This window comes from Chenopodium album, chromosome 17 (assembly GCF_948465745.1).
Source record: "Chenopodium album chromosome 17, dcCheAlbu1.1, whole genome shotgun sequence".
Lineage (NCBI taxonomy): Eukaryota > Viridiplantae > Streptophyta > Magnoliopsida > Caryophyllales > Amaranthaceae > Chenopodium > Chenopodium album.
The window spans coordinates 24,218,416-24,362,594 of record NC_137850.1 but is presented as its reverse complement, the minus strand read 5'-3'; the positions used below and the strand labels follow the sequence as shown (position 1 = coordinate 24,362,594).

At 39.2% G+C, this 144,179-nt stretch overlaps 3 protein-coding genes and 1 non-coding gene across 8 annotated transcripts; 2 read left to right on the top strand and 2 right to left on the bottom strand.

The window, feature by feature from the left end:
* Positions 1–42,261: 42,261 nt before the first annotated feature.
* Positions 42,262–45,649, bottom strand: LOC145587699 (SEC14 cytosolic factor-like). 4 transcript variants are annotated; one of them, XM_081644399.1, is made up of 8 exons: positions 45,495–45,649; positions 45,317–45,409; positions 44,706–44,783; positions 44,544–44,597; positions 43,807–43,866; positions 43,610–43,705; positions 42,766–42,867; positions 42,262–42,661 (listed from the first exon to the last, which is right to left on the bottom strand). In XM_081644399.1, the coding sequence occupies exons 4-8, from the start codon at positions 44,592–44,594 to the stop codon at positions 42,626–42,628; spliced, it is 345 nt and encodes a 114-aa protein (XP_081500525.1). In that variant the 5' UTR covers positions 44,595–44,597; positions 44,706–44,783; positions 45,317–45,409; positions 45,495–45,649; the 3' UTR covers positions 42,262–42,625. The 4 variants fall into 4 exon arrangements, with proteins under 4 accessions (XP_081500525.1, XP_081500526.1, XP_081500527.1 ...); XM_081644400.1 differs by having other exon boundaries at positions 42,262–42,867; positions 45,312–45,409; XM_081644401.1 differs by having other exon boundaries at positions 42,262–42,867; positions 45,312–45,409; positions 45,498–45,649.
* Positions 45,650–49,970: 4,321 nt separating this feature from the next.
* LOC145589533 (uncharacterized) lies at positions 49,971–55,135 on the top strand. 2 transcript variants are annotated; one of them, XM_081646139.1, is made up of 3 exons: positions 49,971–50,231; positions 52,703–52,993; positions 53,690–55,135. In XM_081646139.1, exons 1-3 carry the CDS (start codon positions 50,094–50,096, stop codon positions 54,893–54,895), a joined length of 1,635 nt encoding a protein of 544 aa, XP_081502265.1. In that variant the 5' UTR covers positions 49,971–50,093; the 3' UTR covers positions 54,896–55,135. The 2 variants fall into 2 exon arrangements, with proteins under 2 accessions (XP_081502265.1, XP_081502264.1); XM_081646138.1 differs by having other exon boundaries at positions 52,700–52,993.
* Positions 55,136–64,481: 9,346 nt separating this feature from the next.
* Positions 64,482–97,005, top strand: LOC145587698 (two pore calcium channel protein 1B-like). The gene is made up of 24 exons (XM_081644396.1): positions 64,482–64,732; positions 68,394–68,537; positions 68,690–68,797; positions 68,890–68,985; positions 69,806–69,936; positions 76,078–76,138; positions 76,340–76,506; positions 77,667–77,772; positions 77,881–77,958; positions 79,589–79,650; positions 85,616–85,688; positions 85,819–85,884; positions 85,983–86,126; positions 86,242–86,299; positions 87,442–87,549; positions 88,026–88,089; positions 89,943–90,111; positions 90,646–90,710; positions 90,866–90,956; positions 92,770–92,856; positions 94,702–94,779; positions 96,342–96,376; positions 96,474–96,579; positions 96,746–97,005. The coding sequence occupies exons 1-23, from the start codon at positions 64,619–64,621 to the stop codon at positions 96,577–96,579; spliced, it is 2,211 nt and encodes a 736-aa protein (XP_081500522.1). The 5' UTR covers positions 64,482–64,618; the 3' UTR covers positions 96,746–97,005.
* Positions 97,006–118,716: 21,711 nt separating this feature from the next.
* On the bottom strand, positions 118,717–118,821 carry LOC145590279 (small nucleolar RNA R71). Its single transcript, XR_014101915.1, has one exon. It is a non-coding gene; the product is annotated as a small nucleolar RNA R71 (small nucleolar RNA).
* Between the last annotated feature and the right edge of the window lie 25,358 nt (positions 118,822–144,179).

The window sequence follows — 144,179 nt, the reverse complement described above, 5'->3', positions numbered from 1 at the left end:
ACCCCTGTGCGATGCACTAGGCTTTGGCTCCTTCGCTTGCTTGATCAAACTCCGCGCTCCCGAGCATCCCCGTCATCAGTGCACTCGAGATGATGCCCGCAAACATGGCAGTCCCAAAATGAGCAAATTGACTTGATTATTCACCTACTAAACATAAATAAACAAAGAGAAAAGCGTAGCAAGGTAAAACTAAAACTAAAATTATGAATTATCAACTAAAAATATGAAAAACTCGTAAAAACCAATTGAGAACTAAAGTGAATTATAAAAATGGATAATCAAATAAAACTAAGAGAATTATATGAAAATGATGAAAGAAAATAAAGAAAATGAACCTAAATCTTATTCTTTTGAGCGCCATAAACGACGCTCATCAAGTTTGTCTCTCGATCATTCCAAGCTAGCATGAAGCACAAATAATTGGGATTTCTCACCTAATTACCACATTAAAGCATCCTATTAATGAAACCAAACATCTAAAATTATGAAAATGGCATAATCTAATTGCATAAGAAAGGACTCACTCCAAAACCCCATCTTTCGATGTAAGCAGAGGGGTGAACACATAAGCATAAAGTGCCATCAAAATACACATGAAACAATCAATTAAAGCACAAAAAAATATCAATCCAAAGTAGAACATGAAAAAATCCAAGTCAATCAACAATGGCTTTGTTGGGTTTTCACCCAACCCCTAATTAAGAAATAACTCACTAAACATGGTGGGAATTACTCTTACAATTAAATCTAGGGCTTTCATGAATTCAAGTAACCTAGGAGAGAGATAAAGCAAGGATGGATTGAACATGCAACAATTCAAAGTGAATAAAAACAAAAATTTAATAACAAGAGATAGAGGAAAGAGATTACTTAAAATGCTTCAAAGTTTAGGAAATGTTGAATTCAAGAAAATAATCTTCAATTAACTATTACAATGATTGAGTTTGAGAAGATCTAAGCTAATTAATGAGAGTTCTAAGAAACTAAGGGCCTAAGAAGAATAAAGGGAAGAAGGTCCGTACAAATGAGCTCCAGGGAGGTATTTATAAGAACCCCAAATAAGAAGACGGGGAAACAAGAATCGGGTTCTATTATAGGCCTGCACGGACGTCCCAGGCTTGGCACGGACGTGCAGCCTATCTTGCACGAACGTGCCAAGCTGTGCACCGCCGTGTAGAACAGGGAAAACAGAAGCAGTAAGTACTGCTTTGGTGTTGCAGACTTGCACGGACGTGCCAGAAGTTGCACGGACATGCCTGAATCAGGAACTTCCTGATTCCTTCTGGTCACTCCTGCACGGACGTGGTAGATGTAGCACGGCTGTGCAGGTCTTCTTGGTCATGTTTTTCCCTCCTTTCTTCGATCTTGGTTCTTTCTTCTTCACTTTTTCTTCACTTCTTTTCCTCTTTGTTTAAAGTTCCTTGCATACTTTCCCAGGGTGCTTCGTAGTCCGCTTTTTAGGCCTAAAACGTCATCAAAAACAATAACAACTCGTGAAGCACGTAACATAAAAAAATATGCATAAAAATAGAGTAAATAATGAAGTAAGGCATCGATTCCTCCCATATTCAACATTAAAAACCACTCTAAAATCATACAAAATAGCAAGCTATCATCACTTGATCACGCCCTCTCTTGCAGATTTAAAACGAATTTGTATTGAAATCACGCTTAATAAGATAACTAATAATTTGATTTTAGGCTAATATGATTTTAATTCAAGTGATCACTATTAATAGATTTGTTTGTGCATTAATAATCAACCGACATAGATTAAACAGGTTTAGGATTAAAATAATGATTGTATGTTAACTGGAAAGCACACATGAATATGAGGTGAACAAAGTAGAGGACTATTTAGGGCTGTTTCAATCTCTTTTAGGTTGGATTTGTACCTTCATTCCCAGATATCCAGTCATGGTTCAGGATTACTATGGAGTTAGTGATCTCTGTGGACGATTTACAAGTTCCTAAAACTTGTTGGCGACTCTTTTGCTCTAGCTTCCTTCCCTTTGGATGCCACCATGCTTAAGTGCATGATCACAGTGGGGCTCAAAGTTGAGATGCTTGAAATATTCCCCACAGTTTTTGGCGACTCCGTTAGGGAGGATTTTTATTTTAGTTCCTAAAATTTTTTTTGGTAATTAATTTAGAATGAGTGGATAAGACTGGAAACGTTCTAAATATTCATGTGTGTAATTTTGATTAACATTGGGGCATAAGCGTAAAAAGGTCTACATTGGAAAGACCATACGTAATTCGTCAAAAACATAGGATTTTTACATGTAGGAAATTTGAGAAATATCTTTCACAACTAGAATCGAAAAAACACTACGAAAATCGAAAAATCCCGAGGACACAGAGAGCTGCCAAGGCATGTAGGAACAGTCGCGAGACAACATCGTCCATCGCTGTGAGATGGCTTTATCGTGATGCGATGGTCTCATCGCGGCACGATAAAGTCATCGTTGTACGATGGACTCTGTTTTCTCGCGCCGAGTTCTTCCAATACCGAGCTAGAAATCTGCCTTCTTGTTTTGACCAATTCGAGTACTGTTTGGCCGATTTTACTTCCTGATTGTGTTGTTTTACTTCTTTTCCGAAACCCATATATATGCTTGGGAATTCACGCTCCATCTACCCAATCGAATGTTCCGTGGAACGAAGGGTACATCCGAGTTTGTGAATTCACCAAACGATGGAAGCAAGTTTAACTTGCGGAGTTCCATCCATACGCGCCAAACCCTTCAAAGGTAAGGCTTCCGCGCGATGCATCTGGACTCATAACCATGGACCCTCTTTCGACTACCATAATCCTTGAACTTTAGAGACCTAGAGCCATGGTTAGGTTGCAAACTCATTGCATCATATTGTGACTACTTGTTCATTTTTGCTTGTGCATAAACTATGTGCGATTAAGCTAACTATTTTTTTGACATGTGATTAATAATAAGTCTAAATAAATTATTAACGACTAAAGGACTTTGCTTAATTAATTAATTAATTTGAATAATCAAAGTCTAATGATATTCGACTTAACATGACTTAGCACGACTATAGGCTCACCCTTTTTGAGTAGAAAACTGGAAACAAGTTCTAACTGAAGTTTCAATATTGACGCGGAAGTTTGGCTTGTGACGCAAAGCGTCAGTGTCCATCGCGATGCGATAGTGACATTGGTCACGCGATGGTCCAGTTTTCTGATCAGGTCTGCGCGTCAAGTCTAATTTATTAATTAATTAATAACCGAAGTTATAATTTGGTCATTAATAGAGTCTAGTCACATAATCCCATGGTCTTACACAAGTGTCAAGCATATCACTTTCACTCACTTGTCAAAAGCACACACTTTGTATATGTGTCACCATGACCATGTCTTAGGTTCATGTATGAGTCGTCCTTTCTGTCATTCGAGTTGGGGTCCATCTTATTCCATAAATTTCTATAGCTTTCCACATTCTTTCACATCACTTTCCGTACATTACATACTACACACCTTTCTTATATAACACTTTCCACTTTCTTCTTGCATGCTTTCTTCACACATATCATTCCCCTCATACTCTATGATCTTTCCCCATCTATGCATGTTGAATCAAATTTGGGTCAAATGATTAACATTAAGTATCCATGACTTCCCTTTCCACAGCACTTCGTCAAGAAGAGAAGGGAGTTTAATCAAGGACAACACCTTTGTTCAAGTACTACTCTTTGATAAACCGATCCGTCAAAGAAGGGAAGCCAAGATAATGGCCAGTTAAGAAGAAGTTGATGAAATCAAGCAAAACCTCAATGGACTTACTGAAATGATCAAGAATCACACTCTCCAAGTCAATGACCCTAGCAGGAAACTACAGATTGATACCATCAAGTGCATGGAGGAGAGACTAAACCAAGTGTCCATTGACTACAAGTTTCATGGGATTAGCTCACAAGGGGTCTCAGTGGACAAGGAACTTCTTCCGCAAAAGTTCAATGCCAATGACATCCCTAAGTTCAAACCAACTGATAACCCTTATTTCCATTTAAGAGCTTTTGAGACCATAATGAACATTAAGGGAAATGATAGGAGAGTCTTCCCTACACTCTTCTTACTTTCGCTTGAAACAGTATGTCAACAATGGTTTTTCTCTTTAGATAAAGAAAAGATCGCTACTTGGAACGCTATTACACATGCTTTCATTAATAGATACAAATGTAATATTAAAGTAGAAACTGATCATAGGGAACTTGAAATGCTCAAAAAAAAAAAGAAAACAAAGGATTTACTGCCTTCTTCAATAAGTGGAAGGAAACTTCTGCAAGGATGGTTTAAGTTCCAAATGAGAAAGAGTCTGTAAGGATGTTCATCAAAAACCTCCAAGAAAAGTATTCAAAGCACTTAAAATACCAAAACAACTTGAATACTTTCAAGGCCGTCTATAACATAGGTATTGACATTGAAGATGAACTTGCAAAACAGAAAGCTACTAACCAACAGTGGGTGGAAAGGAAAGAAGAACGACAATCCTTCTTCTTCTGAAAACACCTACTCTAGTAACAATGTTAGTACATTTGACCTTAATGATGTCTTAGCCATGGATAATCAATGACCTAAAACGCAACTAAGGAAAGAGTTCACCCCTATTGGGATGAACTACGATACTGCTTTCAATCGACTCCATGCCAAGGGACTCATCACTCCCATTGGACCTCTTCAAGATTTAGCACCGGAAAATAGATCACCTAAATGGGATTCTAACGCCCATTGCAAGTGCCATCAAGGTAGGGTCATACTACCGAGAGTTGTTGGAAGCTAAAAGAGGCCATTAAATATTTGATCGATAATAACAAGTTTCCATTCCTCTAACTAGCAAGAAGACCGATTGATGATAAGCACAAAGCACGAGGTGGGCTTCAACGACAAGATTTCATGATTTCTTTTCTTATTATTTTTATTTCCCCTTCCCCAATTAGTCTAGCATAGGCACCCTCTATCTTTTACTTAGATTTAATTCTTAGAGTTTGGAATTTTACCCCTTTCCTTTTTTAATAAAAGGGAAATTCTCATTGGTAGCCTCGTACTTTTGCTTATTTCCATTGGTAGCCACTTTTTATATGAATTATCTTTGGTAGCCTCATACTTTTAAAATTTTACTTCTGTAGCCATATTTAGCTAAAAATGTTAACTGAGTGTTAAGTTTAAATGAAATTAGTTTTATAATAATTAAAAAATAATTAACTACGGCTAGGTATATCATAATTGAATTAATCTTTAGAAAATAAAAATAAAAAACAACTTTCCCCAACCAGCCAGCCACCCCCTCCCGTCTCCACCTCCACTACCGATGACGGCGCCGGTGCCCAAGCTTCCCCTCCCACCGGCGCCCAATTCCCGACAACCCAGCCCCAATTCCCAACACCCCAACCCCAATTCCCGATACCCCAGCCCTTATTCTCGAAAACCCCAGTCTCAATTCCCGAACACCTCCTCCCTCGCACATGAAACCGGCAAACCCCTCAACACTAGCCAGCCAGCAAACGACCAAGGTTTTTGATTTTTTTTTTATGATAATGTTGACTGAGTGAATGATGGAGATGGTTGGTGAGGACGGCGAATGGTGATGGTTGAATGGGGGAAGATCGTTGTAACACCCTAGAAATTCCTTTCTTTTAAAATACATGTTTTGCCCTGTTTAAAACTTTGAATATGAATATCTAAGACATTACCGCCACCGTGAGAACGGCTAAGGCAACTATCAAAGACACACAGCGGAAGACTTATTTCAAAACCTTTCAAAACAAGTCAACTTGAAAAGACAATCAACGAAAGTAAAGTCAAACGAAGTAAAATAAAATCAACCTACAACTTGGAACCATTATAGGCCCTTATTAAAACCAAACCAAATTGGAAACCTTTTCGTTAGTCACGCACAATAATATTATCATAAATAATTAAAGCGATAAACACATCATATACTTATGGAAACTAGCATGATTCACTCTTCACTCATGCCCATTCATGAAAATGCTTCATCACCTAAAAGGCTTATCTCTACCTATTTCCACTACTCTCCATTAAAAATGGGTCATCATAGGGCCAAGATAAAGACAAGTCCAACAAACACACAAAACACACAATCAGCAAAGCTAAGTACTTAAGCGCAATTAACACACTAGCATACAATTCTCTATCAACACACTACTTACCTTGTTACACCTGTTTTTTTTCAAGCATACCACATTCAATAAAATTTCTCACTAGACACTAAATAATTTATTTAGCGTTGATTACGCATCGAACGGGTTTCCCACTAACCTTCCCCAATAAATTGAGGTTACTGACACGGGAGCCAACCGTGCCAGCATCAAAAACCACACATAAGTGGCGGAATTCCAGCGCATAATAATAATAAAAGGAATATACAGCGTCCTGTACTCCATTAGAAGTTATGATCAAATATAAAGTCACATAACTCCCTCCATATGTTCATACTCAAGGTATATACGTTCCAAGAGTTTTGGTGTGCAATCTCTTTCACTTTACATTATTTATCGATTATTAAACTTGGTGATGACTCTCAAACCATAATAATTCAATCAACAATAATTATTCAGACAATCAAATATATCAATTTAATTCTTGAATAATTAGTGACCACATAATGTTGAACCCTTTTTAATTCTACCTCGGTGTCAATGACACCTTAAACGCATAAAGCGCCACAAATTCTATCCCTCGGTGTTAAAAACACCTTAAGTGTACTAAGGCACTAACATACAATTTATTCCTCGTGTACATAGACACTTATATAGCTCCTTTCCTCATGCTTATAGAATCAATAAAAATTATATGAACCATAATAAAATTCCTTTTCAATATTCCAAACCAAATTAAACATTTAGTTTAATTAAACATGCTCTCTATCATGCCATAAATAAATATGTGGTTCATAAATAATATTCCAAGCTATTATTTTCCATTCAATAATCCATCACAAATAAATCATGCTTCATAATCCAATCACCAACAACATCCAAATCATAATTTCCAATCCAAACCTAGCATGATACTACTTGTCATCAATCAAACACATTTAGCATGCTATTACATCAACATAATTATGCTAAGTACACGAACGTACCTTGAATACGATCTTAATATCGCCACAATTAATAGAAATCACTCACTTCAAAGTCTCCTACAATTTAAAATCATAGAAGAATATTAAAATCCACTCTACACAAATTTCCAGCAATATATACTCTTATAAAACCCCTCATAATTTATTTAAAATAAGCTGAAATTATATTTAAAACATCATAATTCAATCCCAATTAATGGGTAATTAAAATTCCTTAAAGAAACTTGATTTTTAATGCTTTACCAAATATTCCAGCACTATATTTTAATTAAATCTTGCTGTAATTTAGTCTTAAAACACTTTAATCAAAGGTTTACACCATTATATATCATAGTCCTTCAATAATTTATAAATCAAGAACCTAAGGTTTCAAAAATTGGGGCTTTTTAATTAAAAACATAATCTGAAAATTAATTAATATAATACTTATAATCAAACATCAAAAATCAAATCACAAAACCCATAATTAATATTTAGATCTAGGATTAAATTGGTTTTTAAAACAAAGATTAAATTTTTTTTATTCGAAAAAGAGGGAGGAAGGAGGCAGCGGCAGCCACCACGCCGGCTGCCAGCGCCAGTGGCCGCCTGCTGCCGGCGGCGGCAGCCACCTGCTGCCGGTGGTCGGCAGTGGTGGTGGTGGTGGGCAGCCGAAAAAAAAAAGGGTAAGGGGAAAAAAAGGAGAAAGAAAAAAAAGAAAGAAAATAAGAAAAAAGGAGAGAGAAGTTTACCTTGGGTTTTCTCCACTCCATGCAAAGTTTGATTTGCCTCATATGTGGGATATTTATACCCCTTCTCTAAGACCTTTCTCCCTAAACTTTCCCTTTTTAATTTTCCTAATCCCATCCCTAATAAAACTTTACTAAAATAAACTTTCCTAAATTAAACCCCAACTTAATTAAAATAATTAATTAAATAAACTTTCCTTTTATAAAATATTTCGAAACTTATTAAAATAAATAACAAAAATACTTTAAATAAGACATTTCAATTCAATTAAATACTTCTCAAAATACTTATTTTAAATAAAATACGTATAAAATACGAGGTATTACAATAGTGAGCATCCAAAGAAAGGAAAGAGTAACATGGTTGGTTGGTTTTGAGGGTTTTTATAGTAAGTGGGAAAGAGAAAAGATGTGATTTTGTGGTGTATTGGTAGTTGTGGTGGATTAAGGGGGACGGGAGGGACGATTGAGGGTGGGGAGGGTAGCGGCGACGCCGCTAGAGGAGGAGATGGGACCAGGTGAGGGAGGTGGATGGGGGCCTAGTGCGTGACTGCGTGGGGGGGGGGGGAGGGGGAAGGGGTGCTTAAAATAAAAATTTTAAAAAAAAAATTAAATTAAAATTACTTTAGTTAAATTTTAACACCCACTTAACGGTTTATAGTAAATATGGCTACGGAAGTAAAATTTTAAAAGTTTGAGGCTACCAAAGATAATTCATATAAAAAGTGGTTACCAATGAAAATAAGCAAAAGTACGAGGCTTCCAATGAGAATTTCCCTTAATAAAATGTGCATTTATTTCTTTACATATGATCATTGCATTACATCTCATTAAAAAAAATGTCGGACTAAGCACAAGGTATACCAATGATTTGAGACACTCCTTGTAGCCACATCATATCACCTTCACCTTTTCAAATATAAAATTCATTTCTTGATAAACTACTTTAAGCCTCGTCTAACGGTTGACCTTTCTTTTTTCAACCCACATCCACTCAACCTTGGGATATGATGGTGTGCAACTTATGCAATTTGCAAATACAAAAGCTTGAGTGTTTTTACCAAGAATGTTAAAAGCTCAAAAAGCAAATAGCAATAAAAGTGTGTAAAAGGGAAAAGTGTTCCAATGTCTTTGATATGAATATGTCTTTGATATGAACACGTCTCAGATTGCGTCTCTTCTCGAGTGCTCGATACCGTACCTGGGAAACATGAATGTCAAGTGAGTGATAGACCGCATGATCGGGATTGCCCACACTTATAAAAAGATTTTAAAAAGCAAAAGAAAAAAAGAGAGCAAAAATAAAGTAAAAGAGAATTAAAAAGTGAAACAACCTCAAGCATACAAATACAAAGATTCAAATGAAAGGTTGCACACCTTGGGGGCTTATATTGGTTCTTGATCTTTTATCTTTTCTTCTTCAACCTTTAGCCTTATCCCGTTACAACCCTTAAAAACTTCTTTGAGGTGTACACACACTTATGCGAGGCTCGGCTGGAGCTATGTTTGGCCTAATTCCTAACGTATATGTAGGCAACCTCACATTGGGGTGCGACTGTAATAAAAACACATTCATATTCACATTCATGCATGATCATATTAAGGGATCTCCAATGCTCATCCCTATCCTTTTAGAGCTAAACTTGGGGGCTTGATCCCTACATCATTAGCCTACCCATCCTAAGAGTCACCATCATTTGACTCTTCTCAAAATATTTTCCACAACTTTAGCCATTACAGCCTAACCTTAGAGTCACTCTCACGCACATCACAAATACATAGCTAAAATAATCCTTCCTTTAGGACCCCTTTGTCATGAAATCTTGATACACCTTTGAAGCATGCCTTGTCATCTTAGAATCATTCATTCTTCATAATTGTCATTGTATCACAAAGTATGAAGTACTTAGCCTCCGTGCCTAAGTTACCCAAATACTTTCATCATCGAGTCATCAACTAAGATAGTCTAGGATGCTACAATCCTTGCACCATGAGATACAACATTAATCCATACACTTGATTAAGCTCATTCAATGTGCACCATAAAACACTTCACTTCATCTTTTTTTTTCACATCTTCTTTTTCGGGAGATAGTCAGTACCCCCCACAAAAATGACGGAAAACTTTTTCTTTTTCTACATTTTCGAGTTGCACAATCACAATACAATGCACACACAAATCATGTACATTGAGTCATGTCATATCATCAAATTGAGTTGAGTTAGCACTCTGCACACACGAGTCATACACATCGAGTCATCATCGAGTTAAGTCTGCACATACGTGTCACGTCACATCACATTGAGTAGATTTGAGTGCATTGAGTCATTAAGTCGAGTTGAATACATTGAGTAACACCAAAACTTGAGTCAACCTCAAGTCAAACCAATCACAATGAGTTAAGTAAACCAAGCCTTGGGTTAAACCCAAGATAATTACAAACATGAGCAAAGTCCTATAGTCCAAAATATAGATGCAGGTACACTAAGTCCTTGGCGCACGAGTAACCTTTACAAAAGATTTGAGGCAATTTGATGAGCGGAACGACGCAAGTTTTCCAAGACGTGAGAAGTTATTACTTCTAAGGCGTGAAGACGAGAAGATTTGAGAAGACAGCTCAAAGCGTAGTGGTCTGCGATAACATTCCCTAAGATGTTGAAGATTTTGCCTTGATTCGAGAAGATGGCACATGGCGTAGTGGTCTTTGATAGCATTCCCAAGGATGTGAAGGTTGTCACCCGATTTGAGAAGATAGCTCAAGGCGTACCGATCTTGGACGGTGTTTCCTAAGATGTGGAGGTTGCCAAACAAAACAACTTTGATTCAACAAAATTGATTGTGTCCCTAGGCGTGAACGATTCACACAGCAAGTTTCTCGAGGCGTAGAGACCTAAAATTATAAGACAAGGTTTCCCAAGACGTAGAAAATTGTCGATCAATGCACACTTCCTAAGGCATAGAAGTTGGCGACTATGTCCCAAGGCGTGGGTACTTAGTGGAATTTTCATTTCCGAGCTACTCGAGGCGTAAAAGCTCACGATAGGAATCTCAAGGCGTGGAAACTATTAAACTATTAGACTTCCCAAGGCATGGAAAATCATCATTCAAAAGACTGTTCAAGGCGTAGGAGTCTACGACATGTTACCCGAGGCGTGGAAATTTGTCATCTTTCACCAGTGGGTTGCTCAACGCGTAGAAGCTCACAATAGAATTCCCAAGGCGTGGAAGATCGTCATCCAGTGGATCGCTCGAGGCGTAGTTGTTCGCGATAGAATTCCTGAGACGTGGAAAATTATCAACCGATGGATTTCTCGAGGCGTAGAAAACTACCAAATGGGTTTGTTGCCATGCACTGGTGCAAGATACACATTTCTTTCCCCTTAACTCCCTTATTAGTTTAACTAACGCTAGTTTGCAGGTATTAACGTTACAAGAATGGTTTAGGATCGCAGAACGTCCTGAATCATTCTCCATCCCTATCGATTACTTTGAAAGGATTAAATCAGATTTAATAAAAGATAATTACAGAATCCGCTAACCTAATTTGATTGGAAGACGGAATCCGTACAAATTTTATCGTACAACTTCTATCGCGCCGCGATGACCCTATCACGTTACGATGGAGCCAGTTTTACTTCGAGTCAAATTCTGACTCTTTTCTTATCGTTTCGGACGATTTTTCTCTATAAATAGGGACAATTTTCTTCCATTTTGAATCATCAACAACCTTAATCTTCCATAATCATCAATCTTCTCTTTCTCTCTCTATGCTAAAGCTTATTATTTCTCTCTCTCTCTCTATTCGCCCAACAATAAGACAGACTCTAAGAAATCTGAAAAACAAAAAGAGAGTTAATCTGATCAGCCGGCTCACAAAGCTGAAGAGAGCAAAAAGAGAAAAGAAATCTAGGCGGTTGAGGATTCTGATCAACCGTCCTAGAAGATAAAGAAAGAGTTTAAATCGTACAACCCCAAGTACGAGTTTAACAAAGACTGCTACTCCATCCTTATGGAAATAAAAGACCAGGTGACCATAGAGAAGCCTGCTGTAATGAAAGGTTTCGCCAAAAATCGGAACAAAAATAAGTAGTGCCATTTCCATGAGGATATTGGCCGTGACACAAACGACTGCTACAGCCTCAAGCAGCTGTTGGACCGTCTGGCTGATCAGGGGGTATTAAAGTCTTACATCCTCAAGTCTAAGGTTACCCTGAAGACAAACCTAGGGAAGTCATCCAAAAAGACTGCCCAACCTACTAGTAGTTCGGACACTAATAAAGAGCTGATTCACACAATTCTAGGAGATTTTTCTAGAGGGAGCCCTACCATCCGGGGCACCAAGGACCATCTGAGGAAAATGTACGTCAACTCTATTAACGAGGGTCAGGCGTCTACCAACACATTTCCAGAGGTCATCATCACTGAAAAGGAACGGGGCATAATTCACCGGCCGCATGATGACCTAGTTGTCATCCAATGCAAGGTTGCCAACCAGTTGGTTGGCCGAATCTTGATTGATACTGTAGCTCGTCTGACATCATCAGCTACAAGTGCTTGTTCAAGCTAAAATACAAGACCGACAACATGCACAAGGTCACTCACCCTCTAGTTGGCGCTTTTGGGGGGGAGAAGTTGTGCACCCAGTCGGTCAGATTGATCTACCCATCCGGCTGGGAGAGAAGGGAAAGGGACTCCACATGGTCGTCCAGTTCTTGGTCGTTGAAGACCTAACTGCCTAAAACCTCATTTGGGTCGTCAACACTGAATGAGTCTAAGGCCGTCATTATTCTATCCTTCATGCAGCTGAAGTTCGAAAGGGATAATGGTTCTATTGGCTCCCTGAACGGGGATCAAAAGACGGCCATAGAATGTTATCTCTCTAACGTCAAACCCACAGTGGCCGCAGCCGGCCAGGATGAGGAGCTAATAGACCTTGATGATGTCAAGGATCCCGAACCAGCCCCACCAGCAGCCGAAAAGAAAAAAAAAGTTGATCAGCTGGTGGCGATGAAAAAAAAGAAGCAATAGTAATCACTGACCCGGTAATGATCATATGTACTTCGTCCCCAGTCGGCTGGTGATAATATTGATATTACCAAGGACGGCAGCTGTTCAGAGCGTATTGTTAAGGTGGGGACGACTGCTTTTGCAAAGCTGGGTGCAGACTTGCACAACCTGCTGAAAGAATCCAAAGACATTTTTGCCTTTCTAGTGGTAGAGATGCTAGGCATAAGCTCGGATCTTGCTTTCCACAAACACGTCGTGGATCTAAAAAAGAAGCCTATTAGGCAGAAGAAGAGAAATTACGGCAAGGAGAGAAGTCAGGCAGCAACTGCCGAAGTAAAAAGGTTATTAGATGCTATAGGCACCTGATTGTGTCTCCCCAAAAACCAAATCCAGTGATGGGTACTTTTCATGTCATTAATATCAAGCAAGGTGAAACTTTGAAGAGTCTCGTGATGTTTCTCTTTTTCAAAAAATGTTTTAAATAAAATAATTCATTTCTTATTCCGAAAATCATTCATTTTGTATCCTATTTATGAAAAACGTCCAAACAAGATTAGTTTAGTCCAAAATATGGTTCCAAAAATTATGTAGTTGGATAGGCGTTGAAAAGAGCTTTCCAACGATATATTATAAGCCCAATTCCGAGTTATAACGTGGAAGTTATGACTAAAATACTAAAGTGGTCTAAAACGGGTTTTATGTACGGGCCAATGATCATGTGGAGGGTCTATTAATTATAATTGTATTCCTAAAGTCATTGGGATTTATCTGAATCTTCTAGAATTATCTAGAAGGTTATTTTAAATTCTAAAGGGATTGGGATTAATAATTATAATTATTATTGATTTTGAAAAGACAAAGAATTCTACGTCGGATAAAACAAGTGTTTTTAGAAGGATTAAATCTGTTTCAATAAAAGATATGTACGGACTCCGGCTAACCCAATTTGATTGGAAGACGGACTCCGTACAAATTTTTATCGTACAGCTTGTATCGCTGTGTGATAGAGCCATCGCGTCACAATGACCCTGTCTTGTCGCGATGGAGTCAGTTTTACTTCGAGTCAAATTCTAACTCTTTTTTGATCGTTTTGGACGATTTTTCTCTATAAATAGGGATGATTTTCATCTGTTTTGAATCATCAACAAGCTTGATCACCCACAATCATCAATCTTCTCTTTCTCTCTCTAAGCTAAAGCTTCTTTGTTCTCTCTCTCTCTTGATTTTCATAAAATACACCATACGTCCTTCACTAGACTTAGACACACCTAACCAAGCTTGAAGTTGCCTTAGATCTCGACGTGAAAAGTTGATAGTTCTGAGGATTTTGTCCTAAATCTCAATTTCAATTCTTTGATCAGATTTATTGTTTATTATTTTCCTTGAAGTTACTAACGTGTGTTATGTTTTGATAGAAAAAGGTACAAGGCATAAAAGTAAGAAATTTGATTACTTGATTACTCTTTTGATATAGAAATCATGCTTAGATTATTATTTTAATTCCTAGTATCATGGTCTGATGTCTTTATTGTTTCTAGTATCATGTTAGGATTAAAGCTTTGATTTTTAATGTTTAGTGACATGCTAGGATTTGTCATTAATCATGTTAGTATCATGCCTAGGTTTTTTTTTTGTCAAATAAAGATTTTATTGCCAAAAGAGAACAATTACAACTTACAAAGCTAAGTTGCAACCCTAAAACTACACAAGCTTGGAAACCAATCAACCAAACACCTCACACAGTTCCTGTTACTGTGATGCCACCTTCTAGGAAGGGTTCATCACCCATAACCACCTTCTAGGAAGGGTGTCAAAGGTAAGGAACAGGACAGACAACCAAGCAAACACACACCTCCCCTAGACTTAGCTATAGAACAAGCTAAACGGTAGCACTAGACAAAAGAGGTAAAAAAAACAGAAGACAACAACACAAGCTTACAAAATAAGCAAATTCCTATCACTGGCATCACACCTACAGGCAATAGCAAGTAGAATGTCCCTAAAAACATTATCTGCAGGTTTGCAACTCCTAGTGAACATCAAAGCATTCCTCTGCAACCAAATATGGTAGACAGCTTCGACAAAACACATACTCATCAATCTGTATTTGGGTCTAGTCTTCCTGCAGAATCTTGAAATCCAAAGAACTTTAGCATCAAAAGCCCAAGCAATTCTGTTAAACCCAAAAAGACCAAGCAGCTTCATCCAAATGCCCTTAGCATAATTGTTTTTTGGGTGTTTTTTGGTTCCTCGGGAGAGTTACGTCACCAAGACTGATTCCACGCTGCCTGTACCTTCAAAGCACGAAGACTTTGGTTTGTAGGAGCTCCGCCTCTGACGATCAAGTTACTATTGGTCGCAGAAGATAAAAAGGTACGGAAAAGGTAAAAGTGAGATCTTCTCAGATTCCGAGATCAGGTGTTTTCTCTGATGTGAGAGAATATAGGTATGTTGTAATAAATGAAGGTTTCCCCAAAATGGGTGAAATCTCCCTATTTATAGGGTCATTGGAATGCGTGCTCATTAGGTCATTCTGTCCTAATGGGTTGCACAGCTTTTCTCGAGAATTGGGCCTTGAAGGTTTCCATTCCATTTGTCATATGAGGCTGACACATGTCAGCTAGAGAGTGGTCCATGTTGGACCTATCCAAGAATGACACGTTTCCCTCTCTGATTGGGCCACGTGTCTAGGGTTTTTTATCCAAAACATTTGCCCCTCACAAGAGTTACGTGGCATGCCACGGAGCGCCTTTGACACGCGTCGCCCTGTAAGTGGTGAACAGTAACAAAAGGTTCACCTTCGGTTAAAGTGACGGGGATGCCCCCGTTTTCACCCTTCTATAAATAGGGTTTTACCCCCCCCCCCCCCTCCTCCCTCATCTTTGACCATTTCACAAGTTTAGAGAGAGAATTTTCTAGAGAGAGACACTCTGTTACCGCCTGTAGCTATTTTCTAGAAATTTTTCCGTCTTCAGCGTTTGTGGACACAGCCGGTCACCATTTGAGGCAATTTTTCAGAATTTAATTAGAGGTAACCGTCTCTTCTCGTCTCTTCTCTTTCATATTTTTCCGTTTGTATATATAATTTTTCAAATAAAATGGATTCTTCATCGACACACACGGCACAGCCTAGGTCATTCAGTCGGTCTTCTGGTACGGTTGAGTCTAGAACTGGGGGTGCCGTCCCTGAACATTTGGACCTGCTTTGCTCATCCCCAAATCCCTCCGTCTTTGTCTTTATGTAGGACACGATGGCTAAAGTAAAACAGACGACCACCAAGCGAAAAAAAAAGGCGCACTTAGGAAGTACTCGTCGATGAGGTTACTCTGGATGAGGAGTATGAGGGATCGGAAGAGCAAGCAGGCTCTTCGCCGGGTGGCACCCCTTCTAACCCAAGCGATAGAATTTTAGAAGAGGCAGATGGTGAAGGACCCGTCTCTGCCTCTGATCAGAATGACTCGGATTCGAAAGACAGCCCAGAAGCCTCTAACCGGTCTAGATCCGAAGCTTCAAGATCTGGTCAGGCTAAGGCTGGCTATGAGTTTCAGCAGACGACAAAAGGCCCGTCCATGTCCAAACCCACTAAGGCGCACATGTCTGCCTTGGACATTCAGACTTTGAAGTCTACCTTCAGGGCTTTTAAAGACAAATACCCCATTGGGTTTGATTGGGTGATTAGCGTCCCGCCCGCGGATGCGACTGTGGCATGGGATGATGATATTGATAACGCCAATAATTATTTCGGCTTCTATGAGGCTGCTATTAGAGTCGGTCTCCGCTTCCCTCTGCACAGGGGAATCAAGAGAATTTTGAAGGGGTATGAGTTAGGCGTTATGCAACTCACCCCCAACTCATGGATAAACGTATTAAGTTATATTGTCGCCTGTGAGTTCTAAATCATAGAGCCAAGTTTTGAGGCTTTTGCTCATATGCACTACATGAGCCGGGCTCCAGGCGGATGGCGGGCGTGGTATACTTTGACTACACACCCGCAATATATGATGACACTAGACAAGCCGTCTAAGTGGACCGGCTGGGAAGAGAAGTTTTACTCGATCTCCTCAACCTCTTTAGGCCACAACCGGTTCTTACGCCGGTATAATAAGGATCCGGCTTTGCTCGGAAAGAAGAGCGCCCTTCCTCGCATTACGTCTAATGCTTGGGAAAAAATAATTGAGCCGGGATTTTTTGAGACAACCACCACCCGTTTTTGATGATGGGAGTTAGATAATCGTACCCAAGAATTGGGTACCTCACCCGAATTTTCTAAAAGATGAGGCGTTTCTCTCCGCCTGTGGTCTGAGTACCATGTTTGTGGTCTGAGACAACCACCACCCGTTTGGATGATGGGAGGCGTTTTGCAACTCACCCCCGGCTGTCATTGTCTTGATTGTTTTACACTAACTTTTTATAACAAATCTAACCAACCGGTTTCCTTTTGCAGAAGAAGCGCTAAGTATGGTGGACACCAACAAGACGCCTGCCAAATCGGCTGCTCTACTAAGGAAGGAGCAGCTTGAAAAGAGGAAGGCGGCCTTAGACGCTAAAAATGACGGGGTAAGACCCAACTGCAATGCTTTCGTGCCTTGACAAGCATTATTTTTATTTGCCGGTTGTAACCCCTTTGATTGATTTGCAGAGTGGCAATAGCACCTGTTTAGGGTAAAAATACCCTAGACATGTGGCCCAATCAGAGAGGGACACATGTCAAGCCTGGATAGGTCCCACATGGGCCACTCACCAGCTGACACGTGTCAGCCTCGGATATCAGCTAGAATTGCGGCCTTCAAGGCCCAATTCCCGAGAAAGCTGCAAAGCGGCGTAGCCTATTAGGTCAGGATGACCTAATGAGCACGTATCCCCATAACCCTATAAATAGGGAGATTTCCCCCATTTTGGGGAAAACTACATTCATTTCATTACACTACCCTACATTCTCTCTCATCAGAGAAAACACCTGATCTCGGAATTTGAGAAGATCCCACTTTACCTTTCCGCACTTTTTACTTGATTCCAACGCGTTCTAACTTGATTGTCGAAGGTGGAGCTCCAACCACCCAGAGTCTCTGTTGTTTTGCAGGTACAGGCGCCACTAGACCAGTCTTTGAGCCGTAACTCTCTCGAGGGACAAAAACACCCAAAACATTTGGCGTCGTCTGTAGGGAGAGTACCTCTAAGATGGTTCAAGAGTCTGTATCGCCGCCTGAACCCAACCGGCCTAGATGGTTCAAGACCTTGATACAGACAACGACTGTGAAGTCAAAACCCGAGTGGGCCTTGATGGGTCACTCCTCTCTAAACCCATCCGTTCCAAAGACAAGCTGGAAAGAGTCAACAATGAAGCTGGTACCAGCAAGACTGCTGGACCACCGCCTGGTAACACCCAGGCTGCAGAAGGTCAGGCTCTAGTAACCCGAGATGAACTTATGAAATTCATGACAAGTTTCAAGGGAGAAATCAAGGACCTGATCAACAAGAGAACGGCTGGCTCTAACAAGGGTCAGTCGGCCAAGAAGACTCCCTAAGCTGAGAGGAGGAAGTCAGTCAGAGACAGGCAACCTACTCTATATCCAAAGGAGAAGATTACTCCTGCCATTGACTAGACTAAGATCCTTCTGCCCCAGACGGGCAAAAGGAAGGTCATCCGAGTCGTTCAGCCGGATGGCAGTAAGAAAACCTTCACCGATGCTCGACACATCATCGAGCACAACCGGAGTCAGCAGCCGTCTAAGCCAGCCTCTACATCGAGTTTTCCAGACAGCTTCAAAAATACATCCCCAAGCAATTCCCAGTCCTTGCATGAGAGCCACACAGGCGGCCAGTCCTCTGGCCCTCAGATGATTGGGAATGCCCCGTATGTGCCTCAGATGCCATACGGGCAGTACACCCCTCATTTCATGCAGCCGACCCTCTTTGGAGGACAAGCGGCATATAATGTCCAATCCTTTGACTGGCAACTCCGTCTGCTTAAACTTGGTGAACAGACCTCTGCGTTCACCAAGGAGATAACCGAGGCGGCACGCCGGCCAAGGTTAAGAATGTTTTTGTTGGTGCCTACGATGGTATCTCCAACCCTGAGGACCACCTCATGGCCTACTCCAACCTTATGCACATGCAGGGGTTGGAGGATGCTATTTGGTGCCGATGTTTCTCGGCTACCTTGAAGGGCATAGCCCAGCAATGGTTCGAACCTGCCAGCCGGGTGCATTGATAGCTTCAGGAGGCTTGCCTTCCTTTTTGCCTCCAACTTCTTGATGAACATCCCTGCCAAGAAAACAAGTCTTGACTTGAGCACCATAAGGCAGGGAGAGATAAAAGAACTTCGCTCCTATGTCAGATGGTTCAATCTGGTGAGAATCCAGGTTCAAGGGTTGTCTGACGAGGTAGTTTATACAAACTTTTTCAAGGGTCTGAAGGATAGGTCAACCTTTAAGTTTGACCTCGTCCGAAAGAGGGTCTTCACCCTTCAAGAGGCGTTGATAAAGGCGGAGCGCTTTATTCAAGCTACCGACCTCTACTCGTCCAGCCATCAAACAGACTCTAAGAAGTCTGACAAACAAAAAGAGAGTCGGTCTGCTCAACCGACTCAAAAAGCTAATGAGAGAAAAAAAGGAAAGAAGTTTAAGTGGGTGACAAGCCTGATCAACCGTCGAAAAATAAAAAGAAAGAATTCAAACCGTACGTCGTGAGGTACGATTTTAATAAAGACTACCACTCCATCCTCATGGAGATAAAGGACCGGCTGACCATTGAGAAGCCGAATCCAATGAAGAGTTCCGTCCAGTCACGGAACAAAAATAAATATTGTAACTTCCATGAGGAAGTCGTCCACGACACCAACGACTGCTATAGTCTCAAGAGGACGGTTGACCGTCTGGCTGACAAGGGGGTGTTGAAGTCCTATGTCTTGAAGTCCAAAGCGACTGTCAAGACGAATCTGGGGCAGTCGTCTAAGATTGTCCAGCCTACTAGTAGTTCGGACACCGACAAGGATCCGGTCTACACCATAGCAGGCGGATTTGCCAGTGGTGGCCCGACCATCCGCGGCACCAAGGATTATCTGAAGAAGATGATCCACTCAGTTGGTGATGGACAGGTGTCCACCAGTGGCACTTTCCTAGACTTCCTCATCACTGAGAAGGATCGGGGCAAAGTTTGCCGACCGCATGACGACCCGGTCGTCATTGAATGTAAGGTCGCCAACCAGCTGGTTGGTCGGATCCTTATTGACCCTAGTAGCTCATCTTATCTCATCAGCTACAAGTGTCTATCCAAGCTGAATTATAAGCTGGACAATCTGCGCGACGTCTCCCATCCCTTTGTTGGCTTTGGGGGAGGGGTTGTGCACCCAGTCGGGCAAATTGACTTACCCATCCGGCTGGGACAGAAGGGAAAAGGGCGACATATGATCGTCCAGTTCTTGGTGGTTGAAGAGCTGACCGCCTATAACATCATTCTAGGCCGACCCACTTTGAACGAGTGCAAAGCCGTCATCATCCCAGCTCTCATGTTGTTAAAATATGAAAATGATGATGGCTTTGTTGGCTCCCTGAACGGGGATCAGAAGACGGCAAGGGAGTGTTACCTCTCAGATGTCAAACCAACGGCTGCTACAGTCGGCCAGCCGAAGGAGCCAATAGACCTTGACGATGTCAAGGACTCTGACCTAGCCCCACCAGCAGCCGGAAAGAAAAGAAAAGCTGATCAGCTGGTGGAGGTGAAGATAGAGAAGAAATAGCAATCACTGACCGGGGAACGGTCAGATGAACTCCGTCCCCAGCCGGCTGGTGATCATGTTGATATTCCTCTAGATGACAGCCGTCCAGAGCGAACTGTTAAGGTGGGGACGGTCGCTTTTTAAAGCTTGGGTGCAGACTTGCACCTTCTGCTGAAAGAATTCAAAGACATTTTTGCCTTTGAAGTAGAAGAGATGCCAGGCATCAGCCCGGATCTCGCTGTCCACAAACTCGCCGTGGATCCATAAAAGAAGCCCATCCGGCAAAAGAAAAGAAATCATAGCGAAGAGAGAAGTCAGGCAGCAGCTGCCGAGGTCAAAAAGTTGTTAGACGTTGGGTTCATTCAGCCATGTAACTTCCCTAACTAGGTTGCAAATGTGGTGCTTGTAAAAAAGTCGAATGGTACCTGGCGCATGTGTGTAGATTACACTGACTAAAATAAGGCAAGTCCAAAGGACAGTTACCCGCTTCCAAAGATCGACAGCCTAGTCGACTCCATAGCCGGGCATGCCTTGATGAATTTTATGGATGCCTACTAAGGTTTCCACCAGATACCCCTGTGGATAAAAGATCAAGAGAAGACAACCTTCGTCATTTATCAGGGGTTATTTTGTTATACGGTGATGCCATTTGGATTGAAGAATGCGCCGGCTACTTTCCAACGGATGATTAATACAGTCTTCATTAATCAGATTGGGAGGAATGTAGAGGCGTACATTAATGACATGATAGTCAAATCCAAGCTACAGACGGATCACCTTGCTGATCTCCGAGAAACCTTCAACACACTTAGGCGGCATAAGGTCATGTTAAATCCTAAAATATGTGTTTTTGGTGTTGAGTTTGGGAAGTTTCTTGGATTCCTGATTGATCAAAGGGGGATAGAGGCTAACCCCAAAAAGATACAGATGGTAATTGACATGAAGTCACCCCGCACTGTCAAGGAAGTTCAGAAGCTCACCGGTTGCCTGGCTGTGTTGGGGAGATTCCTCAGCCGGTCAGGTGACAAATGCCTTTACTTCTTCCAAGAAATCAGGAAGAAGACTAGATTTGAATGGGGAGATGATGCTGATACGACCTTTTAAAAATTGAAAGAACATTTACACTCTTTGCCAAGGCTTGTTAGCCCTCTGCCAAAGGAGACGCTTTACATGTACTTAACCATCTCAAATCATGCCCTCAGTACTGTTCTCCTTGCTGAGAGAGACGGCATTCAGCTCCCGGTACCCTATGGTTGAAAAATTTGGCCTCGCCCTTTACATGGCTGTTAAGAAGTTGAAACCCTACTTCTTAGCACATCTGATAACGGTCTACACAGACTAACCTCTCAAGCGGCCAATGATAACCTTGGAATCATCCGGTAGAATGCTCAAGTGGGCTATTGAAATGCAAAGTCTTGAAATCACTTACGAACCAAGAAAGGCAGTGAAGGGTCAGGTGTTTGCCAACTTTATTGTCGATATGACAAGGCCGGTTGCTCCGGACAATCCTGATCACGTTTGGAAAGTTTATGTAGACGAGAGTTCTACTATGAACGGCTGTGGTGTAAGTATAATCTGTCAGTCTCCGAAAGGGGGTAAATATGAATATGCACTACGGTTCAAGTTCCAAGCCTAAAACAATGAGGCAGAATATGTAGCCCTGCTAGCCGGCATCCGCATGTGCAAGGCGGCAGGGGCAATAAAAATTGACGCCTGATCTAACTCTCAGTTGGTCGTTAGCCAATACCATGGTGATTATGAAGCCACCCATTCGACAATTATCAAATACCTTCAGGTGGTTAAAGCTGAAGCTGGGACACTTGAAAAATTTAATCTAAGTCAAGTGCCAAGATCTAAAAACAACCAGGTAGATGCATTGTCAAAATTGGCATCCTCCACCTTCTGTGATACGCCTCGGTCGGTCTTCTGGGAAGTTATGGAAAAACGAAGTATTACTGAAGAAGAGCCCATTGGAGTACTTGACCGAAGCTCTACCTAGATGGATGGCATCCGGGCATATTTGACAGACGGCACGCTTCCCGATTCACCCCAGGAGGCAGCCGTATTGAAGAAACGTGCTACAAACTTTGAGATGAGAAACGGAGAACTCTTCAAAGTAGCTTTCCTAAGACCCCTGCTGAAGGTATTACCCTAGAAAAGGGGTAAGAAGTTCTTGAAAAATTGCATGCCAGGTACTGCGCCTCCCATATAGGCGGTAGATTTTTGGACGTCAGAGCCAGGCGGCAGGGTTACTTTTGGGCCACCCTTGGGGCAGATGCCATGAGGATGGTAAAAAAATGTGATAAGTGTTAAAAATTTGGCAAGCTAATCCATCGTCCAGCAATTGATCTGACGGCAATCCACAGCCCCGTCACGTTTGCTAAATGGGGCATGGACATTTTAGGTCCCTATATGCCTTCACCAGGAAAAAAGCACTATATTCTAGTGGTTGTGGATTATTTCACCAAGTGGGTGGAGGCAGAGGCGGTCAAGAGCATCAAGACAAAGGATGTCATCTCTTTCATTTGGAAGAACAACATCACCCGGTATAGGGTACCTAAGTCTATGGTGTTTGATAATGGCCCTCAGTTCGAAACGCCTCAACTCAAGACTTGGTTGGGAGATAAAGGGATCTCACATTATTTTGTATCAATTGGGCTGAAGAATTAATTCATGTCTTATAGGCCATCCGGACAACAGAAAAAGGGGCAACCGGTGAAACCCCATTTCTCATGGTTTACGATGCTGAAGTCGTCTTGCCCATCGAGCATTATGAGCCGACTCTATGAGTCATGCTATACGATGAAGAATCAAACTTGGAGGCCATGCGGCTAGCATTAGACTCGCTCCCGGAATGCAGGGGCAATGCCGCCTTGCGTCATGAGATTTACCGTCTGAGAATGACGTGTGCCTACAACAAACGAGTACACAAAAGGCCCTTGAAAGTTGGGGACTTTGTGTTACGGAAAATGGAGGCAACCGGTAGGGCCAATGAGCATGGAAAGCTAACTCCTAATTGGGAAGGCCCCTACCGGATCTATGAAGAAGTAAGAGATGGCACCTACCGCCTGGAAGCTCCAGACGGCAGGCAGCTGCCTAGAACTTGAAATATAGACAACTTGAAAAAGTACTACTTCTGAGACTTGTAAATTTTTGTAAATGAAAAGCTTATCAATGAAAAAATTGCTTTTTGTTTTCAATTCTGTTATTTCATACATGCGCAATGATTAAGATGTCGACTGTGCAATGCACAGACGGTCAGCTGTCACAATTCTAAAATTAAACTAGGTTAAAAACTTGGTGGCTAAACTAATGTCCAAAAAACATGAGGCCAATGGCCGGATGATACTTATTTTATAAATTCGTCTGCTCCAACATGAGTATGGCATCCGGCGACGCCCATCCGGGTGGAATCGTCGAAGAGAGTATCTCCTATTCCGGGTAACAAAGTGCTCTACCAACGCATACAGACGGAAAAGATTGAACGACCTAATTGGTCAACTCATAGCCGTCTGACCAAAATAATCTAAAGAACGACTAAGCTCACAAAGCCGAATGTCTAACGACATCAGTCGGTTTTCGATTGAAGTTCTAACTTAGATTATTTCCTGAAATTATACAAGTTTACCCAATGGGGCAAAAAGACGTTGAGTATAATTGGATTGCAGATACTCCAGGAGGAGGAGAAGAAGTGTAGTATAACTACTTCTCCGCCTAGGCTGACGGCTACCTGCTTGAATGTTTGGACGGCTGTGTACTTGGTTTGGGGCAATCACTACTGTGATTGATTAACTTAGGAACATCTCATACTCTTTAAAGTATCAAAAGTTCCCAAGCCAATCAATCAGTGAAGTATTGAAACCAATCACGCAGTCAGCGGGGCAAGTACAGCCAGTTTATCAAATGCCGCATGCTACTAAAGAGTTGGGCAAAAATTGCAAAAATTCAAGTATATACGTATGCAAAAATTAAGTGTAAAAATTGAAACAAATTGAACAATCCGACTCAGTCGACAAACTTCATTAATTCAAAACCGGCCAAAAGGTCGGGTGATATTGTTAACCGGATACACATCCAGAGAAAAGCAAGAAAAGAGAAATTGTTAAGTTACCCGACTCCTCAGTCGGTAAAATACAAACATACACGGCTCACAGGTCGGTGAAAACATGGTTAGCATACTGCCGTAGAAAAACTTAGGGCTACTAAGTCTGCTCCTGCTGGTCTTGGCCGGTAGTGAGGTCTGCTTCATTTTGCTCAGGAAGGACTTTAGTTTGGATCTGGTCAACTTGGTCCTCTCCTTTCTCCTCTTCTCCATCAGAAACCTTAATGCCTTGCTTTAAGGCTCACTCCTTGAAAGGAGGTGGAGCCTGCTCCTCTAAGACCTCAGCATCATACACAGCTGTGGCACACTCATACCTCAGCCAGAGATACTCAAAGTCAGATCCTAGGTGAGCAAGATCCCAAGCCATCGTCAGGCGGGCCTCAGTGTCCTTCTCGTTCTCAGCGAACAGCCGATTCTGCTCCTTAGACAGCTCTTCTGAATGCTGGTTCCGCTTCTCAACCATGTCAACCTTGAGCCGGCTTTTCTCACTTTTTAGCTGGAGGTTCTCCTGGTCAGCCGCCTCCAAAGCCTTTAGTTTAGACTTGGCGTTCTTGAGTTCCAACTTTAAGTTGGTGACTTTGGCGTTGGCCTCCTCAACAGCAGCCGTCATGGACTTGACCAGCTCCTCCAGTTTTAAGCTTTAATTTCTATGTCATTCAGTGTATTTTGATATTGAGCAGAGTTTAGAGCAGCTTCGGCCCTTTGTTTAGCATCATTTACCTCTTCTTGCTTCCGCCTGAACGGGGCCTTGAGCCCATCCACCCTCAGCATCGCCTGTGTAATACAGACGGCGAGTTAGAATTCGGACAAGAAGATTAAAATACCTAAAATAAAGTTTAAGGTACCTCAGCAAGCAAGGCAAGGATCTGGTTGAAGTTGACCGCCTACAGCCCTGGCACTTTGTCTTTCTCCGACCTAGTAAGAGTACCGAGCATCCACTTGGCGTATTGCTGGACGTCAGGCCGGCGGCTAGAGACATCTACACCACAAGAAGTACTCTCATAAAGTCAAGCGGCCATAGGGGGTTCAAAGCATTTACTCTTACCTTGGTCCTTAGGCTGGGGAGACCCTCCTTCCCCAACCGCTGCATTACCGGGTGTAGAATTAAGTGGATCACCACTCTTCAACGCCATAGAGGCATCTGGCAATTTTGCAGACAGCCTTGACCTTTCGCTCAAGGCCTTGAGTTCAGTCGGGCCCTTTCCACCGGTTGTGGGCCGTGTAGGGTTCGGCTTAGCAGAAGAAGATGGTTGGGGTGGGTTTTACTTCCCCACCTTAGCCAGGGTCTTCTTTAACTCATCCCCAAGCCGCTTGAACATCTTGTTGATGGTGAGTGACGTGGGGAAAACTATGTCATTGAACTAATCCTCCCTACGGTCAAACAATTTTATAATCACTCAACTACCTAAATAAAAGTATAGAGGTAAGTCAAGGGTCGAACCACTAGGAACGGTTATGTTCAAGTATTTCTAATTAACGCCTAAGCTAGGTCGAAGTCTAAGGTGAAAGGTAGCGCTATTCTACTTCCTAAATCAAGAATCAAACAAATGAAACACTAGGGAATGGGGATCAACATGCATTCATGATAACCAAGCTAATTAGGGAGTCAAGCAATCCAAGCAATGCAAAGACAAATAGTAGGAGCAATTAGGGGCATTCAACTAATCATCCTCACACTCTCTAACATAGATTTCTCTAGTGCTAAACAATATGAAGAAACATAATCAAATACTCAACTAATTATGATCAAATCGATATCAAGTGGTCATGTCAATCAATTCAATCATGCAATCAATGCTAGCAATCATGGTTAGCTACTCCAATCAAACTTATGCAACATGCAAACCTCTATGAATCAATTTAATCACAACACAAGAACTACTCAAATTCCCAAATCAATCTCAATCCATCAATCACACATGTTTACCCAAACCCTAGCAAGTAAACTACTCAAGAAACATCATTAAATCTACTATCAACTATAGAGAACAAGAATCAACAAAACATCAAGAACAAATACTCTAATCAAACATCAAATATCAAAATCAAACCAAACAAACATCAAATTAAACAAAGCAATTGAATGAGATAGAGTTTAGAAATGCTCATTGATAATTAAGATGATCTCCAACACAATTGTCACACTTGCATCTTCAATCTCTCAATCACCATTGAAATTCTTCACTTTCTCTCTCTAAAACTACTCCTAAGCTAGCCTAAACTAGAGAGAGAAGCTCTCAACCTAAGAGAGAGAAAACTATTCTAAAACTAAAGAATTACATGAATGAAGAAAAAAGGAAACCAAAAACTATATAAACAAAAGGAGAAAAGAAGCTTAAAAATCGTAAAAGACCCGGAAACCCGCGCCCGCGGAGAACTAGGCCGCGCCCGCGGAGGAAGACGGAAACCCCGATAGCCGCGCCCGCGGCCCAAGCCCGCGCCCGCGGGGCCAAGGCCCGCGCCCTCGGGACAACCGCGGGTGCTTACTGCCCAAAAACGGCAGTTTTGGAGCTGCAGCAACCCCGCGCCCGCGGGTACTGTAGCCCGCGCCCGCGGAAGAATTTCAGGGCTAACTTCGGAAGGCTGTAACTCTAAATCTATGAATTGTATGAGGGCGTGCGACCTATCATTGGAAAGATCTTTAAGTCTAGTTTCCAACCCAACTTAAATCACATAATTCCGAGTTGTAGAACTTGAGATATGGCCGAAACAATGAACAAAGGTCCTATTTGAAACTTTGCAATCCTTCGTTTTCTTTGTTTCAAACTCGAATTCAATTCCGAAAAGTGCATATTGATGCTAGTGGGTGCTATTTTCAAATTCCATGCATATAGCCCGCGACGTACCTACAAAACAAGACAAAGAAACGGAGAAGCGAGAGAAATAGCCGAGAAATGAATAAAATGATAAGAAAACCATTAAAAGCATGCATTTCTCTACACTAACACAAAATAACACAAATAGAACATTATTCTCTATAAACACGACACAAACGACTAAAAACGAGCATAGAAATATAAAGAAAACATAGCCTAAAGGTGCCATAAATGGCACGGATCAAATTCCCCCAAGCTAAACTTTTGCTCGTCCTCGAGCAAATCAAAATCCAACCCAAGGGAAAAAAGATGACATTATTCAAGCAAAGAAAGAAACAAGAAAACTAGAGAAGATGGGAATATACACTAACTCACTTTCGTAGGAATCACGGTCAATTTTAGCAACTAAAGACAAGCCATTTAAACCCCTAGATCGCCCTAGAGGACGAGTGATGCTCTCGTAAGGGTATCCTAAGAGTTTACCCATAACTCTCATAATAACACAAACAAGGCAAAGCATGAAAAAGAAAACTAAATACAAGAAAAGCAAACAAATGTTCATGAAAGGACTTTTGCAAATGTACAAGCACAAGTGGATGCAAATCTTTCTAAACAAGTAAGGGAGTGCACGTTCCAAGATACCCAAGGTTGATTGAAACATAAATATGCTAAGCATAGGAACTAGCTTTCACAATCCACTTTCATCCCAAACGATCTTACCGCGTTCTTCCTAATAGCTTCAAATCGACCTCAAATGAGCATCCCAATGATTCCACGAAGGAACCGGAAAAAAAAAAGAATTTTTAGGCTACTCGACATCTTGACTTTTGCATCCCCTCTCCCTATTCCTAAAACTCACATTCCTCTCCACCGAAGAATGACTCAACCATTTAGGTCAAAAGGTCTTTCCCCAAGGTTGTAACGTAAGACAATAAGGGTGAAGGTAGGCTAAAAATTTGAAATTTGGTGGTTTTCCTAAAAGTGAAGCAAAGAACGGGCCCTTTCTTAGTATCACAATCAAGTAAACACCAATCCAAACAAAAACACTCACACCCCCAAGCTTATTCAAAGCTATAAATCACAAACATATACACAAAAAGTGTGAGAACGCTTCCCCCCAAGCTTAAATGGAGCATTGTCCTCAATGCTCAAAAAGGGAGAAAACTCACATCAAAATATATTTGAATTTTTTTCATTTTTCACTCTTTTTTTTTTCTTTTTTTTTTATTTAAATAGTGCTTTGTCCTTGCCTCTTTTAGCTTTGGACGGCTTTTTCAACTTTTGCACTTATTTGTCCATGCCTTTTATAATATAGGACGGCTTTTACTCATACTCATTTGCCATTATTCACAAAGAAGAAATAACACAATCTTGCTATCATAAGAACCAAACATTCCAACTTCTCCTCCACAAACTCCATCAAGAATGATCAATTGCTTCACAAAAACCAAGAAAAGAATGAAAATGAAACAAAAGGCCAAAGATCTAAAGATGTGGCTTGAAAAGAAGGTATAAGGCTCAAATGGTTGCAAGAAGGCAAATGTAAACCCAAAAATAAAGATGAAACAAACTATCCTAAAAATGAAAAATACCACCCCGAAAAAGGTGCCTTTGTCCTCCCTAAACGGTTTGGTCTCGGATTCAAGATCTATGAGTCAAGTTTCAAGATTAGGTTTGCAAGAAGTCAAGGATCCATGCCGCTCATACAAGTAAGGTAGAAGGCTTGAAAAACAAAGAACTCACACGGATGTAGCAAAAACTCACTATTGGTGTCAAATCAACTATAGGAAGCAACTACCAAACATGCCACAAACAAGTAGAATCCGGCTTCATGTTCCCACTAGTTCTAACCAACTACCTTAGAATGCTTTATCCTAGAATCAACCAAGCGTACTCTCAAACCGTGCACACCGTTACCATTTAGGAAGAAAAGCATTCAATTATACAAGTCCAAATGTTATTATGTCCAAAACAAGAACAAAACAAAACACATTGCAAATTTTCCTTGATAGAAACAAAAATATTTTTGGAATTTTTCAAAATATAAGAAACATGGAAAAGCATATAGAAAGGTGCATAACATATAAGGATCAACATTTCACCAAACATGATAGAATACCCTCCCCTAAGCTTGAATAAGACAATACACTCAAACATAAATCATATAATCCATGGGAGGGGAAAACAAGGAGATTAATCCAACAAACCAACATATATATGTCCAACATGGCATCATCCACTAGAGAAAGAGCAAGGAAAGATATTACCGGATATTAGGTGGGTGTAAATACCCGCAAATGACCCAATTTTAACCTTTCAAAGCTAATTTCTCAAGAATTGAACCTTGTCTCCATATGCTCGCAAAGATAGGAGTCAACCTTCCTTGATTCTTGAACCAAATCGAAGCACCAAAGTATATCAAGTCATGTACCTAGCAAAAGGCACACAAATATTTCCATGAGAGAAAAATCTATTCTAAAAAGAAAAGGAAAATCTAATCTAAAACACGGGTTACTTCCCGAGAAAGGCTTGCTTAAGGTCCAAGCTTGACCGCTCTAGTAAAATAATATTGCAACGATCGCAAGAGCTTGTCAAATGCACTACTACACATTTCATATGAGAGCAAGTAAGCACATGACAAAAATAAGGCATGCAACAAGCATAGTGCACACCTATGGAGTTGAGAAGAAGTATGCCAAGAAGAAGAAGGAGAGAAGGGAAAAACAAGAATATAAGAAAAAGGAAGAGAAATTAAAGAAAAAGAAGAAGGCATACTCTTCCCAACAAAATATTTTTGGTTGAAAATCCCACCATCATCCTCAAAAGTCATCAAATGAGGCACTTGAGGGACTAAAGGCTTTTCAAGAGGAGGGGATATGAGAAAAGAAGGTAATGACATGGGATAAGAGGGGACAAGATCAAGCTTTCTTGAAAATGAGGTGTAAGGTGAAGGAATAGGAATTGGTTGGTCACTTACACCACTATCCATTGAAACACAAGCTCTCTCATCCAATGAACTCACATCCAAAGGGCTCTCCTCCAACTCATCATCATTCAAATCAAGCTAATTCTCAATCACATCCTCCTCACAAACTTCACACCCTAAGAGAGCTCTCAAAAGCTTCAAATCACGATCAAGGTTCAAAGGAAGCTCATCAAAGGGTTGAGGGTCAAACTTCGGAGGTAGCTCAAAATAATCATGAGAAGTACAATCTCCCTCTAAAAAGGCCTCATCCATCTCAATGGTGGAAAATGTAGAAGAGAAAGGGTCATCAAAGGTGAAAGAGGAGGGCAATGGTTGAAAATTTGAGATAGGAGTTGGAGACTCAACCTCACCAAACACTTCACTCTCATCTTCATAATCATCAAAAGTAGGTTCTACCTCCTCAACCTTATCACATGGAACCTCTTCTTCATCAAAATCGTCTAAGCTCAAGGCCTCACCCTCAAAGAAACCATGGTCATCATACAAAGGAGATGGGGTGGAAAAAGGTTGGTCTTCAAAATTGAGGAATGGGGGAATGAAATTGCAATCAAGGGAGGTGGGTGGGGAAATTGACTCGTCAATTGGTTTTTCAACACTCAAAACCTCTTGGTTCTCATCACCCTCAAACATCCAATCTCCCATGGAAACTACTTCATCCTCCTCATCCTCACTCTCTCTCCTCACAACTTCTCCACGCTTCAAAAATTGCAATGTCCCATCCTTCTTAACTTGAATTAACGTTTCCTCAAAATTAAGAGAAACCAACCATTTTAGTTTCTCTTCAACTCCATTTAAAGGGTCAATGGAACGAAATTCAAATTGGGAAGGAGGTTTAAAGTGCAAACTCTCTTTAGGAACATCCATCTCTACACCCTTTTCCTCACTCATAGGCTCTCTAACATCCTCCTTGCATACTTTGGAGCTCTCAAAACAATCATCGTCATCATCTTCCATATCTACCAATGTGGTAGAAACTTCATTCACATTCAATATTAATGACAATTGACTCTCCATCTCATCATTCTTCCTAAAAACAACCTCATTACTCTCTTCCAACTTTTTCAACATTTCCATTTGGCTTCTTACAATCTCCAAATATCTCATCTCATTTGGTTCCAAATTAGAATTCATCTCCAATTTTCTCAAAGAACCGCCAATTTGATTATAAGAAGACTCAAAGGTAGGGTCTAAAGATTGGAAAGATGAAGAGCATTGAGGAGCATCATGGGGGAAAGAATTATGTTCAAGCATGCAAAGATCAACATTAGAAATATGAGTGGCATCATCAAATCGGGGAATGGGGGCACAAGTAGGCATGCAAGATTCATCATTCATGGAACATGGACCATGACAATCATCAATGGAAACATTTGAATAACCATGACCACGATCATAACTATCTCTAGCAAACCATACATAAAAGTCCCAAGCATCATTGATTGACAATGCCCGAAATCTAACATTAAACATGCTCTCAACAATGTCTCTAGTTTTCTCATTCAAATTATGATAACAAATCTCGCAAGCCTCCCAAATATCCCAACCATGGTAACTAATGAAGTTCTCTAATCTATTAAAGTACACCCAAAGTGGCTCATCCTCTAATTGAGGAAACGAGAAATTTTCCATTTTATACAAAACAAGCAAAAATCAAATAAAAGAAAAGTATACACAAAGACCTAGACTCAAGCAATTAAACACACTCAAACATAGACACCGTTCCCCGGCAACGGCGCCATTTTGACGTTGGGAAAACTATGTCATTGAACTAATCCTCCCTACGGTCAAACAAATTTATAATCACTCAACTACCTAAATACAAGTATAGAGGTAAGTCAAGGGTCGAACCACTAGGAACGGTTATGTTCAAGTATTTCTAATTAACGCCTAAGCTAGGTCGAAGTCTAAGGTGAAAGGTAGCGCTATTCTACTTCCTAAATCAAGAATCAAACAAATGAAACACTAGGGAATGGGGATCAACATGCATTCATGATAACCAAGCTAATTAGGGAGTCAAGCAATCCAAGCAATGCAAAGACAAATAGTAGGAGCAATTAGGGGCATTCAACTAATCATCCTCACACTCTCTAACATAGATTTCTCTAGTGCTAAACAATATGAAGAAACATAATCAAATACTCAACTAATTATGATCAAATCGATATCAAGTGGTCATGTCAATCAATTCAATCATGCAATCAATGCTAGCAATCATGGTTAGCTACTCCAATCAAACTTATGCAACATGCAAACCTCTATGAATCAATTTAATCACAACACAAGAACTACTCAAATTCCCAAATCAATCTCAATCCATCAATCACACATGTTTACCCAAACCCTAGCAAGTAAACTACTCAAGAAACATCATTAAATCTACTATCAACTATAGAGAACAAGAATCAACAAAACATCAAGAACAAATACTCTAATCAAACATCAAATATCAAAATCAAACCAAACAAACATCAAATTAAACAAAGCAATTGAATGAGATAGAGTTTAGAAATGCTCATTAATAATTAAGATGATCTCCAACACAATTGTCACACTTGCATCTTCAATCTCTCAATCACCATTGAAATTCTTCACTTTCTCTCTCTAAAACTACTCCTAAGCTAGCCTAAACTAGAGAGAGAAGCTCTCAACCTAAGAGAGAGAAAACTATTCTAAAACTAAAGAATTACATGAATGAAGAAAAAAGGAAACCAAAAACTATATAAACAAAAGGAGAAAAGAAGCTTAAAAATCGTAAAAGACCCGGAAACCCGCGCCCGCGGAGAACTAGGCCGCGCCCGCGGAGGAAGACGGAAACCCCGATAGCCGCGCCCGCGGCCCAAGCCCGCGCCCGCGGGGCCAAGGCCCGCGCCCTCGGGACAACCGCGGGTGCTTACTGCCCAAAAACGGCAGTTTTGGAGCTGCAGCAACCCCGCGCCCGCGGGTACTGTAGCCCGCGCCCGCGGCAGAATTTCAGGGCTAACTTCGGAAGGCTTTAACTCTCAATATATGAATCGTATGAGGGCGTGCAACCTATCATTAGAAAGCTCTTTAAGTCTAGTTTCCAACCCAACTTGAATCACATCAATCTGAGTTGTAGAACTTGAGATATGGCCGAAACAATGAACAAAGGTCCTATTTGAAACTTTGCAATCCTTCGTTTTCTTTGTTTCAAACTCGAATTCAATTCCGAAAAGTGCATATTGATGCTAGTGGGTGCTATTTTCAAATTCCATGCATATAGCCCGCGACGTACCTACAAAACAAGACAAAGAAACGGAGAAGCGAGAGAAATAGCCGAGAAATGAATAAAATGATAAGAAAACCATTAAAAGCATGCATTTCTCTACACTAACACAAAATAACACAAATAGAGCATTATTCTCTATAAACACGACACAAACGACTAAAAACGAGCATAGAAATATAAAGAAAACATAGCCTAAAGGTGCCATAAATGGCACGGATCAGTGAGGGGGATGGATTTGCTGTCACCCTGCAAAACCAGGCAAAGGGGTTACAAACGGAACAACGAAAAATTACAAGATAACATGGCAGGCGGCGCTTACCCCTTCATTTTTGGCATCTAAGGTCGTCTTCCTTTGCTGAGCCAGCTCCTTCCTCAACTGGGCAGCCGGCTAGGCAGGCGTTTTGCTGGCGTCCACCATCTTTAGCGCTTCTTCTGCAAATAACAGAGGAAAAAAGTTAAGTATAATAACAAAATGGTTAGTGTATCAATAGAGGCGGTACATAGCCGGATGTATAGCAGGTCTTTTAGGAAGTCCGGATGGGGTATCCAATTCTTGGGCACGATTATGTGAGTCCCATCATCCATAGGTTCGGTGGTGGTCTCAAAAAATTTCGGCTCCATTATCTCCTCCCAGGACTTAGACGGAATGCGAGGAAGAGCGCATTTCTTTCCAAGCAAAGCCGGATTTTTATTGTACCGGCGAAGAAACCAGTTGTATCCCAAGGTGGGCGAGGAGATTAAGTAAAACTTCTCCTTCCAGCCAGTCCACTTTGAAGGCTTGTCCAACGACATCATATACTGCGGATGTGTTGTCAAAGTGTACCGTGCCCCAAATCCGCCTGGGGCCCGGCTCATATAGTGCATGTGAGCAAAAGCCTCGAAGGTAGGCTCAAGGTTTTGGAACTCACAGGCGACAATATAACTTAATATATTTATCCATGAGTTGGGGGTGAGTTGCCAGACGCCTAACTCATACCCCTTTAAAATTTTCTTTATTCCCCTATGTAGGGGGAAGCGGAGCCCAGCTCTAATAACGGCCTCATAGCAGCCGAAGTAATTATCATCATTTTCAATGTTACTCTCCCAGGCAACCGTTGCCTCGACAGACGGCACCTTTATGCGCCAGCCGTCCCCTATAGGATGCTTATCCTTAGAAGCTTGAAAGCTACTCTGCAAGGTAGCAATGTCTCGAAGGGACATGCCCGCCTGTGTAGGGTCGATCACAGATGGTTCCCTAGCCGGTTGCTGATAATCAGTCGCAACATCCTCATGATCAAAGCTAGAAGCCTCTGACCCAGATCTTTCGGCGCCCTCTTCCCCACCTGCCTCCTCTTCGGACTCACTACCAGAGGTGGTTTCCTTGCCGCCTGACTCTCTTAGAATCCCATCACTGGGAGTGGAAGGGGCGCCGCCCTGAGAAGAACTTGCTCGCTCTTTCGACCCCTCATACTCCTCATCCGGAGTAATTTCATTGTCGGGCACTTCTAGAGCACGCCATCTCCTTGGCTTAGTAGCCGTCTGTTTTACTCTGGCCATCGTGTCCTATATAGACACAGAGACGGAGGGATTCGAGAATGAGCAAAGCAGGTCCAAAAGTCTAGAACAGGCTGTTAGGGTTTGGTGAGTTCGACTCACCGCGGAAACAAACCCAAAACCAAGACCGCACTCGCAATAAATAAAACCATAAACATAATTAACTTAAAGACAAGATTATGATAATAATTATACCTTTGACGCGTGCTTCGCCTGACCTCGAGGGGCTCTTACTTCGAAAGCTAGCCTTGAAAATACGACGACCTCCAACAGAAGTCCACCCACAACTCGAACACCGACTAAGTCCAATGCCTTGGAGTTAGCAAGGCCCGACCGAAACCCGAGTAATTGAGTTCAAAGGTTTTCACAATGGTGATGCCTTTTTCAACTCTTGAGTTCAAAGGATTTCACTACTAGTGATGCCTTTTCCAACTCTTACTCAAGTGATTTTCCCAATACCCCAACTTGGGTATTTATAGGGAAATGCAAGAGTGTGAAAAGCTCTCCCATCAATGTGGGAGAATTTGATTTTCCCATTTTATTTTAAAGCTAAAATAAAATTAATAATCAAACTAGTAATAAATCAACAAGTGGCAAGCATACAAGGAGGAGTAGGTGAGGACCATTTGGAGGAGGGGGGGACCAAACTTGCCCCCCACTCATGCCCCCATAATCGGTCACCTTCCTTAACTCTCCTCCATTTGAGTTGCGCCACATGGCAACTCACTTGGGCACCCTTGGTTGCCTTGTGGGCTGCCATGGGGTGGTTGTGAGGCTTCGGCCCACCTCACTTGCGCCCAAAAGCGTGGGCTGCTAGCTGCTACGGCCTAGCAAGCCACGCACCAAGTGTGCGGGCTGCTAGCTGCCGCATGCTAGCATTGCCACGCACACTTGGTGCTGGTTGCTAGCTTTTGCCGCGCCCCTAGCACTCGGTTTTACCGATGCTAGGGGTATTTCAGTCATTATTGATTTATTATTATTTTTCACGTCTCGTCTTTTTACTATTTTCGACTCGACTTCCGACACTCGGTTTCGACACTCCAAGCTCGAATTTCCAACGTCTAAATATTAATTACTCGGTCGACTTATTAATTTATTCCTAATTAATTCGTCGCTTTGGCTCGTTAGTTGCTTGGGTGTGACCCGAAGGGTTCAGCCAAGATTAAGCTGTAATATTAATTATGCATTAATATTACTGATCGGAAGCGGCCTCCACCCAGGCATTCCGATCACTTGACCTCACTGAAAAATTAGCTTTCTTATAATTCCGAACCCCCTATCAGAATAATACACTTGTTCAAAGGCTATTCTTTTCAATCTCCCACTTGTCCTTCCGAACAAGTGTGCTTTTAGTGTATAGCTCTTTTCCTATGTCGCTTAATGCCTCTTCATGAACTATAAGGTAAGATTAATTTGTCATCCTTATTACGTCCAGAAGTGTTTCTCGATTCCGAGTCTGACTGTCAATAAACAGATGATTTCTAAAATCCATTCAAGCACAGCCATGCATTTTACAGTCTCGCTCTACGAGAGGCCTTGTAAACAACAAAGACATCTTCCCTACTTTAGTAGGGGGACATTTCCAGTCTTGTAATGTAGCTTCTCTTACTGAGAGGACCTAGCCACCTGAGTGATGATGTTATAATCCCCTATAACGGCAGACGTTTGACAATCATCAAAGCGGACTAGTACTCAAACAAGAAAGCTCACAATACTCATGGTCAAGGAAAAAGGTTCCAATAGCAATAATGAGAAGTATACTTATGACGATTTTTAATCTCTTAAAGTATTCTCATAGGTCGATCCAGTATGGTTCTACACCAATACCTGTGCAAATGATTCATGACAATCATGTCCTTGTAGCACAAGAAACGGTGCTATAAATCAAACTACACACTAATCTCAAATGGTCATTAATCGTCCATCGTTTAAATGACCTCGATTAGGGATAATTTTCGATTATAACATTCAATGTTCACTTAATAGGTGTTTCCTTACCAAGACTGGTCTTGATACCCTACTTTGAATATTCCAAGAATCGAATGGACTCATTATTTAATTCTAAACCACAATTAAATAGTCAACGGAGTGATTTAAATCGCATGAAAAATTTAATTACTCCAAAATTGAATGGCTCATCATAGTGCTTTACATTAAAATTGTCCAAAATTAATTAAAACACTAAAATTAGGAAATCAAAGCCAATCTTTAATGTGCTTGATTCCCATTGCCTCAACGTGCTTGTTGTGCTTCACTTGAGGCAAAGGTTTAGTCAGTGGATCGGCTACATTGTCATCCGTTCTAACTTTACAAATTCTGATTTCACCTTCTGATTTCCATTCTCGAATCATGTGAAACCGCCGCTTGACATGTTTGACCTTCTGATGTTCTCTTGGCTCTCTGGCCTGAGTAATAGCTCCATTGTTGTCACAATAGAGGTCTATTGGACCCTTGATGAAGGGTACAACACCAAGTTCACCAATGAACTTGCGAATCCAAACTGCCTCCTTAGCTGCCTCAGATGCTGCTAAGTATTCGGCTTCAGTTGTAGAATCTGCAGTTGTGCTTTGCTTAGCACTCTTCCAACTAAACGCTCCTCCATTGAGACAGAATATGTACCCAAACTGTGTATTGAAGTCGTCTTTGTCTGTCTGGAAGCTTGCGTCGGTATAACCCTTAACAACTAATTCATCTCTGCCTCCATAGACCAGGAATTTATCCTTGTTCCTTTTCAGGTACTTAAGGATATTCTTGGCTGCAGTCCAATACGCCTCTCCTGGGTCTGATTGGTATCGGCTCGTAGCGCTCAAGGCATACGATACATCTGGCCTAGTACATATCATGGTATACATGATCGATCCAATTACCGAAGCATATGGAATATGATTCATCCTTTCTCGCTCATCAGGTGTCTTAGGACACTGCTTCTTGCTTAGGGTTATGCCATGTAACATGGTTAGGTGACCTCTCTTGGTCCCTTCCATTTGGAAACGAGCTAGTACCTTATCAATATAAGTACTTTGACTCAATCCTATCATCCTTTTCGATCTATCCCTATAGATCTTGATGCCTAGTATGTACTGAGCCTCTCCCAAGTCTTTCATTGAAAAACATTTTCCGAGCCAAGCCTTTACAGACTCTAATAAAGGAATGTTGTTTCCAATGAGTAATATGTCATCGACATATAAGACTAGGAAGGCGATGTCACTCCAACTGACCTTCTTGTAAACACAAGATTCATGTGGATTCTTGATAAAAACCAAACTTACTGATGGCTTCATCGAATCGCAGATTCCTTGCTTTAATCCATAAATGGACTTCTTAAGCTTACATACCTTTCCAGCGTTGTTTTGGTCGACAAAACCTTCAGGTTGTGTCATATACACAGTTTCTTCCAAAATACCATTTAGGAAGGCGGTTTTGACGTCCATCTGCCATATTTCATAGTTGTAATATGCAGCAATCGCTAGGAGGATCCGAACGGATTTAAGCGTTGTGACTGGAGAAAAGGTTTCATCGTAATCAATACCATGAACTTGTCTACAACATTTTGCTACCAATCTAGCTTTGTAAATGAATACATTTCCATCTTTGTCGGTTTTCAACTTGAAAATCCGCTTACATCCGATAGGTGTGTAACCTTCGGGTAAGTCAACCAAGTCCCAGACTTGATTTTCAAACATGGAATCCATTTCAGATCTCATGGCCTCTTGCCATTTAGCAGAGTCGGTGCTTGCCATCGCTTGCTTGTACGTTGCCGGTTCATCTCCATCCATGATCAAGATGTCCTGATTCTCGGTTAATACTAAACCAAGATATCTATCAGGTTGAGATCTCGGCCTTAGACCTACATAGGGTAATGGACTGAGCATTTGCATTGTCGGTTCGACTTTTCATATTTTGATCACTTTGACTTTTGTCAACAGATGCTATTTGAGCAATTTGACTGTCATTCTGACTTTGTTGCTCATCCTCACGAACTTCGTCGAGTTCGATTTTCCTCCCACTTGTCATTTTGGAAAGGTGCTCCTTCTCCAAAAAGACATCATCGCGAGCAACAAACACTTTGTTCTCCGATTGGTTGTAGAAGTAATACCCTTTGGTTTCTTTTGGGTAGCCCACAAAGTAAACCTTATCAGAATTGGGATGAATTTTGTCAGAAATCAATTTCTTGACATATACTTCGCATCCCCATATCTTTAGTAAAGACAACCTAGGAGGTTTCTTCGTCCATAACTCGTATGGAGGCTTTTCTACAGCTTTCGATGGAGCACGGTTCAGTGTTAGTGCCGCAGTTAAAAGTGCGTATCCCCAGAAAGAGATAGGAAGATCACTAAGACCCATGGTTGATCGTACCATGTCTAACAAGGTTCAATTTCTCCATTCGGATACTCCGTTCCATTGTGGAGTTCCTAGAGGTGTTAGTTCTGAAAGTATGCCATGATCTTTCAAATGGTCATCGAATTCTTGGCTCAAGTATTCACCACCTCGATCCGATCAAAGGGCTTTGATTTTCTTGCCAAACTGATTTTCAACTTCACTCTGAAATTCTTTGAACTTGTCAAACGATTCAGATTTATGCGACATGAGGTAGACATAGCCATATCTTCTGTAATCGTCTGTGAAGGTGATGAAATATCGATGTCCATTTCTTGTGGCGGAGCTCATTGGTCCACATACATCGGTATGTATTAGACCCAATAAGTCACCGGCCCTTTCTCCCAACTTGGAGAATGGTTGCTTAATCATCTTACCTAATAAACATCCTTCGCAATTCTCAAAAGATTCTAAATTGAAAGAGTCAAGAACGCCTTCTTGTAGAAGCCTCTTGATGCGTTTGATGTTAATGTGCCCAAGACGACAATGCCACAAGTAAGTTTGATTTGACTCCATGGTCTTAGCTCTTTTGGTATCATAATAAACTATCTTGTCTAAACACATAAAAGTGTCCTTTCCATAAATATGAACAAGAGATGAAACAAAGTCTTGTGATCAAGGTTAAAATGACGTCCAACATCATGAGATCAAAGTATGGTAGATAAAACTCAACAAGTTTTAGAATTTAGACAAAACACATGAGATTACAAGCTTTCTTTGGATAGATTATCTTCATCTTCCACTTGTGTACTCATGTCCACTTGAAAAAGCACCGCTCACTTTGTTCCTGAAACAGGAGCATAAAGTGAGTCAATTTTCCGGAATCTAATACCTTATAAATTGCTTGTATTCAAGTGTTAAGATGATACTTGAGATTGAGGCTGCTTTTCCTCTTGCCTCATCTTCCAGATACTCGCTACATTCTCTTTTGTAGTGACCTTGCTTACTACAATAGAAGCAGCGCATCTTAGCCTTGTTCTTGAACTTCTTCTTCTTGGGCCTTAGAGCAACCTTAGCAGCCTTGCAAGAATAGGTTTTCTGGAGCTCTTGGACAACTTCCTTGTAGGATAGTTTATCCCAATTGTTGGTAAGTTGCATCTTAATTGAAATGTACCCCGAGTGGAGTGAGCTTAAAAGCATATGAGCCGCTTGCTCATCCTCCACCGGCCTACCAATCAGTTCCAGATGGTTAAAATAACCTTGTCATCTTTTGCACATGGGCTTGAAGCGGCATCCCGGGTCTAAGTCTTGCACTATAGACCCTAGCCCATACTTCTTGCCTCTCTTTGCTGAGACAACAATCTTGCGGTGGCTTGATCCTCATGTTAGATAGTGACCTAGTCACTTCCTCCACAAATCCATCATAGTTGCCCCTGTCGCTCTTTGTGACCCTCAGATTGACCACATCTTCTAGAGCCTTGAGGAGTACATCCGGAAGGTAGTTGGAGAATTTCTTCTTCCACTGTTCCGGAATGGAGTTTGTCATGAGTCGCGAGACTCTCTTGCCATTATAACTCCACTCCTCATGAGCCTCATCGCTCATAACCCCTTTTGAGTAGAAACTCGGGATGGGTGTATCCAAGATATGCTCTAGGTAGCAATTGCAGAGGGTCATACGGAGTTCTTCTTCTCATTCCTTGAAGTTCACCAAATTTAAGCTAAGTAGTAACTTCTCGGGAAGATCTGGGAATATTAGATTGTTGTTGATAGTTGAAGACATGATTCTACAATTGAAAGAATTTTAATGAAAAATCATTCATGATGCTTAAATAAGATTGAATTTAATTCATGCATATTTCAAACTTATTTAACGTTTTATTTACACATAAAATTGTCCCTATTTTGTGAAAATAAGTCGATTCCAAGATCCAAGGAAACAAAGAGTGGCTAAGCATGCTTTGGCTTGTCTTAGCACTCAATCTCCCAAGGTAAGCAACGCTTTGCTAATGGCTCCAAACCACTCTTGGTTGAATAAATCGTCGCATCCAATGCTCTCTCAACAATTTATTCACTTTGCCACGATATGTTAGGACTCCATCACTCATATCGTTGAGTACAACCAAAACCAACTTGCATACCCGGTATGCCTTATGAGTCTAGGGAGTAATAGTGATGCCTCGCTTTGGCATAGCCCATCACTACTCTCAATAGGTCGATAACTATACTACAAAAAGCGTGCTTTTTAGACGCTTTTCAGCCTTTTTTTCGACACATAAAAGCGTCGCAAAAATCTTTCTCGACACTTCTTAAAAGCGTCGAAAAAACGTGAGTCAAAAATTTTACTAGACACAAAAAAGCGTCGCGAATTTCGACGCTTTATTGTGTCCAAATTTTTATACGAAGCGTCCCAATTTGCCACAATTGCCGCACTTTCTTAACTTCGGCGATGCTTTTTCACGTCAAGAATCTTAAAATTGGTGACGCTTTTCCATGTCCAAATCTTCATACATTTGCTATTTAACATTTTGGCAACACTTTTTCCTGTCCATATTTTCTAATTTTGGGACGCTTTATCTTGTCCATTTTTTAAAAAAAAATGTCTAGAATACGAAAATAAAATATTTCATCACTAATAATTATTTCTAATATACTAATATTACAAAAAAAAAAAAAAAAAAAAAATACATGTATAAAAAATTTATGCCAAATTTATTTTATTACATATAAATATATTATAGCATATGTGTACAATATCTCATAGTAATGGGTTTTCTATTACAACAAGTACAATTCCAACTTATGCTTTATTCATGACTACTTGTAGTGAAACAAATTCGGAATCACTAATTGAAATCTTTAAATAGCACAATTCTCTCATGTCCCAGCTGCTTTGCCATCTGCACACCCATTCTAGAAGCTGCCACCTCAGCTTGTTCAACACCCCACCAAGCCTTCAACCTTCTAACAGCCGCAACCACAATGCACCCTGCATCATCCCTTAACACCACGACCCAACCCAATCTGGTTTCCCGCAGCCATATTAGCATCAGAATTTATTCTGATCGCACCAGAAGATGGCAGCCTCCAATCACAAAAAACAAATTAAATACCAAAAACAAATTATTAGAGGTGGACCAACTTTGATAGCATCTACTTTAAGTGGAAAGAATTAAATAAGAGGCAAACCTTCCAACATGCTGAGAATATATATGGTGCATTAACGATGTAATAAGTATCACTCTTCTCTGGATAGTTCAAGTCGTTGATAGTTGTTATTACAGTCAGCAGCTGCAAATGAACAGAAGCAATAAAATGAGTGTCGGTCGCCACATTTAAGGTAAGAAACAATCAATTCAACATTTTGTATAAAGCAAAGAAGAAGGTAACAAAATGAATAGAGAACCGTAAAGAACAGATTTGAAGAAAGAGAAAACAGGAAAAGATGGAATGGAACAAAAAGGGCAGGTGTGGGGGACTTGGGAGGGTATATTATTCTTTATACTGAAGATGAGATTCCAAGGATATGTTCCCATCGCCAATTAATGGCATAGAATCTATGTAGCTGTTCCCACCAATTTGGACTAAAGTTGGTAAAGGTATAGTGAAGTGTTGAAATGATGAGATTTCGAGTGAAGTGAAACAACTTCCAACCAAAACAAAGGGCAAAGTCTAGACAATTTTTTTACGTCAAATGTGTAGTCCGATATCAAATCAAAGGAACCAATCAAGTGGAAAGACAATTGATATTTTATCCACACTCCCTAACTTGGGTCTTAGTTTAAGCCAAAGCTAATTTACATAATTAAGTAAATTAAAGCTTTGATCCATAGTAATATGAAAAAATAGTCAAATAATGATAAGGAGCAACAAATGCAGGAATGTTTGGAAAGTGTTTAAAACCCCTATAGACAAATTATTAGTCTTCTCCAGCTCCGATCATTTCACAATTTTCTCCTCTACATAACTTACAGGATATTAATGGGACAATGAAAGAATTGAATAGAGAAACATTAATGGTTTAAAAAGATACCTTTATTTGATTAAGGGCTGATAATTTTAAGCCAGTCATATCAAGCACCTTGATGCAGCTACTAATCAATTGTCCACACTTCTGTGATGCCATTGGCTGCAGAACAAAAATCAAAAAGTCCTTCAGATATAGAAAAACGCATATATGCTCCACATGAATACACCCATACAAGCATCTATTCATACTCAAATACTCACCATTACAACACGGTCTTTGTATTCATTCATTTGGATGTGTGACTGCACGTAGTAGTGGACCTACAGAAAGAAATGTGATGCAAATAAGAAATATTAATAGTATTATATACAAGAGTAACAAAGTATAGAAGTTAAAAGCAGAGAGATCCTTTTAAGCCAAGCAATATGTTTTGAACAATCACAACATTACACCTTTTTTAGCCAAACAGACAAGATTTTTCCCTACCATTCCAAGCAGCATGCCATGGCAAGAAACAGAGAACCTATCCAGGAATACCTAATCTTACAATCAATCATCAGTAATTTAGAACAGTCTAGTGAAGCTGAAAAGAAGAAAACTGCCAGACTGCCCGTGGAACATCTTGTGTTTCTGATCTCAGTGACTAATAACTCAGTTCAACTATATCAATGACTATACCAGGGCAAACAGAGTTTATCCAGAACATTAAAATAGCCAAAGTCCCAAAACATGAAGCATTAATCATCCACAAAACTAAATCAGTCTAATGAAGCTGGCTGCACAAAATACAATAGCCCATGGGACATCTTGATCGCAGTTCAATTATTTAATTAAGTGTCGAAATTCGATTCTTTTTTTTATTTTTTTTCTTTGCATTTATCGTAATGCAGTAGTTGACACTGCAAGAGAAAAGATACATATAAAGCAACTCAGTCCCCTAATTATCATTCAACACACTTTCTAAATGGTAAAAAGGGCCAAAAAGTGATTAACTTACGGATGCTTTGTCATATGTACTATGCCCCACACCGACAGCAATAACAGGCATACCCTGATAAACACAGAAACCACCTTCAGTTGAAATAATACAATTGCAATTCTGTATTGAGCAGTACCAGAAGCCAAATGCACCCAGAGGATATAGATGAAGGTAGTTTACCTCTTTTGAGTAGCCTGAAAGTCATACAAGCTGAGAGTCACACACTTTTCGGTACAGCTCCGCAGGAACTATTGGTTTCTGGGCAAATGAAATTACTGGATTAGAATGTTAGATCATACATACAGGCTCCTCATGATAATCCACCCCACATATAAAGACTCAAACTTCCTAAAAGACATTAGTGAATAGTGACTCAAAAGAGAAATTTTAAGAAATCACAAAAAAAAAAAAAGGCAAACTTGAAAGAAGAGAGAAGGAAGTCAAGAGACATGCAAATCCAATAGTAAATTCAGAGCAAGAGATCGATTTTGAACCTCATTAATTAATATTTAAATTTAGATAGCCATTTTCAAATACCAGATTTGATTAATTGGACTTTGATTCAAACAAAAAAACGAGTTTAGGGTTAATAACAAACCTAATTTCATGTAAAGAAAGCGAAAACTGAAAGAGATAAAGCAAATCAAGAATCAAAAACTACCAATGTGCACCAACTCAGACGATTAAACACTATCTAAACCCAAAATCACACAGATGTAAACAAGAATAAACAAAAACATCTCTAATTTAAAAAAAAAATATATATAAATTGAAGAATAAAATCACCTAACCTTCTCCAATACCCCAGACTTCTGCAAAATCAGCAATAGAAGGTCTCGCCATGGATCTCGACTTCGTAACTCCAAGGTTTTTCACTAATCCTTCTGCACAAAATAATCGAGCAATTTGGGGATCTAAGAGTATATTCAAATGAAAATTTTAAAAAAAAATTGGGTAGAAGAAAATCACCACCATCAGCCTTAACGCGTGAAGATATGCAACCAATCCTACCAAGGCCATGGCAGAAGATCCGAGTGAAGAAGACGATTGAAGAGGGAGAATTGTCATTGAGGGCTAGGGTTTTAGACTTTCAGTTATTGGGGAGAAGATATACGGGAAGGAGTGGGCATTTTACCCCAACTCTTTTTAATCTATATCTATATCTATATCTATATTATTAAAACTCCAAGACAAGGAGTGTCATTTTGCTATTTGTTCCTTCTTTTTTGTTATTTCGCCACATCACTTTAAATTTTTGCCACATCACTTTTGCTATTGTAGTTAAATATGCTTGATTTAATTTACACTTTAGAATAATGATCAATTGAAATATTGATTCAACTTTAAAGAAAGAGAAGATTTTACTTGCAAACCAATAGACTAGCCATTATTAGTAATTAGTTTTGTCATAATTAAATAATTAAAATGTTTTTAAATTGCTTTGACCCATTTAATTTGTAAAATATGTAACCAATATGTATTCAATATATTTATCCCTATAAATTAACTATCCAAGGAAATGATACACTAAACATTCTAAACCTCTTAGAGAAACATTTTATTACTGGGTCAGTATTGTGTTAGGTGAGTATTTGTTTACTCTACCTTACATGGCATGCAATGGATATATTTTGCATACTTAACTCATATTTTTTTACACATTTAATAAATCACCCTAAATTAATTATGGCCTGATGATGGTGCAATATGTAGGATTTGCTATAAGTAGCATTTTGGTTTGATGATTGTGCAGGATTTGCTATATATTAATACGAGATTCCATTGGTTGATTTTCTTTATATATAATTCACTCAAAAGTTAGTGCGTGTAATTTTTTTTATTATTTACTATTTATGCCCAAGGGTTGAATATTGATTTGATGATTCATTTGTGCATCCAATTTGAAAATGATATTACATCTTTTTTTTAAAAAAAAAAAACAATATAATCATATAATGCATGCAATTATTTGTCATGTAATTGAATATGAAGAAGAGAAACAAGCCCGGGGCATTGCCCGGGTCACTAACTAGTTTGTAGACTAATTATCATGTGCTTTGCACATGACTAGTATTCTAGACGCTTTTTTACGTAGCCAATAAGAGGGGACGTAAAAAAGCGTCCAAAAAACACGGGAATTTAACTTTTTACTCAACGCCCTTCCCAAGGCGTCGAGCCTTAAGCGTCTATAATTGATGGGTTTTGTAGTATTATAAAGCCCTGTTCTTTTGAGCTTTTGGGCAGAGCAGAGCAGAGCAGATTTCAGGATAGCAGAGCAGAGTCGAGCCGAGCAGAGCAGATTTCAACATTATTATTAATACTATTATTAATGTTATTATTATTATTATTATTATTATTATTAATGTTATTATTAATGTTGTTATTATTATTATTATTACTATTATTATTAATACTATTATTAATGTTATTATTATTAATGTTGTTGTTATTACTATCACTATTACTAAGTGCATATACCATTGATTTAGGTGAGTGAAAACATAAATATATGTATACCATGTTTAACATATGTTAATAGTAAAAAGATAAAAGACAACGATTTACTTATATTTATTTCACAAAAATTTTAAAATAAAATGATTTAATGAGTAATAATGATTTTACTTATAAATTTGTCTTAATCATATATTTAATACCCTAAATATAATAATGATATACAAAGTACTACTTGAAAACAACCTCTTTTTTTTAATTCTTGAATTGTATGGAAAGATTTGAAAAATAATTCAACTCAATGAACTAACAATCAATACCCACATACATATAATGTTTCTACACATTGTGATTCTAATATCAAATGTTTATAAAAGAAATTGTTAATATTATTATTTATTTTTTTTTGAAAGAATTGTTATAATTATTAGAAATTATTAATTAATAATATTATTAAATATTAATTCTTAATAGTTTGAATTATTAAATATTGATAATGATAACTATTATTATTAATTATTATTATGATTAATAAATATTAATTATCATTAATATTAATAATTATTAAAATTATTGTATTAATAATTATTATAATTATTCAAAATAATAAATTATTATCATCAATAAAATATTAATTATTATTATTATTGAATATTAATTATTATTATTGTTATTATTAATTATTATTTGAAAATAGAGTAGAGTAGAGCAGAGCAGATTTCTTTTGAGCAGCGCAGATTTGATTTGAGCAGAGCAGCTCTAAAGAACGGGGCCTAAGTGTTGTTTTGGAATGGCAATTTTACTCAATATTTTAGGGACCTAGGGTTTCTATGTTGGTTGATTTAAATGAACTTAATTAATCATCACAACATTTGAAATCCTAAACATGCATCTAACAAATAATTCATATATAAATGATCATAAATATGTAAAGCATAAGCATTTTGATGCATATTTGGCAACTAGCATGACCCCTTGAATTCTTCAAGTCTTCAAAAGGTCTTCTTTTGCAACTTCGTGGCTTTGTCTTTCAAGAACCTCTGTCTTCAAAACTTGACCAAAATTATGCAATTACTAGTATCTATGATTAAGACTAATCTAAATATTAAGGTACAAAAATACTCAACGGTACGCAGACCGTATTTAGATTTACAAAAATACATCACGGATTGCAGTCCGTATTTTCTATCCTAATCGGGCCCCACTAGTTGCCATTTTATTAAACCTGTGAGATAATATACATTCCATTCATCCATTCACTATTTGTGAATGCCCCATGCATTTTACAACGATAAAACAAGTAACAATGCATAAACACGCAATAATTAGTAACTAATCTAGGTGGTTAATCCAATTAACACGCCTAATTAAACTAGTCAAAGTTATTTTAACCGATTATGTAAATAAGCGCAATTAATATTTGAAGCTCCCACTAAATTCCGCATCTAACTTAATTAATCCAATTAATTAAGCCGGTAAAACCCAATTATTTGCCAAAATAAAATTTTTTGCAAATGCCGCTCAAAAACCGAAGCCTAGCCTCCAAAATTTATTAAAATAATTAAAACCAAATTAAATTAATAAAATAATTAAAACGACAAATCAAGCAAAAAATTACATAGCCCAAAATATCCAAGTGCCTAGCACTAAGACTTGGAGTGCTCACAACTCGCACAACCGAATGATGCTCAATGAACGTGGGAGTGGGACACGATGTCCCTAGGCGTTACATCGCCCACATCAGCGAACTTTCACACACCAATTCGTGGCCCATTATGGCCATGTTGCACGAGCTCATTGCACCACATTGCTTCGCAAGCAATGTCTACGCATATTACCCTTAATTATGTACCAAGTTACGCACTAAAAACACGCTCAAAGCAAGCTCAAATGCAAGCACCCTAAGCGGCTTACCCACGGTAAGCCACAAGGCTGCCATGGTGCGCCAAGGGCTACACGCACAGCATCCATACACGGCACACACAGCAGCACCCAAAATTGAGGCACCCGTGCAGCCTCGGCAACCCATGGCTGCGTGAGCAGTCCGGCTGGCCGAGAGCTAGCTCGGGCTTCTTCGGCCTCGATTTGAGGTGCTCATACCTTGGGAAAAATCCCGATTTTGTGTGACACATTTAATCAATTCTAAATTAATTTTAGAATCAATTAATTTTGAGGAATAATGAAAATATAACAAGTCCAACTTAAATAAATTCATCCAAGTGCATAAAACCAAAAATTATTCCAAGAACTATTCTTTAATAAAATTGGTTTAATTTGGTGCAACAAAAATAAGAGGGAAATTACTCACTATTAATTTAATTAATTAATCTTGATATTTTGACAAAATAAAAGGGAGTTGGAAAAATGAACATAAATTCAATAAAGATTCCAACTTTAATAGAGCATGAATTAATTCTAGCTAAGACGATAATACAAGTGGTTTCCATTTAATGAGGTTTGGGGACTTGGGGTTCAAAGCTCTTTGTATGCATTTTTAATTAAGATCATTGGATGAGAATGTGACATGATGTTAAAGGTTGTTGTATGATGACGTGACAGTATACCGGCGTAAGAAGGAATACACGTGACACATATAAATGCCTTTTAATATATAGTATGGATTCGTGTATCGAACGAGACAAAAAGCTAGTTAACATTAACATATTTCTACTCTATCTTAAAATTTTGTTGTTTTGTTTATATTATCATAAAATGTTGTTATTTTGTTTATGTTATCATGTGAGTAATGTCACCTAAACCACGACTATTTAGTTCGAATTAAGTGAACTTATGCGTGTGTAAATTAATTAATCATTAATCATCATTCTTAACACAATAACCGGCCAACCCCCTTATCTTTCTCTCTCCTAATCACATTAAAATAAAAACACCTCGTGTCATTTTATTAAAAAATAACGTTTTATAAAGCATCTTCTCGAGCTCTCAAACAGAAGCAATCTTCTTCCCCACCTTCCTTTTTCCGCCTTATCACCCCCCCACCCCCAAAAAAAAAAAAAATTCGAAACCCTAGCTTCTTCGTCAACGATTTTTTCGTTTGATTTCATCTATTCTTCATCCTTAATTTTCCTTAACTAGCTGTTCTTCTGTGTTTTAATGGCGTCTGGATCTTCTGGTTCAAAAGGTTTTGATTTCGCTTCGGATGATATATTATGCTCCTACGAAGATTATGTTAATCAGGAATCGTCTAATGGAAGTCACTCCGATCCATCTATTGGAGCTAACGCTAACAAGGTATTTGTTGGATTTTTGAGTTTTGGTTTTGTTTTGTGTTGATTTTTTAGGGTTGATGATGCTGATTTGTTGAGGAATTTGATCGGATCCTAATTAGGAAGTTGTTGATGCTATTAATTGTTTTGTTAGGGTTAATTGCTATGTTCTTTAGGAACAAATTTTTGTTGCTAAGTTAAATGTGTTTCCGTTTGCAAAGTTATTTTTGGCGATTTAGAGATGATTTTATGATTTTGATTATCAGAAACGTTGTTCAACGGTTTTCTTCATATATCAATTCATTTGGTTGTTGAATCAGAATTTGATAGTTGGTGTAGGTGCAAAATGTATTAATCTGGTGACAAAGCCATAAGCTTGGAGATTGACAATCTAATATTATCTGTTACGACCAGCTATAGATTGCAATGCCTTTGAAATTGCGGAAGATTAGAGCTAATCGTGGAACTAGAGCTCGTGCTCGAGGGTTTTGTGTCATTTATTCTCGGGATTTATTCTGATACCTGGTTCATTATTTGGCTTTACTAAGATAAGAGCTTAGTCTGTTTTGTAGTTGTGTGACATTTAGTCTACTGCGCCTTTGTGCTTAGTAAATGGATAGTGATTACAGGAGAGTGATTAATGGAGGTTCTCATGAGGGAATGATGGTGCTTTTGCTGTCACCTTTTTCCTTCATCTGTTTTAGAGGTAGGGTGTCATATATTTGTGGAATTTTATGTATTTATTAATTTTTTTTTAAACAAGTCAGATAACATACGAATAATTTGACGTTGTGTGGTTTGTAAATGATCTAGATGGAATCGTCCAAAACTATTAAATTCACCAAGTTAACAAATGATCACAGCTGTTGGTTGTCTTGGTTGAGGTTTTATTTTTTTGTTGATGATTTGGGGTTTTAGAGCCAGCAATGCCTTTTGGTTCTGGATTTTATCATTGTTGGAATGCAAGTATGCTGTGGATGAAATAATGCTGTGGAACATCGAACATGACATTATCTCAGTCTTCATGTATTAGGGAGGGTTAAAGCCTCTCACTTCTAGACCTTTTAGTCCAAACCATTGGTGGTAATAGCTGCTTTTTTGGGTTTCCTTTGATTGTCGAGTAACTGACCCAATTTTTCTTGGGGCTCTCTAGATTTGATGCTATGGATGTGATCTTTGTATTACATACAATGTGTAAAACGAAACACCTTTATATGTGCCCCTTCCCCCCCCCCCCCCCCCCCCCCCCCCCTCCTAAAATTTCCTCTGCCAGAACAAAGTAATAGCTGCTCTAGTTGGGTATATAGGAGATCTATATAAGAGGGAGAAAATACAAGTGGATCAGGCTGATCAACTTGTATTGTTTATCAAGGGGTGTGGTGGTCTTTTCCTTGATTTAGTTGGGGGTATCCAAGTAAATTCCAATCCTTATGTTGTTGATGTCTAACGGGATACGTTTGACAGATAGCAGAAATATTTAACAGCAGTTAGATAACTTTTTGGATCCCATAGCACCGTCAATTACCGTCACTGCGGTGTTGCTTTCGAGGCTTTGTCTTCTACATTCGCTTACTAGAATTGTTGTTTACCTTCCAATAATGGGTTTGTTATTGGTAATCAAGTAGTGTTGTTGGAGTCCAGTTTGTGGTAGATTAGTCCAGTGACATTCAACTAATTTTTCTTCCCTTTAAACTCTACTAAAAAATTTCCCAATAATGGTGATTTCCATTGAAGATAATCAGGTAAATTTGGCACAATTTTAGCTTTTTTTTTAAAAAAAAAATTTCTTACCAATAATCCGATGTAACTCCTATTTTCTCCGGTCCATTAATTTGGATTCCTTTGAACCAGCGCATGAAGTATTAAATTGATTACTTAGACTCTTAGAGTGAATTCTAATTTGAAAGTAAATAATATGGAAATATATATATATTTATCCAATTATACCTTAAATCCATTAAATTCAGTAGTGGTTAAAAGTTTCTCTCTCCTCGCAGCTACTTCGCTGCTCTGAGTTTTACTAATTTGTGAAAAGAACAAAGTTACTGTAAAGTAACTATGTCCAAACGAGCATTAACAGCCGTCTCTTAACGTGAACAAACAACCCATTCCACTTTTGTTGAGTATAATTGTATAACGGTGCAAAGGAATATTAAACTAATAAAGCACAAAAACCAAGACAAGTACACCACCTGATTAACAAAACATGTTAATCAGGCTGATCAACAAAACATGTTAATCAGGCTGATCAACAAAACATGTTAATCAGGCTGATCAACAAAACATGTTAATCAGGCTGATCAACCGGGGCCTCCTCATATAAGAGGCACTGTAATATTTTATTTGCTGCAATGAAGTTTAATGTAACTGTGGTTTAGGAATGGAACTTTAGCTGATTGTTCACTTAATGTTGACATCACTGTTCTGCCTTTAACGTTAATAAAGAAAAATATTTGGTGTTGTTTTTGTAAATAATTATTCTGATTTTCTTAGCAGGACTTTCAGAAAAGCAGGATTTCAAGGTCGTCAGTGTTTCCTACAACTAATGCTTACAATCAGCCTGAGGAATCTTTGAGTCAAGAAATGATTTCAGTAGTTGAAAGGACCATGAAAAAGTATGCTGACAATCTCATGCGTTTCCTGGAGGGAATCAGTTCCCGTCTCTCACAGTTGGAATTGTATTGCTACAACCTTGATAAGTCAATTGGAGAAATGCGCTCTGATTTAGGCCGTGATCACGGGGAAGCAGATTCTAAGCTGAAATTTCTGGAAAAACATCTTCAAGAAGTAAGTTACTTTTGCTTGACCTTCTGGGCATCTCGCTGAATATGTGAACCACATGGCTTAAGTCATCTTAACAGGCCCTGTTTTGGCATTTATTAACAGAGGTTACTGCTAGTGGAGAGTCAATGTCTTGTGTGTCATGCATATCAAGGTAGCCTGTAGTTTTTGAGCTTGGAATTTATACACTTCTAGAATTAAACAGGTATTAGTCGCAGCTAGAAGAAACCCCCAAAAAATATTAATCTTCCGAATGTTTTATAGGCATCAGAGCTTGCTGCTATCTACTGTGTTGCACTTGTGCAATCCTGTAGTTCCAAATGTTTTATAGGCAATGCACTTGTTAGCATTGGCTCTACTTCAATTTACTCTCATTGGGCAAATGGATCTTATTGAATTATGTGTTTTGGTTGCTGAGCTTATGTTGCTTCAGGAGCATCAAATCAAAAGACAAAAATCTTTATTCTGATTTAAACATTCTCTAGTCAGGAGATGGTTGTTTACAATTTTGTGCACTGCTTAATTGATATTTCATCATTCTGCTGTGAGGTTTAATTTGTATCCAGCTTGTATTGCAAGATGATGCCACTGTAGGCTGTGGGTGTGGATGTGGTGTCTATCTGCAGGATGTTCAATCATCTTTTTTTTTTTTTTTTTTTAAATGTGTGCCTGTCGAATCTCATTCTTTTAAACTAACTGTAGGTCCACAGATCAGTCCAGATACTTAGGGACAAGCAAGAATTAGCCGAAACTCAAAAAGAACTTGCTAAGCTTCAGCTTGCACAGAAGGAATCGTCGGCAGGAGCACAAGATGAGAGGGCTACTGTATCTGCCTCCGAGACAAAGAATGATGATGTATCAGATACTCCTAACACCCAACTGGCTCTGGCCCTGCCTAATCAAATTGCCCAACAACCTTCCCACCCTGCTGCTCAGCAGCAGTCTATTGCACCTTCACAACCGTCATCACAAAGTCATAGCCAGATGCAGTCTTATTATTTACCTTCTAATCAGTTACCAAATCCTCAAGCTCAGTCACATCCATCATATCTTGCAGCTGATGCCCAGTATCGAGCTCCTCAGATAGCACCACAAGCTCCCCAACAATCACAAACTCAAGCAAGCCAAACTCCACAGACCCAACAATATCCTCAGTATCAGCAGTGGCCCCAGCAAGTTTCCCAGCCTATGCAAATGCCACACCAACCACCAGTACAACCACCCCAGCAATCACCAATGCCCCCATCCCAGCAACCACCAATGCAACCACCAAATCAGATCAGAGCTCCAGCTCCCCAGTCAAATATCTATCCTCCATACATGCCTAGTCAACCTGCAAATCCGCCTCCTTCAGAGGCAATATCAAGCAGCATGCCAATGCAGATGTCGTTTCAAGGAATGCCACAGGCAGGGGTGAATCGTCCAGAAGGAATGCCCTATGGGTATGGTGGCCCTAGTAGACCTATTCAACCCCAGCCTTCCCCTCCACATATGAAGGCTGGCTTTTCATCTCAGCCAGGTGATGGATATGCAACTAGTGGATCTCACCAACCTATATCTTCCTCAGGGACATACATGTTATATGACAGTGAAGGAGGTCGGTCTCATCACACTCCTCAACCAAGTCACTACTCTCAAGGCAGCTATCCTCCCACAAATCCTTCACTTCCAAACATGCCACCCCCAAACAGTACCAATCTTATGATTCGCAGCCCTGCCCCTCAGCAATACGTTCGCAACCATCCTTATAATGATCTCGTTGATAAGCTGGTGAGCATGGGGTACAGGGGTGATCATGTTATGAGTGTGATTCAAAGGCTGGAGGAAAGTGGGCAACCTGTAGATTTTAATGCTGTGCTTGACAGGTTGAATGGTCATTCTTCAGGGGGTTCTCAACGAAGCTGGTAATGTTTAAAATAAATCCCGGTGTAGCGCAACTGCATCTATTATCATTGGAGTTGCACTGTCTATCAATGTTTATAATAAAAGACTAATATGATATGCACGGTATTTGGTTGCATTTGGATTTAGAGGTCCAAGATCATTGTATATTTGGATATGCTCCAAGTTGTCTTTCAGTACCCAGACTTCTTGAAGGATTGTGACAGTCTGACTATTTTATTATGTGAGATTGTCTCTTTATTTACCTGCTGTAGCTCAGTATATCTTCACTTTGGTGTTTGTCATTGTGTTGCTTGATTCCTATTGATATAATGATATGCATCAAGTTCTGTTGAAAATCTTTGTCTGGTTTGGAGAATTATTCAAGGCGCACCTTTGTGTTGATGTTCAGATAGTGACCGAATAAACCCATTAATCTATATACACCTATACTAAAGCAGCCTTTTTGGAGGGAATTTTTCCGCTTAAAACTTTTTTTTTTTTTATTACTGTATTTTTTTTTTTAGAATTATTAACTTCCTTAAGTAGTGGTGGTGGTGGTGGTCGCCAGTCTGTGACTGCTGCCCCTTGGTGGCGGATGATTGTTCCCATTCTCTCTCTCTCTTTTTCAAAACTTAAAAATAAGGAAATTTAAAAAAAAAAAAATGCACACCACTTTTGTAAAAATCTACTCTTTTTACAAAATTATAAAAAAAACCACCTACATAACCCAAAATAAGTAGGAATCACCACCCTATTCTATTGCGGCCTGTTTTTTTGTCTATACCGGCCTATTTTTCGATTAAAGGTCTATGTGTCACCACCCTATTGGTCAAAATAAAAAATAAAATAAAATAAAAAACAAACATCCCACGACAGGCACCCCCTCCCCCTTTCTCCTGCCACTGCACCGTACACCCCCACCCAAACCAACCAGTTGCCGGACAACCCCCACCCCAACATAGCCACCTCCAACCAATATACTTGTCGGTGAACCCCACCAAGCTCACCACAAGTTTTTATAGTACCTTCTTTTTCTTCTTCTTTTTTACTTTTTACTCCATTGAAGCGCACTCTGAGTTCTTCGTTAAAGTGGCTATTGAGCTTTTCTCTCACTCCATTGAAAAGGTACCTGAGGTAGGATGAATCGCCGGCAGTGGTTAATTATGGCTGTTGCAAATTATAGGACACCCAAAAATTTAGGGTTAGGGTTTCGAGGAGAGAAAGGGGAAACATTGGGGACGAAATTGGAGGGGACTTGGTGGCCAGGTGAACAGGTATGGGGCTTGGTGGCCAGGTGAACAGGTATGGGGCTTGGTGGGGTCTGTCGGAAGGGATAGTGGTTGGAGGTGGTTGGTTAGGGTGTGAGGTGGTCCGGCAGGTGGTTGCTATGGGTGGAGAGTGGCAAGAGAAGGGGGACGGGGTGATTGTCGGAGTCGACACGTGGATCTTCTAGTCGGAAAACAAGCCAATATATAGGAAGTGTGGTGATTCCTACTGATTTTGAAGCTTTGTGGGTGGTTTTTTTTTTTTTTTTTTTTTTTTTTTTTTAAATTTCGTAAAACATTTCTCAAAAATAATACAAACTTTGAACATTAACAATGATTGATGAGGCAAGCTACAACCTACAAGGTGTTGTAGCTAACCATTGTAGCACTTTATAGCTTGACACCGTTGTAGTTTAAAAATCCGAAGTGGCAAAACAAGCTACAATATGTTGCACCTTGTTTTTGAAGATGTTCTAAGCTTTTTTTTTCTTTTTTTTTTTTTTTTTTTTTTTCCTACTGGTGTGTCTTTTAGTATATGATACTCCGTAGTTATTGATAACGGAAAGAATATATACAATCTAATTACAAATTAATCATTATAGTATAGAATATACTACACATACTTTGCTATAATAAAATAAGAAAACCCAATACTAAATGAGTGGTGCAAGGTGCGCCATACAGGCATACACATAGATTGATGATTGATGTCATTTTTTCTATTGATCGACAATTCATTCATTGATTTAATTTAAAGTCTACATCACAAATGTCAATTACACTTATTTATTGGAATACTCCATGGGTTCCTATTTTTTGCCTTATTGGTATTGACAATATATGAGTTAAATTGTAAAAATTTTGACCATAAACTTTCCTTAATATATAGTTCATCTTATTGTATACTTTATTAATATTTTTTTATTTATAATTTCACTGATATATAATCAATCAATCAATACTATATATTAAAATAATCACCAGCCTAATCCCTAAAATACACGTGTCGCGTATATTAAAAAATCTCCCTTTAAAAACTTTATTTCTTTTTTTTTTGGTTAAAAAAATTAAGATAATGTATCTTTTAAAAAAAATCTACCGCCTAAGCAATAACCCAAACAATAGAACAATTACAACTATTTTAAATAAATATATTTTTTTTTTACATTATATATAATAAAGAAAAGTGAGATAGCTGATTAAAAAAGATTATAAACAACTAACAACATAGAGTCATAGTGATTTATAAAAAAAAATTAGTGAACATCCGAGCGTTGCTCGGGCGAAAAACTAGTAAATAGATATACATAAAATTTGAGCCCCACCTACAACCTATGAGAGGTACTAGGTCAATAGGGTGTATTTGGGAGATAATTCTTATTTTCGACTTTTGAATTTTTTTATAAATTGACAGTAAAGTCTAGAATTGACCCAATGCACAATAACTTATTGTGCACCCAATCATCTAGTATATTATATGAAACGTGATTATATCATACGAAATGTGATTATATTATTTGAAAAGTATTATATCATCGAGAAACTAATTATGTAAATGTATCATTCAAAAGGTGAATTTATCATTACAAAATAGTATCAAACAATAATTATATCATCCAAAAGATAATTATATCATCTGACTAAATTATTTAAAATACGTCTATATCATTCAAAATATGACACACAACAAGAAAATTATATCATCTAAAAAAAGTGATTATACATCCAAAATGTGACTATAAACCGGGTCCATAATCTTGCGTGGACCTGGTCCACAATAATAGTAACCATTATTAAACATAGTAACCTTATTTTTAACATAGTTATGTTGAATGATAGTGTGGACCTGAGGTTTATATACACAATTGACGTTATATTAAACATACGGACCATAATTTTAACATAGTAACCTTATTTTTAACACAGTAACCATTATTAAAACTTCTATGACCTTTAATGTTATTGTGATCCTAAAGTACAATGTTATGTTAAACATAGTGACCCTAATTTTAGCATAAAGACCTTTATTATTTATATTGAACCGTATATTAAAAAAAAATTATTAAAAAAAACCTCTTATAGCTTTTTTTTAACAAAATAAATTCATTAATAAAAAGTCATCCGCTATCCACAAATGAAATCTAAATTAACAAATACACATAATAGAGTCAAATAAAGGTTTCCTTCATCAAAGCTACGATTGTTGAACAGATCTTGGCTATGGTACATCCCTCGCTTACATCGCTGAAAAAATGCAGCCTTTTCGGAGAGACGCTCTAACGATTTGTTGTAGTCGTAAAGATGATTATTATATATTCACTAAAACGCATTTAAGAGCTCGACAACCGTTGCAATCTCAAACAAATGTTTACTAACGTACGATAATAGGGAAAATGATGATAGCTTTTGTGATAAGCCCTGACACACAAATAAATCCCAACGAAAACCAAACAACTAAACTAACAAAAATTAACGACTCACTATAAAGAGACATTCCACCATAGGGAGACAGACGAATATCTACACTACTCATATAGATTTATTGAAACCTAAAAAGCAATGCCATAGAAATACAAGATTAAAGGGTCAGAAATAGTCTAATATTCGAAGAAATTAGACTATTTCCGACCTAAACGACCAAAATAATATAAACCCTGGAAGAGAAGAGGAGAGAGGAGAGTCTTATAATGTCATAATGACTTTTATTTCAACATAATAACCTTTATTTTTATATAGTGACCTTTTTTATATTATTATTAATAAAACAATCGTAGTGTCTCTAATGTTAATAATCCACAATAAATTAGTGTGAACTATGTCCATTTAAGAATTGGTACAACATTACTCAAAGTGATAGGTCAAAGTTCATATGGTCAAATTTATATGGCAAAATGCGTTTTTTATATTAATAAAAATTAGAGTGAAAATAAATATATGAGTAATGTACAAGTCAAAATATTGCGATAATTATAAAATGGAGGAAGTAATTGAGAATATATATATTTTTTTGAACAACAAAAATATTTCATTAATTAAAAGTCATACGACATCTACAATAGAGATTCGACGGTAACAAATACATAAGATATTGAATCAAATAAAATTTTCCTTCATAAAAACTACAATCGTCGAGTATATCTTGCATTGTTGAACATCTCCCGCTTATATCGTCGGAAAATACAACCTTGTTGGAGAGACAATCTAACGATTCATTGTAGCTGTGAGGATGTTTTTCTTCTAATTCATCTGTCTGCATTCGAAAACTTGATAACTTTTTCACCAACAAAATAATTTCACGACAATCCATTAGATCTAATATTATGGATTCTAAACTAAGAAATTTCTCCACCGAAAAGAGGAGATAAACTTTGTCTTTCGAAGGAGGTTGAAAAACCCTTGTCTTTCGAACGAGATTGGAAACCCTTTCTTTCGAGGGAGAAAAGATCCTACCAAAGGGAGAAAGTATTATTATAAAACCTAAATAAACTTTAAAGAAACAAGGATTGAGGCTTTCTACCGATTAAAATCAGTGGAAGATCCTTTAAAAGTCAACAATGAAGGCTAGGGTTTTGGAGAGAGGAAGAAGGAGAGAGGAGAGGTTTTTTTTACTAAATTGAGAATACATAAAAAGTGTAAAAGTCAACATAAAACATTTATTTTGATGATAGGGGAGTAAATAGTATTCCCTTCGTGTTTTAATAAGTGTTACACTTTGACTTTTTTCACTATTCACACAATGGTTTTGACTTGATTAATTTACCAATATATAAAAAACAAATGCTATTGTATAATATATTGTTGGATTCGTTATAATGAATACTTTTATATTATAAAATTTCCAATGATTTTACTCCGTCCGTCTTTATATTAGAGTCTACTATTCTTTTTTTTGGCAAATCAAAATTAAAGCCCCATTGTTAGAATCTTTTCCTTTTTAGCAAGTTTTTTTTTTTTTTTTTTTATTATTTTTTTTAACCTCATTCTCCTAATTTAATCCCCAAATTATCCTCAATTTTTACTTATTTTTTGTGCCAAATATTTTTAGCATTTATTAATCCACCAACATATGTTCTCTATCCTCATTCTCACTTTTTCTTCTTTTTGGCATTTATTAATCTCTTTTTTCTTTTTCTCTCACTTGTTATTTAATCCACTTAATTTACTTTGATACTTCCAATCACATGGTTTAAGGAAACTATAAAAACCTTAATTCCTGTGAAAAATGAAAAATGAGATTCTAATAAAAGGAAGGAGGGAGTAGTAATATATTATTAGATAAATTAATGGTCAAAATAGTGTTTCGATATACGTGTTTGGTCAAAGTGTAACACTTGTTAAACACGGAGGGAGTAATCTATAACTAATACTAAAGTAGCAACCGCTGATGTCATCTTTTTTCAAATTTGTACACATGGCGCTATTTCATGAAAAGATTTCCCGCTCAAATGCATTTTTTTTTTAAAACGAAATGCTAATTAATTTTAAACAGATACTGGCCATTATTTAAGTAATTAATTTAAAATAAGTACCTAAGACTTTGGTGATTTATGTTGATATTAGGTTGTTGGAATCTTTATAAGAGTTGCTAGCATAGTTAAAGTCAATTAAATTGAACTTATGAACATTTTAAACTCAAATTTTTTTTTACAAAAATCCAAAGATAAATTACTGATAAACCCGTGCATTGTATGGGTGCTAAGACTGCTAACCTAGTCCATAATTAATTCCCTCGCCAAAAAACGTCTACTGCAGGTCCACGTTATCGCAAGATTTTCGCATCTCAATCTAAAATCTCCATACTCCTCACCACCAAATCATTGGAAATATTAAAGACTGATCCATTCTTATTATAAAAGCAAAAAAAACATAATTTTAATTTTTAATTCAGGTGAAGTTTGGATCTAAGTCGAATAATCTAGGTATCCCTAACAATTCATACTGGTCAACTACATTATAAAAAGGACAAAAAAAAAATGATAATATAAGAAAATATACTTTCCCTTCTTTTTTATACTTTTTCCGTATAAAAAAAATGATAATGTATTTCGATTTTTTTTTTTTTTTTTTTTTTTTGTTTTTGTTTTTGTTTTTGTTTTTGATAAAAAGGAGACGCTCAAGATTGTTCTAACTATCGAGGAATTAAGCTTATGAGCCATACTATGAAGTTGTGGGAAAGGGTGATTGAACAAAGGTTGAGGGCATGCACAAGCATTTCAGATAACCAATTTGGTTTTATGCCTGGGAGATCTACTATGGAGGCAATCCATTTGATAAGACAAATGATGGAGTTTTATAGGGTAAAGAAGAAAGATCTTCATATGGTCTTTATTGATTTAGAGAAGGCATATGACAAGGTGCCAAGAGAGATACTTTGGTGGGCAATGTTGAAGAAAGGTATCCCACGAAGGTATGTAGACCTAGTTAAGGATATGTATCGGGATGTGTCAACAAATGTGAGGACATGCGGAGGGTTGACAAAAGATTTCCCTATTACAATCGGATTGCATCAAGGGTCTGCATTAAGCCCTTTTCTTTTTGCAACGGTTCTAGATGAATTAACTAGACCAATTCAAGATGAGGTTCCATGGTGTATGCTGTTCGCAGATGATATCGTTTTGGTGGATGAGACTAAGGATGGGGTTAATGTCAAGTTGGAGCAATGGAGGCAAAGGTTGGAATCTAGAGGGTTTAAGCTAAGTCGGAGTAAGACTGAATATTTGGTATGTCGTTTTGGCACTCAGAGGGGGACACGCAATGAAGTGGTGAGTTTGGATGGAAAGGATTTGACCATGAGTGAATGTTTTAAGTACCTAGGGTCGATCATCCAGAAGAATGGTGACATTGATCAAGACGTGACCCACAGGATTAAGTCAGGGTGGCTTAAATGGAGAGCGGCCACGGGAGTGTTATGCGACCGCAGCATTCCCTTAAAGTTGAAGGGAAAATTCTACAGGACTGCCATACGACCAGTGTTGCTCTATGGTACAGAATGTTGGGCTTCTAAGAAAGAGCATATTAAAAAGATGGAGGTTACGGAAATGCGCATGTTAAGGTGGATGTGTGGAAACACTTTAAGAGATAGAATCAGAAATGAGGTTATTCGCAAGAAAGTAGGTGTGGCGGGCATTGTAGATAAACTAAGGGAAAATCGTCTGCGTTGGTTTGGACATGTAAGACGGAGACCCGAGGGTGCACCGGTGCGAAGAGTGGAAGAGTGGGACCATGGAGGGATTAAACGAGGAAGAGGGAGACCAAAGATGACTTGGTTGGAAGGAGTGAGGAAGGATATGAAGTGCATGGATTTACGTGAGGATGAAGTTTTGGATCGTAAGGGATGGAGGAGAAAGATTTATGTTGATGACTACACGGAATAATCAAACTTGGTTCATGTTAGCCGACCCCACTTTTGGGATTAAGGCTTTGATTGATTGATTGATTGATTGATTGTTTAGAGAGCCACAAGGACGGGAGTGAGAATCGATCCTAAGATTACCTGAAATCGGGAGGAAGCTGTAACTACTTGAGCTATCCCTCACTCTCTTTTATTACAAATATTTTTAATTTCATGATAGCAAAATTTACAAAAACTAGATGGATATTAATAATGTACTAATCGAAACGAATAAAACTAGACCTCATATAACTATTTTTTTTTTTTTATATATATAGAGAGAGAAATTTCCTCTAATTTTTAATAGTGCAAAGAATCTAAATGGAACTACCAAATAGAAACAGAGAAAAATATAATTTAATACACTTAAAATGAAGTGAAATATTGTTAATAGTACGAAGTATAATTTAGTGGGTCATGAGATTAAAATAAGGATACTCATATTGGTTTAGCTTTGAAAAAAAAAACCTATATATATAATATTATTAAAACTCAAAGGGATAACATGCTAATGGCATGTGTCACTGTTCCTTCCATATGACTTGGCATCAGAGCATTATGTGTCATTTTATGTGCCATCATTTATTACCCTAAAACTCTTTATATGTGTAACCTTTGTACTTAATTTTCCCATAGAATAGTGTAACTTCTAAATAATTGCACAATAAACTACAATTAAATTTGTAAGACATTAATCATACACTAATGTTTGTTGATTTGTTGGATACTAATTTTCTAAATTCAATACCAATCAAGCAATTACACAAAGTACTCCGTAATACTTACGTAAGTCATTATTTTATTCTTTTTTTTTGACAAAAAGGTATAAATTTTTGGAAATTTTGACTTTTTGTATCTCGAAATTGGCCTTATCTCGCTTTTGATACCCATCTAAAATTTTATTTTATTTTGGTACGCATCAAATTCTAAAAGAGCATTTGGTACCTCTGTCGAACTTCTGTTACGGTTTCCGTTAGTGGGGCCCATCCATCATCTTGCCACCTTCCATCCACCCCTTCCTCCTCAGTTAGCTTCACTACTAGCCCCCCTTCCCCGTCGGCGACAAGCCAACCCCTTTCGGTTCCCAATTTTTAGGAACATGTTCTGGTTTCGGTTCCTATTTTTAGGAACATGTTGCAACAGTTTTCGGTTCTGGGACCTGAGATTTTTACAGGGTACTCTGCTACGTTCACCCCTACACGTTACTATCCGAAGTTACATGTGTTAGTGTCACGTAAGCTTGCCACTTCATTTAACAAATTAAATTATGCTTTGAGTTAGATTCAAACTCATAACCTCCATCACATAAAGGTGATACATTTACCGTCTTAACAAACTTTTATTAATGTTATCAATTTCACATAACAATATATATTTCTTTTATTTATTAATAATATTTTTTTTTGACAAATATTCATTTGTGATAAAAAAAAAATAAAAATAAAAAACAATCGAGACAACGCTCGACTAAACACTAACTATACAAAATGTTGAATATAATTATCAAATTAAAGAAGTACAAACTAGCAACACTGGGCATCGTACGAACCATACTCTAGTGGAGTATTATACTTCCTCCGTTTGCAAAAATGGATTTTTTGCATTATTCATCACTATTGTTTGACCATATAATATGATTTATACGTTAACAAAATATAGTCATGTGAGATCTTGTTGAATTCGTTTCATAAAATATTTTACTAATATCAACTTTTTATAATTTTTACTCTTACACAATTAGAGATATTTAGCATATATAAAATGTGTTTTACAATGTATAATTTCATCGGGAAGAAGTATAAGGGAGGAAATATTTCCGTATCCAAGTGTTAAATTCTGAATTGTAAGCCTGTCACATCAAATGACATTTTCATACCAAGAAAATTCAACAAAATAATTAAATAGTACAGCATAAAATAATAGTATATTCATATTCAATAAAACAAATCTCGTACGGAATAAAATAACCAACCCTTTGTTTATAGTGTTCCCACTTTTCCCATATATTTTTTTTTCAAATCTCCTTTATCAACTGTAATTCTACAATTTCCATCAATCAGCTTCTTCCTGCTGATCTGAATAGGACAAACAATGAATACGCCATTTCTGAAAGGAGAAAGTAGCAGTCGCACGACCGTGTTGAATCGGAGGTCTGCAATTACTCGTGGCTCTGTTTATGAAAGGGCTGCTGCTCTTGTTGATCTGGTACTTTTTTTTCCCTTATTTATTCATTTTTGATTGTTCTTGATTTAAATTAATTACTTGGATTTTAGATTTGAGTAGTTCAACGAGCAGTATTGTTTCCAATTGTAGGGATGATTTGCACAGTAACAATGTAGGTCTGTTGTTTCATTGTTTGATGGGGTGATTAACTTCTCTCCGGGGTTTATTCGGATGATGATTTCTCTGAGATTGAATTGAATTGAATTATATTTTTGATTTATAAAGTTCGACAAAGCCTCAAAGGTAGTTATGTAGCTGAGTAGTCGCGGTAAAACTTTACCAACTAAGCTAGTTAGCAATTAGCATCACTTTTTCCAATATCGAATCGAAGTATATTTTTGATCTATGAAGTGACACAAAGGTAGTTATGTTGCTGAGTAGTCGCGGAAAAACTTTACCAACTAAGCTAGTTAGCAATTAGCATCACTTTTTCCGAGATTGCATTGAAGTATATTTATGATCTATAGTGACACAAAGGTAGTTATGTAGCTGATTAGTCACGGTAAAACTTTAACAACTAAACTAGTTAGCATCACTTTCTCCGTGTTTATAAGAAGGCCAAGTGTTAGATTATGCTTTTTGACTATCTAAGGCCCAATTTTATTTATGTGGTATGGTCTTTTAAGTTGAGATAAGATCTGGCTAACAAATCGAGATGGATTAAGATGATGTATAGTTTTAGGTGTGATAAAATAACTTGAATTCAGTTGGAAAAAAAGCCTAGTATGGGACTGAATTACATCACAATTAAAGTGGCTTCACTTAAGTTTAGATCAAAATTAATAAGTTCATACTTGTTTCGTTTTTTTATACTTGCAACAATTTGACTTTTACACTATTCAATTGCTTCTCTTTGACTAGCATTGATGATTTATAGCTAAGACAAAATATATTCATATGAGATCTTGTTAGATTCGTCTCGATTAATACTACTATTTTAATATCAAATGTTTATAATTTTTACATACTGGTAAAACGATTAAACTAATACATCGGCAAGCGTGAAAATATAAGTGTTGCAAGTAAAAAGAAGAAGCATAAGTTATGATTTTTAAGCCAAGAGAATGGGCCTAAAGGGTAGATTATGCTAAGATGTTGTGTATGTGTGGGTAAGTATTTAATATAGTGAAGTTAGTTTGTGAATTTATTTTAGTCTAATTCAACCTAACAGGAAGGGAATGGAATCACGCTCTGTAGGAGCTTTAGACTCGAAACTGAAGGCCGAGGAAAGTGGAAATCGGACAAGTTGGTTTCGATCTAAGAATTCGTAACTACTTTCAAAATTAAAATAATAAGCCATTGTGCCAATGCCTAATTCCCCCTCGATCCTAAATTCTTCCCATTTTGACCGTACACTTTTGTTAATACATTAGTTTGACTACATAATTGTAAAAAAGTAATAGTTGGATATTAATTAACTACTCATTAAGACGAATCAAATAAAATCCTACATGATTATGTTATGTTTTATATATTAACAGTAGTAGTTAGATATTATAAATATTGCTAAGATTTCAAATATGAAGAACAAAATTGATAGGAGGGATTAGTTGACTTTCATATTTTTTGTTTAATAAGGAAAAATTGTTGTGAAATGTAGTTGCATATTGTTTTTTTAAAAAATTGTTTGGGAATCAAATCAATAGCTCAAAATAATGTAATTTCTACAAAGAATTTGGGGTATTAATACAAGATGTCTATAATGCTAACTTGTTTAATATAAATGTTGGAAGGTTAGCTATTTGTGTAAATTATTCATAGAAATACATGTATAAACTTTATTATGGAGTTAATTTTATTTTGAAACGCTAAGCATAGATATTATATTGGATTGTGACTAGGTTATCACTTTTCATTTCAAAGATCACTAGGCCAACAATGTTCATATACTTGTAGAATTATAGTGTATTAAGACACAATATGTTAAGATTCAACTTTAAATTTTTTTTTTGATGGTGTCTTTTCATTAAGTTCCGTGTGTTATTGTAAAACTTATTGTCCAATTTTGCTAGAAAAGTTAATTGCATCTTATTATTTTCAAATAAAGCTGTATTTTCTATTACAACACTTAATTTTATTTATTTATTTATTTATTTTTTTTATTTTTTTTTTGTGAATGGTTTATTGAATTATTTACTTCCTTTTATTTTAGTTTTTATTTTTTTATACTTAACACAATTATTTCATGCTTGCTGAGACATACTTGTATTTCTTATCAGCAATGTGTAAAAATTTGAAATATGAAACTATATATTAAGACAAATCTCCGTTTTAAAAATATTTGTATAACTGTATCACTTTCATCGACTCATTTTCCGATACATAACTTTGACCATTAATATTTTTAATTTGTCTATTAGTAAAATTTGTAAGAAAAAAATTAAATTATGAAGATAGACATTTTAACTAATCTAATGATATATTACATAATAACATTTTTTCATTCTATGATAGTAAAAGAATTAAAAGGACAATGTGTGTATTGTAATAGTCAAAGGCATGCAAATATTTAAAAATGGAGTGAGTAAATTATCAAAGATAGTTAAAGTAGCATATGTGAATAGTACTAAAGTCAAAGTGTTATAAGTATAACAAAAAATGAAGAAGTATGAAGTTACAAATTCGAAAAGTCTGGCTTGATCAAATGAAGAGCGGTGATTGGGTTATTTTGTAATTATAGTGTCCTTGTAAGTTTGAGGGAAATTTTTATAGGATGGCAATAAGATCACTGTTGTGATATAGGCTTAGAATATTAGGCATTTGAGAAGGGGCATATTAAGAAGATGGGCTAAATAGGGATGCATCATGCATCGAGATGGACGTGTGGCAACATTATAATGGATAAAATTAGGAAAATAATATTTGGAGGAATTTTTAGAATAAGAGTTATGAAGGATGAGATAGGGGAGAAGCCATTATGTTAATTTGGGTGATTAGAGGACGCACTGTTAAGGAAGGTAAAGGGAATGGATGGTGAGAATTTTATAAGAAGTCAAGGGACATCTAAGAGGCTAAAATGACTTAGATGGAGGGAATTTTAAACAACTTAACCTTGCTAGAGTCTCAGTGTAAGTCACAAAAGAAAGGAGGAAATACATCTTTCTAGATAACCAGAATATATACATTCTTAGTTCATGCAACTTATCCCAACCTTATCCCAACCATATTGGAGTAAGACATTGTTGTAGTTGTACTTTGGCACCAAAATACTTCTTCATTAGTACCTACAAATTCAGTTCACTCTAGCATCCCAAAATGATGGAATTGTAACGATCTATTGTTTATAAAAAAAAAAAGGTCGATTTGCTTCTTGGAGAACCAAAAAAAGTCGGATAACATGAGTAATTGATACTTAATAATGGTAGTGCAGAGTGATGGGTTTTTTTAGCTTTAATACTTCTCATAGATCTATTTGTGAGATAATTTTTTTTTGTTCATTCTTGTTCTCCCATCTTAGGTAGAAGGATTTATCATCCTCAGTAGATATATGTGTACCGTTTCTGTTTTCCATGGGATTTTCCTATCTTAAAATTGGGCTTTGGATATGGTTTCCATTTCACATATCAATTAAATATTCTGTCCATTAACAAATTGTGACAAATTCTGCAGTTTCAATTCTCATCTGATAATGCTAAATTTGCAGGCAGAAGATGGTGTTGGTCTACCAGAAGAGATTCTAGATGATTCAAACTTTGAAAATTTAGCAAAGTTGTATTTTGTTTATACTCGTTTCGATTTTCTTTGGACGCTCAATTATTTCGCATTGATAGTCTTAAATTTTATTGAGGTGACTAGTTATTTACTTTAATCTCATCTATATTGTTTTCAGTGTTTTTAATATAGGATCGCTAGGGAATAATTTAATAAATAAAAATGCTGTGACTGGTGAGGATTTTCAGTTCTGAAATCTGGCTTTTCCTGTGCTCAAAACCTTTACAGAGACCTTTATGGTGCGGGAGATATAGTGAACAATCTTGTAATGATAGGGATTATTTTTTCCTTGGTCAACTGCCTTACTTAACCGGCATTGAATCTCTTGTAATTGAGGTATGAATCTCATTTTGACCCATGTTGCTTAAATTGAGGACTTTAACATCTCAATGTTTTTGCAAATTTTTGGAACTTCTATCATTTTGCAGGTTATAACTTTAGTATTACTACTAGTCCACATATTATTTCCAATTGCATATGAAGGTCCACTTATCTATTGGAAGAAGTCTCTAAATAAATTACAGGTACTTGTGCTTCACTTTCATATGCAATCTCTTCTTGTTGATTTTGCTTCTCAACTCTTTCAGTTTTTCTCAAGTAAGATTGAGTCCTACTTATGACTAGTCAATATTGTCATTTAGAGATTTTAGGTTCCCTTTTTTTTTTCCCCAATTAATACTTACGTTTATTTATTGTTTAAACAAATGGAGCTCCTATTACAGCATAAATTACATCAACACACAATGGTTAACAACGTACGATAAACAAACTTACCAAAATCCTTATTTATCAAAACGTCATCAAGAAATACCCACCTCATCCTGTCTTTTATATATTACCAACGCAGTTGTAAGGAGATAGATTCGGCAGTAGTCCCTTACTTTGACAGATCCATTTTAGGTACAAGGACAATAAAATTTGAACTCATATTTGACCAATAACTGAAAATCATGAAACTCCACCAGAAAAGCCAGCAATTTAATGGCTGAAATCCATTTGTAGCTGAACACGATTATTCAGCTGCTTAAGTAGTATCTATGTTGCAAGTCTCCTATCAGCGGAATCACCTTTCTTATTTATTAGCTTAATACTTTGGGATTGATACACTATGGGTTTTAGTATCTATGTTATGTGCACCTCAAAATCCATATTTTTTTCTATGGAGTTCAAAAACATGTTTGTGGCCTTCTCCAAGCTTATATGGTATCCTCCACAGATAAAGGATTTCATCAACAACTACCCTAATTTGGCTTTGGCGTAGTTTAAAAGAACGTTTTACGACTTTCATGAACTGAGACTGCATTCTTTTATTTGATTTTTTAAATCTTTTATAATTCTTTTCAGGTCATATTCCTTATTGTATTGACGGCTGATGTGCTGATATTTGGGCTCTATCTATCACCTTTGGCTTTCAACTCTCTTCCTTTCAGGGTTGCTCCTTATATACGAGTCTTTTTTTTCATTCTTTATATCAGGTATTACTTGTGTTGCTTATTCTAATTACCTTAAATTATCATTACAACATAATTCTGTAACACTGCTGTGCTCACAAATGTAATGCACTTGAAACTGGTTCTTGTAGCTTCTTCTTTATGGTGTGTACGAATTTCATTGGTTACTTTTGTTTGAAATTGCTATACTGTGAGATAATTGTAACATCTTGCTGGCCAAAATTTGATACTACCTCCATTAACATTTACTTGCAACTTTTACTATTTTTGGTTGCTTCCTATTAGTTGCAACCTTTCCAAATATTTCCACTTATAGTAAGTATTTTAAGTTAAAATGTCAATATTACCCTCACTTACAAAATTAAACATTCACTTAGGGAATTAGTTAAATCACATTAGAATCCTAATCTGATTCCACTAATTTAACAACTCCCACCAAAAATTAAATCATTCTCCCACCTACCAAATTAAATGCCTTTGATTAAATCAACAAATCATCAGATCTTTTTGCAAATTTATTTACTTTCAAACAGGCATAGTAAGGGATAAACGAGTACTTTCCTTTTACACTTGCCGTAGGATGTTTGGTCGTTTTCTCAATCCCAAGTCCTACATATATTTTGTGTTCACACCGAGTTTGGGTCGCGTTGACACAAGTAAGGCTAGATTAAGTGACAAGTCAGAGGCGATCTCTATCTTTGCGATAACGTTTCTTGCCGATTCACGGCTGCTGTGTCGAATTTTTCTTCCCCTGCTCATGGCGGAAGAGATCGCTACTAAATATGCTCAATTACGCATTCAAGAGGAGGAAGAGAAATCTATTGACCTTGGAGCTATAAACCTAGCGATGAGGACAACAAATTCTCTTTGATGCTTGTCGGAAGATTACTTTTAGATTTTCTCATGGTCTAGTAATTAGGGTTCTCAACCCTAATTTGTATGCGTTCCAATTCTTCCATTGGTGTGATGTGGACAAGATGCTGAAAGGCCGACCGTGGTGCTTCGACAATCAATTGGTAATTTTGAAAGAGGTGGATGAAGATGAACAACCGGATGAAGTGACCCTTACTCACCTTTTTGTATTCGAATTAAGAACCTCCCTTTTAATTGCCGTTTAGATGCCCTTGTTTGGGCTTTGACGGAAGGTTTTGGAGATGTTTTGGAGATTGAGGAGGATTCCTTAGGGATTGAAAGGTATCAAAGGGTCAAAATCATGCTTGATGTTTCTATGCCTCTCCGCAGATTTTCAGATGATACGTGATAAAAAGGGGAGGGATTTGCGAGTGGATTTTGCTTATGGACGTCTTCCTTTCTTATGTTTTTCATGAGGAATTATGGGTCATTCTGAAAAAGATTGTCGCACTTTAACACAGGAAGATAAGGAGGAGAAGTTAGGTTGGTGATTGGCTCTCAAAGCTACTCCCAAGAAAGGAAGGGCAAAGGAATTTGAGGAGGTGGAGAACTTGAAGGCCAAGAAGAGTTGTAATTGTTACGAAGCCTGCAAGGAGGAGGATCTTGTGGGTAGAAAGCAGAGTGCCCAGAAGTGGCTTGTGTGGAACAATCTGACTTAGTTTTATCTCCCCTAGCGAATAAGGAAAAAGCTACCACTAGAGTTGAACCCCCCTCTTTATGCTGAGAATAAAGAACACTCTGTTCCCAAAGTACTCCCCCTCACCACTTTTATCTTTGGGGCCTAGAATGCTCATGAGGATTTTGTTCCTTAGGCTTTGAAAAATCGAAAATACAAGAAAATTGAAAGAAGCAGTTCCCAAAAGAAAGAGGTGAGTTTGACCACTCGTCATCAGAAACGTGGCATAGGTATGGTTGATGTGTGGGTTCAGAAGACGCGGGAAAATGCACCAAACTCATTGTGTCTGACATAATGGACACCGACATTCCGGGCCAACCCCTCCAATATCTATGAGTATCTTATGTTGGAATTGCTGAGGGATGGACAACCCTTGGGAAGTTGATCAGCTCCCGTAGATGGAGCAATTCTTTTGCTTCGCGACATTGTCTTCTTGTCAAAACTATGATAAAAAAGAAGAGAGCGGAGGATTTGAAGGAGAGGCTAGGCTTTGCTCATGCAAGTACAGGGAAGGCGGGAGGTTTATGTTTATATTGGAGAGAAAATGTTAACTTTACTTTGATTTCTTTTTCCCAAAATCATATTTGTGGTGATGTTGTGAAAGGTGAGCCCTGTTATCTCTCATGATATCAATTCTGTGCTTAGGCCTTTTACAAAGGACGAGATTCTCTGCGCTCAAGCAAATGCATCCCATGTAAGAGGCCCGGGGCACATGGACTTCATGCAATTTTCTACCAACGCATTTGGCATATCATCAATGATGAGGTAACATAATTTGCTACTTCCTCCCGATGTGTTAACAATACAAATATTGTTTTGATCCCGAAAGTTCATACCCCCACTATTACCTCTGAATTTAGACCCATTGCCCTTTGTAATGTGCTTTATAAGCTAGTTTCAAAAATGGTTGTCATGAGATTGAAAATTGTGCTTCCTCATATTATCACTGAAAATCAGAGTGCGTTTGTTACTCATCACTGATAATGCTCTTGTTGCCCTTAGAGTTATTTAATACGATGAAAGAACGAAGTAAGGGGAGGCAGGGTATTATTGCTATGAAGCTTGACATGAGTAAGGTATATGAATGGGGTTTCTTGCGTAAAATGCTCCTTGATATGGGCTTTGATGGACGCTGGGTGAACTTGATCATGGACTGTGTTTTCACCGTCTTATACTCTTTTGTTACTAATGGAGGAGTTTGTGGGTTGGTGACTCCTTCCCGAGGTCTCCGACTAGGGATCCTATTTCCCCGTATCTTTTTATTTTAGAAGCTGATGTTTTCACAAGAATGTTGCACAATAAAGTCCGGTATCGACAGATTCATGGGGCCAAAGCTAGCCACAATGGGCTGAAAATTTCTCATCTCTTATTTGCAGATGACAGTCTTCTCTTTATAAGGACAAATTGATAGAAATGCTCAATTATCGTTGATATTCTCAACTAGTATGAAGCAGCATCCGATAGAAAATTAATTATGAAAAATTGGAGGTGCCTTTTAGTGGAGTGGTTAATTCTGAGCAAAAAAGAGGAGTTTTTGAATCTTCTAGGGTATGCAGCGGCCGGTTGACAAACATGAGAAATATCTTGGTATTTCGACAATTGTGGGTAGGTCGAAAAAACTGGTCTTAGAAGCCTTAGTTGACAGAATCTGGAAAATGCTTCGTGGGTGGAAGGAAAATCTTTTAACTCAGGTAGGAAAGGAGTACTCCTTAAATCGGTTATTCAAGCAATTCCGACGTATTTGATGGGTGTCTATAAATTGCAAGGGTCAGTTATTCAAAGAATACATGCGGCTATGGAAAGATTTTGGTGGGGTTTGTGAGATTTGGAACACAACATTCACTTGAAAAGGTGGGAGGTAATGTGTTCCCCGAAGTGTTATAGGGGATGGGGTTTCGCGACCTCACTGTTTTCAATGATGCGTTGCTTGTATGACAATGTTGGCGTTTGATTAAGGCCTCCAAGTCTTCGTTTGGAAGGATGATGAAGGCGAAGTATTTTCCGAATTGTAATGTACTTGACGCTTCTCTAGGCTACTCTTGTAGTGTCTCTTGGAAAAGCATATGGAGCTCAAAAGCTTTAATTACAGAAGGGATGCTTTGAGAGTTGGGATTTGGTGACAAAATCAACTTTTGGCATGATCCTTGGGTGGTTGAAGGTGGAAGCTGGTTTGTTAGCAGCGACAGAGTGGAAGGGCTTGATTGGGTTCTGGACTTAATTGATGTGGAGAGAATGGAGTGGAATTGTGATTTAATTGAAGAGAATTTTAATGATAGCAATGTTCATGCCATTCTTGCCATTCCCCTTAGCTCTAATGGACAATCAGATGAACTCACATGAGCATTTGTAAATGATGGATGCTATACTGTCAAAACAGCTTATTGTGACAATTTTCATCAAGCATGGGTCAATATTTGGAAGACTGATGTGAGCCCTAAGGTTCGTCATTTTTCCTGGCGCCTTTGTACGGGGACGTTACTGGTGCGAGAGTTGCTCAAACGAAGGCATATGCTGGACAATTCATTGTGTCCGTGGTGTGGGGTGGAGGAAGAATTTGCAGGCCATGCTATTTTTAGTTACAGAAGAGTGCAGAAGCCGTGGGAGAGCTGTGGCTGCTTGGATGTGGTGAATTGGAGGGACTCTGATGCGATGTGTGATCTCATAGTTAGCTGGAACTCTATTGAGCCTAAAGTAAAGCAAATAGGCATGGTTCTGGCTTGGTGCATCTGGAGGGAACGAAATTTAAAGGTGTTCGAAGATAATACTACCCCAAATGCTGTGATTATTGAACGTATATTCGACTAGTGGAAGTGCACGGGAAATATGCAACAAGCATCTACAAGAGTACTTTCCCCTGCCAGCCCTCAAGTCAGAAGAATTGGTGCACTCCCCCTGTAGGTACTATTAAAATTAATGTGGATGCGTCGCTGCAGGTGGAAGGATGGGTGGGTCTTGGGATCGTAGCTAGAAACCATGAGGGGAGTGTTCTGGTCACAGCCATGAGGAGGAACAGGGCCTTCTGGTCCTCTGAAATTGCCGAGGCTAAAGCTGTCTCCATGGCTTTGCGTCTTGGTAAAAGGTTTGGTTTGGGGAATGTGATTATCGAGTCGGACTGCCAACTGCTAATTAATTGTTTCTCAAAGGGCAATGTATTCCTTTCGACCTTGAGGAGATATCCTAGCTTTGAGTTATTGCTTTAATTATGTTTGTTGGTCTCATGTTAAAAGGGAGGACATTTTTGTAGCCCACCATGTCGCTAAGCTAGGTCTGTTTGGAGTCGAACAAATTTGGGAGAATCATTGTCCCAAACCAATCGCTCCTTATGTTCTTATGGATTCCCTATCTATATAATGCTAGCTCCGGCTTTTCTAATAATAAAAAAAAAGTGATAAGTCCCAGCATCACATAAGAAAATGATAAAGGACACGTAGGAGACCTCTATATCTTTTGTCCAAGCGTTATCACTTTCTTGGAGTCACTTGGTCCTTGAAAAAGGAGTAGTAAATATGAAGAGTAAACTTTACATTGGGACATATTGTACACAACTGCCTATTTATTTATTTTTGAATAAAAAACCTTTAAGGAAGATTAGGGAATAGTGGTAGAGTTAGAGATTACCAACTTCTTAAATCTTATTTTTGGTTGTGAATTTTCAAAACCATTTTTAATATAGATTCACGTTACTTTCTTACTAGAGCTTGATATGTTCTAGATTTAAATCAAAAATCTTGAAACATGGATTACCTAAGTTTTTCTTTATTATTTATTTTTAATAGTGCTTGAACACAAACCTTGTTTTTGGTTTAGATGATGAAGCAAAATTTTATAATTTGTGTAAAACACTTAAATCATTTTTACATTTTGATAACAATTATATACTACTTCTTTTTCATAATGTTCTTAACATATCTACTTTATTCTATATTTGGCAACTCCCTTTTACCATTTTACCCCTTACCCCAAAATATTTATACCTTTCTACTCACTTTCTCCAACTTTTTTTTTTCTTACACCCACCCACTTTATTACTCCTTTACTTCAATTTTCCTTTTTCTTGCACTCAACCACCTTTTTACTCTCTCCCTCCCAAGTCTTAATTCTTGTGCAAACTGTAAATGTTAAGAACATTACGAAACATAAGTGGTACTAAACTACTAATTATAAAAAAGTTTCTTGTTACATAATTACTCTGTTTCATATTATTTGACATGTTTGCCAATGCATAACTTCAAACATTAATATCTTCAATTATTTATATTCAAAATTTTTTAAAAGATTGATATTAGAATAATAGACGTCGAGACGTATCTAACAAGATCTTACATGAGTATGTTTTTCAAGGATAAATCATAGAAAGAAGTCAACGTAACTTATGTGAATAATGTTGAAAGTCAAAATGTGCCGACAAAAGTGAAGTGGAGGAAGTAATTTAATTAATAGTTTGTTTAGTAGTGGTGTCCTTGCAAGTAAACCAAAGGATAAATAATGTGCTTCGTTGTAACTGCAATGTTACAGTGACGTTTTGTTATAATGAGAGTCAAAATTCTATTCTCTAAATTCTGATTTTTTGTTTGTAGGGAATTAAGAAGAAGTGTTGTCGTTCTAGTTGGGATGCTTCCTACATATCTCAATGTCTGGGTTAGTAATCCAACATCTGGCATTTCTGCTTGTTTTATTAACCAATTGTTTTTATATGATCCTAAATCATGTATGCCTAAAAGTACTATTGCAGGTATCTTCTAGGTTACCCATCTGCTAATTCTTTTGAATGCCTTGTATTAACTCCTCATCACCTCTATATTTGAAATCTTTCATTTAATGTAATTTCAATTAATGCAGGCACTCACACTTGTGTTTCTCTTGTTCTCAAGCTGGATAGCTTATGTTATGTTTGAAGATACTCAACAGGGAGCCGAAGTTTTTACGTCATATGGTACTACATTGTATCAAATGTTCATTCTATTCACAACTTCCAACAGTCCTGATGTTTGGATTCCTGCATACAAGTAATATTGACTTCTTAGAATGGTTTACTTCTTTATAATCTGATATCTTGTAATAACTAGTAACTCTCTAGATGCTGCTCTTTTGCTGGTGTAATGTGTATAAGTTCATTAAGCACTCATCGTGTAGTATACAACCTAACTTGTTAAAACAAAGTATTAATTTGTAAACTTTAGATCTTGTTTTTTGGGTTTCCGACCAGCAAGTAGTAACGATTTGTGAAATGCTAGGGCTTTTAATCCTATTTTAATGGTGATGTTCTTTGTATGCAAATGTCTAAAGATGAGAAAAAACAATTTAAAGTATTGAAATAAATGGGTGCCTCGTATCTAGTAGGTGCGTGGTTTGAATTTTGTGCCTAAGCCGCTGTAGGGATCTTTTGTGTCTTGGTGCATCTCGCACCTTTTGAACCTAAGGCTCCAATAGCAATAAGAAAAAAGAAGAGGGAGTTTAGAAAGATCATGATGGTTTGAGGGGCTTTTAACTTCTTCATTCTGTTTTTGTTAGAACTTTATCTTTAATATAGAATACTTTCAGTATCTCTTTAAACAACATTGCATTTAAATGAGATTCTAATTTTTTAATTCTGGAGCGAGCCCTTAAAATGTGTAGTTAATCCATGAATTATAAGTAATTTGATAAGGGAAAAGAAGAACAAGGAATTGTCATGAAAAAAATAAATGTTCCTCCAAGGCTCAGATATCTTTTTCAGCTTTAGAATTAGCTTAGTGTTTTTAGAAATATATGAATTTATCTCTGCTTCACTCATCCATGGTTCCCAATGAGTCCTCCTGCTTAATGTTATTAGTTTTTCGAGAAAAACATACCTTTGTGCAAAGGATTATATTGATGATGTCAACAGGTAATTTAAAATTTTAACTATAAATTAATTGAATTGGTAAAGAAAAATGACAAAGGGAAAAGCGTATGAGCATTAGTGTAGTTTCTTATATTATTGAGTTTTAAAAGCTGGTTATGTTATATTTTCATGTTGGTTTGTGGTGATTGGTTCGTTTTCTTCCTGTTTCTAGCCTTGCAGTAAGGTCATCAAGAATTTTGATTACATTTTATTCTCTTTTTGTATTTTTATTTCAATTTTTTTTGTATTTACTGTCTATGATCACATCTCTTTTGTTGCATTTTATTGTGTTTTCTACCTCAGGGCTTCACGTTGGTATTCCCTGTTTTTTGTTCTGTACATCTTACTGGGTGTCTACTTCGTCACAAACTTGATTCTTGCCGTTGTGTACGACAGCTTTAAAAGTGAGGTGTGTTAACCTGCTTTAAAAGTGATTATCTTATTTATTTATTTATTTATTTATTTATTTGATTATCATACCATGCTTCACAATGTCGTGAAATTATTGGTTTTGCAGCTTGCCAAACAAGTTTCTGAGATGGACAGTATGAGGAAAAATATACTGCTTAAAGCCTTTCGTTTGATGGATAGATATGTAAGTGTAATGCCTGTATTTTTCTCCATTATAATGTGCTAGAAGACTTGAGAATTATAATTTTCAGTTTTGGATGGGAGTGGGGGATTCGTTTCATGGATAGATCCGTTTTTCTACCCTGGATCCAGATTTGACCCAGATATGGAAAATGGAGATCCAGTTTCAGATCTCACGGGGTCCACCTGATCCGGGTCTGAAATGGGTCTTGCACATTTTGCCTAATTTTTTAACGACTAATATAATGTTCAAGTCAACAAAATGCATTTCAAGCTTTCGTCAGGGATAATTATGTTCAATACTTAAATTAAAGTTATACAACTAATCCAAAAGTATTAAACAACCAACTTATACACTTGTTCTACGAAATAACATAACATAAAAAACAATGGAACAAGTACATATGAGCAAACAAAAAAAATGTTGATGGTTATAGTTAGACCCATTACAAACAATAATGTTCGAGTCAAACTTATTTTTTTCGGGAAATTGAAAAACGGGTTAACAAATCTGGGTCCAGATATTATTGTTAAACCTGACCCGGATCTGTTTTTTTCAACGGACCCGGATTCAACCCGGATCTGTCTGGTTCAATTTTTGAAGACCCATATATCTGTAAAAAAGGGATCTACAGATCCGGGTCGGGTCCAGATTCACTTTCATCCCTCTCCTCTCCATTACATGTATAAAGGCTGGTAAGTAGGCTAATCAGCCGACCTAATCTATTAGATCATGTCTTTGTTCAGTGTTCATGCATCCTTCTCATTTTGTAGTATGTCATAAACTCATGATATCATTTCCATGTTAGGTGCTCATGTTACTTATCAGCAGAGCAGTGAGAGATCATTAATTATTTAAAATAAAGAACAAATATTAGGATGTGCTTCATGAAACTCTGGCTAATCCCGTTTATAAAATATATGATGCTTGCCTTCTTTAATGTTATTGATCCATTTTTGGATGTTTCCATCATGGGCGAAGCTAGCCTTGGCTGTTAAGGGCCTAAGGGGGCCAAATGATTATAGCAAAGGTCAGACCAATAGAAAACTTTAAAAGAAGAAAAAAAAAATGATTACTTCTCTGCCTTTCAAGTGGGTGGAGAGGGGTGGGGGGGGGGGGGGGTGGTATGCTTTTGCTCCAACTATGTCTCGCCTCTGGCAGTCTGGCTTTCCATCTTTCTTTATGGTCCAGACATCACTTTACCTCTTTGAAAAAATCCCAACCAGTCTCATGGTCTTGCTCTTTTAATTATATAACAATATACTATATGTCAAATAAAGCAAGCATAGATAGATGTAACTTCCTGATTTACAAAGGCGTTACCTGTTAGGTGCTGCTTTTTCAGTGAGAAATTGCCTGAAAAATAAATTAGAGTACAATGGTAGATTCAGCATGAGTAATGTTACTGCATTATTCCTTTCAAATATACAAAGGGTTGGATTGCATGATAAAGTGTTGGGGCTGATCTACCACTTTTAAATTACTCTGCAATTGCTAGAAGCCTAGAAGTTATGTGTATCTCTCTCATAACCTTTCGTCAGCGATTTTACATCTTTCATGTTACTATTTTTCCCCTAAATCATTAGCTTATTATTGACGTGTAATTCCAAAGCATCTTCTCTAATCTTTGCAGAATCTTGGATTTCTTAATCAAGAGCAATGTCTTTGTCTATTTGAAGAATTGAACAAATATAGGTATATCTTTTAACCCTTTAGAATGATTTTTTTCTTCTTTCCTTTGTGATTTGTACCTTGGTTGGTGGACTGGTGGTTATGCTTTAGTCTTGCTTGGGAATATCACTAGCTGATTCCAATTTGCGTAATTCTATTTTCTAAATGTATTTTGTAGGACAATTTGACAAAAGAGACCTTTTTAAGTAGACCTTTTGTGAGAACGTTCCTTTCATATATAAAAAAAAGTGGCAAATTAGGGCTTTAAATGGTTATTTTTTTGTTTAAATTTGTGAAAGGGGACCTTTAGCCAGATTTTGAGCATTAACATGGTTTTTCTGGTGTTGACCCTCACTTGTGCAGCACATAACTTGAATTTTGCCTGAATTCTTTCCGTTTTTCCTCCCTAACTATCATGCCAAGCAATCCACCATCATCTTACCACCATTCCATCAACATCACACCACTTTCCCTCCACCATCACCATATGTATCCTCTTTCAACGTTATCTCTTCCAATTTCTTCCATCGCACCATTGAACCTCAATCAATCAATCAATCAAAGCCTTAATCCCAAAAGTGGGGTCGGCTAACATGAACCAAATTTGATTATTCCGTGTAGTCATCAACATAAATCTTTCTCCTCCATCCCTTACGATCCAAAACTTCATCCTCACGTAAATCCATGCACTTCATATCCTTCCTCACTCCTTCCAACCAAGTCATCTTTGGTCTCCCTCTTCCTCGTTTAATCCCTCCATGGTCCCACTCTTCCACTCTTCGCACCGGTGCACCCTCGGGTCTCCGTCTTACATGTCCAAACCAACGCAGACGATTTTCCCTTAATTTATCTACAATGCCCGCCACACCTACTTTCTTGCGAATAACCTCATTTCTGATTCTATCTCTTAAAGTGTTTCCACACATCCACCTTAACATGCGCATTTCCGTAACCTCCATCTTTTTAATATGCTCTTTCTTAGAAGCCCAACATTCTGTACCATAGAGCAACACTGGTCTTATGGCAGTCCTGTAGAATTTTCCCTTCAACTTTAAGGGAATGCTGCGGTCGCATAGCACTCCCGTGGCCGCTCTCCATTTAAGCCACCCTGACTTAATCCTGTGGGTCACGTCTTGATCAATGTCACCATTCTTCTGGATGATCGACCCTAGGTACTTAAAACATTCACTCATGGTCAAATCCTTTCCATCCAAACTCACCACTTCATTGCTTGTCCCCCTCTGAGTGCCAAAACGACATACCAAATATTCAGTCTTACTCCGACTTAGCTTAAACCCTCTAGATTCCAACCTTTGCCTCCATTGCTCCAACTTGACATTAACCCCATCCTTAGTCTCATCCACCAAAACGATATCATCTGCGAACAGCATACACCATGGACCCTCATCTTGAATTGGTCTAGTTAATTCGTCTAGAACCGTTGCAAAAAGAAAAGGGCTTAATGCAGACCCTTGATGCAATCCGATTGTAATAGGGAAATCTTTTGTCAACCCTCCGCATGTCCTCACATTTGTTGACACATCCCGATACATATCCTTAACTAGGTCTACATACCTTCGTGGGATACCTTTCTTCAACATTGCCCACCAAAGTATCTCTCTTGGCACCTTGTCATATGCCTTCTCTAAATCAATAAAGACCATATGAAGATCTTTCTTCTTTACCCTATAAAACTCCATCATTTGTCTTATCAAATGGATTGCCTCCATAGTAGATCTCCCAGGCATAAAACCAAATTGGTTATCTGAAATGCTTGTGCATGCCCTCAACCTTTGTTCAATCACCCTTTCCCACAACTTCATAGTATGGCTCATAAGCTTAATTCCTCGATAGTTAGAACAATCTTGAGCGTCTCCTTTGTTTTTATAAACCGGGACCAAGGTGCTCTTCCTCCAATCTTGTGGGATCCTTGTAGCCGTCCATATCTTGTTGAAAAGGTTTGTTAACCAATCAATACCAATCTTACCCAAACACCTCCACACCTCTATCGGTACCCCATCAGGGCCAACCGCCTTCTTAGGTTTCATCTTCCTCAGTGCAATCTCCACCTCTACTCTCCTAATCCTTCGCACATACTCCATGTTGATTTCTTCATCACTCATAGAGGTATCTCCTATCACAACTCCATTACTTCCATTAAATAATTCATCGAAGTACCCCTTCCACCTGTCCTTGATGCCCTCCTCTTGCACTAGGACCATTTGGTTCTTATCTTTGACACACTTCACCATGCCAATATCCTTCCTTGCCTCTTGTCTTCTCTTTGCCATCTTATAAATGATCCTTTCTCCCTCCTTGGAATCAAGCTTTTCATAAACCTCCTGATATGCCTTTTCTTTTGCTTGGCGAACAGCTGCCTTTGCCTTACTCTTAGCCTCCTTATACGCTGCAAAGGTTTCATCACTCCTACATTTTCCTAAGGCTTGATAGCATTCCCTTTTTTGCTTAATTACTGCTTTCACCTCTTCAGTCCACCACGAAGTATCTCTCTGTACCGAAGTTCTTCCCCTTACTTCCCCTAAGACCTCTTTGGCCACTCTTAGGAAACAGTTCTTCATTCGTAACCAGGTCATGTCCGGATCCACCTCTCCATCCCAATCCGCTTCTTCAATTACCTTTTCTGTAAAAACCTTAGCTTTTGCATCCCTTAGGGTCCACCATCTTATCCTTGGTTCTTCTTGTCTAACTTTTTTCTTCGCCTTCTCTTTCAGACGAATAGTCATTACCAATAGCCGGTGTTGGGTGACCACACTCTCCCCTGGGATAACCTTACAGTTTATGCAACTTTGGCTATCTATGCTCCTTGTGAGCAGGAAGTCTATTTGAGTTGCATTTGCTCCATTCCGAAAAGTTATCAAGTGTGAATCCCTCTTCTTAAACCAAGTATTAGCCAAAATTAAATCATATGATTGGGCAAAATCCATAATAGCTTCACCACCGGCGTCCCTCTGCCCATACCCAAAGCCTCCATGGACACTCTCATAGCCATCTCGGCTCGCCCCAACGTGCCCATTTAGATCCCCTCCAATATATAACTTCTCTGAGTGGTGGACACCCTGCACCACCTCGTCTAGGTCCTCCCAAAATTGTCGTTTCTCTTCTGCATCTAAACCCACTTGGGGAGCATAAGCACTGATAACATTCACAATCTCCTTGCCACATAGCAACTTCAGCCTTATCAACCTATCGTTCTTCCGATAGACCTCGATCACCTCTTTTGCCAACCTCTCATCGAGAACCACACCAACTCCGTTCCTAGCTCCACCATTCCTTGTTCTGTGGCTCGTTTCTTGCCCAACATACCATACCTTATACCCCAAAACCAAGCCTCGAGCTCCTTCTCCTGTCCATCTTGTCTCTTGGAGGCACATGATGTTCACGCGTCGTCTTTTCATTACTTCTACCAATTCTGCTGATTTTCCCGTAAGAGACCCCACATTCCAAGAACCAATCCGCAAACTAAATTCTTTTCTCCCACGCTCCCTCCTGATCCCAACTCCAAGTCCTTGATTATTTGACACCACAATTGGGCAATATGGCGCGTCGCTTCTGGGCGACGACCTAGCAACCCTTACATACTTATCACTGCACCCGGGTCTGGGAAGTGCAGCGCGTCGCTCAGTAGGGAACGCCCCAATGGCACGCCCTTGCTCATTTGACACCACACTCGGGCAATGTGGCGCGTCGCTTCTGGGCGACGACCTAGCAACCCTTGCATACTTATCACTACACCCGGGTCTAGGAAGTGCAGCGCGTCGCTGAGTAGGGAACGCCCCCACGAAAATATCTGTTTGGCTCATGTCATGGGATGTGACGAAGTTTTATACTGGCTGTCACTGGCCTACCGTAAAATCTATTGAATAAATTAAACCCTTCTTTTCTATCATGAGCTACATGAATAATTGTAATGGATTCAATAGTCGACAGAAAGTTGATAAAGAATTCCGAAGTAAGATAGCAGGAAGCTTAATTCATTTTAATTGAAAATGGCAATGGTTACAAAAGTAATAGCTTGAGGCTATTGATCTCCAAATAGCCGCTTTAGGAAGCTACTCTCTCAAGTTTTCTCCTCACAAAATTCACATACCCTCCTCCCACCATTCCCTTTCATTATATATTACAAACACTACTCAAAAAGCATCCTAGTCTTAATTGCTATATGTCTTCTACTGAAATCAGAGAATCAGTCTGCTCTTGTGTGTAGCCACTCCACCAAGTGATTTATTAAACTTCATTGTCTCCTTCCTCTAACGACCTTTCACCCTGCTGCTGACTGTTCTGCTGTTTGTCTCCTTTTCCATAGTGTTTCCTCCTTGTATACACTTGAGTAGGTGGCTGTTGACTTGGCGGATCAAGTAGGTTCATCACAAATATGTGAATAAGATTAAAACCACAATCAGTTGGGGATAAAGGGGTGAGTGAATGAGAGAGTTGTGTGGGTGGAAGCTGGGCAGGAGCGGGTCGCTAGTAGATAGCACAATGTGGCTACAATTGTGGGTTTGAAGAGAGGATAGAGGTAGAGTTGAAAGAGAGAGAAAAAAATACGTGAGAAAAGAGAGGAGTCTATGGGCAGTATCTAGCGGGGATGGTGATGGCTTGTAGTAGGTGGGATGGGGCGATTAGCAGTTGTTTCCGGTGATAAAGGAAAGAATGAGATTTGGGGTGTGAGAGTTAAGGCGAGGAAGAGGAAGTAGGGGATTTGGTGTGGCGGGGGAGGATAGCTAGCGGTGGGCTAGTTGGCGTGATGGTTGAGGAGGAGAAAGGGCAGAAAACAAAGTAAAAATATGTAAAACAAGTCAACACTAGAGATATTGTCATATCCCCCTTTACAATAATTTTTTTTTATTTAAGGTCCTAATTTTCACCCTTTTTTATGGAAGGACATTTTTCACTAGAGAGCTACTTAAAAGATTAGTTCTAACAAAATTTTCTATTTATAAACACTATCACTCCCTATGTTACTCAGACTCAGACACAACACGGGTACGTGTCCAAGTGTTCGACTCGGCTATTTTGTGAGAAAATTATGTGATTTTGATCTAAACTAAATTTCATACTCATGTCTAAATGTTGAGGATCTGACACAGGTACTTGAGATAAAATGAAGAGTTAAAGTAACATAGCTCTCTCCTATCAGTGTTGAATTTTACAAAAAATGGGTGTCAAAGGGAGTGTGGGTAAAAATTCCCAAAGTGAAAAGATTTGCCAAAAAAGAAAAAATAATAATTCTTGGGAAAACCCTAATAAGGAAGTAAGAATAAAAATATACAAGTAAAACAAAGATTAATATAGGGCCATTCAAACTTTTAGGCGCCATGTGCTAGATTAAATAAAAAGTTGTTGTTCAAATGCTAAATGATCAAAGAGGAACAGAAATTAAGGATGGATTAAGTGCTTGAGTTTATATATAAAACCCAATAATAGTTTTGGCCATCTATAGGGAAGAATAACGACCTAAGTGATTGGAAGCTTTTGTGGAGCGGATGCATTGTCCCTGGAATGAAAATAGTCAGTTAGAGATAATTGAGATTAATTATCATCAAATGACTTGGAATTTTATTCTATGACTAAATTACTCCTCAGAATATAGAAAATGTTGGTCTTTTTCCTTTTCTTTCTTTTTGTTTTGCATCTAATGCTATAGATTTTTCAAAGATATTTACATATTGATGATTGAAAAAGGATGTAATTCTGTACTTAAGCACCGTGTTGGAGATTCTGCATCGCGTCTAGTTGTAATCAATCTCAACTTTGCTTATTTCTCTTTCTTCTTGATTTCGTCAGTTTAAGAATTTGGTCCTACTTTTCAGCACTTTTTTTGATCATGCTGTGTTCTTATTGATCTGGAGTCAACATACTGTATCTTAGGAATCAATACACATTACTTTGGCATAAATCTTAAGAGTCTTAACCCGTTTTCTTGATTCTGCTGTGTGATAAATCCTGTGTAAATTTGTGCTGTTTTCAGGTCGCTGCCAAAAATATCAAAAGAAGACTTTGAACTGATATTTGACGAGTTGGATGATAGTCATGATTTTAAGGTTGTTTTTTATGGTACTAAATTATCATTTTAAGTTGCTCTACATGCTATGATAGATTTCATTAATAACAGTTGTGATGGAAATTTGTTCTTTACAGTAACTTGTTTACTTTATTCCTATTCTTGAGCAGATTAATGAAGAAGAATTTGACGATCTATGTCATGCCATTGCAACAAAGTTTGCAAAGGAAGATTGTGTAAGTTTGTTCGACCTTTGGCCAAATTATAATATTGTATTCTTATATGAGCAACTCACTATTTTTCTGGTCATATGCTATATTACCTTTTCATGCAGCCATCGTGTTTTGAGGCAATGCCGTCAATTTACTACTCTCCTTTCTCTGAAAAGTTGAAGACCTTTATTCGGAGTGATACTTTTGCAAACATTGTTGTTATCATCCTTGTGATAAATTTGATAGCAGTTATCATTGAAACCACGGTAAAAATAATTCCTGAAGCTGAAGCACTTTCATGCCTTTATGATTTCTTTTTAACTTTGATTTTTATTGGTGATGCTTTGAGTTTATAATGCATTTATGATGGTAACTGTGCAGCTTGACATAGCTGATAGTTCAGCTCAGCAACTCTGGCAAGTGGTAGAATTTGTGTTTGGTATGGACTTAGAACATCCTAAACGAATTACGTTTAATTTGGATCCTATGTGAAATTGTTGTGCCAAATGTTCAAGTAAATTTTTGCAGTGTAGCTTCTGTTGAACATGTCATTTTATATTATGAATTACAGGCTTATTGCATTGGAAATCAGTGAAGTTAGAGAAGTTAGAGATTGATAAGTAGACATAGGAGTATCATTCCTTACTAAACCTTTACTAAAACCTAAAATCTGTCTATAGGATTACAAATATGTTAAGACTTTTTGCACCAATATGCTTTCAAGCTGTCACCAGGCAGTATGGATGGAGGTACAAATGTATGCAATGTTATTTCAGTAGAGAGACTGCTTCAACACACAAGATAGTCTTCTAAATAAATTGAAAGAATAAGTCCTCCAAAAGATTCTTGATACTTCTATTATGAGTTGAAGACACTAATGTAGACTATATATATATATATATATATATATATATTTTTTTTTTTCTTACTATTTCTCTTTTACCACATTTAGGCTCTGCTCTCCTCACCTTATTTTCACTAAGTTAGCCCACCCACTTTAAGGAAAACGGTAGCTACATAGATTTGTTTTAAGCCTAATAAATCCAGGTAAGATAAGATAAGGGCTATTAAGTTCATATAAGTTTAGATTAGATAAATAAGGTCTGATAATTACAAGTAAGATAAGGGTAGATATATTCACAAAAGATAAGAGCTAAAATAAATACCAATAAGATCTAATAAGAAGGTCCAAAAAGATAAAGTAAGGGTTAATAAGTTCATTTTAAACAAGATTAGACAAGTTCAATGCCAATTTGATAAGTGAGATTCAAGTGAAAAGAACACTAACTAGTCTCATCCTCTCTTTAACCCAGTATTTTATCATACATCTTGCTCTTGTTTTCTGTGCTCATAAGTTTTGTTATTCTACTCTTAAAAGGCTGTAATTAAGGGATAAATGACAACTGTAAACTATGCACATATTATATAGCTCACTTATACATATACAGATATACTATTACTTAATTGATCATCTATCATAACCGTTTCTATTCATCCATATATGTTTATCTAAACTGCAAACTGTCTACCTTTATGATGGTTTCCTAAATAATTGGTAAAACCCCCTTTTTTTGGTAACAGGCTGGATATATGTGCTTGAAATGGGTTTGAAGATATATGCACATGGTTTTGTGAATTATTGGAGGGATGGACAAAACCGCTTTGATTTTTTCATAACTTGTGTAATAGGTAATCTTATGATGATCAAACTTGTTTTGCTTCACATTTAATTTATTTCTTTATCTATCATGATTTATCTGTCATTGCATTTGGGTACCTTCCACCCTGACCCTACCCCTAACCCTTAGTAGGAGAATCTGCCAAAGTTTTAATTGCATATCTCAAGGTCACTTCTGCACTAGTGGTATGGTTATCAAATAAGCTGTAGAACTTCAGTGACTTGATGGCTGTTGATGCCTAACATGTATTCTGACAGATAGATTCGGAAAATTGGCATGCTGAACAAACATGTTTTACATTCCTGACTCGTACAACTGAACACAGCTGAAGCATCTATATTGTATTTTGGGCAGTCTAAAGAGGAAATATTGTGCTGTGACATTTTTCTTCTGAATGAAAGTTACTTAAAGATATGATCTTTTAATTGATCAACTTATTCAAGCACTCTGCTTCCCTTCACCTGAATCTTTTTAAAACGTTTGCAGTTGTTGGCGAAACAGTGACCCTTGCTACACCAGAAGGCCAAAGCTTTCTATCCAATGGAGAATGGTAACATTAAAAGTTTCCAGATTGTGAATACATTATTCTGCATAATATTAGCCCTAGTACATTGGAGTTTGGAACATGGTAGTTTCACTATGCTTATCTTTCATTAAAATATTTTTTACAAATCTATGTGTTATACTTCTCATATTATCTAATCAGGCTGGATGCTCTATGTATCTTGTTTTAAGGTCATTGGTTCAACGTGTTGGGATTTTTATAATAAATATACGATTTTGCGGGGAAATAACATCGAAGGATCTATACGTATTGATCGTGGATTTATAAAAATTGATTATACCTTTGTAGTGTATTCTTCCTTGCTGATCCAATCAATTGCAGTGTGAGGACGTCAAATGTTGTCCTTCTATTGATATTTACATGACACATATTGAATCGTTGTTGAGTTTGCTAGCTTAGAATGACGAAGAACAATATACAATCTACTTGTGGAGTTTAGCTTTAGGGTTCTTGCCTTGATAGGAAATTGAATGCAAATGTATGTTTTCACCAGGAAGCCTCAGGTTAGATTCAAAACCCTAGATAACCACCTTAGGGAAATCATGCACACAGCCACACAAATTCCAAGATCATTAGTGGCAGTTCTAGAAATTGTTCGTTATGGGTTTGGAGTCACTAAACACATCTACAGTAGTAAAATCTACTACAAGGGCATAATCCAAACTACAACCTCTAAATAATAATTTGGGTGTGCACATGTAAAAAAAAAAATACAACTTACGAAAGAAATACAATTGAACCTGATGTGACATGGACTAGAAGTTATAATTTTTAAGAATAAATTAGAGAAAGGGGGAATTAGGAATGGAATCTGTTTGAATGTGGTTGATCTTCAAAGGATTAACATTTTTGGGGTAAATAGGTGATTGGGTATACTGGTAAGCAAAAGAAAAAAAGAAAATAGACACGTTAAAAAAAAAAAAAACCAAAAAACAGAGCTTGGCATATTCGAACCCACGACCTATGAGTTAGGTAAGTCAAGCTCCTACTGCTGCGCTGCTTCAATAGCTAACATATTTTACTTAAATAGTTTCAGTGTTTTAATAATTAAAGAAACTGATCAGTTTTTTTTCCAGATCCGATATGGGTTTAGCTGAACCAACTGAATCCATTCTAGATCCGCCACTGAAGACCATGCACATTTCCCTAGTTCTCTTTATTTTGGTGTGTGACTATTGGGCTTTTAATCCACCTGTACACTTGATTCGTTCTTTGCTATTGTGTGTGACCCAATAGATTCAGCTAGGAGTGTGTCGTAAAGTACTTGCGGAATGGTTTGTAACTAAATATTTCAATCACTTGACATAAATTAACTGTCTGTGATTGAACCTTCAAACTATTTATCACCTTGATTGAAGGACATTATTCTAACACAATAATCTATGTAATCTTCGTATGCTATGCTCTACCAGGAGACACTTGGGTTTCTTTTATTTTAGAATTTAATTTACTAGTACCACTTTCTTTTTATTTTCAAATTCATCACTGTTTATTTTACACAGTAAGTGCTTAAGATGTGGGGCTGATCTTTTGACCTTTAGATGACTAGATGAGTGGGGTTTAACTATAATTATGAGTATCTGATGGGGCAGTATATATGTTACATACCAGTATGTATGGTTTTATTCAATTTGATGATCATTTTAGATATAATAGATGTATGTGTGGTGAACTGGGTAGTCCATTTCTAGCTGAAAGAAGTGTAGGATCCCTTTTTATTGTTCCTGATCTTTTTGTTCCCTTTCCTATGTGAAGTTATTGTTATCTTCCTTGCTATAAAGTTTTTTCACAATATTGATTTTTGATGGATCATTGTTTTCTTCCTAATATATAAACAGGATTCGTTATCTTATCCTTGCTAGAGTTTTACGTTTAGTAAGACTGTCGATGCGAGTCAAACGTTATCGGGCCTTTGTAGCAACATTTTTGACTTTGATTCCAAGCTTGATGCCATATCTGGGGACTGTTTTTTGCGTCATGTGCATCTATAGCTCTCTTGGTGTTCAGGTGTGTAATTCTGTCTACTTCAATTTCATGTCTTCTGAAATTTCATGTCTTCTGATCCATCTAATGTTTGTAATTTCCATCTCTCTACAATATCAGTTTTGAAGTATTAATAATTTAATTTATATTTAAATTGGCTATTAGGTTCTGAAATGTAAAAGATACGTTAGAGAGTGTGAGTTATTATTGCATAAAGTATTATTCTATTATCCACGAATGGTATTTTAGAATCTTTGCCAATACAGGTATTCCTCGTTCTTTATAAGGAATATTGTTATAGCTTCATAAATAACCTTTTCCTTACAAGTACTATATAAAAGCTACCTTTTTTTTTTCTGTACTGGAAATCAGCAAATTCTGCATGTCCTGTAGAATATTGTTTTGTCCTTTTTTCCTGCTGTTTTCTTCCAATGGTTTTCCTCTCTTTTTTTTTTTTTTTTTTTTTTTTTTTTTGTGCTAAATTTGCCTCAGTATATCCCAGTGCAGCATCTTCTGTTGGTTCCCTTACATAATCTCATACTCTTTCTTGTTTGACAGGTTTTTGGCGGGATTGTTAACGCAGGGAATGCTTTACTAGAAGGATCTGATCTTGCTGAAAACGAGTATCCTTTTCCCATAATTTGTGCAAAACTTTGGTCACCTGTTTGAAAGTTGTGTGATTCTCAATGTTAATGGGACAGGAACTAGTCATCTTCTATTTTCCTTGCCTAAATCTTTATTCAGACTTTTTATGCATTGATTTTCTTAACTACAACAGTTATTTGCTCTTCAACTTTAATGACTATCCAAATGCTATGGTGACAACGTTCAATTTAGTAGTAATGGGGAACTGGCAAGCCTGGATGCAGGTATCACTTCTTTTGTCTTCCATGTTTTGTTAAAGAATTAAGGCTTACCTGAGTTCCTTAATTCTCAATTTTCAATAGTGTAGCGTAACTGTCCATTTGTGGTGCATTTATATGTCTTCTGGATGATCCTTGACTGTCATGGTGATAAACTTAAACTGAGATGGCACTCTAGATCTATTTCAATAAAGAATCTGATATTTATCTGCAACTTTTGGAAGTATGCCAAATGCTTTTCTTCTCCACCCCCACCCCCTTTCCCGAATTTAGAATTCTTGTCACTTGCAGAAGACTTGCCATGATATTAATTTGTTGCCAAGAGGGTAAGTTGTGAATCAAATTACCAGTGTTTGCAAGGACCCCACCAAATCTGGTGTCATATTCTAGTAGCCTAAAGTTCATATAATGTTATTGCACTAGTTGAAGCAAGAAATAGACAAGGTGATTATTCTTTGCTCTTGTTGGAAAGTGATAAATTTAATTAATATCTAGCCAGATTGCACCTAAGCTCCAATATTCACCGAATATATTGCCATTAACTTTCCAAAAAAGCTGATTTCAGAGTTCAGACAAACAACTCCAAACTTATAGCTTCAATCTTGCCTTAATGCCTCTCTCCTTACAAAAATCCTCTGATACGAATTAATTGAATGATATTATATTCTAATTTGGATCGTGAATGATATGCTGTACCTATAAACTGAAAACCCACTCAAGTGAATGGTAAAAATGTGTTAAGTCGAATCTAGTCTTAATTTATAATCTAAGAGAAACCATGGTTGCTCACTCATTATACCATTCACTTGATTGAATTTTTCTTGTTTCAAGCACATGTATGACTTTGTTTTAGGATAAATTTTATTTATTGTAGGAAACTTAATTGTTTTCTTATGTAATAATTTGTTTGAATGATAATAAAAAAAATTGTTGCAACTCGTGATCATCTTTTAGTTGCGACTAGTAAGAGACCCTTTATTCTTGCGGTAATTAGAGTTTTATTCTTTAAACTTTAGTCACAAAGCTCATTGAATTCATCAATATAATTCATAGAGTTGCTTGCTAATTCGGATTAAAATCCGCATCATAAACTCCATATTTAAGGCCATTGAGCCAATCAATGCAACAATGAAAAAGTAAATGCCTATTGATTTTCTATGAAGAAAAAGCCCTTAGGGAATCAGGGCACCTTAAACTTTCACATATTCTAGTTTGAATGAACAAACACTTATCAAGGGCATTGTAAAGATAATATTTCATATGACAACTGCCCATGGCCTCGTGGACAAACAGCAAGTGAGTTTTCTCCCACATGGATCGCCCAACTGAAATTGGGATTAAATGGGTGTGCTGCAATATTTCTTACAGTTTAGTACAATAAGAAATACTATCAAAACACTATAATCGTGCACTTATGTAAAGTTGCATTGTTGATGCAATAAATGAGGTTATGTACTCAGCATGTATTGTTGTAAGTTGTCACCCACACTAGGCTACTTAAATATGTTGTTGCTGCTGCTGTAGCTTAATTATGTTCCCCTTAGCTCTATCATAAGAATGGCGGGATTTTTTAATGAGCTATGTTTGTAATGTAATTTTTTTTTGTCTTCTACAGATAATACTGAAATACTGATTAGATGTTGATTAGCCCTATGACACTTTTTTACTTTGTCTTTCAAAGTGTTGGAAGGTTATATGGTAGATTACGATAAATCTAGGATACTCATTCATTGATGTACCATGCATATTAACATTGCATGAGCAACAAAAACTGCAACATACTTATTAGTAAAGGGAATTGTGTTTTTTTTTTCCTCAGACATACTGGGACTTGACAAGAACTTCATGGAGCCTGATGTACTTTGTTAGTTTTTACCTCATCACGGTGATGCTTATCTTGAACTTGGTAAGTCGTTTTTATTTTTGTTCTTTTGGTTAGTTTTTACCTCTCTCTGCAGTGTTGCTTATTTTACATTTAGTAAGCACTAGCCTCAGCTCTTTTTTGAAGTATACTTAGCATCTCCTTTGATTTAAGAACATTGATCAACATGTGCAATTTGGTACAAACTTATTTATTACACCTGAAAGATTTTGTGGATAACTATACGGAAAATCACTTTTGGTTCATGTAGCCAACCCCACTTATGGGATTAAGGCTTTGGTTGATTGATTGTTTATTACACCTCTGGTTTTATCTCAGCGTCTCAAGAATAACTCATATGGAGTATTTACTACACCTCTGGTTTTATCTCAGCCTTTCAAGAATAACTCATATGGAGTTTTTGTAGCCATTTTTTCGCGATTCATAACATCTTGCAGCTAATTTGTTCTGATGCCTTACGTCACTCTGCCCCATTACTTTTCACTCTCTACAGTTGTGTTATTTACGTTTTTTTTAATTGTTTACAATTAACTGAAGTCGTCAATCCCTGTCTTTCCCGTGCAACACATGCTTCTCTCCAACAAAGACTAAGTTCAGTTTCCTCTTACTCTTGATTTTAACATTGATGTTCTACATCAGCTTTCACAAACTAGTGAACAAGGAAAAATTAGTCGATTTATTAGTGAACATGGAAATTTTTTATCTAGGCGGGTGAATAGATTGACCTTGAAACAACAACGATTAATTACTAGTGCTATAAAACAAGCTCGTATTTTATCTTTGTTACCTTTTCTTAATAATGAAAAACAGTTTGAAAGAACCGAGTCGACTATTAGAACTGCAAGTTTTAGAACCAAAAATAAATAAAAAATAGACTTATTCCTTATTTAATTGATAATGGAATTGAATCAAAATTTGAATCTGAACTCAAGCACATATTGGGGTTTTATTCTAAAAATATCGAAATTTGATTGTCACGTCGTAAGATAATATAAAAATTGGGAACTTTTATTGAATGGATTTGTTGATTTTTATTTATTCATTGTACTTTATCAGACTAATTCCTACTTTAATACTCTTGGAGAATAAACTCCGGGGAACTTCATTTAAATCATTTCGAGGTATTTTTTGCAATTTTCTTTTTTTAATGATCTCATTGTATTGGAAATAGTTTTACTTGAGAGGCAGAGAATTTATGAGAAATTGACTTTAAAAGAATTGAAGGATGTTGGATTTTTATTTGGCTCTAAGAAAGAAGATAACAAGTGTAGGAAACTAGGAAGGGCATTTATTTCGAGAGAAAATTATCAATAACAATATAAAATGAAGGCCTGTGTTCTAAATTACTTGAGCATTCCAAGCTTTTTGTCCATGTTCTAAAAACACAGGTTGGTTGTTGTCAAAAGACCTCCGTTCCTTGATGTTTTTTATATTTTCCATATTTGCCTGTTCTTTTTTGTTCTCTACGCTGTTACTTTATTCCATTGGTTACGAATTTGTGACATTGTTGCCCAATTACCCCTTACCTTGAACAGAAGGTTCAAATTTTGGCCAACTTACTTTGCCCACATGTCCTCCCCCCCCGCCCCCCCCCCCCCCCACCCCCCACAAATAACAGTCTCTCTATCTTTGGATTGTGTGCAAATTATAACCTTATAGAGCCTTTAAGAGCAGAAATAGTATTGCATATGCAGTAGACCTTGATTTTAATTTTCTTAGAATATAAAGAAGTTAAGTCCAATGTTTATTTTATGAACTAAATATTGCTCAGTGTCCTAGAATTTTATTCTTTCCTATCATTGGTAACATTTCTCGGTATTTTATATTGTGACTAAACTAATGAAAAATGTTATCTGATTATGGTTTCAGATCATTGCTTTTGTGTTGGAAGCATTCTTCTCAGAATTGGAGCTTGAGGAGTCAGAAGAAGAACCTGAAGCAAGAAAGGTCAGTGTCATTCACGAACTAACTTATCCTTTGAACTTCTTTCTTATTGTGACACATTCTACTTTTTGTGTCTATATAACATGGATAAGAAGCTAATAATTGATTAGAATTTATATTTGTTGAAGTACATCACTGTATGAGCTGGTTAAATATACTCGTTTTTGTTATAATAGTTACACATCATGTTGTGAATAATTAGGCGAAATGATTAGAATGTATGAGAAAAGTATAGGCTTTGGTGAAAATTGAATGTTGTACGAAAAGAAGTGTAAAAATAGATTTAGTGGAATGTTGAAGAAAAAGAACAATTAAAAAATTTAAAATAGGTTTAGTGGAATGTTGCAAGTAATTTGAGAATTATTAGAATATAAATGCATTTGAAAAGGTCGGTCATCCACCCAAAAGTAGAATGAAATAAAGAATTAGGTAACCATTACTTTTAAACACCCATATAGAAAGTGTTACCATGATCATGAAACAGAGGCAGTACTTGTTAAAGGATACCTCAAAGTTCCTTATTGTTGTTGCCCTTGTCTGAGTCTAAATTCTGCTGTCAAAGGTAGTGCTTTAGCCACATTAGTGGTGTCTTATTTTTGATGTAGCAACAACTTTAAGAGCTAAGGCTGCACATTGTTTTTACGACTTGCGTTCAAATGAAATATTCAATTTAAGTATCGGTTTTCTATCTATTTTCATTTTGTTGGTGAAAAACTGAATTTTGAATTTGAACTTTTGAAGTGCTCTAGGGTTTTGGCATGTCATATTTTGTTTCTAGGATGGTTGTAATGTTGAAAATTACATAGAGCATAAATCTTTATTTTCGAACTGAACTATTCTTCTGGACTATAAACAAGAAATATTTTTAGTTATAATGATTAGGATTATGTACTAACTTAGAGCATGGGATCCAAGTTTAGGAAAATCAAAGCAGAAAAGATAGGGATATACTACGTATTGTAGAATCAACTTGATCAAGCAACTATAATCTTCCATATTGAAAAGGTTACTTACTCTCAACAATAGTTCTCAATTTTGGACTCTTGACGAAGGCTTAACTCAATACCTTATTACACCATACATGCAAACTTCATTATTGGGATCTTACCAAAGTCCTTTGTAACTAGCTTTTAAGTATTGTTCCAGACTTGCCTTTATATCGCCATGCCTTGCATGTGTAATCAAAAGTTGGCGATTATGTTGATCTCTTGCTGATCTTTGTCCTTGAGTTGATTGCATAGTGACCACTAGTTTGCGACTACATCGGATGAAAGTGTTACCTTGCTCTTTTAGCTGGTAACTGTTGATAACATCTGTAAAATTACTGAATTTGTGGTACATTATACATATTCTTAACTTTGGTTGGTGATTACGGGTGGAAAATTTGAAGGCAATTCCCATTTCCTAGCTGTTCTTATTGCCTAAATGATTACTTATATGCTGTCCAGAACCATGGTACTATTAACTTATTAAGCTGCTGCTTGATTTAACCTTGAGTTTGCACCTTGCTCTAGAATGTTATTTATTAGTTGACGCTAACTATCATTGTTTTATTATTGTTTCAGGACAATAGAAAAAAATATCATCGTCGATATACTGGGTATGTATCTACGAATAGCCTATTGAAAACTCTTCTATTTCAGAAGCAGACAGAATGCGTAATTATAAAATAATTTTATTTGTTTGATTTGGTACAGTCATAAATCACGAAGCCAAAGAGTTGATATACTACTCCACCGTATTCTGAGTTCAGAGCTGGACAAATCAGAGGCATGTGAGGCTTCGGGGGCTTCTGAGGCATAGGTCTTTCTTTTACTCCCTTAAGCTTCCTCTTGATTTTCTTATTTCTTATGAAAGGATCAGGGAAATGGATGTGGGATTTTTCAGTTTATCTCAGATCTCATTGCCTACAATTGTGATTTGTGATATATCCCTGTAAAATTGACATTTGTCCTAAATTTTAATGCAGAAGAGCCTGCAGACTGTCTCTGCTGTTAATTGAACAACCAACCTTTAATGCCAGGGCAACATCTTACCATTGCATAGTGAATAATCTGGAAACATGTGATGTATGTAGTTCTGACGATGATTCTAGATTCGTCTATCTATTTATCAGCGTAATTTCTGCTGGACATGATGAAATGCTATGATTCTCCCTGCTTTTCCCTCTTGTGCCCTGAACTATACAGGCAGTGTTCTATTTCTTTTATACTAATAATCTTGATGCCACTTAAATGGACTTTGTCTTGACAATGGAAATGAGCACCATCTCGCCAAAGTAATATATGAGCAATCTTTAAATGGTTCACCTTTAATTGGCTCAATAAATTCATATAGCAAAGAAGAAATCATCCCATTTAATTCAATTAAAAAAAAAAAAAAACAAACACCCCATTTTATAAACTCAATAATGTCTTTTGACTAAGATAATTCAATGATAATATGTGAAAGATTAACCACGTTTAGTTGATTTTCAAAGTCAATCATCAAGGATTCATAATTTTTGTACCAATTATTCACGACAAATGAAGCGAAACAATGTTTTTTTTTTTTTTTTTTTCTCTGTATGATTGCATGTCAATAAGGAAGTGAGAGTGAGGGATAACTTAAGTGGTAAGAGTTTCCCTCTCGGTTCCAATTGATCTTGGGATTGATTCTCATCATCCGCCTTTGTGGCTCTCTAAACACACAAAAAAAAAAAAAATGTCAATAAGGAAGCGATAATATTAGGAGTAAAACATAAAACATAAAAGTGTATTGATAAATCTAGACCTAATATAGCAGATTAATAAGTATTAAATACTTTTTTTTTTTATTTAAAAAAAAAAAAAAATCTGAATAGCAATTACTTAAACGTCAACTATCAACAAGTACATTTCACAGATTGGGTAATCGAGAAATTTTTTTTACCTCTATATATAATTCTGATTTTTTTTATGGTATCTTTCAGCAAAACAACAAATAATTCATAGTTCAAAGATTATGTACTTAAAAAATCTGAATTATTTGTTTTTCTTGTTGAGTTGATTTAATCCTCTTTATTAGTGTAATCATGTAAATTCCCAGAATTTGTATAATATTTCACAAGAAATTATATCGAAGATAGGGGTTAATATTCATATGGAGTACTAAATAACATGTATCATTAAACCAAGAAAAATAAAATTCCAAAAACAAAAAAAAGCAAGGGGGGATAAACATGCAAATCTAGGAACACAAAAATGTAGGAGGGGAAATTAAGGGAGACAGTACATTTACACTCAGTGTGTAAAAGGATTTTGCACACTCCTTTGTGATTGGGTGAAGTGACACCTTTTTTTTGTGGGACCAAATTTTTTCAATTCAAAATCAAATGAAGTTTTCTGAAAATTTTGAAAGGGATTTAATTCAAATTTCAAACTGAACTTGAACTTCCAACCAACTAATTAAATGTTATTTTTTCCTAAAACCAATCCCCACCCTATTATATGTCGAAAAGTCTTTTAATATTCGCCGGGATACTTTTAGCCGTAGTCAGTTGTTCTCCGTTATCGTGTTTGCATGTTGTTTAAATATCCGGTTGCCGGTGATGTGGATATTAAACGTGGATTCAGTATTGGATTATTGATGTTGAATTTATTAAAACCATGAATTCAGATTTGGTTTGAAAAATTTCGTGTTCTTAATTTTAGTAAATTAGCCACCGCCGTGAAAGCAGCTATTGGTTGATGCCTTTATAATTTCTAATGTTCTGATCTGAAAATTAGTTGTGCTAAGTTCGGTTGACGATTTGCATACATCACAAATGACCCTATGCTGGATCTCGTTGTGCAAGACAATGAAATTTTTTGTATGATATTAAAAATAACTTAGTGTTGTGGATTAGTATAGAACATCATTTTTGTGATTATAGTATTGGAAAAGTCGACCCACGCTTTATTGATAGGAATGGTGTCCTTCGAACAAGTGTATTATTCCGACAGAGGGTTCGAAAATATTAGAAAGCTAATTATTCAGTGATGTCAAGTGATCGGAATGCCTAGTTAGAGGCCGCTTCCGATCAATAATATTAATCTATAATTAATATTACAGCTTAATCTTGATTGAACCCTTTGGGTCACACCCAAGCAACTAACGATCCGACACGATGAATTAATTCAGAAGGAATTAATGAGTCGCTCGTGTTTTATGAACATTGACGTCAGAAATCGAGCTAGGAGCGTCGAAACCGAGCGTCGCAAGTCGAGTCGAATGAATAAAAGACGAGACGGTAAAAATCAATTAATTAATCAACAATTACCAAAATACCCCTAGCATCTGAATGCCCCCAGCGAACCGAGTGCTAGGGACAAATGGTGCTAGCACACCAATGCTAGCAATGTTAGCAAGCATGCTAGCATGCGCAGCAGCTAGCAGCACTAGCGCGCACATCAGCTAGCAGCTAGCACGGCTAGCAGTAGGCCATGGCCAGCAGCCCGCAAAGTGTGTGTGGCTTGCTGGGCTGAGGCTTCGACCAACCCGCATGCACAACGCGCATGCAGCAGGCCCAGCCACGCACCAGGCCGCCAGCTGGGCGCGCCTTGGTGCACAAGGCTGGGCGCCACGTGGCGCGGCGTGGTTGGCTTCGGGTGGGCTTGAGTGTGGCGATTTGGGGAAGCTTGGGGAGGAAGGAAATGGCCTCCTCCCCTTGTGGTCCTCACCTACCCTCTCCCTCCTTGTTGCCACTTGTTGATTAATTATTTCTTTGATATTTTCTTTTATTTTTGATTTAAAAATAAAATGGGAAATTGATTTTTACCAACTCTCCCACATTGATGGGAGAGTGGAGTCCTCATATGAAGTTCTCTATAAATACCCACCTTGTGAATTGGAGAACTTCACTTGAGTTGGAACTCAAAAGGGCATCTCCATAATAAACCTTTAAGTTCACATAAAACTCGAGTAGTTGTTTTTGGTCCGAACTCGGCTAAACTCCGAGTTAGAGACCGTTTTGGCTCGTGGTTGCGAGTGGACTATCGTTGGAGGTCTATGCGCTTGGAAGACTCGGCTTTCGAAGTAAGAGCTCGTCGAACGAGCGAAGCACGCGTCAAGGGTAAGATGGTCTTTTCACTCTATCTTGTTATTTATGTCTTTTAGTTATATTAATTGTGAGTGGGTCTTGGGGCCGAGTTTTGTTCCACGGAAAGTCGGACTTTCCAAAACCCAACAGCGGTATCGGAGCCTTGCTCATTTATTTTTGTAACTAAAATTTTCAAGGTGTTTAAAATGGATTTAATTTTTGGTTATTGTTGCTAATTAGATTAGTAGCTCGATTTTATTAATTTTAATCTCGTTTTATTTAGAATTTTGGCTCAAGAACCCAGATTTTCGCCCAAGACTAATGAATTTTGGGTGAAATCGATATTCTGAAACATTCTTAATCTTTCAGGGTTACGAAAAAGCCAAATTCTGCCCAGAAATGCCTGTTTTGAGGGATTTTTCATTTTGACAAAATATTTTAAATCTTTTAAAACCTTGAATCTTAATGGGCATATTAATTGTGATTATGCATTTGGTTCTTTCCTTTATGCTTCTGCAATATTAGACCACTTTTGAGCAAGATTACTTGGTAGTAATTGGTGCTTAATGGTTGGCTCAAATTTTCATATAATTGCAAATAAATTGCTTTAAGTATTAAAAGTTTGTGTTTTGAGGCTCTTAAGTACTAAAGATCCAATCTTTAATTATCTTAAGTGATTGGAACTTTGTGTAAATAAATTCCATATATGTTTATTGAACTTTCTTGATTTAATCATTTATTAAGTTGATTGGAATCATAAAGTTTCAAACTTGTGATTGAAATTTCATTAATCTTCATATTGGAAGATGTAATTTTTCAAGGATTCACAAATTAAACTTGGAATTTTTCTGTGAATGTTTATGTTCATTATTCCAACTCCCTTTTATTTTTTCAAATCTCATGATTAATTTATTTGGTTAAATTTATAGTGAGAATAGCCCTTCATTTTTGTTGCATCAAGTTGAACCAAATTTTTTAAAGAATAGTTCTTGGAATTAATTTGGTTAGTGCACTTGAATGAATTGATTAAGTTGGACTTGTTTTATTTTCATTTATTTTGCTCAAAATATTAATTCTAAAAGTAATTTAGAATTAATGATAAATGTGACACGAAAAATCGGGAAATAATCCCAAGGCACTTGCACACAAACTGAGGCACAAGAGTACGAGCATCTCTTGGCTAGCCGGGCTGCACAGCAGCCCGCATGTGGCTTCCAAGGATGCGTGCTATGCGCATTGGTGCGTGCAAGTGCCACGATGGTGTGTTCATGGAAGCACCAAGTGCGTGCGATCATGTGCGAGCATGCTGCTATGGTGCAGCCGTAGCTTGGTGTGAAGGGCAGGCAGCCAAGTGCGTGCTGCCTCGCACCTTGCAACCCGCAGCAAACGTTGTTAGGCTTGGTGCCTAGCAATGCTGCGTTCGTGTGGTGCGGGCGCAGGCACCAAGCCACATTGTCCGGGCTGCTAGGCAGCCATGGCTAGCAATGGCGTGCGCCTAGCTAGTCTAGGTGAGCGAGCCACTTGCGTGCGGTTGGCTACGTGTTTTGCGATTTTGCCGATTTTAATTATTTTACTTAATTTTATTTATTTTAATTAATTTTTGGAGGCTAGGCCTCGGGTTTTGAGCGGCACTTCCAAAATTTTAATTTGGCAAAATTTTGGGTTTACTGGCTTAATTAATCGGATTAATTAAGTTGGATGCGGAGTTTAGTGGGAGCTTCATTATTTTAATTGCGCTTAATCACATAATCGGTTAACAACTTTGATTAGTTTTAATTAGGCGCATTAATCGGATTAACCACCCAAGTTAGTTACTAGTTTACACGTGTTGATGCATTGTTACTTGTTTTTCGTTGTAAAATGCATGGGCCATTCACATATAGTGAATGGATGAATGGAATGTATATTCTCTCACAGGTTTTATAAAATGGCACTAGTGGGGTCCGATTAGGATAGAAAATACGGACTGCGTTCCGTCATGTATTTTTTGTAAATCTAAATACGGTCTGCAAACCGTTGAATATTTTTGTACCTTAATATTTAGATTATTCCTAATCGTAGATACTAGTAGTTGCATTATTTTGGTTATGTCTTGAAGACGGAGTTTCTTGGAAGACGAAGCCTTGAAGTTGCAAAATCAAGACTCTTGAAGACTTGAAGACTCAAGGGGTCATGCTACTTGCCAAATGCATCATTTACTTATGTTTTCAATATATATTTATGCTTATATATTTGAATGATATGTTGGATGCATGTTTAGGATTTCGAATGTTGTGATAATTAATTAAGTTCACTTAAATCAACCAACATAGAAACCCTAGGTCCTTAAAATATTGAGTAAAACTTGCCATTCCAAAACAACACTTACCGAACTAATGCGCATAGTGATGGGCTATGCCAAAGCTAGGCATCACTATCTCCCTAGGAACGTAAGGTATGTTGATGGGTCTGCCAAAGCAAGACATTACATACATGTTGGTTTTGGTTAGAATCAACGATATGAGTGATGGAGTCCTAACATGTCGTGGAAAAGGTGATAAATTGTTGAGAGAGCATTATATGCGACGATTTATCTAACCAAGAGTGGTTTGGAGCCATTAGCAAAGAGTTGCTTACCATAGAGTAATAAGTGTTAAGACAAGACAAAGCATGCTTAACTACTCATTGATTCTTTGGATCTTGGAATCGACTTATTCTCACCAAATAGGGACAAATGTAATGTGTGAATAAGACGTTTAAATAAGTTTGATATTTATATGCATGGATTCAATCTTATTTAAGTATTATGAATGGTTTTTCATTCCAAATTCTTTCAATTTTAGAACCATGTCTTCAAATAATACCGATAACAACTACATGTGCCCAAAACTCCCGGAGAAATTGGCATTTTGTCTCAATTTGACCAATTTTAAGGAGTAGGAAGAAGAACTTCGGAGAACTCTTCGGAATTGTTCCATGGAGTGCATTCTTGACACTCCCATTCCAAGCTTCTTTTCCAAGGGGATAATGAGTGATGAGACACTTGAGACTTGGTCCTTGGATTGTGACAAGGTCACACTTTTTGATGAGGGATTCCCTTCCAGAGGATTGGAAGCGGAGATTCACCTCATACCTTCTAGACATGCTTCTTAACAGTCTTAAGGAGCTTGTCACTATGTCTTCCGAGACAAGGGAGTTGAATTTTCATAACTTAACCAAGTCGTTTATAAACATGAAGATCAAGATCCCGGAGGAAGGTTACCTTGCTAAGGAAAGGCTCGAAGTGTGGAACAAGGTCTACAATGCTAGGCTTAGACCTAGAATGCCTCTTCAACCTCATGTGCTTCGAATGAAAAGGATTTTCAAGCACTTGGATGAACAAGCGGTTCACATGCTACTAAGCTCACTCCACTCAGGCTATGTTGCATTGAAAATGCATTTGACGACCAATCGAAATAAACTCACATTGATGGAGGTTGTTCAAGAGCTTCGTGGAGCCGATTCTTGTAAGGGTACCAGGTTCTTTCTAAGGCTAAAGAAAGAGTTCAAAGACAAGGAAAAGATGCAATGCTTCTATTGTAGTAGGCGAGGCCACTACAAAAGGGAATGTAATGAGTACTTAGAAGATGAGGCGAAAAGAAAAGTAGCTCCCACCTCAGGTATCTTCTTTATAAACCATCACTTGAGTATGAGCAATTCATAAAGGTATTAGATGCCGTAAATGACTCACTATATGCTCCTATTTCAGGAACTAAGTGAGAAGAAGCTTCACAAGTGGATGTGCATTTACAAGAGGAAGAAGAAGACAATCTATCCATTAAACTTGTAATTGCATAATTTGTCTTAAAATAGAACTTATTTCAGTTTTATTATTGAACATATTTTGATCTTTTGACGTCGGACGTCGGGTTGTAAGATCATGAGACTATGTGATTGTTTAAAGTCTTGTTTATATGACATGACACGTTTCTCCAAATGTGCTTTATTTAGACAAACAAGTTTATAATGTTAATGATATCACCAAAGAAGACTAAGACCATTGAGTCAAATGACACGTACTTGTGGCATTGTCGTCTTGGCCACATTAACATCAAACGCATCAAGAAACTTCTACAAGAAGGTGTTCTTGACTCATTTGATTTACAATCGTTTGAAAATTGCAAAGGATGTTTATTAGGCAAGATGATAAAGCAGCCATTCTCCAAGTTGGGAGAAAGGGCAAGTGACTTATTGGGCCTAATACACACCATGTATGTGGACCAATGAGCACAACCACAAGAAATGGCCATCGATATTTTATCACCTTTACAGACGACTTTAGTTGATATGGATATGTCTGCCTTGTGTCGTACAAATCTCAATCTTTTGAGAAATTCAAAGAATTTCAGAGTGAAGTTGAAAATCAGCTTAGCAAGAAAATCAAAGCCCTTCGATCAAATTGAGGTGGTGAATACTTGAGCCAAGAATTCGATGATCATCTGAAAGAACATGGTATACTTTTAGAATTGACGTCTCCAGGAAATCCACAATGGAACAGAGTATCCGAAAGGAGAAATCGAACCCTACTAGACATGGTACGATCAACAATGGGTCTTAGTGATCTTCCTATCTCTTTCTAGGGACACGCACTTGTAACCGCGACACTAACACTGAACCGTGCTCCATCAAAAGCTGTAGAAAAGACTCCATACGAATTATGGACTAAGAAACCTCCCAGGTTGTCTTTTCTCAAGATCTGGGGTTGTGAAGCATATATCATGAAAGTAATCTTTGACAAAATTCACCCCAAATCTGACAAGGTTTTCTTTGTGGGTTACCCAAAATAAACCAAAGGGTATTACTTCTACAACAAATTCGAGAACAAAGTGTTTGTTGCTCGCGATGGTGTCTTTTTGGAGAAGGAACACCTTTCCAAAATGATAAGTGGGAGGAAAATCGAACTCGATGAAGTTTGAGAGGACGAGCAACAGAATCAAATTGACAGTCAAAGTGCTCAAACAACATCTGTCGACGTTAGTCAAAGTGCTCAAACAACATCTGTTGACGTTAGTCAAAATGTGTGAAGTCAAACCGACAATGCAAATGCTCAATCCATTACCCTACATAGGTCGCAGAGGCCATGGTCTCAACCTGATAGGTATCTTGGTGTCATATTAACCGAGAATCAAGACATCCTAGTAGTGGATAGAGAAGAACTGACAACCTACAAGCAAGCGATGGCGAGCTCCGACTCTGCTAAATGGAAAGAGGCCATGAGATCTGAAATGGATTCCATGTTTGAAAATCAAGTATGGGACTTGGTTGACTTACCAGAAAGGTTACACACCTATCGGATGTAAGTGGATTTTCAAATTGAAAACTGACAAAGATGGAAATGTATTCATTTACAAAGCTAGACTAGTAGAAAAAGGTTACCGGCAAATTCATGGTATTGATTATGATGAAACCTTTTCTCCTGTTGCAATGCTTAAATCCGTTCGGATCATCCTAGCGATTGCTGCAGATTACAATTATGAAATATGGCAAATGGACGTCAAAACCGCCTTCCTCAATGAAATTTTGGAAGAAACTATGTATATAACACAACCTGAAGGTTTTGTTGACCAAAACAATGTTGGGAAGGAATGCAAGCTTAAAAATTCCATTTATGGGCTAAAGCAAGCTAGCAGAAGTTGGAATCTGCGATTCGATGAAGCCATCCGTAAGTTTGGTTTTATCAAGAATCCAGATGAGTCTTGTGTTTACAAGAAGGTCAGTGGGAGTGACATCGCCTTCCTAGTCTTATACGTCGATGACATGCTGCTCATTGGAAATAGCATTCCGATGCTAGAGTCTGTAAAGGCCTGGCTTGGAAAATGTTTTTTAATGAAAGAATTAGGAGAGGCTTAGTACATATTGGGTATCAAGATTTACAGGGATAGATCTAAGAGGATGATTAGATTGAGCCAAAGTACTTACATTGATAAGGTACTGGCACGATTCAACATGGAAGAGGTCAAGAGAGGTCACTTACCCATGTCACATGACATAACCTTAAGCAAGAAGTAGTGTCCAAAGACACCTGATGAGCGGGAAAGGATGAATCAGATTCCATATGTTTCACTCATTGAATGCAAAGTGGCCAACCAATTGGTTGGCCGCATTTTAATTGATACTAGTAGCTCATCTGACATCATCAGCTACAAGTGCCAGTCCAAGGTCAAGTATAAGGCGGACATTATGCACCATAATGTCTCCCACCCTCTTGTTGGTTTTGGGGGAGGAGTTGTGCACCTAGTCGAACGGATAGATCTTCCCATCGACTGAGAGAGAAGGGCAAAGGGCGACATATGACCGTTCGATTTCTGGTGGTTGAAGAGCTGACTACCTATAACCTCATTCAAGGCCGACCCACTCTGAACGAGTGCAAGGTCGTCATCATCCCATCTCTCATGCTGCTCAAGTATGAAAGGGATGATGGCTTTGTTGGCTCCCTGAACGGAGATCAGAAGACGGCTAGAGAATGTTATCTCTTAAACGTCAAACCCACGGCCCGAGCAGCCGGACAGGGGTCAGAGCCAATAGACCTTGACAATGTCAAGGACCCTGATTAAGCCCCACCAACTGCCAAGAAAAGAAAACCTACTCAGTTGGTGGAGGTGAAGAAAGAGAAGAAATAGTAATAACTGACCGGGGAATGGTCAGATGAACTCCGTCCCCAGCCGTCTGGCGAACACATTGATATTCCTCTAGATGACAGCCGTCTAGAGTGAACTGTTAAGGTGGAGACCATTGCTTTTGAAAAGTTGGGTGCAGACTTGCACCTTCTGCTTAAGGAATTCTAAGACATTTTTGCCTTTGAAGTGGAAGAGATGCCAGGCATCATCCCGGATCTCGCTGTCCACAAACTCGCCATTGATCTTAAAAAGAAGCCCATCCGGCAAAAGAAAAGAAATCACGGTGAGAAAAGAAGTCAGGCAGCAGCTGCCGAGGTCAAAAAGCTGTTAGACGCTGGGTTCATTTGACCATGTAACATTCCTTATTGGGTTGCAAACGTTGTGCTTGTGAAGAAGCCGAATGGTACCTGGCGCATATGTGTAGACTATACTGACTTGAACAAGGCATGTCCAAAGGACAGTTACCCTCTTCCAAAGATCGATAGTCTAGTCGACTCTACAGCCGGGCATGCTTTGATGAGTTTTATGGATGCCTACTCAGGCTTCCATCAGATACCCCTGTGGAAGAAAGATAAAGAGAAGACGACCTTCGTCAATGATCAAGGGTTATTCTGCTATACTGTGATGTCGTTTTTCTTGAAGAATGCGCCTGCTACTTTCCAATGAATGATTAATACTGTCTTCATTAATCAAATAGGGAAGAATTTAGAGGCGTACAGTGATGACATGATAGTCAAATCCAAGCTACAGACGGATCACCTTGCTGATGTTCGAGAAACCTTTACCAAACTCAGGCGGCATAAGGTCATGTTAAATCCCAAGAAATGTGTTTTTGGTGTTGAGTTTGGGAAGTTTCCCGGATTCTTGATTGATCAAAGGGGGATAGAGGCTAACCCCGAGAAGATACAGGCGGTAATTGACATGAAGTCACCCCGCACTGTCAAGGAAGTTCAAAAACTCACTGGTTGCCTGGCGGCATTAGAAGGATTCCTCAGCCGGTCAGGTGACAAATGCCTTTATTTCTTCCAAGCAATCAGGAAGAAGACTAGATTTGAATGGGGGGATGAGGCTGAGGCGGCCTTTCAGAAATTAAGAACACTTACACTCTTTTCCATGTTAGCCCTCTACCCAAAGAGACGCTTTACATGTACTTAGCCGTCTCAGATCATGCCCTCAGTGCCGTTCTCCTTGCTGAGAGAGACGACATTCAGCTCCCGGTCTATTTCATTAGCCATGTGCTCAGAAATCCTGAACTAAGATACCCCATGGTTGAAAAATTTGGCCTTGCTCTTTACATGGCTGTCAAGAAGTTGAAACCTTACTTCTTGCCACATTCGGTTGTGGTCTACACAGACCAACCTTTCAAACGGCCAATGACAACCTTGGAGTCATCCGGTAGGTTCCTCAAATGGGCTATTGAAATGCAAAGTCTTGAAATCACTTTCGAACCAAGAAAGACAGTTAAGGGTCAGGCGTTTGGCGACTTCATTATCGAAATGACAAGGCCGGTTGCACCGGACAATGCTGATCAGGTTTGGAAGGTGTATGTAGATGGGAGCTCTACTATTAACGGCTGTGGTGCAGGCGTAATTTGTCAGTCTCCTAAGTGGAAAAATATGAGTATGCACTACAGTTCAAGTTTCAAGCTTCAAATAATGAGGCAGAGTATGAAGCCCTGCTAGCCGGCATCCGCATGTGTAAGGCGGCAGGGGCAATAAAAATTCACGCCTGCTCTGACTCGCAGTTGGTCGTTAGCCAATACCATGGTGACTATGAAGCCACCCATCCAGCTATGATCAAATACCTTCAGGTGGTCAAAACTGAAGGTAGGACACTTGAAGAATTCCATCTGAGTCAAGTGCCTAGGTCTGAAAACAACCAGGTGGATGCCCTGTCAAAGTTAGCATCCTCCCCCTCTTGTGATACGCCTCGGTCAGTCTTCTAGGAAATTATGGAAAAACGAAGTATTGTTGAAGAAGACCCCATTGGAATACTTGACCGAAGCGCTACCTGGATGGATGGCATCCGGGCATACCTGCAGGACGACACGCTACCTGATTCACCACAGGAAGCGGCCGTCATGAAAAAGCGAGTTGCTAACTTCGAGATGAGAAACGGAGAACTCTTCAAAGCAAGTTTCTTAAAGCCTTTACTGAAGTGTGTTACCCTAGAAAAGGGGCAAGAAGTTCTCGAATAATTACATGCGGGATACTGCGCCTCTCACATAGGCGATAGATCCTTGGCTGTCAGAGCTAGGTGGCAGGGTTATTTTTGGCCTACTCTTGAGTCAAACGCTATGGAGATGGTTAAAAAACGTGACTAGTGCCAAAGATTTGGCAGGCTCATCCATCAACCGGCTACTGACCTGAAAGTAATTCATAGCCTAGTCCCGTTTGCTAAATAGGGCATGGAAATTTTAGGTCCATACACGCCTGCACCAGGCGGAAAGCGGTAAATTTTGGTGGCTGTGGATTATTTCACCAAGTGGGTTGAGGCAGAGGTGGTCAAAAATATCAAGACTAAGGATGTCATCTCTTTCATTTGGAAGAACATCATCACCCAGTTTGGGGTACCTATGTCTATGGGTTTTTGACAATGACCCTCAGTTTGAGACTCCTCAGCTCAATAATTGGTTGGGAGATCAAGGGATCTCACATTGTTTTGCATCAGTCGGCCGACCCCAAGCAAATGGCCAAGTTGAAGACTTCAACAAACGCATCTCAAACGGTATTAAAAGGAAAATAGAAAGGGCTGGTTGTTTGTGGGCTGAAGAATTAATTCATGTCCTATGGATCATCCGGACAACTGAAAAAAGGGAAACCGGTGAAAACCCATTTCTCATGGTTTACGGTGCTGAAGCCGTCTTGCCCATCGAGCATTATGGACGACTGTTCGAGTCATGCTATACGATGAAAAGGCAAACTGGGAGGCCATGCAGCTAGCATTGGACTCACTCCCGAAGTGCAGGGGCAATGCCGCCTTGCGTCATGAGATTTACCGTTTAAGAATGACCCGTTCCTATAACAAGAGAGTACACAAAAGACCTTTGAAAGAGGAGGACTTTGTGTTACGAAAAATGGAGGCAACCGGTAGGGCCAATGAACAAGGAAAATTGACGTCCAATTGGGAAGGCCCCTACTGGATCTATGAGGAAGTAAGAGGCAGCATCTACCGCCTGGAAACTCCAGACGGTAGGCGGCTGCCTAGAACTTGGAATGTAGACAACCTTAAAAAGTACTACTTTTGAGACTTGTAAATTTTTGTAAATATTAAGCTATCTATGAGAAATTTGCTTTTTGTTTTCAAAATTGTGTATTTATTTGCTGTAGACACACACGTCCCTTAATGAGTATACCACCTGTGAACACTACATGTGTCCAACTTTAAAATGAAAACAAGCTAAGAATCTTAGCGGCTAAACAATAAAGAGGCCAATGGCCGAATGACTTTATATTTATAAATTCGTCTGCTCCCATATGAGTATGGCGTCTGGCGACGCCCCTCCGGGTGAATTCATCGCAGAGAGAATCTCCCATTTGGGTGGCACATTGCTCTATAAACGCATACAGACGGTAAAGATTGAACGACCAAATTGGTCAACTCATAACTATCTGACGTAAGTAATCTAAAGAGAACACAATCAGACTTAGAATGAAGCTGTGTCTATTGATACATCCGGAACCCGCATAAAGCTCTTACTTAGATTACGGCTTGAAATTATTGGCCTATACAAAGTCTTCCCAATAGGATCGACGGATGGGTATATAATTGGATTGCAAATACCCCGCCTGGGGGTAAGCAGATCACCTGTTTATGATACATCCGGGTGGCTTCGACGCAATAAGTTTCATCTCGATTAACATGACTCATTGCTCCAAATATATATAGACGGCCAAGACTGATTGGCCAAATTGGCTCACTCATAGCCGTCTGGATTAAAATTTTAGGTGGGACAAGTTCGCTCTAAGAACTTGTTTGAAACAGGGCAGGCGGCGTCAATAAAACCGCTTGGAATATCTCAGCGCTGTAAGGCTGTTTGTTCTTGTGACAAAGCAAGGCAGGCGGGCGAAAGCTGATTGATCATTCTTGCTTGCCTGCTCCTTTTGGGCAAAGTAGCTAGAATACAAGAGCTAAGGCTTGAGCATAATAGCCATCCGACTACGTTGAAGAGGTCAAAGACCGCTTGTCTACATTACCGGATGCCAAGTGGCCGGCTACACGCTTGGTTTGGGGAAATCACCATAGTGATTGATTGATTTAGAAATTAGTCATACTCCTTTAAGTATAAAAAATTTCCAAGTCAATCAACCCACTCTTGAACCCAAGCATACAAGCGTCCAGTGGTAAAAACACCTAGTATACCCCTTATATCAAATAAGATGCAATCATTCAAAAAACATAACTTTTAAAAACCGACCTAATGACTGGATGATTCATCATTAAAAAAGCTGACCCCTTGGCCAGCCAAAATAAAAATTGTTAGCCGATATACAACCGGTGGAAACAGTGACATTGTTGGATGAACCCAACTCCTCAGTCAGTAAAAAACAAGGATACTTAGCACATAGGCCGGAAATGTATTTGAAATGGCCATTCGACCACAGAAAAACTTAAAATTAATCAGCTTTGGGGGAGGACTCTGCTTCATTCTCATCCGCCACATTCTCTTCATTGACCGGATGGTGCTTGTTTTGCTCATCGTCCTTGTTCCCTTCATCCTCATCTAGGACCTCCATTCCATCGCCCTCAGCCTTCAGCTCCGCCTGCTGCCGCTCCCCATCTAGGGCATCTGTGGCTTGCTCAAAGCGACACTCCCAGATGGAGTAATTGTCCTTGGGGAAGAGAGCCTTCCACGCCATCTTCATTCGGGTGGTGCAGTCGGCCTCATTCTCCTCTATGAGCAGCCGCTTCTCCTCTTCAGCACGGGCAGGCCACCGGGACTTGAGCTGCTCTTCCTAGTTGGCAAGCTTTTTCTTCAAGTTCTTGTTCTGGCGTTTGAGACTGTCTGTGTCCCTGCCAATGTCTTGTAGCTTGCCAAGCTCAGTCCTGTCCTTCTTTAGCTCCTCATTCAGCTCAGTTACCCTCTTCTGGGCCGCCTCCAAATCTTTTTTGACTTGCGAATTATCAATCGCCTGTAAATACAGGATATCCTGAGTTAGTTCCTCAATTCTATTTACATCAAACATTGCTTGGTTAAGATTGGAAGCGGCCCTTTGGTTAGCAGCCCTTACCTTTTTCTGCTTTTCGTTGAATGGTTTCTTAAGATCATTCACTCTCAGCATGGCCTGCATCCGGCCAAAAGAAAAGACTGTTAATATTCAGTCGGCTAAATCAAGACTTGAAAAGTATTTTAACTTAAAAGCAAGTTACCCCGGCCAGAAGCGCCAGTATGATATCGAAGTTGAGGGTGCCGACTCCCTTAATGGAGTCACGTTGCTCCGCAGAGACAACCTTGAGCATGTCATTGGCCATTTTTCGTACATCCGGCGTTTGAGGAGCATCTGCACATGCAACATTTGGTGAGAGGTTGGCATAGATCTGACCAATAGAGCGACTGGCTTAAAAATTGGTAGGCGACTGGCTATAAGTCTTAACCCTGTAAGAGTAAGGCAAAGGGTCAAAGGCGTTGGTACCTTGAATCACAACTAGGTCCTGGACGTTCTTTTCTTTCCGCCCACCGGAAAGACAGCCTGGAGAGTCGGTAGCGCTGACAGGAGGCCTATCTTTTGAGGACTTGGATTCCTCCGCCTGCTTTAATGCAGCCATAGCAATCGGCGACTTTCTACCGGTTGAGGGGTGGGAATCGGATTTTCTCGCAGACGGTTTTTGAGCAATTGTCTTCCTTTGCTTCCAAGGCGTCTTCCCCTTGATGAGTGGCATTTAAGCCACTCTTTTATCCTTTTTCTCTAAGGATTCTCCCCTCATTTGCGCTTGTTTGAGCCTTTTCAAGTGTTTTATCTTCATTTTTGTGATGTTTTATCTTTTCTTGTGTTTTTTCTCTTTTTCTCCTTTTTCTTTCGTTTTCTTAGTTTACTTTGATGTTTTGTAGGTTCTTGGCCCTTTTGGTGAAGCTTATGGTTGCATATAAGCTAAGGAAGGGAAAGAGATGTTTAAGGAGAGGGCACGCAGCCAAGCAGGAGCCGCGGGCGCGAAGCTAAAAGCCGTGGGCTTGGGGTGCTGCTATGCAGTTCCTTAAGATTTTTCGGAAGATGCCTAGCCGCCCCCAGGAGCGGCCTCTCCTCAAGAATCGCGGGCGCGAGACCCAGTAGACGTAGGTGCGACTTTTCGTGTCCCATTTTCCCATGTTCCCGGGTTGCGGCCTCTCCTCAGCTGGAGAGGCCTCTTTACCTTCCACCCACGGGCGCGGCACTATAAGCTACGCGCGCGGCTTGATGGGTTAAGCATTTCCATACCTGGCCATGAGAGGGCGCGACATATGAGGAGAGGGCTCTCCTTGAGTCTTTATTTCCGATTTTGTGAAGCACTATAAATAGACTTCATCTTGAATTTTGTAATTATCTTTTAATTTCCATTTAATCATAGAACTTAGTAGAGAGAGAAACACCATTAGTTTTGGCATTTTAGAGAGAGAAAGTGTGGATTACTCTATTGTTGAGCTTGGATTTTGAAGAAAAAGCTTAATCAACCTCTTTATAGAACTTCAACTTCAATGAATGAGCATTTCCTTACTCTTTTCTCCTTACTTTGCTATTTGATTTTGTTTTAGATTGCTTTTGCTTTGTTAATTACTCATTAATCATGCTTTTGCTTGTTAATATCATGATTGACTTGATGATTGCCATGGATAGTGAGTAGTTATCTAGCCAAGGGTGTGGGGATGATGTAGTTAGAATTTGTTCATGTTTATAGTGTTGGGATTCAAGTTGATCGTGATTAAAGTCTTTACATGCTTGATTGTTCTTTGATCTTCTTGCAAAGTGCACATTGTTAGTTGATTGAAGGTGAATCTTTGCTAAATGAAACGGTAGTTGACTTAGCTAAGTTCATTTGTATCGATTGTTACTTGATTGCACCTCCCAATATATGGTTCTAATGTGGAAGCATAGAGGCTATGTTAGGAGAAGCCAATTGACCCCGAAAGGTGGCTAGATTGGACCCTCTATATCGATATTTATGCATGTTTAGTTCATTATCGATTTGTTCCTATATTATTGCATGTTCAAGTGAAAGCTACATCTACCCAATCCCCTTGGTGTTTTCTTTATATTGTCTTTAATTCACTTCACTCTTAGTTTAATCTCTTAGATAATTCCATTCTTTGTCCCGAGATAGCTTCATTGAGTAGTATTGATCACAGTGTTTAGCTTCTCCCTACGGTTCGACCCTTTTCTTACCTTATACTTGTATTTGGTTCGTTTAGGTTATATAAATCTTATTTGATTTAGGATTAGGCACTTAACGACGTGTTTTTATCCCTCGTCAAATTGGCGCCGTTGCCGGGGATACGGCTTCCATTGTTATTTCATTGCTTTATTGAGACTATCTCACCTTTTATTTGCTACTTTTGGTTACTTTTGTTGCTCATCAGTGCTCACTTTCTTCTTAGTTTTGTTGTATAAACAGAGGTTGAACCCGCTCAAGGTCTTTGGTCCACATCGATCCCGAGCTCGAGAGGTCTTTGTCATTGCTGAGAAGAGAAGCGAGAGCAAGGAGTGGAGATTCCCATACTCCTATAAGAGAAGGTGTGAGAGAAGAAGAGGATACTCCATCTTCCTCACCCTCAAGTGAAGACGTAAGTAGTCCTAATTCTTCATCAAGTTCGGAAATCAATCCATTTTCAACCTTTGACTTTGAGAGTGTGCAACCCCCAAAATGGGAGAGAATATGCCTTTGAGTCGTCTTGGGGTTCTCGAAGCCTTTAGGGCGCAAAGCGGAATCCTAGCTCCTACTACTCAAGCCAATAATTTCGAAATCAAGCCCAATTTGATTGCCTTGATAGAGCGGAAACAATTCTCGGATGGAAAGTATGAGAGCCCTCATGAACATCTAAAAGAGTTCGAGAAGTATTGTGATACAATAAAAGCCAATGGGGTAACTCAAGAATACATTCGACTCTAGATGTTCCCGTTCTCTTTAATTGGGAAAGGTTTAGAGTGGCTAGAGAAGGAGGTTCCCCCAAACTCTCTCACAACTTGGGACCAAGTCACCATGTCATTCTTGAGGAGGTTCTATAATCATAGAAAAACCGTCGAAGCTTGATCTTTGATTCAAGGCTTCCGCCAAAAGAATGGTGAGTCCCTAAGTGCGGCTTGGAAATGACACAAAGAACTCCAACGCTAATGTCCACATCCTGGAATACCCAAGTATCAACTCATTCACACTTTCTATGGTGGTCTCACACCTCAAGGAAGAACAAGCTTAGATGCCGGAGCCGGTGGCCCAATCATGAACAAAGGAGAAGATGAAGTGGAACACATCATAAAAGAGGCCGCAAAGCACTATGAAGATTGGTATGAAGGAGATAGAGATGCTACATCTAGCAAAGGTGTTTATGCTTTAGAGCAAGCTAACGCAATCAACAACCTCTCCACCCAAATCTCCAAAATGACCAAGCAAATGGATGAGCTAATGAAGGAGAGATCCAATCCTCAAAGGAACACCTCCCCTTCAACAAAGGGAGGCAATGGTATGAACACTCCCTGATGCGTGCCATTTATGGCACTCTTAGGCTAGGTTTTCTTCTTATTTTTATACTTGTTTTTAGTCTTTTATGTCGTGTTTTTAGGGAATAATGCTTGATTTACGTGTTTGTGTGTTAGTTTAGAGAAATGCGTGCTTTTAATGGTTTTCTTATTATTTTATTCATTTCTCAGCTATTTCTCTCACTTCTCCGTTTCTTTGACTTGTTTTGTAGGTGTGTCGAGTTTCCTGGGATTTAATTATCAAGGAGGAAGCTCGAGCGCACTTCAAGGAGGTTGATGAAGCTAAGTTCGGGAATCCAAACATGCAATTCAAGCTAGCTCCGCAAGCACAAGGACCTTGGAAGCAATGCTTTTGCTTGGAATGTTCAAGTGCTTGGAAGATAAAGGAGCTTCCCTTCTCATGAGCATCGCCTCAAGTGAACCAATGATAGGGATGATTGGGAGCGCGGAGATTGATCGAGTAAGTGAAGGAAGCAAGGCCACGAGCACCAAGCAGGGGTGCGCGCGCGGGGCATAGAAGTTCATGCGGGTGACCTGGGTAGTGCGTGCGCACAGATCTTCTGTAGCCTGCTGTGCGTGTGCACAGAAAGGTGGTGCGTGCACACGGTTTGCCCTATTTCCCCTCGCTCGTTTTATTATAAATTAGCCTTGTCATTTCTATTTTAGAAGAAGATTTCTAGATTAGTTGGGTGACTTTCTCTCTCATATCTTAGGTTAGGTTGAGAGCTTTTGTCTCTAGTTTTTAGGGATAGTTTAGGAGTAGTTTTAGAGAGAGAAAGTGAGGGATTTAAATGGTGGTTTAAGAGATTGAAGATCCAATGGTGACAATTGTATTGAAGATCTTCTTAATCAATCAATGAGCTTTTCTCACTCTATCTCATCCTTATTGCTTTGTTCAATTTCATGTTTGTTTGGTTTAATCTTGATGTTTGATTCTTGATAGTGTAATTGTTCTTGATATTTTGTTGATTCTTGATTTCCTTAGTTGTTTGTTGATAGATAATGATTCTTGAGTAGTAGTTTGGCTAGGAATTGGGTGAAACTTGTATGATTGATTGATTGTGATAAATTAAGGAATTGTGTTTATTGATTGTTGAGATTAAAGTGATTAATGAAGGTTTGCATGTGTGTAATTCGATTAGGCCTTGAGAATTATGCTAGATTGCATTGTAATTGCTAATGACACGATCAATTGATTTAGGAATTGCAATTATCGATTGGTTTGGATTGTGATTCTCTTAGTTTGTTATTCATAGTGAACCCTAGCTTAACGATTAGGAGATAGCTCTTTGATTCCAATTGATAGCTCTTATCATTAGTCTTCACAACCTTTGATTGGCATGATCTTCCCAAGTTGTTGCAATTATCATGATTACTTGTTGATCCCCATTCCTAGTGTTTTATTTGTTTGATTGTTAGTTTGTTAGTTGCTACTATTCCTTCTTCACCTTCGACTTCGACCTAGCTTAGGCGCATAATTGAGAGTGCTTGAACATTACTGTTCTTTTGGGTTCGACCCTTGACTTACCTCTATACTCGTATTTAGGTTTGTTAAGTGTTTATAAATTTAAGTTGACTTAGGGAGGATTAGTAAACGACCTAGTTTTCTCCTAGTCATTCCCTCATCCTCTTCTTCTCACAATACAATGCCTCAAGGATGTTTGTTTTGTGCTAATTGTGGAACCTATGATTATGACACCTCTCAATGTGTATATTCTTGTGAAGTTCAACCCCCTCCCCAAGAACATGATGAAAATGTGGAAGATGTTAATGCTATATATTCTTGTGAAGTTCAACCCGCTGGGTTTCAGTTTTTTTTTTATTTTTTTTTATTTCGAATTCTTGTATCTTTTTAGTGGACCTATATATATAGGCCGTAGGGTGAATTAGTGGATCATCTAGCATTATCTTAGAAACAATTAAACCCTAATCTTAGAGGGAGAAAGTGTAGTATTACTCAAGTTATTTCCATGTATGCAACTTTGGCTCAAGTTTCATTTCAATCCATCAAGCAACTTTGCAAGTTTTAATCTTTCTATTATTGCCTACTTAGTAATCTCTAATCCTTTCTCTTAGTCTTGTTTATTTGCACTCTAGTTGTTTATTTCTATCTATTTTGTGAATTAATATATTTTGGTATTTTCATTGTTTTTGATCATGTTTGCTTTCATGTTTATTGTGTTTTCATCTAGTTTTGTTATCATGTCTAGTCCCGCTTTTCTAGGCTAATCTCTTAGCTAGGGGAAGGGGGTGTAAAATATGTATTGAATGATGGATGAATGATGATAGTGGATTGATTACATGCCTTAAATTGATGAAAGATATGATTTTTATTGGCTTGAGATTATTGTAGTACTTTATTTGATTGCCTTCTAGTTTAAATGCATGAAAATGATTTGAACTAGATTTAGATCACCTCTATTTTAATGATTGCATGAGAATGAGTTGTTAAAATAGAGTTCCATGTATTGTGCCTCTTTATTCTTGGGTTAGCTTGTGCCTAATGGGATGCATGAGAATGATCCTAATTAGCTTAGACCACTTTCATTGGTTTGCCTAAACTATTGCATGAAAATGAGTTGTTTAGGTAGAATTTTATATTCTTTGGCATGTTAATCATGATGCTTATCATTGTTTTCCTTCATTCTAATCATGTTTGAAACCCCCTAATACCTAGCGTTGTTATTCCTTGATTTAATCACCCTTTTACTTGTTTATTTATAGTTCTAGTGCCTACATTCCAAATTCCAACAAAATATACCCCTTTCTTACTCTTGCATGGTGATTTTGATATTAAATGAGAAAGCTTCCTCAGTGGATCGACCCTTGCTTTCCACTAACTAGTTTAGTGTGAAGTCTAGGTTTTATAAATAGTTAATTTGATTAGGGTTAATAGTTTAACGACCTATCCTAGCCCAATCAAATTTTGGCGCCGTTGCCGGGGAATCGGCTTGTTTAGTGTCTAATTTTGCTTTTGTTAGGGTAATTTTAATTGCTTTCTTTTTTGTTTTGATTTGTTTTATCATACTTTTCATTGCTAATTGTTTGCTTAGCTTTGGTGAATTCTTAGAAGATATCAAGGACCACCTACACATCATATCGACCAAGAAATCAACCGAACATTAAGACAAATCCGTAGACTTTTTCAAGAAGAAGGAAGAGGACTTGGTGCTATAATTGATAGTGGTAGTGATTCTTACTCTTCTAGTTCGCAAAGTGAATCAATGGCGGGACAAGAGGATGATATTTTATTTCGTGAGTTCGGAAATCCGGAGGATTATGAGCTCACGGGAGGGATTTTGTTACCCGTCACGGAAACTAACTTCACAATTCATCCCCAATATACAAGAATGGTTCAATCGGAGCAATTTTCGGGTTCTACAAGTGAAGACCCTATAGAGCACCTTGATAGATTCCTTGAGCTATGTGCCATGATTAACCAACCAAGTTTCTCAAGAATACATCCGGATGCACCTATTTCGACAATCTCTTTCGGGTAGAGCAAAGAAGTGGTTGAAGCAAGTGAAGCCTAACTCACTCACATCTTGGAGGGAGGTAGTTAAGGCATTCTTGAAGAGGTTCATTTCCGAGGAAAAGACCGCTGAGATGAGAAGGAAGATTACATCATTTGAACAAGAAGCGGATGAGAGCCTTAATGAAGCTTGGGAGAGGTTCAAAGAGTTGGTACAAGCGTGGCCTCACCATGAATACAATCAAAGTTTGCTCATGAGGTTTTTCTACGATGGATTGGAGCCCATGTCTAGAGCTAACTTGGATGCGGGGGCGGGTGGACAATTGATCAAGATTCCCCAAAATCAAGTGGAGGCAACGATCGAGGAGGTAGCAAAGAACTACTCTTGGGGAGGTAGGAGAAGGAGTGCACCGAAGAAAGGTGGGATGTATAAATTGGAGAAGGTCGATCAATTGCAACATCAAATTGAGAAACTCACAAAAGGGCTCTCAAAGTTGAACACAAGTGTAAATGCAAGCTCAAGCGGTGGAGCAAGCTCTTCTCAAGTCAACTCTTTCTCTTGTCAAAATTGTGGAGGAACGAACCATGATACATCTTATTGTGGAGGTTTGAGCCCCGAGCATGTAGCGGCATACAACACAAGGCAAGATTGTTTTAGAGGAGGCGGTGGTGGAGTAGCTTGGAGACAACCACCACCCGGGTTTGCATATCAACCTCAACAATGGGGCCAACAAGCTCAACCCTCTTACAATTCGAACCCTCAATACCAAAATCCACCTCCATCTCAAAACCAAAACCCAAGAGGAACCTACCCAAGGAACAACCAATACAACAACCAAAACCAATACAATAACCAACACCAATACAACAATCAAACCCAAGCACCCCAAAGAAATCAAGAACAAGCACCTCAAGCGGAGCCAACACCCACACAACTCCTTCAAGCTATGCATTCACAAATGCAAACTTTTGGGCAACAAATGCAAGAAATAAGGGCTCACAACAAGATGGTTGATTTACAACTAGCTCAATTGGTCGAGAGGACTCCTTTCAATTCACCATCAACTCTACCCGGACAACCACAACCTAACCCTTCTCATAACCAAAAACCCGATACATGCAAGGCAATCACTTTGAGGTCGGGAACTTCCTATGATGGTCCAAATGAGGGGGATAGTGAGGGAAAGAAGGGAGGAGAAGAGAGTGTGAATGAAGATAAGAGAGGTGAGGAGGAAAAAGTTGATGAGGTAGAAGGAAGTTCGGAGAAGAAGAAGGTCAACAACGAGAAGACAACCTCAATTCCTAGTGAGACTAGGAACCTTGATGGACCGGTTCCTTTTCCAAGTAGGCTTGCGGAGAGGAAGTTGAATGACAAGTTTGCAAAGTTTCTAAGTGTGATGAAGAAGTTGCACATCAATCTCCCTTTTCTTGAAGTAGTGACACAAATGCCATCTTACTCCAAATTTCTCAAGGACATCCTCACCAACAAAAGGAAGCTCAATGATGAGCTTATCACCCTTCCACACCAAGTGAGTGCTCTTGTTCAACATAAAATGCCCAAGAAGGAAAAAGACCCGGGGAGTTTCACTTTGCCGGTGAAAATTGGAAATATGGAAGCTAGGGGTGCATTGGCCGATCTTGGAGCAAGTGTTAGTCTAATCCCCTTATCCATTGCTCAAAAACTCAATATTGAGATGATCCCTACAAGGAAGACAATTCAACTAGCCGACCGCTCAGTGAAGTTACCTTGTGGAGAACTTGAGGATGTTCCAATTCAAGTGGGACACATCTATGTGCCTTTTGACTTTGTAGTGATGGACATGGAAGAAGATGTGGACACACCCTTGATTTTAGGTCGGGAAGCTCTTAAGACTTTGGGGGCGGTCATCAATTGCAAAAACAACACCATCACAAGTGAAGTGGCCGATGAGAAGATAGTCTTTGAGTTTTCAAAGTTGCTAAAGACCCCTATGGTTGAAAAGTGTTATCGAGTTGATGTAGTGAATGAGGAGTTAGACCGTTTAGGAAGGGTCATGATGAAGCCTCAAGATCCAATTGTGGAAGCTCTCACATGCAAAGAGGAGTTCCACTCTCAAGAAGCCAAAGAATTTGTCATGGCAATGGAGGAATCCTCAAAGGAGGAAGTTGATCAACAAAGCAAGATTGAGCTTGAATTAATAAAGGAAAAATCGGAGGAGAGTTCCAAGCCTCCTCCCAAGGTAGAACTCAAGCCCCTCCCCCCTTCTTTGAAATATGCTTATCTTGATGAGGAGGAAAAATACCCTATTATTGTCAATGCTACCCTTGATGAACTTAATTTGAAAAAATTGCTTGATGTTTTGAGAAAATACAAAGATGTGATAGGGTATAGCATTGATGATATCAAGGGCATTAGTCCTTCTCTATGCATGCATCGTATTCATCTTGAGGATGATCATTCCACCTCCATTGAACCTCAAAGGAGGTTGAACCCCAACCTTCAAGAGGTTGTCAAGAAAGAAATTTTGAAACTACGTGAGGCGGGCATCATCTATGCTATCTCCGATAGCAAGTGGGTGAGCCCGATTCATGTAGTTCCCAAAAAGGGTGGAATGACCATTGTCAAGGATGAAAAGGGAGAGGAAATCTCCACCCGGACGGTGACCGGGTGGAGAATGTGTATTGATTATAGGAGATTGAACAAGAACACAAAAAAGATCATTTTCCTCTCCCTTTCAAGGACCAAATGCTTGAAAGGCTTTCTCACCATGCTTTCTTTTGTTTCTTGGATGGGTACTCCGGATTTTTCCAAATCCCTATCCATCCAAGCGATCAAGAGAAAACTATTTTCACATGTCCATATGGAACATTTGCATACCGAAGAATGCCATTCGGATTATGCAATGCCCCCTCTACTTTTCAAAGATGCATGACTTCCATTTTCTCCGAAATGCTTGAAAAAGAAATTGAGGTTTTCATGGATGATTTTAGTGTTGGTGGCTCGTCTTTTGACACTTGTCTTTTTAACCTTGAAAGAGTTTTGCAAAGGTGTCAAAAGACGAGTTTGGTTTTGAATTGGGAAAAATGCCATTTTATGGTCGAGGAGGGCATTGTCCTCGGTCATAAAGTTTCAAAAAATGGCATTGAGGTTGATCCGGCCAAAGTTTCGGTGATTGAGAGGTTGCCCCCTCCTACTTCCGTCACGGGAGTACGAGCTTTTCTTGGGCATGCCGGTTTCTACCGGAGGTTTATAAAAGATTTCTCCTCAATTGCCAAACCTTTGACCGAATTACTTAAGAAAGATGTTGTTTTTAGCTTTGATGAGGCTTGCCTTGAGGCATTTCGTAAGCTCAAGGAAGCTTTCATCTCTTCTCCTGTTGTGCAAGCTCCGGATTGGAGCTTGCCTTTTGAGCTAATGTGCGATGCGAGTGATTTTGCAGTAGGTGCCGTCCTTGGTCAAAAGAAAGAAGGGAAATCATGTGTCATCTACTATGCAAGTAGGACTCTCGATGAAGCTCAAAAGAACTATACAACAACGGAGAAGGAGATGCTAGAGGTGGTGTTTGCATTTGATAAGTTCCGGGCCTATCTCATATGTTCAAAAGTCATTGTGTACACGGATCACATCGCGGTGCGATACCTCATGACCAAGAAAGAAGCGAAGCCTCGCTTGATCCGTTGGGTTCTCTCTCTTCAAGAATTTCACATGGAAATGAGGGATAAAAAGGGAGCGGAGAATTATGTGGCGGATCACTTGTCTAGGCTTCCATTTGAGAACAAGGAGGATGTTCCAATTAATGATGAGATAGGGATCGAGGCCCTCATGGCTATGGTGGCGACTTCTACACCTTGGTATGCGGATATTTCCAACTATCTTGCTTGTGGGGTAGTTCCTCCGGAATTCTCCTCTCAACAAAAGAAAAAGTTCTTCAAAGAAGTGAGAAGGTATTTTTGGAATGATTCGTACCTATTCAAGCAATGTGGTGATGGTCTCTTCAGGAAGTGTGTCCCCGATCATGAGATTGAGGGTGTCCTTGAGCATTGTCACTCACTACCATGTGGGGGACATGGTGGTGGTGACAAGACGGTAGCAAAAATCTCTCAATCTTTGCTTTGGTGGCCTTCAATGCACAAGGATACTCACAAATTCGTTATGCAATGTGATCGATGCCAAAGGAGTGGTGGCATTACCAAAAGGGACGAGATGCCCCAACAAAGTATTCTAGAGGTGGAGCCCTTCGATGTTTGGGGGGTGGATTTCATGGGACCGTTCGTTTCTTCATGTGGGAACCTATACATCTTGGTGGCGGTTGACTATGTGACGAAATGGATCGAAGCTATACCCTCTCCTACCAATAATCACAAGGTGGTGCTCAAGCTTCTCAAGAAAATCATTTTTCCTAGATTTGGGGTGCCAAGAGTTCTAATTAGTGATGGAGGGTCTCATTTTGCCAAGAAGCAATTGGAAGCTCTTCTCAAGAAATATGGCGTTCATCACAAGGTTGGTCTACCTTACCATCCTCAAACTCAAGGTTAAGTGGAGGTCTCGAATCGTGAGATCAAGAATATACTTGAGAGGATGGTGAACAAATCAAGGAAATATTGGTCTCTCAAGCTTGATGATACACTTTGGGCTCTTCGAACGGCGTACAAGACTCCCATAGGTACAACCCCCTATAGGTTGGTCTATGGGAAGGCTTGTCACTTGCCGGTCGAGCTAGAATACAAAGCTTGGTGGGCCATCAAAGAGCTAAACATGGATTTGTCGTTAGCGGGTGAAAAGAGGTTGTTGAATCTCAACGAGCTCGAGGAGCTTAGAGATGATGCCTATGAAAACTCAAGAGTCTATAAGGAGAAGACAAAAAAGTGGCACGACCAACATATCCGGAACAAAAGTTTCAAGGTTGGGGACAAAGTCTTGCTCTTCAACTCAAGGCTTCGCTTGTTTCCGGGCAAGCTCAAATCTAAGTGGTCGGGGCCTTTCGTTGTATCAAAGACCACTCCCTATGGTTCTTTTGAGTTAGATGCTGACGGAAACAAATTCATGGTGAACGGCTCTCGTTTGAAGCACTATTTCTGCAAGGAAGAAGTTGGTGTTATTGAGTATCAGAGGCTTGACCCTTTGGGTCCTAAGCCACCCTTTTGAATGGATTTTCATCATGGTCAAGCTAATGACCTTATAAAGAAGCGCTCTCGGGAGGCAACCCGACTTTTAAACCCTTTTCTTCTCTATTTTCCATATTTTTGGTAGGTTGTTTGTTTGATTTTTGTCTTATGGCTTTCGTTTTTCCTCTTGCTTTGTAGGCACTAGTCTCTTTGGTGCGTGTTTGGAGGGAATTTGGAGGCCGTTTGGTGTTATATATGGAGCTAAGTTGGGGTTTGGAGACTTGGAAGTGAGTGAGGGGGATTTAAAGCAAAAATATTGATGAAGACCCTGTGCGCGGGCGCGCAGGCCTGGCAGAACCCGCGCACAGGGAAGCTCAGCAAGGCAGAATCTGGCAGAAGGTTATGCGCGCCCTGTGCGCGACATCTGCGCGGGCGTGCAAGAGAAGGCTGTGCGGGCGCGCAGGCTTGGGAGAACCCGCACAGAATTAAGGCCAAATTTCAGATTCTGGCAGAAAGTTTTGTGCGATGTGTGTGCGACATCTGCGCGGGTGCGCAATACACTTGCGCGGGCGCGCAGGATACCTACGCGGGCGCGCATATATGGGTTTATCGGGGGATAGATTCTCTTTTTCCCCGATTTCATCATCATTTTCATGCCTCTCATACCAATTCTCCCCTCTAATATTACCTATTACCTTGAAATTTCATCAAATCCCCTACATTCCCTCACTTTTCTCACAAATTCATCACTTTCCCCTCTCAAAATCACCCATTTTCACCAAATTCGGGATTGCTCCTTGGTGGTCGAAGTGGTGGTCTTCATGCTCTTCAATTGTGGTATAATCCTAAACCTCGACTACTTTGTGGCTTTAATTCATTAGATGATACCATGTTTTAGGATTGTTAAGCAAGATTGAGCTTGTAAGAATTTTGTGTGATTTAGGGTAGTTTTGCTTGTAATTGTGGAATTTGATATGAATTTCTTGGTGATTTGTTGAGTATTGTTGTTGAAAATTGTTGTTTTTATGCAATTTGCCTAGCAATTACTTGATTGTGGGTATTGAGAATTGTTGAAAGTAATTACTAGCTTGATATTGAGTATTGAGAATTGTTGATGCATGTGAAATTGAAAATTTGTGATGTTGAGAGTTTTTGATACTTGATATTGAAATTTGCTTAGTAATTGTCTCTTTCGTGATTGAGTATTGCAAATTTTGGCATTGAATATTGTTGGCGATTCTTGTGTTCTTCTTGTGCTATTTGTATCTTGGAAAGTTGTTGCTCCTAACCTCTTTTCAGATAACAAAGTCAAAGCTTCAATTGTTGTTGTTGTTGTGGGAAGAATTGGGTATTCTTGAGTGTTGGATCACTTTTTTGGTGTTCTCGGTATTTTTGGGATTGTTGAGTTAAACTTGGTGAAGATGCGTAGTAGGAGAAGGAGCAGGAAGGAGCCCAGGATAACAATTGATGAACCCCAACCCTCCTCTCAAAATCTAAACCAAGAACAAACAACTCTACCCACCTTGAAATTTGTAAACCGACACCACGCTCCCATCCATCAAACCCTCATCAAACGCAAACTAAACCCCACTCGACACTACTACCAATGCTCAATGCGTGATCTGGGTATAGATGAGGACCTTCAGTCCCTTCTTGATAACCTTGGGATGAGTGAGTTCATCCAGCACCAATACCCAACTTTCAAGGAGCCCACCTACGAGTTCCTAGCCTCCTTTGAGAAGGAACCCGTTGGAAACAACGAGTTCCAAATCTCCTTCCAACTCTTCAATGCCCGCCATGTGATCTCCTTAAGGCGTCTAAATGAACTTTTGGATTTTAACCCTGACGCCGATCTCCTTGCCCCATCCACCGAGCTCTTCCCCGAGTACGATGCCTTCCGTTGGTGGTGGACAATTACCGACATGGAAGATTTTAGTACTCGGTACTCGGTGGCAAGCCAAATTATCCACCCAGTACTCCGCATCCTACACCGCATCTTGGGGTTTGCGGTGTTTAGCAAACAAGATTTGAGCAAGCTCTCTCATGAAGAGCTTTTCACATTTTGGGTCACCACAAAGGAGGAATTGAGTGGGCGGCTCAACATGGGGTACTGGTTTGTGTTGTGTTGTGAGGCAATCAAGAATGGGAACTAGACGGGAGAGATTGCCCTTGGTGGGATGATTACAAGGATTGCTTCGAAGCTAGGGGGTGAGTGTCTCTTCCCTTTTTGCACGAGGGTTGGAAAGGACAAGGATATGTTCGTAGACATTTCTTATATGAGGAAGTCGGTCTTCATCCAACTGACCAACGATGTGAACAACTTCCACGATTGGTGCGTTGAGCGGGTGCACCATTGCATCTTACCGTTCCCTAGCCGCACATCCTTGGAGCGGAACTCTAGGAATGTGTGGAAGATCCCTATGGACAATGGTGTCCTGCCTAACGCTCTTGGAGGTGAGCGTAATATGATTGTCCGCGAGCGTCACCACCAACAACAACAACAAGAACAACAACAAGAAGAACAACAACACCAATTTCAACAATAGCAACAATTTCATCAACAACAATTTCATCAACAACAACAAGGGTTTCAACAACAAGGATTCCAATATGGGGAGGAATCCCAACAAGGTTTGCACGTCCCCTCCTTTAGCGAGGAAGGTATGGCCTCTTCCTCTTCTTCTTTCAATCTTGAGCGTGCATTCCAAAACTTGTCTATGCAAGTAAACCGGTTGACGGAGGCCGCCGATGGGTACTCGGTTTACAATGCCAACATTTATGATTGGCATGTAAACCAAGGGCATTTTGACCCACCGGTTAACTATCCGTATTTTCCGCCCCAACAGGGGCCGGTTCCTTTTCACGAGGAACCGCATGCTGATGGCACACCCCGTCAACCGGTTTGGCCCTATTGGCCCGGGCCTTCATCTCAAGGGGCCCCCCGTGTGAACTACCCCACCTCTGAGGGGTACGATTACAAGGCACCGGGGGGATGTGATTACCGAGGGGATCCCAACTACCCCATGTATACATCCGAGCCTCTTGAGATGCCCTCTCCCTTTGACCCTCTTCCGGACTATCAACAAGAGTTGTACCGGAACCGTGGTTTTCCACCGGGTTACACTGGTGGTTGGGACCCCCATGGCCCTCCTATCGACATCGACTACGAGTGGCGTCCATATGGAGAGGGCTCTAGTTCTCACATGGAGGACTAGGGCCCTCGGGCCGAGTTTAGCCCTTCCTCCCACCCCATTTTCCACTTTGTTCAAACCAAGGACGGTTTTCCATTCAAGTGTGGGGGGGGGGTGCTTATTCATTGTTTCATTCAAGGGCTTTGTTCTTATGGGGCGCATTTTTGGGCCAATAGGTGTCTTTTTGGAAGCTTCCTTCCCCTCTTCTCAAAATGATGATGATGATGTTTTTAATGAAACCTTGTGTTGTTTTGGCTCCCGTTTTCGAAAATCCGAATTCCCTTTTAATCCAAACCTTTTCCTCTTTTCTTTGTTCTTTTTCTTAGTAGTTTCTTTTCTCTATTTTGCTTTCTTTTTATTTCATTGTATATATTTCTCTTGCTACTAACCGAATATTTGTCGAGTTGTTTTGGATTTTGACATTTTGTAGGGCTTATTAGCGCATTCCCCAAATTTTTCCGTGCAATGGAGCTTCATTGATAGTGGACTTGCGTTTTCTAAGCGTATTTGGGTGACAAATTCTCCTTCTCAACTCTTTAAATATTTGATTGGTTGCATGGTTTAGGTTAGATTAGGAAGGAGTTGAATGGTTCGAGGTTGTTTGATTTGGTTCTAAGGAACCTGGGATCGTTGATATTGTATTCAACGATCATTGTATGTCGATTGGGATTTATGTGATTCACATGCCTCTTTTATGAACCTTTTCGATTTCTTCCTTTTTCTTTGAGGGTTTCTTTTCTTCTTTCTTTTGTGTGACATTCATGACCATGATAAGTGAAAAATTTTGAAAGTTGAGAATTTGCTCGTTCATTTGGACATGTGGACTTATATGCTTTCGTGATGACATATTTTTGAATGCTTACCTTCCTAGTTGAAGAGGGTCTTCACGGTTTGAGAGTTCTTAGGGTTGAACTAGACACATTTTAAGCTAAGGTAGCCCGGTTTAGAACTCTTGAGGACGTTTGAACCCCTAGTTCACGGGAAAGTGGTAAGATGGTGTTGCTCTCCGTAGTGAATAGGATTCCCTTGGTTGGTATTTGCTTATTTTCATGTCCCATGTGAGCGTCAATTATTCAAGCCTCCATCACTTTTGTTGAGCGGCATATTGGATCCTTAACTATGCGTGTCTTAATCCTTGTGTTGGTATCTAGCTCCCAAGATCGTGATCATATAACTCTAGAGGAGGAAGAGGGCATTTCTTCTCATTTTTCTTTGTTTTCCTTGTGTTTTTTTTACAAATTTGGTTTTTATTTTACATTCACCTTCTTGCTAGCCATGTTGAGCCTTATTTCCCCTTTCTTGGTTAAACCATATTACAAACCTAGCGGCCTATGTTCTACCAACCCTTATAGTTAGTGAAGCATCGGCTTGTGAGGTTCGAGTTTGAGAGTTTTGATTTTAAGCAAGGAAGTTGTGCAATTTGGTTCAAATAAGATCTTGAAAGTTTATTCATGAAAAAAAATGAGGAAAGAAAGAAAGGAAAAAGAGAAGGAAAAATTGAGATCAATGAAAAACATGCAAAGAGGAGTAGTATTGTCATGTATTTTGTATTGAAGGTTGTAATTTGAGCAAAGGTTAGATTCCTATGTTGTTATTGAGAGATGGCCACTCTTATGCTTCACTTAGGAGTTTCCACCAAATTTTTCAAATTGACTCCCAACCTTAACCTTTAGCCATGACATTACAACCCTAACTAAGACCCTTGGACTTTAGAGGGGCGTGGTCAAAGAACGGTGGAGGGAGATAGATTTCAACCCTATGGAGAGAGTATGCATAGTTGAGATGTCGGGATAACCTCATTGTTCCACATAGAAGTAATTTTTTCCGATTCCCTCGAGGAATCATGAGGAGCCAACTAGGGGATGAATTGAAGCTAGCGGAGAGAACGTGGACCGTCTTGGATGGGGCTAGGGCGGAGGATGAAATCATTAGTTCTCTATGCTTAGCTTAGGTTTGTCTCTTTCAACCTTGAGCATCTTAAAGTGTGTCTTCCCTCTTGAATTGAGAAAGGTAAGTAATCTTTGATTAATGTCTCTATGTTTGAGTCCAAATGGAGCATTTCTCACCATGGTACTTGATTGATTTTCTTAAACCTTGTCATGTTGTGTTTGTTATGATGTGTTGCCTTTTGCCTTGGTTTCCTTTGCCTGAGGACAAGCAAGAAGCAAGTGTGGGGGAATTTGATGAGTGGCATTTATGCCACGATTTAGTGCTCATTTTACGGGTTTTTCCTCCCACTTGTAGCTTGTTTGCCCCCTTTTTTTTTTCTTTTTTTTTTCTCACCTTTTTGTTCTTCTTTTCTTTGTTTGCCTTTCTCCTTGTTTTCTTTGTTTTCGTTTTGTAGGAATCAAGGCATTGGAAGAAGAGCAATTCATCATCATATCCCCTGTGTGCGGGCGCGCAGCACTGTGAGAACCCGCGTAGGATTGCCTCAAGAGCAGAACAGAAAAAAAAGGTTTTGTGCGCCTTGTGCGCGGCTTATGTGCGGGCGCGCGCCTTTGAATTGTGCGGGCGCGCAGCCCTGTGAGAACCCACACGAGATAGCAGCAGAAGTAGAGCCAAAACAGAGAGTTGTGCGCGCCACATGTGCGACATGTGTGCGGGCGCGCACTCATCATGCGCGAGCGCGCAGTAGCTGGGAGAAGGCGCGCATCCATGGGTCTAATTCCTCCGTACCCACAGATCTGCGGGCGCACAAGATCGGAGAGGGTGCACGCATGGCAGCTTTGCGGGCGCGCAGTGTATATGCGCGGGCGCGCACCGCTGGGTTTCAGTTTTTTTTTATTTCGAATTCTTGTATCTTTTTAGTGGACCTTTATATATAGGCCGTAAGGGTGAATTAGTGGATCATCTAGCATTATCTTAGAAACAATTAAACCCTAATCTTAGAGGGAGAAAGTGTAGTATTACTCAAGTTATTTCCATGTATGCAACTTTGGCTCAAGTTTCATTTCAATCCATCAAGCAACTTTGCAAGTTTTAATCTTTCTATTATTGCCTACTTAGTAATCTCTAATCCTTTCTCTTAGTCTTGTTTATTTTCACTCTAGTTATTTATTTCTATCTATTTTGTGGATTAATATATTTTGGTATTTTCATTGTTTTTGATCATGTTTGCTTTCATGTTTATTGTGTTTTCATCTAGTTTTGTTATCATGTCTAGTCCCCCTTTTCTAGGCTAATCTCTTAGCTAGGGGAAGGGGGTGTAAAATATGTATTGAATGATGGATGAATGATGATAATGGATTGATTACATGCCTTAAATTGATGAAAGATATGATTTTTATTGGCTTGAGATTATTGTAGTATTTTATTTGATTGCCTTCTAGTTTAAATGCATGAAAATGATTTGAACTAGATTTAGATCACCTCTATTTTAATGATTGCATGAGAATGAGTTGTTAAAATAGAGTTCCATGTATTGTGCCTCTTTATTCTTGGGTTAGCTTGTGCCTAATGGGATGCATGAGAATGATCCTAATTAGCTTAGACCACTTTCATTGGTTTGCCTAAACTATTGCATGAAAATGAGTAGTTTAGGTAGAATTTTATATTCTTTGGCATGTTAATCATAATGCTTATCATTGTTTTCCTTCATTCTAATCATGTTTGAAACCCCCTAATCCCTAGCGTTGTTATTCCTTGATTTAATCACCCTTTTACTTTTTTTATTTATAGTTCTAGTGCCTACATTCCAAATTCCAACAAAATATACCCCTTTCTTACTCTGGCATGGTGATTTTGATATTAAATGAGAAAGCTTCCTCAGTGGATCGACCCTTGCTTGCCACTAACTAGTTTAGTGTGAAGTCTAGGTTTTATAAATAGTTAATTTGATTAGGGTTAAGAGTTTAACAACCTATCCTAGCCCGATCACTCCCCAAAACCAAACCCAGTGATGAATAGCTTTTGCGTCGAATGATTATCGAATAAGGTGAAAGGTCAGGTGTTGCGGTTGGTTTTTATTAAAAATTCTTTGTTTCTGTTTTCGAAAAACAACTCTATTTTATGAAAATAGCCAATCCAGTTTAGTTTGGTCCACGACAAGGGTCCAATAGTAGTGTAGTTGGATGGGGCTTGCAAAGAGCTTTCCAACGATATATTATAAGCCCAATTCCGATGAATAATTAGGAAGTTATGGCCAAAATACTAAATTGGGCCCGGTTTGATCTTTACATGCGGCTCGATGATCTAGGGGAGGGCCCAATGTTAATTATTATTCCTAAAGTTATTAGAATTAATTATAGTCTTCTATTTCTAGAGGGTTCTCTTAAGTCCTAATAAAATTAGAATTAATAATTATATTTTGATAAGTTTTACTTGGAATAAAATATTATTTTATGAAAAATACAATTTCAGTTTTCATACGGACTTTACAAGTCAATTTTGATTGATAAGTGGACTCCGTGTTTGAAAGCGCGTAGGAATCCAGGCTGTCGCCAAGCGACAGAGCTTGTCGCTAAGCGACAAGGTTGAATTTGCGGCGACAACGTGGAGTTTTATTCCTTATCAAATTCTACCTATTTCCGCACTGTTTTATTATAAATAGGGTCCTGAACCTCCGAATCCACAATCAATCAACAATCATCAATCAATCTATTTTCTAAATTCTCTCTATGCTCTCATCTCTTTAGCTTTTCACAAACAAAATTCCGCATACACGAGATCTAGAAACACCTAGCCAAGTTCGAAGTTGCCTTCGCCCTAGACGTGAAAGGTTATAATTTCTGAGGGTTTGGTCCCTAATCTCTATTTCAATTATTTGATTTGATTGTTTGATTTTATATTTTCCTTGAAGTTACTAACGCGTGTATTTTGTTATTAGAAAGAGATACGAGGCATCAAAGTATGTAATCTTGTTGCTCTATTCTTGTAGAAAGCATGTTTGGATGTTTCCTTTGCTTTCTAGTATCATGTTTAGGGTGCCTTTTACTCTTTTCTAATATCATGTTAGTACCATGTTAGGTTTAAAGCTTTGATCTTTATTGCTTAGTGAAATGCTAGGGTTTGTTATTAATCTTGTTAGTATCATGCCTAGGATCTTGCTATTAATATTATGCTTTAACATGATTATGATAATTATGATGATTGTTATAATGATTATTATTATGATGGTTGTTATTTTTGTTATTATGTTGCTTGATGATTATTATTGTTATTGCTTGATCACGCCTTTTATGCATGCCTAAAGGGAATTTGTACTTGTAATCACGCTTAATAAGATAATTAATAATCTTGTTTAGGCTAATATGATTGTAATTCAAGTGATCGCCAATAATAGTTTTGCATGTGCATTAAATTTAACCAACATAGATAAACAGGTTTAGGGTTAACCTATTGATTGCATGTTAGTCAGAAAGCGCACATGAATACGAGAAGAATGAAGTAGAGGCCTATTTAGGGCAGGTTCAATCTCTTTTAGGTTGGATTTGTACCTTCATCCCCGAACCCTACTCTTTTGCTCTAGCTTCCTTCCCTTTGGACGCCACCATGCTTACGTGTATGATCACAGTGGGGTTCAAGCTTGGGGTTAATGGCTTGAAATATTCCCTACAAGGCCCTTCCGACTTTAATGGAAGAGGCTACTCTAACCAAAGAGGGTATGATAATCAAAACCAACAACCTAATTCCCGAGGCAATAGGGGTCACACGAAAATGCATGAAGAGGATAAGAAGCGAACTAATGATCACATGAAAATTCTTGAAACTCACATTGCTCAACTTGTATCTAATTCCTCTAATTCATCCCCTTCATCTTCTTTCACCATCCCGAGTCAAGGAGTCAACCCAAAACCTTTTTATGCCGTGACAACTAGGAGTGGAAAGGTAGTGTGAAGTGACCCTTTAGTTGAGGAGGAGCCTCAAGAAGAAGTAAAACTAGAGGATGAGAGTGAGAAAGCCAACGAGTCATTGGGTGGTGATAAAAGAGAGGGATGTTGAAGTACCAAAGGAGAAGGAAGTTATCCCCTTGCCCCTTAATCGCCAACCTAAAGAGGAAAAGCTACCCTTTCAACAACGATTTGTGAGAGCTAAGCTTGATGCCCAATTTGGGAAGTTTTTGGATGTGATAAAGAATTTTCATGTTTCTCTTCCTTTTGTTTATAATATGAAACAAATGCCCCAATATTCTAAGTTCTTGAAAGACCTTTTGAGTGGGAGAAGGGAGTGTGAAACGGTGAACTTAACTACTAATTGTAGTGTCATCCTTTCCAATAAGCTTCCTACCAAGTTGAAAGATCCGGGTAGCCTCTCCATTCCTTGTTCCATTAATGGTGTCTAGTTTGACAAAGCATTGTGTGATTAAGGAGCAAGTGTGAGTCTTATACCCTATTCCGTCTACCAAAAGCTTAGTGTAGGAACCCTCTCACCCACAAATGATACTCTCCAACTAGCGGACGTTCTACCAAGTTTCTCATGGGTAAAGTTGAGGACATTCCCCTTAAAGTTGGAAAGTTCACATTTCCCATGGACTTTTATGTACTAGAGATGGATGAGGATGAGAAGATCCCTATAATTTTGGGTAGACCATTTCTAGCTACTTCTAGAGCAATCATCGATGTGAAGGAGGGTAAGATGACCCTAAAAATTGACAAAGACTTAATTGAATTTGATTTGAATAGTGTCATGCAACAACCTTCCTCAAGTGGTGAATGTTTTAGAGATGATGTTCTTGATAATGTGTTTAATGAATTCTCTCGCTCCCAATTGCATGCTACTAATGATCCTCTTGAAAGTGTGTTATTGAATGATTCTAAGATAGGTGCTCACAAGGAAAACATACAATTCTATGTGGCTTTGCTTGTGGAAAGCAAAAAGGAGTGTGATTTGGGTATTTTTACCCCTCCAAATGGACCAATGAGAAGGTGACACGTGTTGCTCTCCTAGGTGTCTAAATGGACTCCCCTCATGACGACACGTGTCGCCCAGATATGCCTTCTGGGAATGGCGGCCTTCAAGGCCCAAATCCCGAGGTGAGCCACAAAACGGCGTTGCCCTAATTCTTAGGTCATCAAACCCTAGGATTAGGGCACATTTTTCTAGGACCCTATAAATAGGGAGATTCCCCCAATAATTAGCACATCTGAAATTTTACGTCTTAATCATTAAGACATTTATTGCTCTCGAAAACAGAGAACACCTGATCTCGGAATCCAAGAAGATACTTACTTTCTGCACGTTTTTCTCCGAATCCGTACTAACTTAATCTTCGGAGGCGGACCTCCGACCATTCGAAGCTCCGTTTGTTTTGCAAGTACATGCGCCCTTGTTGGATCCAGTCTTCGAGTTGTAACTCTCCCAAGGGACATAAAAACACCCGAAACATTTGGCGCATCTATGGGGAGAGTACCTCAAAGATGGCTTCACAAGATCTACCTGTACTGCCTCCAAAGACCAACCCGCCTCTGGAAAATGTAGTGGTCTAGTCGGACCATGACTCTAGTGACGATGGAGACATCGAAACCTATGTGGCCCATGATGGGTCCTTCTTCTCAAAGCTCATCCGTCATAAAGACAGGTGGGAGTGCAATGCTGACCAGGCGGGTACAAGCAGGCCCCTTGGACAGACAAGCAAGCCCTCAGGACAGCTGGCTGATCCATCCCAGGCGACAGGATCAGCCCCAATCACCCGAGATGAGCTCATGAAATTCGTAAGCAGCTTCAAGGGTGAAATCAAAGACTTGATCACCAAGCAGGCGGCTGCTCCTAGAAGGGAACAGTCGGCCAAGAAACCAGCTCAGGCTGGAAAGCAGAAGTCGATTAGGGACCGTCAGCCGACTCCTCGTCCTGCTCCAAAGGAGAAGGATCGACCCCAGATCGACCTCTTAAGACTCTGTTTCCTAGAAACAGAAACAAGAAAAGCCATCCGACATGTACAATCGGATGGTAGCAAAAAGACATTCTCTGATGCTTAGAAATACATCGAGTAAAAGAAGAACCAGTAGCTGTCAGAGTCGGCATCCACGTCGACTTATCATGATAGCATCCAGAATACCTCTGTGAGGAATTCTCAATCTGTGCATGGGACCCCGTCAAGCGGCCCTCTCGTCCAGTCGGGACCCTATGTAATCAACTCGGCGCAGTATATGGCCTAGCCATTATACAGGCCGCGTGCTTTTCCCTACATTCAGCCTGCCTTCTTCTGAGGACAGGCGACATGTAACTACCAGCCTATGGACTGGCAGCATCGGCTACAAAACCTTGGGGAACAACCCTCTACGTTCTCTAGGGAGATAGCTGAGGTCGAACAGCCGGCCAAAGTTAAAAATGTGTTGGTTGGGAACTATGATGGTACCTCCAACCTAGAAGACCTTCTTTTGGCATACACCCACCTCATGTACTTACAGGGGATGGATGATGTCGCATGGTGTCGCTGGTTGTATCAATAGCTTCAAGACGCTTGCGTTCTTGTTTGCTTCTAACTTCTCTATGAACATCCCTGCAAAGAAAACGAGCCTTGATCTAGGCAATGTGCAGTAGGGGGATAGAGAAGGGTTGCGCTCCTATGTCAGGCGGTTCAATCTGCTGAGAATCCAGATTCAAGGACTGTCTGACGAGGTGGCTTATACGGACTTTTTTAAAGGCCTGAAGGACGGGTCGACTTGCAAGTTCGAACTCGTCCGCAAGAAAATCTTCACCCTCCAAGGATCCCTGATGGAGGCGGAAGCCTACATACAGGCGACCGAACTCTGCTCCTCAAATAAGCAGTCAGACTCCAAGAAGTCTGACAGACAGAAGGAGAGTCGGCATGCTCAGCCGTCTCTAAAACCTGAAGAGAGCAAAAAGAAAAAAGAGATCTGGGCGGTTGATAACTCTGATCAGCCGGCCTAGAAGAAGAAAAAAGAGTGGAAACCTTACGTTCCAAGGTATGAGTTCCACAAGGACAGCTACTCCATCCTCATGGAGATAAAGGATTGGCTATCTCTGGAGAAGCCGACTCCAATGAAAGGTTCCGCTGAAAATCGGAACAAAAACAAGCACTGCCATTACCATGAGGATGTCGGCCATGACACCAACGATTACTTCAGCCTCAAGTGGACGCTTGACCGTCTGGCCGACAAGGGAGTGCTGAAGTCCTATGTGAAGTCCAAAGTAGCTTCCAATGCGAATCCGGGGCAGTCTAGCAAAAAGACTCCCCAGCCTACTGGTAGTTCTGAAACCGATGAGGAGCCGGTCTACACAATATCAGGCGGATTCGCCGGTGGTGGCTCGACCATGCGAGGCACCAAGGACCATCTTAGAAAGATGGTCCACTCTGTTGATGAAGGACAGGCGGCTAGCACATCCGCCTTCCCCGAAGTCATCAACACCAAAAAGGACAGAGGCAAAGTCTGTCGGCCGTATGATGACCTTATGGTCATAGAATGCAAAGTGGCGAACCAAAAGGTTGGCCGCATATTGATTGACACAGGAAGCTCCTCAGACATCATCAGTCACAAATGTCTATCCAACAAGAAATACAGGCCGGATAGCATGATGAATGTCTCCCATCCCCTTGTTGGGTTTGGGGGAGGAGTTGTGCACCCAGTCGGACGGATAGATTTTCCTGTCTGCCTGGAAGAGAAAGGAAGCGGTCGATACATGACCATCTGATTTTTGGTGGTTGAAGAGCTGACCGCCTACAATTTCATTCTTGGCCGACCCACTCTTAATGAGTGCAAGGCCGTCATCATCCCTTCTCTCATGCTGGTCAAGTATGAGAAGGATGATGGAACTGTTGGCTCCCTGAACGGGGATTAGAAGACGGCTCGAGAGTGCTATTTCTCGGACGTCAAGCCCGCGGTAGCTGCAGCCGGTCAGGGCAAAGAGTTAATAGACCTTGATGAAATCAAGGATGACCATCCAACCCAACCAGCCGCCAAGAAAAGAAAAACTGATCAGGTGGTGGCGGTCAAGAAAGAAAAGCAATAGCAATCACTGACTGGGGAACAGTAAGATGACCTCCGTCCCTAGCCGGTTGGAGAGCACATTGATATTCCTCTGGACGACAGTCGGCTAGAGCAAACTGTTAACGTGGGGATGGCTACTTTTGCTAAGTTGGGTGCAAGCTTGCACGATCTGCTGAAAGAATTCAAAGACATCTTTTCCTTTGAAGTGGAGGAGATGCCAGGCATCAGCCCGGATCTTGCTGTCCACAAACTCGCCATGGATCCTAAAAAGAAGCCTATTCGACAAAAGAAAAGAAACCATGGCAAGCAGAGAAGTCAGGCGACAGCTGCCAAAGTAAAAAAGCTGTTAGACGCTGGGTTCATTCGGCCTTGCAACTTCCCAAATTGGGTTGCGAATGTTGTGTTGGTAAAGAAGCCGAATGGTACCTGGCGCATTTGCGTTAATTACACTGACTTGAACAGAGCATGTCCGAAGGATATTTATCCACTCCCAAAGATCGACACCCTAGTCGACTCTACAGCTTGACATGCCCCGATGAGTTTCATGGATGCCTACTCAGTCTTCCACCAGATTCCCCTGTGGATAATAGATCAAGAAAAGATGGCATTCGTCACTAATCAGGGTTATTATGTTATACTGTTATGCCATTTGGCTTGAAGAATGCGCCTGCTACTTTCCAATGAATGATTAATACAGTCTTCATTAATCAGATTGGGAGGAATGTAGAGGCGTATATTAATGACATGATAGTCAAATCCAAGCAGCAGGCGGATCACCTTGCTGATCTCCGAGAAACATTCACCACCCCTATACGGCACAAGGTCATGCTTAACCCTAAGAAGTGTGTCTTTGGTGTTGAGTCTAGGAAGCTTTTTGGATTCTTGATTGACCAAAGGGGGATAGAGGCCAACCTTGAGAAAATACAGGCGGTCATCGACATGCAGTCGCCCCGTAAAGGAAGTACAAAAGCTAATAGGTTGCCTGGCGACCCTGGGGAGATTCCTTAGCCGATTAGGCGACAAGTGCCTCTACTTCTTCCAGGAGATCAGGAAGAAGACTAGATTTGAATGGGGGGATGATGCTAGGGCGGCCTTTTAAAAATTAAAAGCACATCTGCCCTCTTTGCCAAGGCTGGTTAGCCCTTTGCCCAAAGAGACGCTCTACATGTATCTGGCTATCTCAGATCATGCCTTCAGTGCCGTTCTCTTAGTTGAAAGAGACGACATCCAGCTCCCGGTCTACTTCATTAGCCACGTTCTCAGGAACGCAAAGCTTCGGTACCCCATAGTCAAAAAATTTGGTCTTGCTCTTTACATGGCTGTCAAGAAGTTGAAGCCCTACTTCTTGGCACATCCGATTGTGGTCTACACTGACCAACCGATCAAGCGGCCAATGATGACCCTAGAATCCTCGGGCCAAATGCTCAAATGGGATATTAAGTTGCAGGGACTGGAAATCACTTTTAAATTAAGGAAGGTAATAAAGGGGCAGGCATTCGCCAACTTTATTGTCGAATTGACAAGGCCGACTGAGCTGGATAATATTGATCAGGTTTGGAAAGTGTATGTGGGCGGGAGCTCCACAATGAAAGTGTATGAGTATGCACTACGGTTCAAGTTCCAGGCTTCAAATAATGAGGCCGAATATGAAGCCCTGCTAGCCGGCATCCGCATGTGCAAGGCGGTAGGGGCAACAAAGATTGACGCTTGCTCTGACTCCCAGTTGGTCTTAAGCCAATACCATGGTGATTATGAGGCCACCCATCCAACCATGATCAAATATTTGCAGGCAGTTAAAGCTGAAGTTGGGACACTTGAAGAATTTCATCTAAGTCAAGTGCCCAGGTCTGAAAACAACCAGGCGGATGCTTTGTCAAAATTGGCATCCTTCGCCTCCTATGATACGCCTCGGTCAGTCTTCTGGGAAGTCATTGAAAAAAGGAGTATATCTGATGAAGAGCCCATTGGAGTACTTTACCGAAGCTCTATCTGGATGGATGGAATCCGGGCATATCTGACAAACGGCACGCTCCCTGATTCACCCTAGGAGGCTGCCGTGCTAAAGAAGCGAGTTGCAAACTTCGAGTTGAGGTAAGGAGAGCTCTTCAAAGCAGGTTTCTTGAAGCCTCTATTGAAGTGTGTTACCCCAGAAAACGGGAAAGAAGTTCTCGAAGAATTGCATGCGGGATACTGCGCCTCTCACATAGGCGGCAAATCCTTGGCCGTTAGAGCCCGACGGCACTACTTCTGGCCCACCCTTGAGTCAGACGCCATGGAGATGGTTAAAAAATGCGATAAGTGTCAAAAATTTGGCAAGCTAATCCATCGCCCGACCACTGACCTGACGGCAATCCACAGCCCAATACCGTTTGCTAAATGGGGCATGGACATTCTGGGGCCTTATACGGCTACTCCAGGCGGCAAGCGCTACATCTTAGTGGCCGTGGATTACTTTACCAAATGAGTAGAGGCAGAGGCGGTAAAAAACATCAAGACAAAGGACGTCATCTCCTTCATTTGGAAGAATATCATCACTCGGTTCGGGGTGCCTATGTCTATGGTTTTTGATAATGGTCCTCAATTTGAGACGCCTCAACTCAAGGCTTGGTTGGGAGATTAAGGGATCTCAAGTTACTTTGCATCAGTCGGCCGACCCCAAGCAAACGACCAGGTCGAAGCCTTCAACAAGTTAATCTCAGACGGCATAAAAAAGAAGATTGAAAGAGCTGGCTGCCTATGGGCGGATGAGTTACCACACGTCCTATGGGCCATCAGAACAACAGTGAAATGGGCGACTGGAGGTACCCCATTTCTCATGGTGTACGGTGCAGAGGCCGTCTTGCCCATCAAACACTATGAGCCGACTCTTCGAATCATGTTGTATGATGAAGAGGCAAATTAGGAGGCCATGCGGCTGGCATTGGATTCACTCCCAGAGCGCAGGGGCAATGCCACCTTACGCCATGAGATTTACCGCCTGAGAATTACTCAGGCCTATAACAAGAGAGTACACAAGCGCCCCTTGAAGGTTGGGAACTTTGTGCTACAGAAAATGGAGGCAGTCGGTAGGGCGAATGAGCAAGGAAAGCTAACCCCAAATTGGGAAGGTCCCTACCGAATCTATGAAGAAGTAAGAGGCGGAACCTACCGTCTAGAGACACCAGACGATAGGCAGCTACCCAGAACATGGAATGTAGATAACTTAAAAAAGTACTGCTACTGAAATTTTGTAATTTTTGACTTGTTAACGAAAATCTGCCTTCAATTCCAAACTTATATTTTAACATGTTATTAGGGCGCCGCCTACACAATGTGCAGACGGACCAAGCTCAAAGATTTTATTAGAGCGCTGCCTGCACAATATACAGACGGACCAAGCTTAAAGGTGTTATTAGAGCGCCGCCTGCACAATTTGCAGACTGACCAAGCTCAAAGCTTTAATTAGAGCGCCGCCTGCACAATGTGTAGACGGACCAGGCTCAAAGATTTTATTACAGCGCCGCCTGCACAATGTGCAGACGGACCAAGCTCAAGCTTCTTGACATAGTTGAACATCGCCTACACAATGTGCAGACGGACAATGTTCAAACTCTATAAGGTACAACATGCACAATGTACAGGTGGCCTTATTTGCTTAACAATGTTTAATTATCTTATAAAGGGATTGTCTGCCCCAACAGCAGACGCCCTAAAACCTTGCTAAAAAGTGACGACTACACAAAAGTAGTCGCCCCTATTATTACTCACGTTTAACAAGTCAAGTCCCAAAGACTTAGCGGCTATCTACTCTTTAAAAAAGAGGCCAATGGCCGAATACATTCTATTCAAACAACCGTCTGCTCCAAAATGAGTACGACTATCTGCTCCAACATGAGTCAGACAACCGGCGATGTCCATTCGGGCGAATTCGTTGAAGAGAGCATCTCCCATATGGGTGGCACATTGCTTTATGAACAAAAAACAAGAGGCCCTACCGTCTACGTTAAGGAAACACTCGCAGTCATTTGATTTAATCTAACTTGAAATCTAAAAGCATTGAGTTTTTTCGAACTGTTCTAGCACAGGCGGAAAGCGGCTACTATTTCATTTTAGAGGCTATACCAATTCTACCGCCTGTTGTTGCTCTGGGCAATCCAGGCGGACATAATATTCTTGTGAATTATAAGCTAAGTCCAAAAACTTAGCGGCTTAACTAGATCTCAAGAGGCCTTTGGCCGGATGCACTCAAGCTATTAAACCGTCTGCTCTACATGGCCGTCTGTCGCTTGGTTTGGGGCAATCACCATAGTGATTGATTGACTTAGAAACCAATCTATACTTCTAAAAGTATCAATAAGTCAATCAATCCATATTTTGAAACCAACCGACATCCGGCCAGGGGCAAGGATAATCGCATAGTATACAAAGTTAAATACTTACCTAAAATCTATGCATATGATGTTAAAAATTGAAAGCTTTAAAAATTTTTAAAGCATAACACCAATATAAACAAAACTGGTGAAAACTATAGATGAAAATAAATAAACAACCGTCAAATTTGATGACTGTGAATGTCAGCTGGCAGAGCCAGAAATTGTCACATTACCCGACCTCTTGGTCGGTAAAAATACATGGTTACTCGGCACGCAGGCCAGAAAAGAAAATATTTGGCCATTCCGCCGCAGAAATAACATAAAGCTTAAAAAATCAGGGGAGGCCCTCAGTATTGGCAGCCGCATCCTTGTTGTCCTCTAGCGCCTGCTCATTATTCTTTTTATCGTCCTCCTGATCCTCATCGTCCCCCGAGGACGACTTGTCTAAGGAGTCGGACCCCTTATCATCCCTGGCCGCCGCCTCCTTCGTCTTCTTCATAATCCGGTCATTCGCATAATGGATTCATAGTCCTCCATCATTTGTTTGACTAGGTCCTTTTTCTCTTCCTCGGCCAGCGACTTGTATTTAGTCCTAAGCTGGATCTCTTGATTTTACAACCGGCCCTTGAGTTTGTCAACATGCCTCTGCAGGCGGTCCACCTTCTTGTCCGCTTCCTCAAGGGGTTCCAACTTGGCCTTGAGGTCCTTGACCTCATTTTGGAGCTCGGTTACTCGCCCCCTCGCTGCATCCAAGTCCTTTTTGACCTGCAGATTGGCCGACGCCTGGGAATACATCATATCAAGTGTCAGTAGTTCATTTTGGGCAATCTCAAACTGAGAAGTGTCTAAGGAGGAGGCGGCCCGAGCTTTAGCAGCTGTTAACTCTTTGGACTTTTCAAGGATTGGCTTTTTAAGCTCGTTCACGCGCAACATAGCCTGCATTCAACCAATAGTGAGAATGGTCACTATCAAGAAGCTATACTCATTGTTGAGGATAAAATCATAAGTATCTTACCTCACAAAGAAGCGCCAAGATGGAATCGAGGTTGAGGGAGCCGACTCCTCTGACAGATGCCTTATCTTCAGGGCCAAGCGCCCTCAACATCTGTTTGGCCAATTGTAAGACAGTCGACCTCTCCGGAACCTCTGTCAAATCAAACAATACAAGTTGAGCAAATTTCTGAAAAAAGTCCAGTTCTTTTTTGGCAATTGTTATTCAATCAAGTAATTGGGAGTTGGGCCGAATGATGATACCTTCCTCCTCCCCCATGGAGGCTTTGCCTCCGCCTGCTGCTGAGCCGATAGTAGTGTTGAGTGGCTTGCCACTCTTCGATACCCCCTTGGGGGCATCAGACTTCTAGGATGGTTCGATGGGGGTGGAGCCGCCAGGAACCTTCCTGGGCTTGTGGGCAATGTGCTTCCGGGCCACGCCGAAAGTGCCAACATCGCTACCCGACTGCTTTTGCAGTTTCGGGTCCGGCTGCTTAGAGGGAGAGGGCTTGGACGAGCCACCCTGCAAGGAATTCAAATGTTAGTATACTTATGATTTCAAGGAATCTCAATTCAAATAATAGAAAGTATTTCACCTTAGGAGTTCCGCGTGACGGCTGCTCCTTATTCGACCGTTTTCCCAGAATGGACGAACGGTAGAACGCTGCAGAATGTGCAGCCGGCTTCTTGATGGCCGAGAGTTTCTCCATTGCTTCGCCTGCACATAAACTCAGACAAAAATAAAGATCATCAAGAGCAGCTAAGCAAAGTAAAACCAAACGGCCTACTACCTCTCGGCCTCTCAAAACTAAGGCTGCAAGCGGCCAAATACATCCTGTCCGATAGCCACTCGTAAGGGGAATGTAGCTCTGGGGGGTCACCTCCTTCAACCCCGTTTCCTCATTGGTTCGAACGACCACAGAGAAAAGGCCCTGATCCAATATTTCCTCCCGCGCCTGCCTTGGGACAGGCGGCAGGGCTTTCTTTCCAGCAAGGAGGGGAGGTTCCTTGTTCCAGCGGTTGTATCGCCTGTTTCGCTGAAAATCTGGGGAAGATACTATGTAGAACTTTGTTCTCCAATCCTTCCATTTGTTCTCTTTTCCCAGCGTCATCATAAACCCCTTGTGGCTAGTAAGGGTAAGCCAGCCGGCCCCACTTGACTGGGGAGTCTTGCCCAAATAATGCATATGAGAGAATGCCTCGAAACTGGGGTCCACCTCCAGCATCTCACGGGCGGCAACATAGCCCAAGATGTTTACCCAAGAATTGGGGGCTAGTTGCCAGATACCTAGTTGGTATCCTTCAAGGATCCTCTCCACTGCCGGATGGAGAGGGAAGCGCAGGCCTGCCTGTATGGCCGCCTCGTAGAAGCCGAAGCACTGATTGCCGTAGCTGGCCTCCTCAGCATTCGGCACGGATAGAAGAAATTCATGTCCCATAACATGATTGAAGATGAACTTTCCAAAGTCTGCCGTCATCTTATCCCGCCTGCCTTTGGGAACGTGCAAATAATAAGGAGCACGTCCCAGCCGGTGCGAAGCAGACGACTCTGCCCATCCTTCTCCCCTGTCTGCTTACAGGGACTCTCTAGCAGCATCTAATTTTGAGCGCGCCTCCTCCGAGTCAATGGAGGCGCTGTCAGAGGATGATGACCCAGAGTCATCATCAGAATCTTCCTCGGAACTAGGGGCTTGCTGACTGGTGCTAGTAGTGTCCTCCCCCATTTCTATATCCAACACCGAATCACTCGGCCCGGGGATTTGATGTTCATCATCCGACTCCTCCATAATTGAGGAGCTCGGGGTGCTAACGTTGCTAGGAGAGTCCCGGCGAACCTCAGAGACAGGCACCCTAATGGAACCTTCCGAATAGATTGTAGAACTCTCCGAATGGTACCAGGAACCATCCGTCCTATACGTCCAACTGTTTAACGCGGATTCTAATTACTTAATTATATTAGGAAAAAGGATTCCGTACAAAGCGCGTTTTATCTTTTAGTTATCGCCAAACGACAGAGTTTGTCACTTGGCGACATATGCCAGTTTTATTCCTTATAGAATTTGAAGTATTTTCTATTGTTTTCAGACTAT

Coding starts and splice junctions, on each gene's coding strand:
- LOC145587699 (XM_081644400.1), bottom strand. CDS start 44,594: ATGCCTGTTATTGCTGTCGGTGTGGGGCATAGTACATATGACAAAGCA. Junction 43,867..44,543: donor GTACATATGACAAAGCATCC/GTAAGTTAATCA, acceptor TTCTTTCTGTAG/GTCCACTACTACGTGCAGTC. Junction 42,868..43,609: donor CAGCCCTTAATCAAATAAAG/GTATCTTTTTAA, acceptor GTTCATTTGCAG/CTGCTGACTGTAATAACAAC.
- LOC145587698 (XM_081644396.1), top strand. CDS start 64,619: ATGAATACGCCATTTCTGAAAGGAGAAAGTAGCAGTCGCACGACCGTG. Junction 69,937..76,077: donor TTTTTCATTCTTTATATCAG/GTATTACTTGTG, acceptor TTTTGTTTGTAG/GGAATTAAGAAGAAGTGTTG. Junction 94,780..96,341: donor AAGAACCTGAAGCAAGAAAG/GTCAGTGTCATT, acceptor TTATTGTTTCAG/GACAATAGAAAAAAATATCA.
- LOC145589533 (XM_081646138.1), top strand. CDS start 50,094: ATGGCGTCTGGATCTTCTGGTTCAAAAGGTTTTGATTTCGCTTCGGAT. Junction 50,232..52,699: donor TTGGAGCTAACGCTAACAAG/GTATTTGTTGGA, acceptor TGATTTTCTTAG/CAGGACTTTCAGAAAAGCAG. Junction 52,994..53,689: donor TGGAAAAACATCTTCAAGAA/GTAAGTTACTTT, acceptor AACTAACTGTAG/GTCCACAGATCAGTCCAGAT.